Genomic DNA, 137,177 nt, shown 5'->3' with positions numbered 1-137,177 from the left:
ATATTTGAAAAAATATTTATGCTCAAAAGTGAAATAGAAATAAAATCAAGAAGTGAAAAGAAAAGAAAAAATAAAGATCAATTTAAAACCAAAGAGTTGTCCACAGGTGTTTGTGTATTTATATTTCATAATTGTATATAATATATATTGACCACAGTAACAATTTGCAGGAAATATTCTGTAATTTTCCTCTTTTTCCTTAATACTGATTCAAAAATGGACTTCATAAGAAGACAACCCAATGCGTTTCATCTTTTCTCCAAGACTTCATCAGGGGTGAATCGATGATTGTATAAGAACTTATCAATAAAACATTCATAATTGTGTATAATAGATATACAAAACATCTCACATAAAAACATAAAAAAATGTGCAGTATATACAAAAGAGCAGACAAAAAACATAAAGTGAGAAAAATCATGGACAACCTTCCCAGATAACATAAATACATCTTTGGAACGTACCTCAATTGAATGGTAAGTATGAATAGTGTATGGAACCACAGTCTCAACAGATCATTCGTGAATGCTTGATGACAAGACCTTATATGCGATTAGGACTTCAAATTGGCCAGTCAGTCAAGCCTAATAGGAAACAATTCCATCAAGTGCATTAAGCCAAATTATGCTATACATAAGACCCGATTAACTGGTCCAGGAAAAAACACAAACCTTGTAGTAAGACAATTTGCACATGGAAAATCAGATGCTCAGGTTCAGAGACAAATCACTTAACAGGCGAACCTAGCAAGTTCATATCAGTAAGTTAATTAATGGAATTCAATCAATATATATTAATTAATTTAAATTGATATCAAATTGATAAATGTTCGACCCATAGAATGACTATTTAACACCATAAAAGACTTTACACCGCACTTAAATTCATATGATGGTCCAATATAGCATATCCCCTCTCATAAATGTCTTGCGGGGAATAGTGCTTATGAAGATAATGCATATCGTAAAGTATTAAATTATATGTTGGAAAAAGGGGTGTCATTAAAAACACAGTGATTTTCTGACCTTACACTGAGATTCATTGGTGTACTTAACATCATAAATCCTTCAATTATTAAATCCACTGACATACATTGTCGCAAGATCTGTGATAACATTCTAACAAATATAAACATAGTTTACATAGTATCCAAAGCATAATTTACATAGTATCTAAAGCAAAGTTTACAAAGTATAAAAAAAAATAGCAGGAACCTAATTCACAACAGTGCCTTAATACTTTAGAAGTAATCCTTACCCTCAATGGATCTGCAAAGGTGGTTCAGCATCTGTGTAATGAAACACTGAGCCACAAAACTGCTTTATAAAGGGAATAAAAATGACATCATCACACTTGTTAATGTGATTGGTGCACCAAAAAAAACAAAAAACAGTAATTTTAAAAGGGCTATAAATTTACCATCAACTTAGTGAATATTAATAATTGGTGTGCAAATTCATAATCACTTAAAAAGCTTATAATACTTATAAACTACTGAGAAAAACGTTTATTGGTGTTATACCCATAATGCCATTCAAGAAAATCATTACACCCACACCTTGATTGACAGTCCCCAGCCACCAATAACTTATATGCAGGTCGGGATGCTGGACTGTCAGTTCATTTACACCTCATGGGCATGTAGCGGCTAACAACCACAGCCCATCCTTGAAGCATAAAGGTGTGCTACCTAGCACACACATCTACTCGCGGCAGACTATACTGCCGCGCTCGATCTCTGCGCCCACACGCTGCCGCTGGCCAGAGCCCATGCATTCCAGCACCATTACTATGCACTCCACAGGGACAGCCAGACTCTTCCTATTATGTGCTCCCGTCACATGACCCTATCACTCCAATAGCATAACTCCAGGGTTCTGAGCACCTAGGGATGACGGCTAATAGTCTTTATTCTTAAAAATGAAGATTCCTCCGTTTAGGATAAATGGGACCCATAGATACAAACCTTTGAATATATATATATATATATATATATATATAGTGTAACTATAAACCCCAGTGAATATATTATAAATACCTAAAACAACCCCTGTCCCGGAAGCATCTGTCAATTATCACCTATCTCTGTGTTACATATATATTATACATAGGCACAACGATACTTAAACATTAACACAACAATACTTGTACATGAGTTCCTAAATTAGGGGATAAATAATATAGGGGTTAATTCATTAATTATTATTCATGGACCCGCTCTTTATTCATGAACTCGTTCCTAACTAGAATACAGTGAAATTAATTACCCTATTTATCTACTCTATTCGAAACAGTGAAATTAATAACCCCATTAAGCTACTCTATACGTAACACAACAATATTTGTACATAAGGTCCTAAGCTAGGGAATAAATAATTTCGGGGACAAATCATTAATGATTAATTATGATCCTGCTCCTAATTACAATACAGTGAAATTAATTAACCTATTCAGCTACTCTATTATTCATAGACCCACTCCTAATTACAATACCGTGAAATTAATTACCCTATTTAGCTACTTAAATGTGAATCCTATTTAGTTGTATCACACAATGAATAAAGAGTTTATTCAATTTATTTATTATCTAGCATGTGACCAAAACAAGACAAAAAGACATATAAAATATTACATATGAGATGCACACATAACCACTTTATCAAGAATTATCTATCTATAATTTAGATCCAAGGCACTATTATGAAATGAAGGCCACTACTGTACAATAAAAGATCAATATCAATTTTTTATAGTCACAAAAGGATATCATGGAACGTTAAATATAACTATATATAATACCTAATCTAAATATACTCAATAATACAACTATACCCCCTGTGCTGAACACAATTCTTCTATTGTGTTATATTTTTATTTTCAGTTCCTTCTAACGGGGAATTTAGAAGAATCAGACTGCCATTTCTACATCTAGTGCAGTAATTTGCATTGAGTATACTACACTTACCAGTGCAGAAGGAGAGTATTGATTTGGTATGTATGTATATATATATATATATATATATATATATATATAATGTTATAACTCTCTTTTATAAATACATTGTAATATCTGGTGCTTGACATGTTTCATTTATGTGTTGTATGAAATATGTGTTGAATATATATTTGTGGCTAGTCTGTGTGAATGCGTAGGCTACCATATATCGCTGTGCATGCTGCGTGTATGCTCCATCTGTTTGGAGTTTATATGTGGTGTGTATGTAATATTTTTGACTTTCACAGTCCACCCTTTGTCAATAGACAATAACTGTCATAACTGACACACTAAAAATAATTTAAAAAAAATATTTCAAACACATAATCTATGACCTGGACACACGTATGTATTAATTTCACAAATCAGACATTGACTATATTTGGGGAAGACAGGGATGAGGATGGGACATCCTCTATATGCACTCGGCGGTCACGGGACAACTGGTTGGATGTGGGATGACATTAAACCTGTAGAGTATGCTGAAACAGTGCTATGGCCTATGATGTCTGATTTGAACAAACGTTGCACACATACATGTACTTACATCTTTGCAAACTGATGTTTGGATTCTATAAATGTTTTGCTGGGTAGAGGGAGAAAACACAAACAAATCGTGAAAGAGACATATAAAATATTCCTGGTATATATTCCTATCATTTCCTGAACATTGTTTCCATTTCTGGAACGTATGCTAGGTCTGTTTAATCATTGAACAAAGTTTATTATTTCAGTTATTGTCCTTCCTAGATAACATAAACCTTCGGAGTTCGGGGAGAGCAACTCAAAAACTTTTCTTCCACATATATTAATGAGCTCTTTATCTGCTATGTGTGAATAGGCCATTGTCTGATTGTTCTTGATTACCTCCCAATTTCCTGATTTCTTGAAATTGGTGAGATTTAAACATACCAGGAATTTATATATGGTACTGGTGGATCTTAATACTAGCAGATCTAGTTATATTATATTCCTTGTCCACCGGTCCCCCCCCCCCTCAGTATCATTCAAGTACCTCAGCTAACTCTAAAGAATATGACTCTAGTCCTGCATTATTTTGTATTAGAGGTACCTGTGAGCAGATGCAACATTACATTTGGTTTAAGACCTTACCCACTAGTGAGTGGTAATCACTCAAGGGATGTCTGTCAAATGCTGCCTTATTGCTAGACTGACATCTCTGGATGCACTCATCTTCAAGTATAGGGTCCCGATGACTACAAAATACAGTATTCCTCAGACAATAGCCACATTACCTCCGAACTCCGTAACTACTAGACCTTTGATTTTCTCTGGCTTTAACAAAGTGATAGGCTGATCCTGGGATCCTATAAAGATATCACTCCTTTCTCCAGAACCAGTTCCAGTTCCACACTCGACTCCTCATGAGACCTCACAAAAATAGAATGTCTTGAAAAAAATGTTTGTCAATGGGAAAAAGAAAGATAGAACAAAACAAATCTTGCTTATAGCAAATCCATTACTACGACTTGTCTTTTTGCAATTCTTTAGTACGCACAGGTAGTGTTCAGTGCCGCCTCTCAGTCTTCACGGAACAGACTCTCGGGTGATACTTCTGCAATCTCACTCCCTTTACAAGTTCCTTCTGGACTACTGACTTTCCTGCAATGGGAATTCGTGGACCCAAGTCTCTCTCTCGGCTACTTTCACTAGGATTGTGCTGTCAACAAAACTTGATACGGTCCTTCCCACCTGTCTATTAGGCAACCTGAGCGTAAGAACAATCAGACAGTCTCTTGGTTCACAATCAAGACAGTTAGTAGTTGGCATATCAGGAATCAACAGTTTCAAGTTCTTTTGTTACGTTCTCAAATGCTGGCTCATCTCGATAAGGTACTGTACTGTCACCTCATTGGTGTATTTCTGATCATGGTGTGTATAGATCATGACATTTGGTTGTCTTCCAAAAAAACACATTTTTTTTTTTAAAGAGGGTGATTCGTTAAGTGGGGATCTGGGAGTGGTTCCGATGCTACATAACATTAGTGGTAGTGTCTATGACCACAATAGTCCAATTTCAAGCTATCCCTTTGCTCCTAATCCTAGGGGTACCATATCTACACACAAATATCTGCACAATTTTCTTTGCGGTAAACACAGCAGTATTTGTGGGGGCAGGAAATGCCTCTTCCCAATTTGAGAAAACATCAGTGCACACCAATACATATTTCAAATTCCTACAGGGTGTTAACTGTACGAAGTCGATTTGTATTACCTGAAAAGGTCCGTCTGCAGAAGGAGTATGGGATGGCTCTGTCAGTGATACCTTACCAAATGTTCTTCCTCATGCAAGTAAGACAGGTCATTGCTTTCCTTCTTGCCTGAGAAGAGAACCCTGGTTTATGCCAGTATTCTCTTAACAATTTGCACATACCTTCCCTACCCTAGGTGAGTCAGAACATGTGCTGCCTCAGCTAGGCCTAGGAGATACATCCTGGGGGCCACTGGCTTACCTTGTCCATTTCTCCGGAGTCCTGAGGACTCCTGAACATACCCCTTCGCATTCCAGACCTCCTTTTCCTGTAGGGAACACAAATTTGCATCTTAATTTAATTGTTGTATGATTGCAAATATAGAGTACCATGAGCATAACTCAAAAAAAAAGAAAAAAAATCTCTCTAGAGAAAAAAAAGAAAAGATATCAGGTCTGCGTTAACCAACGGGCTGTCACTGATGTCTGGTCTCGTAGTAAAGGTCTGATTCAGATATTCCATACCATCATGCATATCAGTGTCTATACAAAAATGTCCCTTCACCAGTATTCTCATCCTCCACCCTTTGTGCATGGCAAGGCACACTGAAGTAATATACTGGTGCCATCGTGCTGATGAGACATACCGGGTTCGGACAGAACTTTGAAGGACCAATATGGCATGTGGTGTATGAACTGTCAAATCATGTACCAGTACTACGACCCAGGTATTTGACCCTTGTCCCACACAATTGCAGTTTATCCCTTAAAACCTGGTGTCCTGTCTGGAAGAGACGAAACAGAAACTGCTTCGTATCTGCCAGGGACGACTTAAATTAATCAGTGCATAACAACAAGTCATCAACATATTATATCAGCACCGACCCATTCTCAGGCTGAAAGGTCTGTAAACAGTCATGTAGGGCAAGGGAGAAAATACTCAGGCTGTCACTTGAAACCTTGGGAGAATAGGGTCCATGTATTGTACCCCCTTTGTGATCGCAAAAGATGAAGAGGAAACTGTGAAGAAAACAGAATAGAGGTTGGTGACAGATAAGTTTGTAGAGGTGGAGAGGATTTTATAAAAATGACAGCTGGATTGGGCACTACGGGGAATTGATTCACTACTTGGTCTACCTCCCCTTAAAGCTTGTTCTTGCTGTTTCACTACTGGGACTACCTCATCCATTCCATCAATCCAGTGTCCTGTCCATCCTAAGTTCATAGGGAACCCGGTATCTGTGAGATAATTTCCTCTACCTGTGATGGACATGAATCTAGAACAGTGGAATGCAACATTAGTCTTTGAGGAGTATCTAACATACCTGTTACCTTCTGAGCAGGAGTACAATATATGTATTACACATTTCAATTTACATAACAAAATCTCTGTCGATTAAGTTAGTCAGGGGCCACTGCTGCTAGGGAAATAGAAAAAGGTTTAGCATCATAGATGCCCAATCGTAACTTCAGCAGGTTTTGTCAAAGGGTAATGTTGCAGTTCTCTCGTTCCTCCCATTTGCCGAATTAGTGTTTACCAGTAATCTTATCCTGACGGGGAATTTTCTAGTACTAAAAAAACAACCAAATAAGCTTCTAGGTCATGCAAAGTATTCATTCAATCCTTCTCATCCCGTATTAAGGGTCTGTATATGGTCCAACAAACATTTCAGAGATTATGTAGACAAGGGCATTCCTAGAAATGAATACTTCTTATGTGGTAATTAAAAATAAATTCCCGGGGTTTACCCCATCTCGGTCTGCTTTCCTACTGGGAAATACTAATGTGCAGACAGGATAATCTCCATTTATGACATTTCTTTCTTGATTTTTGTTTTATTTTTGTCTATATCTGTACTTGAATGGCTCCATACTTACCAGTTCCACTGGTCTCAGCCACTTCCCCTGCAGGCTACAGCTCCTCTTTTACCAGGTTGGATACTACTCCTCTGAATGCATGAGAAATGGCTGAAACCAGTCAGGTCACCTTCTCCTCCTAAATAAAACTTTGACATTCATTAGTGCATATATATTGGTTACATTCATATTTTTCATATTTTTATTATTTTCTATAGTTTGTATACTGGCTGTAACTGCTTCCACATCCACATATGGCAGTGTACTTGCTTTCTATTTTTACTTACTTATTTTTGCTATGAGTTCAAACAGTTATTATGTTTTTGTTCTTGTCTTATATGACTTTAGTTAAACATACTACCTGCAACCTCATGATCAAAACCACCAATCACTTGAAAATGATATTCCACCATTCATACGTACTCAATCATTACAAAAAGCCTTTGTGTGTGGACTATATTTCCCACACATATTACACCGAGTGGACCCTCTTAGCCTCTGCTCCTCAGCCTGAACCCTGGCTCCTGAACGCCTCTCGGTTGCGCATTTGGCTCCCATTGTGGGCTTTTTTCACAACCCCAAATGGACAATGCAAGCAAACGATGAAAGTTCTCAGAGTTATTTCACCAACTCCTTCTCCTCTGGAAATACCATGGGCCTCTTCTGTAGTGACTACCGCGTACCCAGTGAAGATCCCTACCAGACACCTCAGCAATGGAAGTATGACATATTAACAGCAATAAATCAATACTAACAAATTTGCAGCAGCGTTCAGGTCTGAATTACCCCAACAGTCCTCTGCGCCAAATACAAAATTGCAAGCAATGTGGAAGCTTCTATGAAGAATCCTACTTCTACTGGCTCCATAAAGCAAACACAAGGCATCTCCAATGGCAAGCAAACCACACAGATGAAAGTCCTCTACCAGCAAATCGGTGCAGGCAACAATACAGGAAACGTGCCTCCAAGCCATGGACCTACAATCAAGCTACATAATGGTATAGTGTTCAAATGCCTGTACAAAATATTTTCCTCATGAATACTGAATTTTAAAAATCACAGTGGTTACACTCATGGTTAAAGTTGTGGATAAAATGTGTTCAAGAAATGTTTTAAAAGGTATTGAAAAGGACTACATTAGTTTATTGTGTGGTTAATCAAAATTATTTCTCATGACTGGAAGGGAATGACTGTTGCCAGATAGGTGATTTGCGTAAAATATATTTTAGGAATATTGAGATTAAAGAGATATTGTCTGAATTAGAATATTGTTAAGGATGAAAGGTGGTTTTAACCCAAGTGAACAGTATGGAAATACATTTTATAGTAAGAAACAGGTTTAATAGGTTTGAACATAGGTAAATGTTTAAATTGTTTTGGAAATAAAGTTTTGTATACAGTATGTGTGTTTATTTGTGTTTACTGTAAGACATTGTGTAGGGAACAGGTTTATTCTACTCAAGCCATAAATTAGGCTAGTGAGGTTACAATATAACAAATAATTGTTTCACAATCAAATGGACCCTGTAATCCACAAGTGTATATTTTAATCAGATTCAAGATTTGCAATACAGTACCTTTGGTATTTATAAACAATCTGGCCTATTGCCAATGTATACTGCAGACCAGAGACAATGACAACATAACAACATAACATTTTTTATCTACTACCAACAAGTCCCAATTGTTGATGCTAACAACCAAGGCAAACACATACATTTACACTTTGATGATTAACACATTTTATGACCCCAATATATATGTACTGTTATCCACCTTGGTGCAGAACAATTACACATGTTTTAGGACACTTTTGAATCTGGCAGCAATCCGTTACAAGGGAACCAATAGGAATATGCCAGTTTGAAATGGTTATGTTATGTATACATGTAGATGAGTTAGTTAGAGTCAAGAGATAAAGGAAATCAGAAGGACAGAGGAAGATGCAGAGAAAAAGCTAAGTGCAGGAGGAAAGGAGACATGGTCAGACAGAGAAAAGGATCTTAAGATGGTAACTATGGAACTGCAAGTGTACAATTTGTGTTAGTAATTGTCTAATAATTTCATGTTTTTTATTAAGGAAGCACAAGTATAAATATTAATAGTGTGTATTGTAACACTGTAGGGGTGCAAGGTGCCTTTTCCTGGGGAATATGGCAGCACGCAGCAGCTGAGGAACAACACAAGTCCAGTTTCTGGTACAACTGACCCCGGCCAGTTTTATTGAAACAGAAAATAAAACAAACCCCAAAATAAAAATACCTTGCCTGTCCGGCACTAACTAAACATAAGATGTTCCTAACTGTCACTAAACAAAACACAGAGTTCTTCAGTACATACTGTATAGCTTACTTGCATCAGAAAGCGTGTCTCTCACACACAGATCCTGCAGCCTTCCCAGGCAGTCTGCCCATACTAATCAGGTTAGAAGCACTATATCACTCTTACCCAGCTGAAACCCTGATTAGCCCTCTGTGAGGCCAAAGACCCGAACTGGGCCCAATGTCTAGAACTCGCCTTATCTCTCTCTCAGAGCCTTTACCCAGCTTTTACAGCAAACTGAAAAGGTTCAGACAAAACAAAAAGCATTTTTCCTAGAAGTTAACATTTTCTAAAACATATAAGACAAGAACCTGGGACAAATATACCTGCCCTCAAACACTATCCCAGTGTTCTTGTCACATATCCCCCTCCCCTGTTTCGACCTAGGGGCCGGAACACTTGTAGCCCCCAAACAGAAGATGCGAGACAATGCATCTGCGTTGGCCAATTGTGTTCCCGGTCTATGTTCGACAGTAAACTTAAAGTCCTGCAACGCTAGAAACCATCTAGTTACACGAGCATTCTTGCCTCTATTTACATACATCCATTTTAAAGGGGCATGGTCTGTCACTAGTCTGAATTGTCTACCCAAGAGGTAATATCTCAAGGTATCTAGTGCCCACTTAATGGCCAAAGCCTCCTTTTCCACAATGGCATACCTTTTTTCATGCTCATTGAGTTTCCTACTCAAATAAATGATAGGGTGTTCGTCCCCATCTCTGGTTTGGGACAGCACAGCACCTATCCCTACCTCTGAGGCATCTGTCTGTACCACAAATTCTTTTGAAAAATCTGGTGTTATCAACACCGGTTGTGAACACAAAGCCACTTTTAACGCTTGGAACGCCTTTTCTGCATCAGGGTTCCATTTCACCACATTTGACTGCTTCCCTTTGGTAAGGTCTGACAACGGCACCGCTGTGGTCGCAAAATTAGGAATAAACCGTCTATAGTACCCAGTAATTCCCAAAAAAGCCCTTACCTGTTTTTTATTCACTGGACGAGGCCAGTTTTGAATAGCATCAACTTTATTCAATTGGGGCCTAATCAGACCTCTGCCTATGGTGAAGCCCAAGTATTTGACCTCCTCCATTGCGAGGCAGCACTTCTTTGGGTTAGCAGTTAACCCTGCCTCTCTGATTGAGTCCAGTACTGCTTGTACTTTAACCAAATGTGACCCCCAGTCTGTACTGTGAATTACCACATCATCCAAATAGGCAGCTGCATATTTTCTATGGGGCCTCAAAATTTTATCCATCGCCCGTTGAAAGGTTGCTGGAGCCCCATGCAACCCAAAGGGTAACATCTTATACTGGTACAGCCCCTCCGGAACCGAAAAGGCTGTTTTTTCTTTGGCGCTATCAGATAAAGGTATTTGCCAGTAACCTTTGGTCAGGTCCAATGTGGTGAGAAACCTGGCTGTTCCCAGCCTTTCTACAAGCTCATCCACAAGGTGGCATGGGGTATGCGTCAAACTTGGACACCTCATTTAACTTACGAAAGTCATTACAGAAGCGTATGCTACCGTCGGGCTTCGGGATGAGCACTATGGGACTGGACCACTCACTGTTAGACTCCTCTATGACTCCAAGTTCTAACATGGTTTTAACTTCCTTAGAAATAGCTTCTCGCTGAGCTTCAGGAATCCTATATGGCTTTAAATGAACCCTGACCCCTGGTTCTGTGACAATGTCATGTTTTATTATGGTCGTTCGGCCAGGCAGCTCTGAAAATACCTCCCTATTTTGGATGAGAAATTCTTTAACCTGATTGTTCTGATCAGCTGATAATGTCTCTGACACCTTCACTGCGGGAAGCAACCGGGGTGAAGACACCGAAGGGCAAGGCTCCGCTGACAGAGACAACCTATCTTTCCAGGGTTTGATTAAGTTAACATGGTAGATCTGTTCGGGTTTTCTCTTTCCCGGCTGGTATACTTTGTAATTAACCTCATTCACTTTTTCCCTAATCTCAAATGGACCCTGCCATTTAGCTAGGAATTTGCTTTCCACAGTGGGTACCAAAACAAGAACTCTATCTCCAGGAGCAAATTCCCGTATCTTGGCACTCCGGTTATAGACCCTCTGTTGAGCACTTTGGGCCTGTTCCATGTGCTCTCTGACAACAGGTACCACGGCTGCAATCCTATCCTGCATTTGTGTTACATGCTCAATAACGCTTCTATAAGGAGTGGGCTGTCCTTCCCACGTCTCTTTGGCAACATCCAACAGCCCTCTGGGGTGTCTACCATACAACAAATCAAATGGAGAAAACCCCGTAGAGGACTGAGGAACTTCTCTGATGGCCATTAACAAGTAGGGCAACAAACAATCCCAGTTTTTCCCATCTCTCTCAACAACCTTTTTTAACATACTTTTTAATGTTTTATTAAACCTTTCCACCAACCCGTCAGTTTGGGGATGGTAGATGGACGTCCTGAGGTGAGTGACCTTAAATAACTTGCATAATTCTTTCATGATCCTTGACATAAATGGAGTACCTTGGTCAGTCAAAATTTCTTTTGGTATTCCCACTCTACTAAATACCTGCACCAGCTCCCTAGCTATCGCCTTGGTTGTGATAGTGCGTAAAGGGACAGCCTCAGGATATCGAGTGGCATAGTCCATAATTACCAGGATATACTGATGGCCCCGAGCAGACTTTAACAAGGGCCCCACGAGATCCATGGCTATTCTGTCAAACGGGACCTCTATAATAGGCATGGGAACTAGTGGGCTCCTGAAATGGGGTCTAGGGGCATGATACTGGCATTCAGGACAGGAAGAACAATATTCAGACACTTCTTTATAAACCCCTGGCCAAAAGAACCTTTGTAAAACTCTTTCAGTGGTTTTTTCTGCCCCTAAATGTCCTGCGGTAACGTGACTATGAGCTAAATCTAGTACCGTTCTCCGATAAGGCTGGGGAACTACCAGCTGTTCCACCACATCCTCACCCCTTTTGACAATGTGGTACAAGAGCTCATTACAGATGGCCATGTGGGGATACGTAACCCTGTCACCTGGTACCACAGGTTCCCCATTAACAATCTTAACATTCTCTCTAGCCTTTATTAAGGTAGGATCCTTTAACTGTTCAGACGCAAACAGATCCTTCTTTACCTCCAGGTCAGGCACGCTTTCAGTTCTAACTACTATGTCTCTGTTCCCGGCAAGAGGGTCCTCACTGGACTCCCCATCTGTCACTTCCCCAGCCAAACTAGCAAAAGGCAAAGGGCCAGAAAGTTCCGAAGACCCACGTACATCCATAAAATCACCGGTATTATCAACTGGCTTTTTACTTCTCACATCTGTTGATAACCGTGATTCCCACAGTTTCCAAAAATGAGGAAAATCCCTCCCTATTATGGCCTCATGCACCAAGGTAGGGACCAGTCCCACTTTAACCATTGCTGACCCACAACAAGTTTCTATATTCACCTCAGCAGTGGCATAATGTTGGGTATCCCCATGTATGCAAGTTACCCCAATAGGTATTTGCTGGACCTTTAAGGGGTTCACTAACCCAGCTTTCACGAGGGTAACTAAACTTCCTGAATCTAGCAAGGCCTCTACCCGGTTACCTTCTAAGAACACATCACACATTTGTTTTTCCAGCTCAGGTGAAGGTACCACAGTACAGGCTAACCTAGCAAAGAAAGACATTCTGCGACATTCAAAGGCAGCATCACATTGCATGGGTTCTTGCGTGACTGGGCAATTGGCAATAACATGACCTGGCATACCACACCTAAAACATTTAACCACACGATTATCAACCCATTTGGGCAGCATAGACCGTTCTAGCCCCATTGGCCCGTTTCCAGGGCCAGTGTTTACAGTCTCTCCAGCCTTGCGTTCTCTTAACCGCCCAGCAACGTTTTCCCACGGAACAGTCTTACCAGTCTTTACTGAAGGGCGCTGTCGAGGATCTATGGGTTGCTGGGTGGTCATCAGTAGTTCCTCTGCTGCCAAATACCTCTCTACCATGTCCACTAATTGGTCAGCAGTACCCGGGTTTCCATGGCTCACCCACTTGCGCAGGACCATGGGCAAAGATCTCAAGTAGCGGTCCATGACGACTCTTTCCACCATCTGGGGACCAGTTAATGTCTCTGGCTGCAGCCATTTTTTTGTTAGCTGAATAAGGTCGTGCATCTGGGAGCGCGGAGGCTTCTCCATGGCGTACAGCCAACGGTGCACCCGTTGTGCTCGTACTGACAGCGTGACTCCCAGGCGGGTCAGGATCTCAGTCTTTAGTTTATCATAGTCCCGAGCCTCAGCAGGGCTTAAATCAAAGTAAGCTTTTTGGGGCTCACCTGACAGGAAAGGTGCCAGCAGACTGGCCCACTGTGCTTTCGGCCAGTTCTCACGCTCGGCAGTCCTTTCAAACGTGGTCAGATAGGCCTCCACATCATCAGCCTCTGTCATTTTCTGCAGGAAGTGACTGGCTCGTATAGAACTAGAGCTGGTTGGAGCACTGACGGCCACATCTCCAACCCGAGCTGCAAGTCTCTGCACCACTTCTGCTAAGGCCTCTCTATCCTGACGCTGTTGCCTGTAAAGTTCATCAACAACTGCCTGCTGTTGTCTCTTATTTTCCTCCATTGCCACCTGCTGCTGTCTGTTGGCCTCCTGCTGTAGTCTCCAATTTTCCTCCATTGCCACCTGCTGCTGTCGGTTGGCCTCCTGCTGAGCCGCTGTAGCTTGCAGCAAGGCTTTAAGCAGATCCTCCATGTCAACAGATTTTTCAGGCGGCTTTGCAGCTGCTTTCACCAAGGACATATATCAAACCCTCAGGGGTGAGTCTCAGTAACTTCACACTGGGCTGTATCTGCATAAACCACCGTTTTCTGCAGGCCTCACAAAGCTGCTGCTTTCACTTATGCGCAGAACGGCCTGCTCGCATTCTCCACCAAGTTGTAACACTGTAGGGGTGCAAGGTGCCTTTTCCTGGGGAATATGGCAGCACGCAGCAGCTGAGGAACAACACAAGTCCAGTTTCTGGTACAACTGACCCCGGCCAGTTTTATTGAAACAGAAAATAAAACAAACCCCAAAATAAAAATACCTTGCCTGTCCGGCACTAACTAAACATAAGATGTTCCTAACTGTCACTAAACAAAACACAGAGTTCTTCAGTACATACTGTATAGCTTACTTGCATCAGAAAGCGTGTCTCTCACACACAGATCCTGCAGCCTTCCCAGGCAGTCTGCCCATACTAATCAGGTTAGAAGCACTATATCACTCTTGCCCAGCTGAAACCCTGATTAGCCCTCTGTGAGGCCAAAGACCCGAACTGGGCCCAATGTCTTGAACTCGCCTTATCTCTCTCTCAGAGCCTTTACCCAGCTTTTACAGCAAACTGAAAAGGTTCAGACAAAACAAAAAGCATTTTTCCTAGAAGTTAACATTTTCTAAAACATGTAAGACAAGAACCTGGGACAAATATACCTGCCCTCAAACACTATCCCAGTGTTCTTGTCACAGTATGTATATATATATATATATATATATATATATATATATAACTATATATCACTACTGTGTATATCTTATTCTGTATGATTTGAGTTTGCCTGTGAATAAACAATGAGATGATAAGATCTGTGAATACCATGTTTGAACTCCTTTTGGAATCATGATTTCATAACTCATATGTATGAGAACTGCATATATGTATCAGCTGGATAGTATCTAAGTCATACATAATATATTTGCAGATATATATGATAAACATATATTATAAAATATACATAAAGAGTCCACTTTTCAATAATTGGCACTCAAGACACTACTATAAAAAAATAAGATAATATAAGATTCCTCAACAAGTATCCCCTGCCTCACCCCACCTCACGTCACAGCTCTACGCTAGCATGCAAAGAGGGGCTATCTTTGATATAAATAGGCACTACTACTCCCAGTACTTTGGAGAGGGGAGAGGCAGGCACTTAATCATGTTATGTATAAAGGGAGATCCAGGGCACCACTCAGTATGTCTCTGTTGTTCCTGCTGGAGGGATGTGTTGAAGAAGGTTACATTTGTGAACCAAAATGTTGACTCTATGTATTAAAGTGGTGATGTGAGTAATAAAACTCTGAAATATTGCTTGTGAAAAAAACTGCAACCAGCAATAGATCCTCTTAGTGTACCCTGTCTCCGCTTTATATAATTTGTGGACCCCAGGAAATAAATATATCTGGAATTAATGGATAAGAAGAGGGCGCCCATAGTGCAAATCAATTTTTTTATTTAAAAACAGTTCTTGTAAAACACCACAATACAAAATGCACCTTCTGACCAAGAATCTCACCACTGTGGGCTGGACACCACAAGATGTAAAACAGAAAGCCACGGCAATAAAGTAATACTTCACTAGGGAAAGAGTCAGGACCATAGACTGTATCTACTGGTCACCATAGGGTCCATCTGGACACTGCTCACTACCAGCATGACAATAATCTGGGCACACACAACATTGGATAGGCCAAAATCTTATGTGTTCCATGTAATCACTTTGTCAGTATAACGAGGCTGCAATCTCTCTTGTGGTGTTTTAAAAGAACTTTTTTTAAGTGAATTAAAAAATTCACTTGCAATATGGGTGCTCTCTATTCCCACACACAGACATATATATATATATATATATATATATATATATATATATATATATGTTGAAATTCAGCCCGGCACTCTGTTTGTAATGTAAGATCTGCCCCGGTGCCTCCAGTAACGGAATCAATAGTAAATTAAAGAAGGCTGCGGCACTCGAGGTCTTGTCAAAAAGTTAGTTATAATTGAAACATCAAAGTCAATACATCGACGTTTCGGGGATTTTAACCCCTTTTTCAAGACACGCTTCTACACATCTTGAAAAAGGGGTTAAAATCCGCGAAACGTCGATGTATTGACTTTGGTGTTTCAATTATAACTAACTTTTTGACAAGACCGCGAGTGCCGCAGCCTTCTTTAATTTACTATATATATATATATATATATAAATATTTTTTTTTTCCTTTGTAAATGTCACTAAATCCAGAACTTTCTATACGTATTTACATAAACCAATTTCGAATGAAAATATTGTTAATGAAGCAAAATTTAAGGAAAACAACAGGTTTTGAATCGTATAATGGTAATGTACAGTATCTGATGGTTTATATAGTATTTTTCCCCAGTATTGTTTTTCTGGAGTTAAATTCAGGTTTTCTAAGCAAAATATACAGTTTTGGGAAAAATATACAGCCCAGAACACCAGCACATGAGGTCAGTATGGCGAATATCTCCACAGCCACCATGTATTTCCCTTTGGTGCTCAGATAGGCTGGGATCATTGCAATCCAGACACTGCAGAATACCAGCATGCTGAAGGTGATGTACTTGGCCTCATTAAAGCTGTCTGGTAATGTCCTCACCATGAAAGCCAGAGCAAAGTTCACAGATGCCAGGATCCCTATGTAACCCAACATAGAGTATAACCCAAGCACTGACCCCTCATTACACTGAATGATGATCATTCCCTTATAGGAGTGATGGTCATACTCCTGGTATGGAGAAGAAACAGTCAGCCAGATACCACAGATCAGAACTTGGAGAGAGGAAAACACAATGACCACATGTTTAGATACTTTGAGTGTGACCCACTTCCTCCAGGAGCTTCCGGGTTTGGTGGCTTTGAAAGCCATGAAGACAGTGACAGTCTTGGCCAGTACAGAAGAGACAGCTGTGGAGAAGAAGATCCCAAATGATGTCTGTCTGAGTCTGCATGTTATATCCACCGGCTGGCCAAGGAACAAGAACACACTGAGGAAGCTCAGCAACATGGAGATCAGGAGAATGAAGCTTACAGCCCGGTTATTGGCTTTCACAATTGGGGTGTTCCAGTAATAAATAAAGTTCCCTAATATAAATAATGTTATGGCAGAGAATGATGAAGCTGTTACTGCAGATATTTGCACCACAATGTCCTTTTCATAGGACAGAAAGTCATATATTTTGGGTACACATCTCACTCTTCTCTCATCCGGCCACTCTTCATCAGGACATCTATGGCAGATCTCACTATCTAATGTAATATAAAACCATACATATAATCTCGGTGGGTCAGTTCTTTTGTTCGTTATAAACAATCAAACTGTATGTATATTCAATATAAATCTGCAAAAAAAATTAATGTGTTTTGTCAGCAAAGGGAGCATTGGACATTTGTTCTTCTGAAATGTTTTCATGGGGTATGTACCCAAATGGGGTGTATCAGAGTATTTTTTTCTTTATTGTAATACTTCTGTCTCTCAATAAAAAGTGGTAATTAACTGAAACAAAGTACTGCAATATAATATTTAGTGAATTTGGAATGTGGTATTTTATACTTTAATGTGAGAACATCAATATAGTTTTGTGCTATTTGTATTGTGTGTTTATTCTATGGTACAGTTTGTCTTCTATACTTATATGTTACTATGACAATTGTAAAATCTTTACTCTTATATGATGATTTATCTTATGTATATACTGTAACACATTCCTACCTGTTGTATTAGATATTTCTCCCTCAGAACATGGGACACAGTCATAGCAGCAGACATGGAATCCCCCATTAAAAGCTTTTCTGTATCCAGGAGGACATCTGTCATTGCACCGAGATGTTGGGATCTTGTACATGTATTAAAATATAAAATATGATTCAGGTTTTTTATAAATCATTTAATTTAATTATTGTTTCTTTTTATTTGCAAAACCGTTTACTATTTTTTAAAATTTCTCTTAGGGATATAATATACTGATATGACCTCATCCTCCAGTGATAACATGGACCATATCTTCTGTCCCTCAAGTCTGTTTCCTCTTTGGCATTCTAAAATTCACTTTCTCCTTTTCTCCCCACATTAACGCTTTATATTAATACTGACGCCAGATTAGGGGTATAAAATATACCTTTTTATTAAAGCATTTCATCCTTCCTGTTTATTTGATTCTCCAGCCCTGCACAATATATATTTCTCTGGTCACCCTCCAGCTGTTTTTCCCTTCACTTTAGAGTGTAAGCTCCTCCTTCTTGTTCTTCCTTAGTACACCGCCTTTCACCAGCACTCCATGGCCTTGTCTCCTTCCTACTGCCACTCTGATTCTTGTAGCTTGCCCACATGCTGGGTACAGGATCACTGCACTGCCCTGACTCCCACCTTTGCCTCCAGCTATCTTCAATGAGTTGTCATACAGTATGTAAGCCCCAATTGTCACTTCCAGTCTGGTGTAAGCTTCTTTTTTGACACTTATGTTATGGCGTTCCTTTGTGTATTTTATGTAAAACCTACTGTAATGCCCTGTTAATGACAAATGTTTTGTATGTATACTCTGTACAGCGGTGTATACATTTTGCGGCACCTAATAAATAAAAGGTAATAATAATACTGTGGGATTACACACATGAGAAATTGCACCTATTGAAATATACAGTAAATAGACTAAATTCTGTAAATCCTAGAACTGGCTTTGTTGGTGTTACATTGTACACAGCAGATCATTCATAATACTTTTTACAATTTATTTATTTTCTAATCATTCCTAACATATTCCAGCATTCATTGTTCTGTGTATAATCCACATCCCTCCTGCACACCCGCTCTGACCACTTACTGCATATCAAGGAAAGATGCTTCCCCTGGTCACACACTCCACAATGTGATCACTCTGCAACTTATTTCTAATATATAATAATTTATGGTCAGATATCACTCTGACTCTTATTATAGGATTTACTATCAGACATGTAACAGTTTCCAAGTACTTCTAGAAGATGGTTTACATATAAGACTGATTACAGCAGTACATGTCCTTATTATTTATATTATTCTTATTTATGTATGTAATTTACAGATGCTGAGGTAAGTAGATGAGGGTGCACAATCCCACACATCTATACCAGCTGCAGGGGTTGCAATGTTATCAGGGGGCTCTGGTTCCCTGCACCTGGCTGTTACAATCAGGGCCGGCGCTACCACTAGGCAGCTTTAGGCAGCTGCCTATGGGCGGCGACCACTGGAGGGTGGCACTCAATGAAACAGAGAACGCTTTCTTTATTACCCTGCCTCGCCTCAGCTCAGCCAAGCTCCTGCTCTACTTTAAGAGACGAGGAGCAGCCAGGGATGTTGTATGCACCCAATTGTCTCGGTGCGGGTGCTGACAATTGTTCGTGAGTGAGTCAGTGAATCCCTCCCTCTCTCCCCCCCTCCGCGATTGTACTCCCGAATGTTACCTCCCCCCCTGCAAGATTATGCTCCCCACCGCATTATTACCAGCCCCCACTCCCGAGATTGTGTACCCAAACATTACCCGCTACCTCCCCACCGCCTGCATCTTGTTACCATCCAGGGCTGCCAGGGCCAGGCTGAGGAGGGTCAAGACCTCCCCTTTGCACTCAAAACACGGCAGCATTAGGACCCGGGACATCCTCCATGACCATGCGCCCTCCCGCCCCCCGGCTGTTGCTGCTGTGTGGCTGAGCCTGACATCGAGCGGAGCTGAGCTGCCCTGAGCCACTGAACAGCGGTCACACCAGCTGCAGCTACTGTGTCACACTTTTCCAGTTATCTGGCTGGACACATAGCACCTGCGGATGACATCTGCCTCCCGGGCTCCTCACAGCCAGCTGCGCAGTGCGAGGTGGCACTAGGTGAGCACTACTGGGTGCATTGTTTGTGTGTGGGTGACATTGTGGGTTACATTGGGTGAATGCTGTGTATGGGTGCCAGTGAATGACTGCTGTGTGTGGGTGCCAGTGAATGACTGCTGTGTGTGGGTGCCAGTGAATGACTGCTGTGTGTGGGTGCCAGTGAATGACTGCTGTGTGTGGGTGCCAGTGAATGACTGCTGTGTGTGGGTGACATTGGGTGAATGCTGTGTGTGGATTACTGCTGTGTGTGGGTGTCAGTGAATGACTGCTGTGTGTGGGTGCCAGTGAATGACTGCTGTGTGTGGGATACATTGGGTGAATGCTGTGTGTGGATTACTGCTGTGTGTGGGTGCCAGTGAATGACTGCTGTGTGTGGGTGCCAGTGAATGACTGCTGTGTGTGGGTGACATTGGGTGAATGCTGTGTGTGGATTACTGCTGTGTGTGGGTGTCAGTGAATGACTGCTGTGTGTGGGTGCCAGTGAATGACTGCTGTGTGTGGGTGCCAGTGAATGACTGCTGTGTGTGGGTTACATTGGGTGAATGCTGTGTGTGGGTGCCAGTGAATGACTGCTGTGTGTGGGTGACATTGGGTGAATGCTGTGTGTGGATGACTGCTGTGTGTGAATGTGTGTGACAGGGGGTGACTCCTGTGTGAGTGACTGTGCTAAGTTTAAATTTCCACCATATCTGCCGTGGTGCTCCTGATTTGAGATTTCTATGTCCCTGCTTGGGGAAGGAGCTGCATTGGATGATAAATCGCATTGGGGAGAGGGGCTAGGGGTTAAAGAAAAGAAAGCTAGTTAGAGGTGTGGGGATGAGTGAAGGAATCAGGTGGGGCAAGGAAGCAGGCAGGGAGTGAAACAAGCAATGAGAGGTGAGGGAATGAGGGGGGGCAGGGGTAGAGAGGGAAGAAGGAGACAAATGGGTAGCAGGCAAAATGCGAGGTGTAAGTAAAGGTGAGAGACACAGGCATTCAGACACCAAGGAGAGCAAATGTTTTTTGGGATTTTTTTTTTTGGGGGGGGTGGGGGGGTGTTAGGCTAAAGTTTTGCCTAGGGTGCCGAGATACCTTGCTCCAGCCATGGTTACAATCACATAAGATCAGGCTACTGCTGACAGGGTCAGGGCTATGCTGTGTGTCAGCGTCTGCTCCAGCCTTTAGTTTCCCAGCCCTCAGCTACTGCCTGTGGATGTGAGTTACTGATAAGCAGTAACTGGAGTATGTCCCTCTCACACACACGCTGCAGCAGCAGCCCTGGCAGGGAGTGGGAGGAAGATGGAGGCTGGGGCTCTTCACTAGCTTTGCATGGATTTGTTATAGGGTCTGGTTGTTCTGCAGTGCAAGGAATGCTGAGTGATGCCACTGAGGTCAGGAATGCTGAGTGATGACACTGAGGCCAGGAATGCTGAGTGATGACACTGAGGCCAGGAATGCTGAGTGATGACACTGAGGCCAGGAATGCTGAGTGATGACACTGAGGTCAGGAATGCTGAGTGATGACACTGAGGCCAGGAATGCTGAGTGATGACACTGAGGTCAGGAATGCTGAGTGATGACACTGAGGTCAGGAATGCTGAGTGATGACACTGAGGTCAGGAATGCTGAGTGATGACACTGAGGCCGGGAATGCTGAGTGATGACACTGAGGTCAGGAATGCTGAGTGATGACACTGAGGTCAGGAATGCTGAGTGATGACACTGAGGCCAGGAATGCTGAGTGATGACACTGAGGTCAGGAATGCTGAGTGATGACACTGAGGTCAGGAATGCTGAGTGATGACACTGAGGTCAGGAATGCTGAGTGATGACACTGAGGCCAGGAATGCTGAGTGATGACACTGAGGCCGGGAATGCTGAGTGATGACACTGAGGCCGGGAATGCTGAGTGATGACACTGAGGTCAGGAATGCTGAGTGATGACACTGAGGCCGGGAATGCTGAGTGATGACACTGAGGCCAGGAATGCGAGTGATGATACTGAGGCCAGGAATGCTGAGTGATGACACTGAGGCCAGGAATGCTGAGTTATGACACTGAGGACAGGAATGCTGAGTGATGACACTGAGGTCAGGAATGCTGAGTGATGACACTGAGGCCGGGAATGCTGAGTGATGACACTGAGGCCAGGAATGCTGAGTGATGAAACTGAGGTCAGGAATGCTGAGTGATGACACTGAGGTCAGGAATGCTGAGTGATGACACTGAGGCCAGGAATGCTGAGTGATGACACTGAGGTCAGGAATGCTGAGTGATGACACTGAGGTCAGGATTGCTGAGTGATGACACTGAGGTCAGGAATGCTGAGTGATGACACTGAGGTCAGGAATGCTGAGTGATGACACTGAGGTCAGGAATGCTGAGTGATGACACTGAGGCCAGGAATGCTGAGTGATGACACTGAGGCCAGGAATACTGAGTGATGACACTGAGGTCAGGAATGCTGAGTGATGACACTGAGGCCAGGAATGCTGAGTGATGACACTGAGGCCAGGAATACTGAGTGATTACACTGAGGTCAGGAATACTGAGTGATTACACTGAGGTCAGGAATGCTGAGTGATGACACTGAGGTCAGGCTCAGGCTCCCTCTCTGGGCTGTCACATGCCAGGTGTCTGTGAGATAGGGGAGCATAGCCACTATGGTATTACCCTCAGTATTCTCCCATAATATACTGTATGTGAGCAAACACCTAATGCTGGCATCCTTCCTCAGTGATAAACTCCCACAGATCCCACAGGAGGGATCCAGTTATGATCCCGTCTATCGGGATACCAGCTGTCAGAATACTGACGCTGGAAACACGACACAGGGGTTAATTCAGGTTGCATCGCTGTCACGATGGGACCATAATTCGCCCTCCATGGTGCCAATGCGCAGGCGCAGGTTCCATCCTACATATGCGCACCCACCAGATGCGATAGGTTTGCAATAGGTGCGATTTCCTCTACCTGATTTACAGGCATACAGTAGGTGTTCGCGGGGCATGTGCGGGGTGGCAACGAACCATTGTGGGGGCAGTGTGGGGAAACCAGAGGTGGGTCAGCTGCATTTTCAGGGTTGCGGCATGACATCACATGCAGCCGCTCTGATGTAAAAAATGTTGGCTGCCCTCCTGCATATACATCCCTAATTTCTGCATGAGCAATGAAATCGCAATTGTTTTCCAATTGCATCGCCAGGCCCACCAATTATCATGCCGGGAGGCCTTGCCCTACGATGGGCAGCCCCCAGAATGCCACAGAAGGAATTGCAGACCCTGTTTTTTTGCAAAATCTCCAATCTCTACTGAATAACCCCCACTATTAGGAATGCTGACACCAGCATCCCGATTAGGTGCACCATCCCAGCACCGGAATCCCATCAGCCAGGATGCCAAATGGCAAGCTAGCGGGATGATGCAGGGAGGGGGGAAGTTAGATTAAGGCTGCTGGGGGAGGGTTAGGTTTAGGCTGTGTACCTGGAGGGTTAGGTTTAGGCTCTGGGGAGGGAGGGTTAGGGGGCCGGGGGGAAAGGTAAGGTAGGTATATATACTCTGTATATAGATGATCAAGCTGCTGCTGCAGGGACAGGAAGGTGGGAGAGGAGCACTGGAGCCCCCAGGAGGACACATCAGTTCAGCTGCTGCTGCCTGGTTGCGCACCTCATAGCACCCTGCACATCATACTCAGTATAGATCTACCCCAGGCTGCCTGCACCAGTGTCTGTGCTGTGAGTTACCCCCAGCAGACACGGACATAGCACCCTGCACATCATACTCAGTATAGATCTACCCCAGGCTGCCTGCACCAGTGTCTGTGCTGTGAGTTACCCCCCAGCAGACACGGACATAGCACCCTGCACATCATACTCAGTATAGATCTACCCCAGGCTGCCTGCACCAGTGTCTGTGCTGTGAGTTACCCCCCAGCAGACACGGACATGGCACCCTGCACATCATACTCAGTATAGATCTACCCCAGGCTGCCTGCACCAGTGTCTGTGCTGTGAGTTACCCCCCCAGCAGACACGGACATGGCACCACTGCACTGAAGCTGGATGTGCTGAAGTTCACAAAGCTGTGTTCCACTACAAGGTATGATCCCAGCCCCGGCTGCCTTACCCTGTGCACTGCAGCGTACACCTGCGTTGTGGCGAGCTGCATTACATCACTTACCCATGTAGCTGTACACTGTATATAGTAGAGATGAGCGCCTGAAATTTTTCGGGTTTTGTGTTTTGGTTTTGGGTTCGGTTCCGCGGCCGTGTTTTGGGTTCGAACGCGTTTTGGCAAAACCTCACCGAATTATTTTTGTCGGATTCGGGTGTGTTTTGGATTCGGGTGTTTTTTTCCAAAAACACTAAAAAACAGCTTAAATCATAGAATTTGGGGGTCATTTTGATCCCAAAGTATTATTAACCTCAAAAACCATAATTTACACTCATTTTCAGTCTATTCTGAATACCTCACACCTCACAATATTATTTTTAGTCCTAAAATTTGCACCGAGGTCGCTGTGTGAGTAAGATAAGCGACCCTAGTGGCCGACACAAACACCGGGCCCATCTAGGAGTGGCACTGCAGTGTCACGCAGGATGTCCCTTCCAAAAAACCCTCCCCAAACAGCACATGACGCAAAGAAAAAAAGAGGCGCAATGAGGTAGCTGTGTGAGTAAGATTAGCGACCCTAGTGGCCGACACAAACACCAGGCCCATCTAGGAGTGGCACTGCAGTGTCACGCAGGATGGCCCTTCCAAAAAACCCTCCCCAAACAGCACATGATGCAAAGAAAAAAAGAGGCGCAATGAGGTAGCTGTGTGAGTAAGATTAGCGACCCTAGTGGCCGACACAAACACCGGGCCCATCTAGGAGTGGCACTGCAGTGTCACGCAGGATGGCCCTTCCAAAAAACCCTCCCCAAACAGCACATGACGCAAAGAAAAAAAGAGGCGCAATGAGGTAGCTGACTGTGTGAGTAAGATTAGCGACCCTAGTGGCCGACACAAACACCGGGCCCATCTAGGAGTGGCACTGCAGTGTCACGCAGGATGTCCCTTCCAAAAAACCCTCCCCAAACAGCACATGACGCAAAGAAAAAAAGAGGCGCAATGAGGTAGCTGTGTGAGTAAGATTAGCGACCCTAGTGGCCGACACAAACACCGGGCCCATCTAGGAGTGGCACTGCAGTGTCACGCAGGATGTCCCTTCCAAAAAACCCTCCCCAATCAGCACATGATGCAAAGAAAAAGAAAAGAAAAAAGAGGTGCAAGATGGAATTATCCTTGGGCCCTCCCACCCACCCTTATGTTGTATAAACAAAACAGGACATGCACACTTTAACCAACCCATCATTTCAGTGACAGGGTCTGCCACACGACTGTGACTGATATGACGGGTTGGTTTGGACCCCCCCCAAAAAAGAAGCAATTAATCTCTCCTTGCACAAACTGGCTCTACAGAGGCAAGATGTCCACCTCATCTTCACCCTCCGATATATCACCGTGTACATCCCCCTCCTCACAGATTATCAATTCGTCCCCACTGGAATCCACCATCTCAGCTCCCTGTGTACTTTGTGGAGGCAATTGCTGCTGGTCAATGTCTCCGCGGAGGAATTGATTATAATTCATTTTAATGAACATCATCTTCTCCACATTTTCTGGATGTAACCTCGTACGCCGATTGCTGACAAGGTGAGCGGCGGCACTAAACACTCTTTCGGAGTACACACTTGTGGGAGGGCAACTTAGGTAGAATAAAGCCAGTTTGTGCAAGGGCCTCCAAATTGCCTCTTTTTCCTGCCAGTATAAGTACGGACTGTGTGACGTGCCTACTTGGATGCGGTCACTCATATAATCCTCCACCATTCTATCAATGTTGAGAGAATCATATGCAGTGACAGTAGACGACATGTCCGTAATCGTTGTCAGGTCCTTCAGTCCGGACCAGATGTCAGCATCAGCAGTCGCTCCAGACTGCCCTGCATCACCGCCAGCGGGTGGGCTCGGAATTCTGAGCCTTTTCCTCGCACCCCCAGTTGCGGGAGAATGTGAAGGAGGAGATGTTGACAGGTCGCGTTCCGCTTGACTTGACAATTTTGTCACCAGCAGGTCTTTCAACCCCAGCAGACCTGTGTCTGCCGGAAAGAGAGATCCAAGGTAGGCTTTAAATCTAGGATCGAGCACGGTGGCCAAAATGTAGTGCTCTGATTTCAACAGATTGACCACCCGTGAATCCTTGTTAAGCGAATTAAGGGCTGCATCCACAAGTCCCACATGCCTAGCGGAATCGCTCCGTGTTAGCTCCTTCTTCAATGCCTCCAGCTTCTTCTGCAAAAGCCTGATGAGGGGAATGACCTGACTCAGGCTGGCAGTGTCTGAACTGACTTCACGTGTGGCAAGTTCAAAGGGCATCAGAACCTTGCACAACGTTGAAATCATTCTCCACTGCACTTGAGACAGGTGCATTCCATCTCCTATATCGTGCTCAATTGTATAGGCTTGAATGGCCTTTTGCTGCTCCTCCAACCTCTGAAGCATATAGAGGGTTGAATTCCACCTCGTTACCACTTCTTGCTTCAGATGATGGCAGGGCAGGTTCAGTAGTTTTTGGTGGTGCTCCAGTCTTCTGTACGTGGTGCCTGTACGCCGAAAGTGTCCCGCAATTTTTCTGGCCACCGACAGCATCTCTTGCACGCCCCTGTCGTTTTTTAAAAAATTCTGCACCACCAAATTCAAGGTATGTGCAAAACATGGGACGTGCTGGAATTTGCCCATATTTAATGCACACACAATATTGCTGGCGTTGTCCGATGCCACAAATCCACAGGAGAGTCCAATTGGGGTAAGCCATTCCGCGATGATCTTCCTCAGTTGCCGTAAGAGGTTTTCAGCTGTGTGCGTATTCTGGAAAGCGGTGATACAAAGCGTAGCCTGCCTAGGAAAGAGTTGGCGTTTGCGAGATGCTGCTACTGGTGCCGCCGCTGCTGTTCTTGCGGCGGGAGTCCATACATCTACCCAGTGGGCTGTCACAGTCATATAGTCCTGACCCTGCCCTGCTCCACTTGTCCACATGTCCGTGGTTAAGTGGACATTGGGTACAACTGCATTTTTTAGGACACTGGTGAGTCTTTTTCTGACGTCCGTGTACATTCTCGGTATCGCCTGCCTAGAGAAGTGGAACCTAGATGGTATTTGGTAACGGGGGCACACTGCCTCAATAAATTGTCTAGTTCCCTGTGAACTAACGGCGGATACCGGACGCACGTCTAACACCAACATAGTTGTCAAGGACTCAGTTATCCGCTTTGCAGTAGGATGACTGCTGTGATATTTCATCTTCCTCGCAAAGGACTGTTGAACAGTCAATTGCTTACTGGAAGTAGTACAAGTGGGCTTACGACTTCCCCTCTGGGATGACCATCGACTCCCAGCGGCAACAACAGCAGCGCCAGCAGCAGTAGGCGTTACACGCAAGGATGCATCGGAGGAATCCCAGGCAGGAGAGGACTCGTCAGACTTGCCAGTGACATGGCCTGCAGGACTATTGGCATTCCTGGGGAAGGAGGAAATTGACACTGAGGGAGTTGGTGGGGTGGTTTGCGTGAGCTTGGTTACAAGAGGAAGGGATTTACTGGTCAGTGGACTGCTTCCGCTGTCACCCAAAGTTTTTGAACTTGTCACTGACTTATTATGAATGCGCTGCAGGTGACGTATAAGGGAGGATGTTCCGAGGTGGTTAACGTCCTTACCCCTACTTATTACAGCTTGACAAAGGGAACACACGGCTTGACACCTGTTGTCCGCATTTCTGGTGAAATACCTCCACACCGAAGAGCTGATTTTTTTGGTATTTTCACCTGGCATGTCAACGGCCATATTCCTCCCACGGACAACAGGTGTCTCCCCGGGTGCCTGACTTAAACAAACCACCTCACCATCAGAATCCTTCTGGCCAATTTCCTCCCCAGCGCCAGCAACACCCATATCCTCCTCATCCTGGTGTACTTCAACACTGACATCTTCAATCTGACTATCAGGAACTGGACTGCGGGTGCTCCTTCCAGCACTTGCAGGGGGCATGCAAATAGTGGAAGGCGCATGCTCTTCACGTCCAGTGTTGGGAAGGTCAGGCATCGCAACCGACACAATTGGACTCTCCTTGTGGATTTGGGATTTCAAAGAACGCACAGTTCTTTGCGGTGCTTTTGCCAGCTTGAGTCTTTTCAGTTTTCTAGCGAGAGGCTGAGTGCTTCCATCCTCATGTGAAGCTGAACCACTAGCCATGAACATAGGCCAGGGCCTCAGCCGTTCCTTGCCACTCCGTGTGGTAAATGGCATATTGGCAAGTTTACGCTTCTCCTCCGACAATTTTATTTTAGGTTTTGGAGTCCTTTTTTTTCTGATATTTGGTGTTTTGGATTTGACATGCTCTGTACTATGACATTGGGCATCGGCCTTGGCAGACGACGTTGCTGGCATTTCATCGTCTCGGCCATGACTAGTGGCAGCAGCTTCAGCACGAGGTGGAAGTGGATCTTGATCTTTCCCTAATTTTGGAACCTCAACTTTTTTGTTCTCCATATTTTATAGGCAGAACTAAAAGGCACCTCAGGTAAACAATGGAGATGGATGGATTGGATACTAGTATACAATTATGGACGGACTGCCACGGTTAGGTGGTATAAAAAAACCACGGTTAGGTGGTATATATTGTAATACAATTATGGATGGACGGACTGCCTGCCGAGTGCCGACACAGAGGTAGCCACAGCCGTGAACTACCGCACTGTACACTGGTTGATAAAGAGATAGTAGTATACTCGTAACAACTAGTATGACTGACTATGACGGTATAAAGAATGAAAAAAAAACCACGGTTAGGTGGTATATATTGTAATACAATTATGGATGGACGGACTGCCTGCCGAGTTCCGACACAGAGGTAGCCACAGCCGTGAACTACCGCACTGTACACTGGTTGATAAAGAGATAGTAGTATACTCGTAACAACTAGTATGACTGACTATGACGGTATAAAGAATGAAAAAAAAACCACGGTTAGGTGGTATATATTATAATACAATTATGGATGGACGGACTGCCTGCCGACTGCCGACACAGAGGTAGCCACAGCCGTGAACTACCGCACTGTACACTGGTTGATAAAGAGATAGTAGTATACTCGTAACAACTAGTATGACACTATGACGGTATAAAGAATGAAAAAAAAACCACGGTTAGGTGGTATATATTATAATAATACAATTATGGATGGACGGACTGCCTGCCGAGTTCCGACACAGAGGTAGCCACAGCCGTGAACTACCGCACTGTACACTGGTTGATAAAGAGATAGTAGTATACTCGTAACAACTAGTATGACTGACTATGACGGTATAAAGAATGAAAAAAAAACCACGGTTAGGTGGTATATATTGTAATACAATTATGGATGGACGGACTGCCTGCCGAGTTCCGACACAGAGGTAGCCACAGCCGTGAACTACCGCACTGTACACTGGTTGATAAAGAGATAGTAGTATACTCGTAACAACTAGTATGACACTATGACGGTATAAAGAATGAAAAAAAAACCACGGTTAGGTGGTATATATTATAATACAATTATGGATGGACGGACTGCCTGCCGACTGCCGACACAGAGGTAGCCACAGCCGTGAACTACCGCACTGTACACTGGTTGATAAAGAGATAGTAGTATACTCGTAACAACTAGTATGACACTATGACGGTATAAAGAATGAAAAAAAAACCACGGTTAGGTGGTATATATTATAATACAATTATGGATGGACGGACTGCCTGCCGAGTGCCGACACAGAGGTAGCCACAGCCGTGAACTACCGCACTGTACACTGGTTGATAAAGAGATAGTAGTATACTCGTAACAACTAGTATGACTGACTATGACGGTATAAAGAATGAAAAAAAAACCACGGTTAGGTGGTATATATTATAATACAATTATGGATGGACGGACTGCCTGCCGACTGCCGACACAGAGGTAGCCACAGCCGTGAACTACCGCACTGTACACTGGTTGATAAAGAGATAGTAGTATACTCGTAACAACTAGTATGACACTATGACGGTATAAAGAATGAAAAAAAAACCACGGTTAGGTGGTATATATTATAATAATACAATTATGGATGGACGGACTGCCTGCCGACTGCCGACACAGAGGTAGCCACAGCCGTGAACTACCGCACTGTACACTGGTTGATAAAGAGATAGTAGTATACTCGTAACAACTAGTATGACTATGACGACGGTATAAAGAAAGAAAAAAAAATACCACGGTTAGGTGGTATATAATTATACAATTATGGATGGACGGACTGCCTGCCGAGTGCCGACTGCCGACACAGAGGTAGCCACAGCCGTGAACTACCGCACTGTACTGTGTCTGCTGCTAATATAGACTGGTTGATAAAGAGATAGTATACAACAATATACTACTATACTGGTGGTCAGGCACTGGTCACCACTAGTCACACTGGCAGTGGCACTCCTGCAGCAAAAGTGTGCACTGTTTAATTTTAAATTAATATAATATTATGTACTCCTGGCTCCTGCTATAACAACCTGCAGTGCTCCCCAGTCTCCCCCACAATTATTATAAGCTTTTATACATTGATGTGCAGCACACTGGGCTGAGCTGAGTGCACACAGACTGAGTCACACTGTGTGACTGCTGTGTATCGTTTTTTTCAGGCAGAGAACGGATATAGCAGAGAACGGATATATTAAATAAAAGTTAACTTAACAACAACTGCACTGGTCACTGTGGTAAACTCTGTCTGCACAATCTCTCTCTCTTCTAATCTATTCTAATGGAGAGGACGCCAGCCACGTCCTCTCCCTATCAATCTCAATGCACGTGTGAAAATGGCGGCGACGCGCGGCTCCTTATATAGAATCCGAGTCTCGCGAGAATCCGACAGCGTCATGATGACGTTCGGGCGCGCTCGGGTTAACCGAGCAAGGCGGGAAGATCCGAGTCGCTCGGACCCGTGAAAAAAAAAGTGAAGTTCGTGCGGGTTCGGATTCAAAGAAACCGAACCCGCTCATCTCTAGTATATAGATCATGTATGTTGTGTGACAGTAAGCACCTGTCCCAACTCCTGTGCACAGTGATACCCAACAGTGGAGAAAGTGACTATTTACTCTCCTAGAACAAAGTTGTCATTTTATACAATCCTGGCCGTAATGAGCATAATGTGTAAGGGCCACTACAACTGCTCTTTTCCCATGAGCACCAAAGTATATCAACGCATACCAAAAAATATGCTTCGGGCCAGCCCTGTGTGTGCCTTAATACTTTACTGCTTGCATAACATCTTTACAGTGAGACTGGCACGACTTTTGGATACAATAGATACTGTTGCACCTTTTATATAATGCCACCAGAACCACTGGGTTCATACACTGTATGCTGCTGTAAATCCAGGTCTGTTATAAGCCAGTGCCTCCCCAGTCATTGACCTCACCGCACATCACTGATAGTGAGCAGGGAGTGTACACAGCTTTTATGCTGGCTGATTATAATAAATAGATGTTGCTATTAGTAGTATCTCAGATGGAATTGTGTAGTAAGATATTTGGGGTCTTGTTGTATTCATTAGTGGGTGAAAGAGGCAACTTGTCAAGTCATTAGATAGATTCTCTAATGTAAATCATTACTGCACCCAGCAACACAGGCCATGAAAGTATTATCTGTTAAGACACTGAAAGTAATCTTACAGGAGGGCTATAAAGCCTAGAGGCTTACCCATAGCAGATCAGTTCTGATCAAGCTAGTTTTGTCTGCAGCGGATATAGCCTTCCACATATCCCATCCAGCTTTTAAATTGAGACAAAGTTAATAGGCGGGACCCTGGAGAATCAACTGAACTTCATTTTTTAACCTACTTAATCAGTGACCATCATCTGGGATATATCCTAACCTGTCTGAGATAAGAGCAAAGTATTGTAGTTTGTTCCTGCTATTATTGTACCTGAGTATAACTTGTTACTTGCATGTTTTTATTGATGTAACTTCGATAAATAAATGCTTATCCTTTTTTAAATGTCCTGTGTAAATCTCCATATTTAATACATTGTATCCCAGAACCTGGGTCTCTTGGGTTTTTTACACAAGATGCCTCCTGAGGAGTAACCATATGGTCACACAGCAGCTGCACACAAAGATGAAATGGTTGCAACAGTAGCGTTCACCTCTGAATTAGCACCTGGATTTTGGAGGTGGAGTGTGTAGAAAGTCAAAAACAGATTGTGAGGGGAGGGGGAGACAGAAAGCCTGACAAGGAAGTTAAGATTGACATGGCAGAACTGTTCGATGAGAGCATGAATTTGAAGTTGCAGAAAACAGTGTGACATCATTGACTGTAATTCAGTGGAAAGGGAACATTGCATAGGTCGGAGGAATGTAAAGTGTGTCATGGTTGATGTGGTAACCACCAATGCTTAATAGCAGCAACCAGGACAGTAATATCTAGATCAAGGTAAATGTGTAATTAAAGAGTAAAAAGGCCTCTTTGGGGCAGAAAGGACATCCATGTACAAATAAGAGAGTTAAGAAAATTGTAGAATGTAATAAGTTCAACAGTGCGGAAGCTACTCCTAATCAGGGCTTTTTTAGAGAAGGATGGAAGGGAGACCATGAAAATATGGTACAGGAGAGAAGAATGAGGCTGAGAATGAGGCTGGACAGAGATTTTTTTAATAGCCAGAGACAGCATAGAGGGAATGTACATAAACATGGATAAGAGATGAGATCCATTTACATTGTGTAGAGTTAGACCATTGCAGAAGAATAAAAAGACTGGAGGCAGTAGCTTCAGAAACATTGTCAGTTGGGATGTTAAAGTACAAAACATGAGAAAGGGAAGGTTGTAAGAGAAAAAGAAAGGTATCCAAGTGGCAAAATTATCAAGGAATTCATAGACTGTTTTAGTTATGCAAATGTTGAATAGGTGATAGAGACAGATAGGGAGGACATCAAAGGAGAATAAGAGGGAAGATTCAGGGCAAATAACCTGGAAGGTGTAGATGAGGATAAAGAATAATCTTTTTGTTGCTTGTCAGGTCAGGGATTATAGAAAATGATCAAAATTACAAAGAAGACAGCAGTATGCCGGTTGTGTCATGTGAGGACAGCAAATAAGTTAAGAGAATTAGAGATTAAGTAATCATGAACAGAAAGTACAGTATGTTTGGTGCACATCACTTTGTTATTACAAAGTGCACAAGAAAGAGGGAGAGAGAAAAAAAATTGTGGTGATATTTCGGGTTTGCAGGGTGGTCAATGTTTTTATCAAAGAGGTTGATATAAAGCATGGGTCTTCAACCTGCGGCCCTCCAGCTGCTGTGGAACTACACATCCCAGCATGCCCTACCTCAGTTTTAGCATACCTTAATAGCAAAACTGTGGCAGGTCATGCTGGGATGTGTAGTTTCACAGCAGCTGGAGGGCCACAGGTTGAAGACCCATGATATAAAGAGTAGAGGGAAATGAGTCAAGAAACAGAAAGGGAGGGAGATCATCAGTAGACTGGATTGGAAGAAGTGGGAGAGGGGCATACTATTTTGTGATGTTGTGTTGAAAAGAAAGAAGAGTTAAAGAATCAAAGTGAAAATAAATGCTAGAAAACAGTTAGTTTATTGCTACAAAAATAGAAAAAAATCACAAAATTGTTCACTAGCTCACACTGGGGCAGATGTATTAACCTGGAGAAGGCATAAGGAAGTGATAAACCAGTGATACGTGCAAGGTGATAAAGGCACCAGCCAATCAGATTCAAACTGTTAATTTACATAATGGAGCTGATTGGCTGGTGCCTTTATCACCTTGCACATATCACTGGTTTATCACTTCCTTATGCATTCTCCAGGTTAATACATCTGCCCCCACTGGCTGGTACATCAATTCACATAATAATAAAATCTTTACAAAAACAATTAAAAACAGCAAAAATTCAAAGTGAATTAATTTCATTAGCTGCTGTATTCAACATTAAGATATGAGTATTAAAATTCACTAGGATATTTCATGTAAGCATATAAAGGGTTAATAGTATCAGGGCCGGACTACCCATCTTCCCTCCGGCTCTCTTGTTTGGCCACCCTTGCCCGAAGTGTGTGTCTCAAGAAAATTGAGGTGTACTGTGAGTACACGCCCCCTGACTCATGGTACACCCCTGTGAGCTTTGTCGCACGCCCTTGTCTCTGCCCACCTGAAGTGTCTGTTTCAAGGGAAATGTGGGTGTGCAATGAGTACATGCCCCCTGATTCGTGTGTCTGTGCGCTCTCCCTGTGACATGTGCACACACTCACAAATGTCAGGGCTGATTTGTAGCCCCAGTACGTCCTTAAATAGCATACAAGCTAATCTGGCTTTCTTGTTATGCACATGCATGCACATATGGATATAGTTTGTATTTGTTTTGTAGCATGGAAGCTTATCTAGCTTTCTTATTGAGTACACATAGGGTCTAATTCAGACCTGATCTCTGCGGCCCTTTTGCATAGATAATAGTAACAGTTCCTGATTGCCTAATCATGCTGGCTAAATGGTAAAAACTCTCACCCTCCGTCTTACACGTAGACAGATTCAGCTGGAGATACACTGCACTGCCGGTCAGGTGCGGCTAGGGAGCTCCGGACGTCTCCGGCCCCCAACGTATGAAATGCCGCTGCAGTCCAAAGTGAAGCCGCTGGCTTCCGGCGTGGTGCAGTGATTCTTAGGTGATAACCGCAATGAATGATATTGTCATCAGATGTCCCTTCTTTCCTCTGACTAGTTTCGCTCGTCACTGGAGCTTCCTCATAGAGTCTATGCAAAATGAATTGCTTGAGACTTTGTAACAATGAGTTTTCAGTGTAATAACACAAGGAGCCGTTCTGAGACTTTGCAACAACGAGTGTTCAGTGTAATAACACAAGGAGCCGTTCTGAGACTTTGTAACAACGAGTGTTCAGTGTAATAACACAAGGAGCCGTTCTGAGACTTTGTAACAACGAGTGTTCAGTGTAAAAACACAAGGAGCCGTTCTGAGACTTTGTAACAACGAGTGTTCAGTGTAATAACACAAGGAGCCGTTCTGAGACTTTGTAACAACGAGTGTTCAGTGTAATAACACAAGGAGCCGTTCTGAGACTTTGTAACAACGAGTGTTCAGTGTAATAACACAAGGAGCCGTTCTGAGACTTTGTAACAACGAGTGTTCAGTGTAATAACACAAGGAGCCGTTCTGAGACTTTGTAACAACGAGTGTTCAGTGTAATAACACAAGGAGCCGTTCTGAGACTTTGTAACAACGAGTGTTCAGTGTAAAAACACAAGGAGCCGTTCTGAGACTTTGTAACAACGAGTGTTCAGTGTAATAACACAAGGAGCCGTTCTGAGACTTTGTAACAACGAGTGTTCAGTGCAATAACACAAGGAGCCGTTCTGAGACTTTGTAACAACGAGTGTTCAGTGTAATAACACAAGGAGCCGTTCTGAGACTTTGTAACAACGAGTGTTCAGTGTAATAACACAAGGAGCCGTTCTGAGACTTTGTAACAACGAGTGTTCAGTGTAATAACACAAGGAGCCGTTCTGAGACTTTGTAACAACGAGTGTTCAGTGTAATAACACAAGGAGCCATTCTGAGACTTTGTAACAACGAGTGTTCAGTGTAATAACACTGTCAGAGTCGGTTTAGTTTGTGTCCCCGGAGGGGGCGCTAGTGGGTCAGTGGAGGTAGGTGGAATGAAGTGAGGAGGCAGTATTGGGTTTCTGCGCATGTGCACAATGTAGATTTATTAATAACAGAAAGTCCAGATAATAATGCAGCAGAAAGTAAAACAAACGAATGCAATGGAAATGACAATGGTAACGGCAATGGTAATGGCAATGATATAATATGGTTTGAAACTGAAAGTCTATGGCAGAGTTTGTAATGCTGAAATGGAACCAGAGTAATTAAAACGTGGAGCCAGCAGAGGTGGAATAATGGTAGCAAACCTGGTAGCAATGCAGGAGACTGGATGGTAATGTTCACTGTGCTGTTGGAAGTGCACAATCAGCATGCAGGCTGAATCACAGGTGAGATGACGGAATGCACCTGGAGAGGGAGTCTCTACTGCTGTAGGCTGGAGCACACTGCAGGTGTAGAAGGTGTGAAGCCAGAAAGGTATTGCTGGTGCTGGTACTTGTAGTTCCACGGAAGTAACAGGTACAGAAGAATATCCAGGAACACGGAGGATCAGGAGAATATCCAGGAACACGGAGGAACAGGAGAACAGGTCCAGACACACGGGTCGCAGGAGTGACACAAAGTTCAGGACAACCTCTGACTCACCCTGCAGCTCCTGATATACCCCCTGACCGGCAGGTATTGGCTGGAGTGAGACGAGGAGGTGCGGCCAAGCTCCGGATTGGCTGCCGCACTTACACTGAGGAAAACTGTCATGGCGGCGCCCATGACGCGGCCCGGCTGGGACGCGGCGCGCCCACACGCCCGTTGACTCCAGGGGCGCTCCCAGGCCTGAGATGGTATCCACGAGCAGGGTGACAGGTGACAGCAACATGCAGTGACCCCGGACGGAGTCCGCTCCGGCGGACAGACATAACAGCGGTAAGTCAATTCCTGACAGTACCCCCTCCCTTATGGGTGGGCACCGAACACCCACGTGGCTTGGAAGGATGAGACCTGTGGAAAACACGGACCAACCTGGGAGCGTGGACATCAGCAGAGTTCACCCAACTCCTCTCCTCAGGACCATAGCCGGCCCAGTCGATGAGATATTGCAGACGACCATACCGGTGACGGGAGTCCAGGATCTTCTCTATCTCGAACTCTATGCCCCGCTGAGTTGGAATGCTGGGGCCAGCTGGAAGAGCTCTTTGGAAGCGATTTAGGACTAATGGTCTGAGGAGAGAGACATGGAAAGCATTAGGAATACGCAATGAAGAGGGTAACTTGAGCTTGTAAGCCACAGGATTTAGAACTCTTTCGATGGAGAAAGGACCAATGAAGCGTGGTGCAAACTTCATCGAAGGCACTTTAAGACGAAGATTCCGGGTTGACAGCCAGACTTTATCCCCAGGTTTCAAGCTGGGAACTGCACGTCTCTTGCGGTCGGCAAAGAATTTGTACCGGGCAGAAGCCTTTTTGAGTGAAGTATGAATCTTCCTCCAGATTGTTGAGAACTGACTGAGGACAGTAGTGGCAGCAGGGACATCGATGCTAGGAAGGTCTTGAAAATCAGGAACTCGTGGATGCTGCCCATAAACAGAGAAGAACGGAGTAGTTTCAGTAGCTGTGTGGTAGCGGAAATTGTGAGCGAATTCAGCCCACGGGAGCAAATCTACCCAGTCATCTTGGGAAGATGATATGTACAGTCTCAGGAAAGTTTCCAACTCCTGGTTTACCCTCTCTGTCTGCCCATTCGTCTGAGGATGATACGCTGACGAGAACTTGAGATGGACCTGCATGGCAGAACAGAGAGCTCTCCAAAAGCTTGCCACAAACTGGACTCCACGGTCAGATATTATTTCAGTGGGTAGTCCATGTAAACGGAAAATCTCCCGTAGGAAGATTTGAGACAGTTTTGGAGCGGAAGGAAGTCCTTGGAGTGGAACAAAATGAGCCATTTTGGTAAATCTGTCGACCACTACCCAGATGGTATTGAATCCTTGGGAGGAGGGAAGGTCAGAGATGAAATCCATAGACAGATGTGACCAAGGACGGCTGGGAATGGATAATGGCTGTAACTGACCTGCTGGAGACTGACGAGGAGTTTTGTGCTGCACACATTTAGGGCAAGACGCCACAAAGTCTTTGATGTCGACTTTCATCTTCGGCCACCAGTATGTTTCAGAGAGAAATTTAAAAGTCTTTAGGACACCAGGATGCCCAGTAAATTTAGACTGATGAGCCCAAGACAACAACTTAGAACGGAGTTCAGGAGCAACAAAAGTCTTACCAGGAGGCGGAGCTGGAGAAACTTGTGAAGAAGCAAAAGCAACAGGATCCAGGATGGAGCGTGGTACTGGATCGGATATCTCGTCCTCAGATTCCATGGATCGAGACAAGGCATCTGCTTTGGTATTCTGAGAACCTGGGCGGAAATGGAGCTTGAAATTAAAACGGGAGAAGAACATAGCCCATCGGGACTGGCGAGGATTAAGGCACTGAGCTGCCTTCAAGTAGAGCTGGTTTTTATGATCCGTATAGATATTAAATGGAAACTTCGCCCCTTCCAGGAGATACCTCCATTCCTCAAGGGTCAGTTTAATCGCCAGAAGCTCTTGATCTCCGATGGAATAATTAACTTCTGCAGGAAGAAACTTACGGGAAAAGAATCCACAGGGATGAATCTTCCCGTCAGCTCCCATCTGAGAGAGAACAGCTCCCACTCCTACTGTGGAAGCATCCACCTCCAACTCGAATGGCTTATTAATATCGGGCTGTAACAAAACTGGAGCGGTAACAAAAGCCATCTTGATTTTTTGAAACGCAGCCAGGGCATCTTCTGACCAGTTGGAATGATCTGCCCCTTTCCGAGTTAAGCTAGTAATAGGAGCAATGAGAGTTGAAAAGCCTCGGATGAATTTCCTATAATAATTGGCAAAGCCCAGGAATCGTTGAATGGACTTGAGAGTGTTCGGAATGGACCAATTGGCAATAGCTTCCAATTTTGCCGGGTCCATCTGGAGATCCGATCCAGAAATTATATACCCCAGGAAGGGTATGGAGGTAACCTCAAAGGTACACTTAGATAATTTGCCGTAAAGACAATTCTCACGAAGACGTCGGAGGACTTCACGGACTTGGAGACGATGAGAAGGGAGGTCTTGAGAGAAGATGAGGATATCGTCCAGGTAAACAACGAGATACTTGTACAGAACGTCACAGAAAATTTCATTAACAAAGTGTTGAAACACTGCTGGAGCATTGCTCAACCCAAATGGCATTACCAGGTACTCGTAATGGCCATCCCGAGTATTGAAAGCTGTCTTCCATTCGTCACCGCTGCGGATTCTGATGAGATTATAGGCACCGCGGAGATCTAACTTGGTGAAGATGCGGGCTCCCTTGACTCTATCAAATAACTCGGTAATAAGAGGTAACGGGTAGCTGTTCTTAACGGTAATATCATTAAGTCCCCGGTAGTCAATACATGGACGTAGTCCTCCATCTTTCTTTTTAACAAAAAAGAAACCTGCCCCAGCAGGTGATGATGAGGGACGGATGAATCCTTTCTGTAGGTTTTCTTTGATGTATTCGCTCATCGCTTCGGTTTCAGGAACAGATAACGGGTAGGTGCGCCCCCTAGGTGGTTTTTTGCCAGGAATGAGGTCGATGGGGCAATCCCACTCTCTATGGGGCGGCAGGACATCAGCGGCCTTCTCGCTGAAGACGTCAGTGAAATCTTGATAGGCCATAGGAAGAGTAGACTGGGTCTTGATTTCAGAAGTCTTGACAGGAACAACTTGGGCTAAACAGGACTGACGGCAATGTGAACCCCAAGCAGTTAGTTGTAAGGTAGCCCAATCAATCTGTGGGTTATGTAGCTGGAGCAAGGGCATACCTAACACAATCTCCTGAGTTGCCTGAGGAATAACTAGAAATTTTATTAACTCAGAATGCAGGAACCCAACCCCCAGTATCACTGGCCGGGTTTGTTGAGTGATATACCCCTTAGAAATACGACTACCATCAACTGCCGTGATGTAGACTGGATATGGAAGTTCATAGACCGGCAGATGAAACTTGTCTACCGCAGCTTGAGTGATGAAATTCCCCGCTGCACCACAGTCTACCAACGCAGTTGCAGATTGGAGTCCAGCCGCCGTCTCTAAGGTCACAGGAAGAATGAAATCTTGGGTTGAAGGAGCTTGCTTGAAAGATCCCAACTTGACTCCTCCCTTACAAGTCAGGATCTGGCGTTTCCCGAACGCACTGGACAAGAACTTATTTGGTGGCCTACTGCCGCACAGTAAAGACACAGTCTCTCACCGAGTCTCCTTGACCGCTCCTCAGCAGTTAAGCGGGACCTATTAATTTGCATAGGCTCATCAGAAGGTGGAGGCTGCAACTGTACAGGAGGTACCATTCTTGGTTTGCGACACTCAGCACGAGCACGCTCATTGTTGCGTTCGCGGATGCGAGAGTCCAACTTGATACATAGGGAGATTAGCTCGGGTAATTGCTCAGGAATATCACGGGTTGCCAGTTCATCTTTTATCCTCTCCGAGAGTCCATGCCAGAAGGCTGCTACCAAGGCTTGGTTATTCCACTGGATCTCTGCGGCTAGCGTCTGGAACTGGATGACGTATTGGCCCATACTGCGAGTCCCTTGACGGAGCTGGAGAAGATCGGCGGAGGCTGATGTTGCACGACCCGGTTCATCGATGATGCGTCTGAAGATGGAAACAAACTCAGCATAGTTGTTCATCAACGGGTCGGCACGTTCCCATAGAGGAGACACCCAGCTCAGGGCTGATCCAGAGAGCAGTGAAATGATATAAGCAACCTTGGATCTTGGCGTGGGAAAATTGTGAGGTAAAAGTTCAAACTGGACTTCACACTGGTTGAGGAACCCACGGCATAACTTCGGACTGCCATCATACCTGCTAGGCACAGGCAAGTGCAAACGAGATACAGGAGCAGATGCAGCCGGAGAAGAAGAAGACCCCCCAACACTGGCATGTGCAGGGGTAACAGGAACTGGAGGTGCAGGCGCACTTAGCAGAGATTGTTGTAACGTATCAATCCGGGAGGACATCCCTTGCAGAAACTGGAATATCTGCTGCTGCACAGCCTCTTGTCCATCCAAACGGGAGACCAGGTTTTGTAAGGCCCCTGACCCCACACTCTGACCACCGTCCGAGTCCATCGGTCCTGAACTTACTGTCAGAGTCGGTTTAGTTTGTGTCCCCGGAGGGGGCGCTAGTGGGTCAGTGGAGGTAGGTGGAATGAAGTGAGGAGGCAGTATTGGGTTTCTGCGCATGTGCACAATGTAGATTTATTAATAACAGAAAGTCCAGATAATAATGCAGCAGAAAGTAAAACAAACGAATGCAATGGAAATGACAATGGTAACGGCAATGGTAATGGCAATGATATAATATGGTTTGAAACTGAAAGTCTATGGCAGAGTTTGTAATGCTGAAATGGAACCAGAGTAATTAAAACGTGGAGCCAGCAGAGGTGGAATAATGGTAGCAAACCTGGTAGCAATGCAGGAGACTGGATGGTAATGTTCACTGTGCTGTTGGAAGTGCACAATCAGCATGCAGGCTGAATCACAGGTGAGATGACGGAATGCACCTGGAGAGGGAGTCTCTACTGCTGTAGGCTGGAGCACACTGCAGGTGTAGAAGGTGTGAAGCCAGAAAGGTATTGCTGGTGCTGGTACTTGTAGTTCCACGGAAGTAACAGGTACAGAAGAATATCCAGGAACACGGAGGATCAGGAGAATATCCAGGAACACGGAGGAACAGGAGAACAGGTCCAGACACATGGGTCGCAGGAGTGACACAAAGTTCAGGACAACCTCTGACTCACCCTGCAGCTCCTGATATACCCCCTGACCGGCAGGTATTGGCTGGAGTGAGACGAGGAGGTGCGGCCAAGCTCCGGATTGGCTGCCGCACTTACACTGGGGAAAACTGTCATGGCGGCGCCCATGACGCGGCCCGGCTGGGACGCGGCACGCCCACACGCCCGTTGACTCCAGGGGCGCTCCCAGGCCTGAGATGGTATCCACGAGCAGGGTGACAGGTGACAGCAACATGCAGTGACCCCGGACGGAGTCCGCTCCGGCGGACAGACATAACAGCGGTAAGTCGATTCCTGACAAACACAAGGAGCCGTTCTGAGACTTTGTAACAACGAGTGTTCAGTGTAATAACACAAGGAGCCGTTCTGAGACTTTGTAACAACGAGTGTTCAGTGTAATAACACAAGGAGCTGTTCTGAGACTTTGTAACAACGAGTGTTCAGTGTAATAACACAAGGAGCCATTCTGAGACTTTGTAACAACGAGTGTTCAGTGTAATAACACAAGGAGCCGTTCTGAGACTTTGTAACAACGAGTGTTCAGTGTAATAACACAAGGAGCCGTTCTGAGACTTTGTAACAATGAGTGTTCAGTGTAATAACACAAGGAGCCGTTCTGAGACTTTGTAACAACGTGTATTCAGTGTAATAACACAAGGAGCCGTTCTGAGACTTTGTAACAACGAGTGTTCAGTGTAATAACACAAGGAGCCGTTCTGAGACTTTGTAACAACGAGTGTTCAGTGTAATAACACAAGGAGCCATTCTGAGACTTTGTTACAACGAGTGTTCAGTGTAATAACACAAGGAGCCGTTCTGAGACTTTGTAACAACGAGTGTTTAGTGTAATAACACAAGGAGCCGTTCTGAGACTTTGTAACAACGAGTGTTCAGTGTAATAACACAAGGAGCCGTTCTGAGACTTTGTAACAACGAGTGTTCAGTGTAATAACACAAGGAGCCGTTCTGAGACTTTGTAACAACGAGTGTTCAGTGTAATAACACAAGGAGCCGTTCTGAGACTTTGTAACAACGAGTGTTCAGTGTAATAACACAAGGAGCCGTTCTGAGACTTTGTAACAACGAGTGTTCAGTGTAATAACACAAGTAGCCGTTCTGAGACTTTGTAACAACGAGTGTTCAGTGTAATAACACAAGGAGCCGTTCTGAGACTTTGTAACAACAAGCGGTGATTACTACATCTGATTATTCCGTCTCTCTACAAGCAGTTAGTGGACAATCTGAGAATACTGATTTGCACATCAACTAATAAGTATATCCCCTATTGCACATATTGTGGTTATTATATACGCATGAGAGCTGATCCATATTTTATTTTAGGTGCATATAGAAATCCGGCTTTTGAAAATAAGAATTAATAAGAGTTGTTAAATTTATATATGCATATGATAGCTTTTTTTATTAGATTAAGAATTTTAGAGATTTATGTGATTAATCCAGAATAAAAAGGTGTTTTTATGTATATATGTGAATTCACTTTATTTGGAGTCTGAAAGGTTCTTAAATAGCGCAGAGTGTTCTTTTCTTATATTGTCTAGTTGGTAATTACCCCTTTCTTAAAGGGGAACCGCTGATTTTATGCTTACACTAGCACAATTAACATTCAGCAGCTGATTAATATCTGTATTCCTATTAACTATTAAGGTTTGTTTTAGAATAAATATAACATTTAAAATTTAGTACTAGCGCCGTGAGACATTCTTGTATGAAAATTCTACACTGTGTTAATTTATCCATATTATTCCTCTTTCTGTTGATCATTATCAGTGTCCTACTACTCAAATCAAGAGGTTCATATTTCAACTACTTCTATTATTTATTATTATCCTTTATATGACATCACAAGGAATTAACAACACCCAATTACAGAGTATATAAAAAAATACGCAAAACAGGCAAACAGTGACTTACTGTCAAAGACAATGTAGGACAAGTACAGGGTAAATAACATATCTGCATCAGCTCCCGACACTGAACTAAGTGTCAGGGTGTCAGAAAACTGTGTGATTTGATGCTGTTGAAGATGGTTAAAGTAAGAGAATGAAAAGCACATGAGGAAAGAGGACCCGGCTCATGAAAACTTACATTCTAAAGGGGAGAGACCGACAGATGTGATGCAGATGAGTGAGCATGGAACAGAATGTTATGATGAGATTTGGCTGCAGTTGTTGGGTATCGAGAGCCAATTTAAAGTTTTGTAGAGAGGTGGAGATTCTGAGGGGGAGATACAAAGAATTCCATAGAAAGAGAGTGGCACAAGAAAAATATTGGAGCTTGGAGTGGGAGGAAGTAATCAGTAGGCAGTGCCTTAGCGGAGTGAAGAGTGCAGGTGGGAGTGTAAAGGGAGATAAGTTCAGAGATGTAAATGGGAGAAGAGTGGGTAAGAGCTTTGTAATGTAGCGTGAGAAACTTTACTTGTATTCTGAAAGGGAAGGAATGTTAGTTATGGGCTTGTAGAAGAGATGAGGTGGACAGTTTTGTTTGATGAGGTTGATAAACTGGGAAACAGCATTGAGGATAGATTGGAGTAGAGAAAGGCATTTTTCAGGGATTCCAGATAGAAGGAGATTACAGTACTCCAGTCTGGAGATGATCAGTGAGTGAATTAAGGACTTGGTAGCATCCTGGTTGAGAAAGGGTCTGATCCTGGAAATATTTACAGATGAAAATGGCAGGTTTGTGAGAGGTGATACATTTGTGGTTTGAAGTAGAGAAAGGAGTTAAAGATTACTGCAATACAGCACACTTGGAGGCTAGAGGATACAATGGTGCCATTAATAGATAAAGAAATTGTGGTGGGTGAGGTTGTGTGGAAGGGTGGAAAGATGATCAGGTCAGTCTTAGTCATGTTATGTTTAAGAAAGTGCTGGGACATCTACGAAAAGGTAGCATAAAGAGAGTTGGAGATACAGTATGATGGAGGAGAGTGAAGGAGAGGTCAGGGGACAAAAGGTAAATTTGAGTATCATCAGCATAGAGAGGAATTGGTAGTCAAAAAAGCTGATGAGTTTACATAAAGAGGACATATAGATAGAGAAAAGGAAATAACCAAGAACAGAACCTTGAAAGACAACAACAGTTAGTGAAAGTGGAGGTAAAGTGGCATCATGAGAGGAGAAAGAGAAGGAACAGTCAGAGATCAGACCAAGAGAGTGAAGGATATGCAGAAGAGGGTAGTCCACACTGTCAAAAGCAGAGTTTAAAATTAATTATCAGAGATCAGTGTCCCTTAAATGTTGCAGCATGAAGGTCATTGCAGACTTTGTGATGACAGTTTCAATGGAGTAGACAGGACAAAATCCAGACTGGAATGGGTCAAGCAGGGAGTGGGAGGATAGAAAGGCAGTAATGCAGTTGTACAGAATATGCTCAAGTAGTTTGTAGTGAAACATGAGGAGAGAAATGTGTCAGTACATGGAGAGGGTGTTTTGATCAATGGTAGGTTTTAAGAATAGGGGAAATGAGTGTATTCTTGAAGGCATAGGGTACAGTGCCTCATGAGAGGGAGATATTGAGGAAGTGAGTCAAATGGAGAGGTGGTGGTGAGCAGGAATGGATGATGGTTATGAATTTATCATTAGTTATAAGGAAGAAAGATGTTAGAGCTGATAAGAGGGATGGGGAGGGGTGTTAAGGGACAGGAGGTTGCTGATGGACTGGTAGGATGTGAAGTCCTAATGTACAGATAGGTCCTCCATTATCTTGGCTGACTTAGGCATTAGTCGCGATCGGGCATACGCAGCGTGCCTGGGCGCAAGGAGGCGCGCCTAGTTGAAGGGATGCGCACAGAGCGTTTAGTGTTACCTTTGAGTGTAATACCTAAGATCATCCACCAGATGTCGCTTTTTAAAATCACCAATGCGCATGCGTGTGGTCTCCATTAAAATACAATACTGAACTACAGGGTAAGAACTACTTTACTGGTGCGTCTCATTACGCTACATTATGCTACAGTATGTCATAAAGTATATAACAGTATATACAGTACAGATGCAAATAGTACAACATATACAGATGCAAACAAACGTGTTACAGATACAGTGTGGTCTATTGATGTTAGGAATATGTGAGCGTCCAAATCCCATAGTATTAAGTATAATGGGGAGAGATAAAAGAAACTCCCTAAGTTCCTGGATGCCAAATCACTGTGTGAATAGTTTATACAGATGAAAATTAACATTTTAAAACACTTGTGTATGCAGACGCAACTAATGTGTGAAAGGAATAATGTAGCTCATTGACTTTACAGTATGTACAGTGCACTAAATGAGCAGCCGAGTCCCCTAATGGCATAAATGAAGACCGATAGGAAGGAATCACTGCTTGCATTACTTTTACACATGAACTTGTGTATCTTCCATGCAGCGACGTAGGCTATCAGTGAAGGCTCCCACCTCCCATGCTGAGGATCCCGGCTTTGATTCCCAAAGTGCCAATCTATATATTTTTTTCCCCTTACATTCACTTTATAAATTTTGTTTTTCTGTGTAATATATTGTAAAACATTCAATGGAAAGGTGCACACAGGTTTCACATAAATCAGGGTTTTTAGTGAACAGCTAATTAGTACCATAATAGAACATACTGTACAGAGATACTAAGGACGGTGATTTGGCACCCAGGAACTTAGGGAGGAGCTTTAATATCTCTCCACTATACATAGAACGATTGCAATGGAGAGAGATAAAAGCTCCTCCCTAAGTTCCTGGGTGCCAAATCATCATCCTTACTATCTCTGTACAGTATATTCTATTAGGGTACTAATTAGCTGTTCATGCTAATTAGTTGTTCACTAAAAACCCTGATTTATGTGAAACCTGTGTGCACACTTCCATTGAATGTTTTACAATGGATTACACAGGAAAAAAAGAATATGAAAGTGATTGTCAGGGTAAAAAAAATTCACACTTTAGTTAGAAATTAGAACTACATTATTCCTTTTACACATTAGTTGCGTCTGCATACACAGGTGTTCACACATTAATTGCATCTGCATACACAAGTGTTTTAACATGTTCGTTTGCATCTGAATATTTTTTTTACATTTTTTTTACTCTCTCCGTCTGACCATTGGTTACCATCTATGAGTACACTATGCAGTACAGGACTATATTAAAATTACAGTCATCACTGACCATTTTCCAGAGCTTGTACTGTAGATCAATCCGCCGCTATTCAAACTAAAGTACTGGATTAGTGGAGCATTAGCCACCCAGTGGTGGAGATGTGTATTGCATGCTGAGTATCTAGTCATGCCTCAACGCGCCTGTCCGTGATTAAACTCAGCAACATAAGGTATCGCCTCGGCGTGACTAAACCTCCGTCTATGTGCTGAAACAATCAAGATAATGGAGGACTCATCTGTATAGAGTACATTTTGGATGTGAAGTAAGTGGAAAAATCAAGAGCCTAGAATGAGGAGGGGAGATGAGTTTTTGGTTATGTAAACTTCTCTAGACACATGCATTTAATTGTAATGTCCTTGATATTCAAAGATTTATCTAATCACGACAGGTTTCACAGACTAACAGAGCAACATCTGCGATCCCAGAATGTCCAAGTTATTCAATATTGAACACAGTTTGATTAACGATAGAGAATAATGGAGATTTCGATAAGTTTACTCTGATGAATTCCCCCAATGAAAAGAGTAAAGATTCTTCAAAAATATTTATTTTATTGAAATCTCTTTGGCATTCTGTTTAATTATATATTAATTCCAAATTGGAAAAAAATATTTTCCCTTTTGTTATCTTACTTTTTACAATTTTACTTTGCTATTATATAAATTTATATTTTTAAAGAGATAATTCACTGTGGGGGAATTCCATACTGTACCTTGCACCTGATTTTGGAACACTACAGTTATGCATGAATCTAATATCTATGGGATCTAATTATAAAAAAAACTATGGTTGAAGGTTTTTCAGCTCTGAAAAAAAGATACTCATCTCTCCATGCAGAATATCAAGATTGTATGTTAATATTTCGGATCTCAAAGCTGTGGACATATTGACAGTCTGCACATGTTGACATGTTCATTGTTGTCATTTTATCAATGTTCAAAATACCAAAATCCTAATTTAGTCTACTATCTTGATGGCAGTGACCATAGGCAGACAGAAACTTGGGCAAAAAAACCATGGTATAGTTGACACAAAGTTTTCTCAACTTCTCCTTTACCATCAAATTCAGCACAATTTTCAGAATTAAAAGAATTAACCAAGTCTTGACTTATGTCAGAAGAGAGGATCATAAATACTCACGCAGAAAGTTCATATGATTTTGTTGTATTACTTGATTTTGGCGATTTTTATAAAAGAGAGACTTTATAACAGTAACAATAAACCAATATGTACATGTGAGAGCAGTTGAGGAGTTGCCAGAAGTCATACAATTACAACCTACTAGTGGCTGTTACAAATACCAATCCCAGGACAAGATAAAACTAATAATGTAAATAACTGTATGCAGTTATAGCATCCATAAGTAATCTGATTAAGACCTACCGGTATAGTAATATCTTCACATAATTTCTAGACATATACTATGTCGCCTGTATAGTCTATTTGCAGATTAAAAAATCAGTAAGGAAGGATAAAACACTACCTTCATGTATTTCCTTTTACACATCCTATAACCCAATGTAATTCAAGTTGCAGAGGCTAGAATGATTCAGTGTGATTTGGTATAAGATGGAGGGTACAGTATGTCAATGCTAAGGCACGGGATTATTTCTGTATGTATAGTATGCCCAATGTAATACCATCTGCTCAAAGTACACATTTTACTAGACTACTTTAAAAATAAACCAAATAATCTGTAACATTCACAAGTGGGAGAGGTGATGGAAAACTAGTACTACTATTACTACTACTATTACTACTACTACTACTACTACTACTACTACTACTACTACTACTACTACTACTACTACTACTACTGCATCTACAACTACTACTACTATTACTACTACTACTACTACTACTACTACTATTACTACTACTACTACTACTACTACTACTACTACTACTACTACTACTGCATCTACAACTACTACTACTATTACTACTACTACTACTACTACTACTACTATTACTACTACTACTACTGCTACTACTACTACTACTACTACTACTACTACTGCATCTACAAATACTACTACTATTACTACTACTACTACTGCTGCTGCTACTACTACTACTACTACTACTACTACTACTACTACTACTACTACTACAACTGCATCTACAACTACTACTACTATTACTACTACTACTACTACTACAACTACCACCTATTACTACCAACAATTCTACAACAACTAATACTAATTCTACCACTACCACTAATACTACTACTACTACTACTATTACTGCTACTACTACAACAACTCCTACTACTACCACCACCACTACCTAAACTACTATTACTACCAACACTACCACAGCCACTAATATTACTTCTACCACTACCACTAATAATACTACTACTATTACTTACTACTACAACTCCTACTCCTACTACACTACTACTACTACTACTACTACTACTACTACTACTACTACTACTACTACAACTACTACTACTACTAATAATAATAATAATAATAATAATAATAATATAAAATTGATTTCATCACAAAGTTCTTGTATATCCTTTGTTGTCTAACAAATTTTGGGAACCTACCTCCAGTACTTCATGAAACTCAAAGTGCTTGAGATGACTAATAATAAGATGATGTGTTTTATATCTGCACAGTGTGCCTTCATCAGTTTGCCATGAAGGTGGCACCTACTGTTTGCCCTATCACACTATGCTGCACCAAGAGGCTCTCTGAAAAATCCCTTTAGCAAATTTACTATTTTCTCTCACTAATCTCGGCTAGGAAGCTATTCCATGTCCAGTCAAAATAATTTAGTACACAGAAGTTAATGATGTTTTTATTTGTGTAACACATTCGAGGACAGATGCCATGTATCTAGGCTTACCATACATACCATGTAATTGGGGCACACATGAAACACACAGATTCTCTAGCTGAGTAATACCAGGTGAAATACAAGATTGTAGTCAGCAAGTGACATAATCTGTGTGATTCATATGTACTGGTATAAAGGGATAGTATGGCACATCTGCATGTATCATACACCAACTGCATCCCTACTTTATATGATATACTGTATTTCATCTTCTCTTACCATGCCATTTTTCCATGTGATTTCTCCTGCTTTGATATTATAAACCTGGTCATCTTGTGATTCGTCAAAGATGGTCACAGGCTTTACAACAAATTCATATGATGTATTAGTTTTATATATAACCCAGTTTTCCATTAACCACTTAGAGGGCAGATCTCCTCTTTCATTGAAGGTCATCTCTTCTCCAGTGGGATCTGTGTAATGAAGGTTTCTCATAGAGTTCCGCTTTCGTTAGGAAATAAAAATGTCTGTATAAGTAATAGCACAAACACAGCAAATGTTCTGGACATACACATACACTTATAGCATAACTGTGGCCATAGATTTTATAGGTAATGAGAGATTGGGTCTATTTACTAAACACAGGAAGTAGAGATGAGCGGTTTCGGTTCTCTGAGAACCTAACCCCTCCGAACTCCACGTGGTTTACACGGGTCCGAGGCAGCCTCGGTTCTTTCTGCCTGACTTGGAAACCCCGATGAGGCAAAACGTTATCATCCGTTGTCGGATTCTCGCGAGATTCAGATTCCATATAAAGAGTTGTGGTTCTCCGCCGTATTCACTTGTGCATTGTAGAGAGAGCGGAGAGGACATGGCTACGTTCTCTCAGTGGAAATCTCAATATCAGTGCTCAGTATCAGTGCTTACTGCTAACTTATTGCTGCTCAGTAATACTACTAGTTGTGTGTCTCTCCTGCTCAGTGTCAGTTATAGTATCCTCATCAGTGCTCAGTATCACTGCTCATTGTCTTGTGCTGCATTGTGTGGTGCTCAGTATACTACAGTACATTACTAATAGTCCAGGGCTGCATCTTGCTGCTCAGTGTCAGTTCTAGTATCATCCTCATTAGTGCTCAGTATCACTGCTCATTGTCTTGTGCTGCATTGTGTGGTGCTCAGTATATTACAGTACATTACTAATAGTCCAGTGCTACATCTTGCAGCTCAGTGTCAGTTCTAGTATCCTCATCAGTGCTCAGTATCACTGCTCATTGTCTTGTGCTGCATTGTGTGGTGCTCAGTATACTACAGTACATTACTAATAGTCCAGTGCTGCATCTTACTGCTCAGTGTCAGTTCTAGTATCCTCATCAGTGCTCAGTATCACTGCTCATTGTCTTGTGCTGCATTGTGTGGTGCTCAGTATACTACAGTACATTACTAATAGTCCAGGTCTGCATCTTACTGCTCAGTGTCAGTTCTAGTATCTTCATCAGTGCTCAGTATCACTGCTCTTTGTCTTGTGCTGCATTGTGGTGCTCAGTATACTACAGTACAATAGTCCAGTGCTGCATCTTGCTGGTCAGTGTCAGTTCTAGTATCTTCATCAGTGCTCAGTATCACTACTCTTTGTCTTGTGCTGCATTGTGTGGTGCTCAGTATACTACAGTACATTACTAATAGTCCAGGGCTGCATCTTACTGCTCAGTGTCAGTTCTAGTATCATCCTCATTAGTGCTCAGTATCACTGCTCATAGTCTTGTGCTGCATTGTGTGGTGCTCAGTATATTACAGTACATTACTAATAGTCCAGTGCTACATCTTACTGCTCAGTGTCAGTTCTAGTATCCTCATCAGTGCTCAGTATCACTGCTCATTGTCTTGTGCTACATTGTGTGGTGCTCAGTATATTACAGTACATTACTAATAGTCCAGGGCTGCATCTTGCTGCTCTGTGTCAGTTCTAGTATCTTCATCAGTGCTCAATACCACTGCTCATTGTCTTGTGCTGCATTGTGTGGTGCTCAGTATACTACAGTACATTACTAATAGTCCAGTGCTACATCTTGCAGCTCAGTGTCAGTTCTAGTATCCTCATCAGTGCTCAGTATCACTGCTCATTGTCTTGTGCTACATTGTGTGGTGCTCAGTATACTACAGTACATTACTAATAGTCCAGTGCTACATCTTGCTGCTCAGTGTCAGTTCTAGTATCCTCATCAGTGCTCAGTATCACTGCTCATTGTCTTGTGCTGCATTGTGTGGTGCTCAGTATACTACAGTACATTACTAATAGTCCAGGGCTGCATCTTGCTGCTCAGTGTCAGTTCTAGTATCATCCTCATTAGTGCTCAGTATCACTGCTCATTGTCTTGTGCTGCATTGTGTGGTGCTCAGTATATTACAGTACATTACTAATAGTCCAGTGCTACATCTTGCAGCTCAGTGTCAGTTCTAGTATCCTCATCAGTGCTCAGTATCACTGCTCATTGTCTTGTGCTGCATTGTGTGGTGCTCAGTATACTACAGTACATTACTAATAGTCCAGTGCTGCATCTTACTGCTCAGTGTCAGTTCTAGTATCCTCATCAGTGCTCAGTATCACTGCTCATTGTCTTGTGCTGCATTGTGTGGTGCTCAGTATACTACAGTACATTACTAATAGTCCAGGGCTGCATCTTACTGCTCAGTGTCAGTTCTAGTATCTTCATCAGTGCTCAGTATCACTGCTCTTTGTCTTGTGCTGCATTGTGGTGCTCAGTATACTACAGTACAATAGTCCAGTGCTGCATCTTGCTGGTCAGTGTCAGTTCTAGTATCTTCATCAGTGCTCAGTATCACTACTCTTTGTCTTGTGCTGCATTGTGTGGTGCTCAGTATACTACAGTACATTACTAATAGTCCAGGGCTGCATCTTGCTGCTCTGTGTCAGTTCTAGTATCTTCATCAGTGCTCAATACCACTGCTCATTGTCTTGTGCTGCATTGTGTGGTGCTCAGTATACTACAGTACATTACTAATAGTCCAGTGCTACATCTTGCTGCTCAGTGTCAGTTCTAGTATCCTCATCAGTGCTCAGTATCACTGCTCATTGTCTTGTGCTGCATTGTGTGGTGCTCAGTATACTACAGTACATTACTAATAGTCCAGGGCTGCATCTTGCTGCTCAGTGTCAGTTCTAGTATCATCCTCATTAGTGCTCAGTATCACTGCTCATTGTCTTGTGCTGCATTGTGTGGTGCTCAGTATATTACAGTACATTACTAATAGTCCAGTGCTACATCTTGCAGCTCAGTGTCAGTTCTAGTATCCTCATCAGTGCTCAGTATCACTGCTCATTGTCTTGTGCTGCATTGTGTGGTGCTCAGTATACTACAGTACATTACTAATAGCCCAGTGCTGCATCTTACTGCTCAGTGTCAGTTCTAGTATCCTCATCAGTGCTCAGTATCACTGCTCATTGTCTTGTGCTGCATTGTGTGGTGCTCAGTATACTACAGTACATTACTAATAGTCCAGGGCTGCATCTTACTGCTCAGTGTCAGTTCTAGTATCTTCATCAGTGCTCAGTATCACTGCTCTTTGTCTTGTGCTGCATTGTGGTGCTCAGTATACTACAGTACAATAGTCCAGTGCTGCATCTTGCTGGTCAGTGTCTGTTCTAGTATCTTCATCAGTGCTCAGTATCACTACTCTTTGTCTTGTGCTGCATTGTGTGGTGCTCAGTATACTACAGTACATTACTAATAGTCCAGGGCTGCATCTTACTGCTCAGTGTCAGTTCTAGTATCATCCTCATTAGTGCTCAGTATCACTGCTCATAGTCTTGTGCTGCATTGTGTGGTGCTCAGTATATTACAGTACATTACTAATAGTCCAGTGCTACATCTTACTGCTCAGTGTCAGTTCTAGTATCCTCATCAGTGCTCAGTATCACTGCTCATTGTCTTGTGCTACATTGTGTGGTGCTCAGTATATTACAGTACATTACTAATAGTCCAGGGCTGCATCTTGCTGCTCAGTGTCAGTTCTAGTATCCTCATCAGTGCTCAGTATCACTGCTCATTGTCTTGTGCTGCATTGTGTGGTGCTCAGTATACTACAGTACATTACTAATAGTCCAGTGCTACATCTTGCTGCTCAGTGTCAGTTCTAGTATCCTCATCAGTGCTCAGTATCACTGCTCATTGTCTTGTGCTGCATTGTGTGGTGCTCAGTATACTACAGTACATTACTAATAGTCCAGTGCTGCATCTTACTGCTCAGTGTCAGTTCTAGTATCCTCATCAGTGCTCAGTATCACTGCTCATTGTCTTGTGCTGCATTGTGTGGTGCTCAGTATACTACAGTACATTACTAATAGTCCAGTGCTGCATCTTGCTGCTCAGTGTCAGTTCTAGTATCCTCATCAGTGCTCAGTATCACTGCTCATTGTCTTGTGCTGCATTGTGTGGTGCTCAGTATACTACAGTACATTACTAATAGTCCAGGGCTGCATCTTACTGCTCAGTGTCAGTTCTAGTATCTTCATCAGTGCTCAGTATCACTGCTCTTTGTCTTGTGCTGCATTGTGGTGCTCAGTATACTACAGTACAATAGTCCAGTGCTGCATCTTGCTGGTCAGTGTCAGTTCTAGTATCTTCATCAGTGCTCAGTATCACTACTCTTTGTCTTGTGCTGCATTGTGTGGTGCTCAGTATACTACAGTACATTACTAATAGTCCAGGGCTGCATCTTACTGCTCAGTGTCAGTTCTAGTATCATCCTCATTAGTGCTCAGTATCACTGCTCATTGTCTTGTGCTGCATTGTGTGGTGCTCAGTATATTACAGTACATTACTAATAGTCCAGTGCTACATCTTGCTGCTCAGTGTCAGTTCTAGTATCCTCATCAGTGCTCAGTATCACTGCTCATTGTCTTGTGCTACATTGTGTGGTGCTCAGTATATTACAGTACATTACTAATAGTCCAGGGCTGCATCTTGCTGCTCTGTGTCAGTTCTAGTATCTTCATCAGTGCTCAATACCACTGCTCATTGTCTTGTGCTGCATTGTGTGGTGCTCAGTATACTACAGTACATTACTAATAGTCCAGTGCTACATCTTGCTGCTCAGTGTCAGTTCTAGTGTCCTCATCAGTGCTCAGTATCACTGCTCATTGTCTTGTGCTGCATTGTGTGGTGCTCAGTATACTACAGTACATTACTAATAGTCCAGTGCTGCATCTTACTGCTCAGTGTCAGTTCTAGTATCCTCATCAGTGCTCAGTATCACTGCTCATTGTCTTGTGCTGTACTGTGTGGTGCTCAGTATACTACAGTACATTACTAATAGTCCAGGGCTGCATCTTGCTGCTCAGTGTCAGTTCTAGTATTCTCATCAGTGCTCAGTATCACTACTCATTGTCTTGTGCTACATTGTGTGGTGCTCAGTATACTACAGTACAATACTAATAGTTCAGGGCTGCATCTTGCTGCTCAGTGACAGTTCTAGTATCCTCATCAGTGCTCAGTATCACTGCTTATTGTCTTGTGCTGCATTGTGTGGTGCTCAGTATAATTCAGTACAATACTAATAGTTCAGGGCTGCATCTTGCTGCTCAGTGTCAGTTCTAGTATCCTCATCAGTGCTCAGTATTACTGCTTATTGTCTTGTGCTGCATTGTGTGGTGCTCAGTATACTACAGTACATTACTAATAGTCCAGGGCTACATCTTACTGCTCAGTGTCAGTTCTAGTATCCTCATCAGTGCTCAGTATCACTGCTCATTGTCTTGTGCTACATTGTGTGGTGCTCAGTATACTACAGTACATTACCAATAGTCCAGAGCTGCATCTTACTGCTCAATGTCAGTTCTAGTATCCTCATCAGTGCTCAGTATCACTGCTCATTGTCTTGTGCTGCATTGTGTGGTGCTCAGTATACTACAGTACATTATTAATAGTCCAGGGCTGCATCTTGCTGCTCAGTGACAGTTCTAGTATCCTCATCAGTGCTCAGTATCACTGCTCATTGTCTTGTGCTGCATTGTGTGGTGCTCAGTATAATTCAGTACATTACTAACAGTCCAGGGCTGCATCTTGCTGCTCAGTGTCATTTCTAGTATCATCCTCATTAGTGCTCAGTATCACTGCTCATTGTCTTGTGCTGCATTGTGTGGTGCTCAGTATATTACAGTACATTACTAATAGTCCAGTGCTACATCTTGCTGCTCAGTGTCAGTTCTAGTATCCTCATCAGTGCTCAGTATCACTGCTCATTGTCTTGTGCTGCATTGTGTGGTGCTCAGTATATTACAGTACATTACTAATAGTCCAGGGCTGCATCTTGCTGCTCAGTGACAGTTCTAGTATCCTCATCAGTGCTCAGTATCACTGCTCATTGTCTTGTGCTGCATTGTGTGGTGCTCAGTATAATTCAGTACATTACTAACAGTCCAGGGCTGCATCTTACTGCTCAGTGTCAGTTTTCAGTATCATCTTTATCAGTGCTCAGTATCACTGCTTATTGTCTTGTGCTGCATTGTGGTGCTCAGTATACTAAAGTACAATAGTCCAGGGCTGCATCTTGCTGCTCAGTGTCAGTTCTAGTATCATCCTCATCAGTGCTCAGTATCACTGCTCATTGTCTTGTGCTGCATTGTGTGGTGCTCAGTATATTACAGTACATTACTAATAGTCCAGTGCCACATCTTGCTGCTCAGTGTCAGTTCTAGTATCCTCATCAGTGCTCAGTATCACTGCTCATTGTCTTGTGCTGCATTGTGGTGCTCAGTATACTACAGTACAATAGTCCAGGGCTGCATCTTACTGCTCAGTGTCAGTTCTAGTATTCTCATCAGTGCTCAGTATCACTGCTTATTGTCTTGTGCTGCATTGTGTGGTGCTCAGTATAATTCAGTACATTACGAACAGTCCAGGGCTGCATCTTACTGCTCAGTGTCAGTTTTCAGTATCATCTTTATCAGTGCTCAGTATCACTGCTCATTGTCTTGTGCTGCATTGTGTGGTGCTCAGTATACTACAGTACAATAGTCCAGGGCTGCATCTTGCTGCTCAGTGTCAGTTCTAGTATCATCCTCATCAGTGCTCAGTATCACTGCTCATTGTCTTGTGCTGCATTGTGTGGTGCTCAGTATATTACAGTACATTACTAATAGTCCAGTGCTACATCTTGCTGCTCAGTGTCAGTTCTAGTATCCTCATCAGTGCTCAGTATCACTACTCTTTGTCTTGTGCTGCATTGTGGTGCTCAGTATACTACAGTACAATAGTCCAGGGCTGCATCTTGCTGCTCAGTGTCAGTTCTAGTATCATCCTCATCAGTGCTCAGTATCACTGCTCATTGTCTTGTGCTGCATTGTGTGGTGCTCAGTATACTACAGTACATTACTAATAGTCCAGTGCTACATCTTGCTGCTCAGTGTCAGTTCTAGTATCCTCATCAGTGCTCAGTATCACTGCTCATTGTCTTGTGCTGCATTGTGTGGTGCTCAGTATACTACAGTACATTATTAATAGTCCAGGGCTGCATCTTGCTGCTCAGTGACAGTTCTAGTATCCTCATCAGTGCTCAGTATCACTGCTCATTGTCTTGTGCTGCATTGTGTGGTGCTCAGTATAATTCAGTACATTACTAACAGTCCAGGGCTGCATCTTGCTGCTCAGTGTCATTTCTAGTATCATCCTCATTAGTGCTCAGTATCACTGCTCATTGTCTTGTGCTGCATTGTGTGGTGCTCAGTATATTACAGTACATTACTAATAGTCCAGTGCTACATCTTGCTGCTCAGTGTCAGTTCTAGTGTCCTCATCAGTGCTCAGTATCACTGCTCATTGTCTTGTGCTGCATTGTGTGGTGCTCAGTATACTACAGTACATTATTAATAGTCCAGGGCTGCATCTTGCTGCTCAGTGACAGTTCTAGTATCCTCATCAGTGCTCAGTATCACTGCTCATTGTCTTGTGCTGCATTGTGTGGTGCTCAGTATAATTCAGTACATTACTAACAGTCCAGGGCTGCATCTTACTGCTCAGTGTCAGTTTTCAGTATCATCTTTATCAGTGCTCAGTATCACTGCTTATTGTCTTGAGCTGCATTGTGGTGCTCAGTATACTACAGTACAATAGTCCAGGGCTGCATCTTGCTGCTCAGTGTCAGTTCTAGTATCATCCTCATCAGTGCTCAGTATCACTGCTCATTGTCTTGTGCTGCATTGTGTGGTGCTCAGTATATTACAGTACATTACTAATAGTCCAGTGCCACATCTTGCTGCTCAGTGTCAGTTCTAGTATCCTCATCAGTGCTCAGTATCACTGCTCATTGTCTTGTGCTGCATTGTGGTGCTCAGTATACTACAGTACAATAGTCCAGGGCTGCATCTTACTGCTCAGTGTCAGTTCTAGTATTCTCATCAGTGCTCAGTATCACTGCTTATTGTCTTGTGCTGCATTGTGTGGTGCTCAGTATAATTCAGTACATTACTAACAGTCCAGGGCTGCATCTTACTGCTCAGTGTCAGTTTTCAGTATCATCTTTATCAGTGCTCAGTATCACTGCTCATTGTCTTGTGCTGCATTGTGTGGTGCTCAGTATACTACAGTACAATAGTCCAGGGCTGCATCTTGCTGCTCAGTGTCAGTTCTAGTATCATCCTCATCAGTGCTCAGTATCACTGCTCATTGTCTTGTGCTGCATTGTGTGGTGCTCAGTATATTACAGTACATTACTAATAGTCCAGTGCTACATCTTGCTGCTCAGTGTCAGTTCTAGTATCCTCATCAGTGCTCAGTATCACTACTCTTTGTCTTGTGCTGCATTGTGGTGCTCAGTATACTACAGTACAATAGTCCAGGGCTGCATCTTGCTGCTCAGTGTCAGTTCTAGTATCATCCTCATCAGTGCTCAGTATCACTGCTCATTGTCTTGTGCTGCATTGTGTGGTGCTCAGTATATTACAGTACATTACTAATAGTCCAGTGCTACATCTTACTGCTCAGTGTCATTTCTAGTATCCTCATCAGTGCTCAGTATCACTGCTCATTGTCTTGTGCTGCATTGTGTGGTGGCAGTATACTACAGTACATTACTAATAGTCCAGTGTCTTGTGCTGCATATTGCTGCTGTAGGGTGCTGTGGAAGTGTCCTATCACTGTGCATAGGTCATCATCATTCCAGTCACAGTGGCATCTGATATCTATCTAGTGGTATCTAATTCCAGACAGTACTGCCGTCTAATTCCAGATATATTACTAGCATATAATTCCAAACATTAAAAAATGGAAAAAAAAATGTGAAGAGTAAAATAGTGAAAAATCAAGATCCATTTCCACCAAGTGCTGAAGCTGCTGCCACTAGTCATGGCAGAGACGATGAAATGCCATCAACATTGTCTGCCAAGGCCGATGCCCAATGTCATAGCAGAGAGCATGTAAAATCCAAAAAGAAAAAGTTCAGTAAAATGATGACCCAAATATCTAAATTAAAAACGTCTGAGGAGAAGCGTAAACTTGCCAATATGCCATGTACGACTCGGAGTGGCAAGGAATTGCTGAGGGCCTGGCCTATGTTCATGGCTAGTGGTTCAGCTTCACATGAGGATGGAAGCACTCATCCTCCCGCTAGAAAAATTAAAAGAGTTAAGCTGGCAAAAGCATAGCAAAGAACTGCGTTTTAAATCACAAATCCCCAAGGAGAGTCCAAATGTTTTGTGGGGTGTGATGCCTAACCTTCCCAACACTGGACGGGAAGAGCATGCGCCTTCCACCATTTGCACGCCCCCTGCAAGTGCTGGAAGGAGCACCCGCAGTCCAGTTCCTAATAGTCAAATTGAAGATGTCACTGTTGAAGTACACCAGGATGAGGATGTAAAATAAAAAAGGGCCGACTAGATGGGCCAAGTGGTTCTTATCTGCCGTCAAATTCTATGTTTCTATGTTTCTATATGGGTGTTGCTGGCGCTGAGGAGGAAATTGACAAGGAGGATTCTGATGGTGAGGTGGTTTGTTTAAGTCAGGCACCCGGGGAGACACCTGTTGTCCGTGGGATGAATAAGGTCATTGACATGATTGGTCAAAATACAATAAAAATCACCTCTTTGGTGTGGAATTATTTTAAAAGAAATGTGGACAACTGGTGTCAAGCCGTGTGTTGCCTTTGTCAAGCTGTAATAAGTAGGAGTAAGGACGTTAACCACCTAGGAAAATCCTCCCTTATACGTCACCTGCAGCACATTCATCAGAAGTCATTGACAAGTTCAAAAATGTTGGGTGACAGCGGAAGCAGTCCACTGACAACTAAATCCATTCTTCCTCTTGTACCCAAGCTCCTGCAAACCACCCCACCAATGTCAATTTCCTCCTTAGACAGGAACGCCAATAGTCCTGCAGGCCATGTCACTGGCAAGTCTGACGAGTCCTCTCCTAACTGGGATTCCTCCGATATATCCTTGAGTGGAACACCTGCTGCTGCTGTTGCTGCTGGCGCTGCTGTTGTTGCTGCTGGGAGTCGATCATCATCCCAGAGGGGAAGTCGGAAGACCACTTGTACTACTTCCAGTAAGCAATTGACTGTCCAACAGTCCTTTGCGAGGAAGATGAAATATCACAGCAGTCATCCTGTTGCAAAGCGGATAACTGAGGCCTTGACAACTATGTTGGTGTTAGATGTGCGTCCGGTATCCACCATTAGTTCACAGGGACTTAGAGAATTGCTTTATGCAGTGTGTCCCCGGTACCAAATACCATCTAGGATCCACTTCTCTAGGCAGGCGATACCAAGATTGTACACAGACGTCAGAAAAAGAGTCACCAGTGTCCTAAAAAATGCAGTTGTACCACGGACATGTGGACAAGTGGAGCAGGGCAGACTCAGGACTATATTACTGTGACAGCCCACTGGGTAGATGTATTGCCTCCCGCAGCAACAACAGCAGCAGTGGCACCAGTAGCAGCATCTCACAAATGCCAACTCTTTCCTAGGCAGGCTACCTAGCTTTGTATCACCGCTTTCCATAAGAGGCACTCAGCTGACAACCTCTTACGGAAACTGAGGAACATCATCGCAAATTGGCTTACCCCAATTAGACTCTCCTGGGGATTTGTGACATTGGACAACGCCACCAATATTGAGCGTGCATTACATGTGGCCAAATTCCAACACGTCCCATGTTTTGCACATACAATGAATTTGGTAGTGAATAATTAAAAAAAAACACAGTGGCGTGCAGGAGATGCTGTCGATGGCCTAAAGAATTGCGGCCCACTTTTGGCATTCTGGCACCTCATGCTGAAGACTGGAGCACCAGCAAACACTCTTGAACATGCCCTGCCATCAGCTGAAGCAAGAGGTGGTAACGAGGTGGAATTCAACCCTCTATATGCTTCAGAGGATGCAGGAGCAGCAAAAGACCATTCAAGCCTATACATCTGCCTACGATATAGGCAAAGGAGGGGGAATGCACCTTACTCAAGCGCAGTGTAGAATGATTTATATGTTGTGCAAGGTTCTCCAACCCTTTGAACTTGCCACACGTGAAGTCAGTTCAGACAATGCCAGCCTAAGTCAGGTCACTCCCCTCATCAGGCTTTTGCAGAAGCAGCTGGAGATATTGAAGGAGGAGCTAAAACAGAGCGATTCCGCTAGGCATGTGGGACTTGTGGATGGAGCCCTTCATTTGCTTGGGTGGTCAATCTATTGAAATCAGATCACTACATTTTGGCCACCGTGCTCGATCCTAGGTTTAAAGCCTACGTTGTATCTCTCTTTCCGTCAGACACAAGTCTGCAGATGTTCAAAGACCTGCTGGTGAGACACTTGTCAACTCAAGCGGAACGTGACCCGCCAACAGCACCTCCTTCATTTTCTACCACCACCGGAGCTGACAGGAGAAGGATAACAATTCCAAAACCACCCGTGGTGGTGATGCAGGGCAGTCTGGAGCAAGTGCTGACATCTGGACATGCTGAAGGACCTGCCAACGATTACTGACATGTCTACTGTCACTGCATATGATTCTGTCACCATTTAAAGAATGGTGGAGGATTATATGAGTGACAGCATCCAAGTTGGCATGTCAGACAGTCCGTATGTATACTGGCAGGAAAAAGAGGCAATTTGGAGGCCCTTGCACAAACTGGCTTTATTTTACCTAAGTTGCTCCAGTGTTTAGTGCAGCCAGTAACCTTGTCAGCGATCGGTGTACGAGGTTACTTCCAGAAAATGTGGAGAAGATGATGTTCATCAAAATTAATTATAATACATTTCTCCGTGGAGACATTTACCAGCAATTGCCTCCAGAAAGTACACAGAAACCTGTGATGGTGGAATCCAGTGGGGACGAATTAATAATCTATGAGGAGGGGGATGTACACAGTGAAAGGGGCAGACTAGATGGGCCAAGTGGTTCTTATCTGCCGACAAATTCTATGTAAAGGGGTGAGGAATCTGACGATGAGGAGGAGGTGGACATCTTGCCTCCGTAGAGCCAAATTGTGCAAGGAGAGATTGATTGCTTCTTTTTTGGTGGGGGCCCAAACCAACCAATCATTTCAGCCACAGTCATGTGGCAGACCCTGTTGCTGAAATGATTGGTTTGTTAAAGTGTGCATGTCCTGATTATACAACATAAACTTGGGAGGGCATCATGTGCTGTTTGGGAATTATTTTTTAAGTGCCATCCTGTCTGACACTGCAGTGCCGCTCCTAGATGGGCCAGGTGTTCGTGCCGCCCACTTGGGTCGCTTAGCTTAGTCATCCAGTGACCTCCGTGCAAATTTTAGGACTAAAAATAATATTGTGAGGTGTTCAGAATAGACTGGAAATGAGTGGAAATTAGGGTTATTGAGGTTAATAATATTATAGAATCAAAATTACCCCAAAATTCTATGATTTAAGCTGTTTTTGAGGGTTTTAAAAAAAAAATACACCCGAATCCTACATAAATTTGAAAGGAAGGTTTTGACAAAACGCGTCCGAATCCAAAACACGACCACAGAACCGAATCCAAAACCAAAGCACAAAACCCGAAAAATGCCCGCTGCACATCTCTAAGGAAGGTGATAAAGTGTATGGAGATAAAGTACCAACCAACCAACTGCTGTCATTTATCACACACAGCCTGTAACATGACAGATAGGAGCTGAGTCTCTGGTACTTTATCTCTGTCCACTTTATCTCTCTCCACTGCTTAGTGAATAGACCACTATGGTATTAAGGGGGGCATGTACAAAGAAGTGATACAAGTAGAGAATTGAGCGAGTGGAGAAGTTGCCCATGGCAACCAATAAGCTGCTCTGTATGCTTTTATAGTATGCAAATTATAAATGTTACGTCAATGCTGATTGGTTGCATGGGCAGCTTCTCCAATGGCTCACTTCTCCACTTTATCACTGCTTAGTACATGTCCCCCTTAGTTTAGAATGTGCCAAATGTTGATCCTGGCAGTCCTGATATCTCTGAATAGCCCATTTTTTCCCGGACCAGGGATGGTGTGATAGTCAGCAGTTTGCCCATTTTGTATTTTGTCATCTTCTATGAATGACTGCACAGATACAGTAGAACATATTGTAATGATGATTTTTTTAACTCTGTTCAGTCTGCTGAAATAAGTAACTTAGGCCCTCATTCCGAGTTGTTCGCTCGCTAGCTGCTTTTAGCAGCCGTGCAGACGCTAAGCCGCCGCCCTCTGGGAATGTATCTTAGCTTAGCAGAAGTGCGAATGAAAGGAAAAAAAAATTCGAGCAGGTTTTTAGTAGCTTCAGACCTACTCCTAGCTTGCGATCACTTCAGACTATTTAGTTCCTGTTTTGACGTCACGAACATGCCCTGCAATCGGCCAGCCCCTCTCCCGTTTCCCCAGGCACGCCTGCGCTTGTATCTGACACGCCTGCGTTTTTCAGCACACTCCCTGAAAACTGTCAGTTACCTCCCAGAAACGCCCCATTCCTGTCAATCACCCAGCGATCAGCAGTGCGACTGAAAAGCGCCGCTCGACCTTGTGTGAAACTGCATTGGCTTTTGTGAAAGTACATTGCGCGTGTGCACTGCACCGCATACGCATGTGCAGAAGTGACGATTTTTAGTCTGATCGCTGCGCTGCTAATGACAGCAGCTAGCAATCACCTCGTTAGTCTGCTGATTTAGTGGAAACAATGTGCTAGTTCCATGCCAAAAAAACCACAATCTACTGTAGATGCTAGATCTTCTCCATATGCATATTGCTAGGTAATAAAGGGAACATTACATGTATTTCTATGTAGAGGTTGTTGCTTAGTCAGACAACTTTATTGCTGTTTGTCTTTATGTTTTCCACAGAACTAAGAAAAACTGTTTGACAGAGCAAATGTGACTGATGTAGGACCTGAGAGATTGACATGTTACCATGCGACTGCAAAAGTCAATGTCAAACAATTATCTCTCAATTTATTACATACATACAAATAAAATATCTGGGGTGGTTACTGGGATTGTAACACACAGCAGCACATTGGGAACTTAATTCCAGTGCTCCAGCCAGTCGCTACTAGTATATTGGAGTTTTGGAACAAGCCCTGTTCTTCACCTACAGTACTTTCTAGATACAACAAATCTTCTACAGTACATACAGAAATACACCTACATATCCAGTTCTAGTGATACTTGTGGTAATTCAGATCTGATTGCAGCAGCAAATTTGTTATCTAATGGGCAAAACTATGTGGGTAATTCAGACCTGATTGCTAGGCTGCGTTTTTGTACAGCCTGCGTTCATGTCTGAACTGCACATGCCTATGCAGCACAATGCGCATGCGCATTGCACAGGTATAAAGCAGATCGCCGCTCAGTGATGGGTTTGTGTGAACAATCCATTTGCACGCATGAACGCAAGGATATTGACCGGAAGAAGGCGTTTGTGGGTGGCAACTGACCATTTTCAGGGAGTGGTTGCAGGCATGTCCAATTGTTAGCAGGGAGGGTGTCTGACATCAATTCTGGTCCCAGACAGGCTTAAGTGATCGCATTGGCTGAGTAAGTCCTGGGCTGTGCAGAGACGGCACAAGATCTGTTTGTACATCTCTACTACACATGCGTTTGCACACTTGCACAGCAAAAATACACTCCCCCTGTAGGTGGCGACTATCTGATCGCAGCAGTGCAAAAATCACCTGCTAGCAATCAGGTCTGAATTACCCCCATGTGCACTGCATTTCCTGCTGTGATCAGATCTGAATGAGGGTCACTGTCCTTTAGTTGTGTCTGAACATGCTACTGTGTATCTGCCAATTACTGCTAATTATCTCTGTGACTTATCTGTCCTCTCCAGTCCTGGCTTTACACTGATGACTTATCTTCCTGAGATGCCTGCCTCAGACATAGATTGATTCCCATCTGCTCTTCCCACCACCCATGACCATATGTAGATCACTCCTTGACTTCCAACTACATTACCTAATTACTTTGTCTATGCCTCCTGATATAATATACTCCCCTCTTCTTTGTCACATTAGCTGCTTACCTGGGGGACTATGACATGTGCAGCACAGCAGAAAGGACAACATGGAGGGATCAGTGACATGTATATACTGGGTGCGCTATGATATACTGACAGCTACAACCCACCTGTTGGTATATAAGCAGTGAGGGATCCTGTGTTTGCTGTTCTTGCTGCACTTTGGGCCCGGTGGTGAGATTTACTCACAATAGATTCTATTCCCACTCTGTAGGTGGCATGGAACCAACAACTGAGTGTGAATTAGAGGAGGTGTAGGGATTCTGACTGCAGGTAAAATGTCAGAGGTTTGGATTCCGGAGTCACTCTCCTGAACACCGGGATCCTGACCACCAGCATTATAAGCACATCCTGTTTTTACTCTATACCCTGAAGATAAACAGGACCAATACAGACTGATGAGTCTGCAGAACCACTGACTGGATTAATGATCTATAATTATGCCACCAACCAATCGATTTGAGCCTAATATTATGGCAATAGTGTTGCCAAATACAAATCAAGAGCTCAATTCCGACAATTCTCTCGTCACTCTCTTACATACACACAACTTACTGTTTGCTTTAATTCAAAAGATTTAGCTTTATTTTTATGCAGATTCATTCTGTTCAGAGCATGAGCCAGAGCATATACTGACATGTATGTATAGTGGGGCTTCAATTCTGCAACGCCATAAATTGTCCCTGGAAGATGATTTTTGCCACTGCAATTATGTCCAGAAAACTGATACATAAACTGATATAAATTATTTTTGAAAATGTTTTGTGAAAGACATTTATAAAACAGGAGCCAAATATCTTCCAGTATTGGGTCATTCGTTCTTTCAAATGGGATTGCATTGTTAATAAAATGATTAATGTTGGGGAATTTTTTAGGAGGCAATATAAAAATTAAGCTACAATTTATGGATGGGAAGAAGATATCATCAAAATATTTTACATAAGTCCATGTGTCACTGAGGATTAATGTGAAATTTTCATTAATACCTTCATTCTCAAAAAAAATATTAAAAAAATGCATGGAACCAACACCACACATTACAATAATTCTAGCTGTAAAATGTTTCATCTCCTGAAGTTTCTTTCTATTAACGTCTAAATCAAAGGAAAGTTTAATGATAAACTCAATGCAGATCCCATGCTGGCTCATCAGTTTACTCAGTTCCAGTAATTCGATGTCCCCACTACCATCATTTGGTGTAATGACTCCAACCCAGTTCCAACCAAAATGTAGCAGACACTTAACAACAGCTGCAAAACGGTCCAGATCATCTGGGACAATCCGGGAAAACGTTGGATATAATTGTCTGTCATTTAGGACAGGGTCAGTGGCTCCATAATTGATCTATGGAAATAAAGTATACTGTTAGAAGTAGTAGATTAGTATAATAGCAGTAAAAGTGTAATCACTGGGGTAATTAGCTATATTCTAACATGGTACAGTATTTTGTGAATTTGAGATCAGTGCTCCAGCCAGATGCTTTTAGTATACTTGAGGTTTTGGAACAACTCCTGCTCTTCAACTATTATTTGGCTGCAGTCAAAATCCTACACATGGTAAATACACAATGAAGGAAGTATATGTATTTACTGAAGTTCTTGTAATATTACCTTCTCCTTGGATTGTGTGAACCTGCTGCTGCTTACTTGAAAATTACTGTTTTTGGCCCAGACCTCTTTGAATTCTATAGCATCTGCAATCCTGACCTTGCTTGATCAGTGGAGGAATATACAGATGTGTCCACGTACACCTTTCCAGTATCCTGTCACGTATGGCACAGATTAGCATGCCATGGACTCCGAGATTTAGCTATGTTTTGTGATTTTTCTTTATTGGCTTCTTTAACATACTACTTTATACATATTATTATGGCAAACAAAAATTCTAAAATCCATCCACTCGCTACTTGTAGAAAAAAGATTAGCTGTGCTATACATGACGTTCCAAATGTAGCAAAATATATAAGGTGAAAGTGGTCACATCTGTAGCGCAGAGTCCTGTACTGCAGGAGATCTTCTTGAGACTGTGAGTGAAATGATCCAACCTTATGTAGTCAGTAGAGGACAGGTACACACACCATTTCCATTTCAGAGAAGTCTGGCCAGAAGTTGTCTTCATGGATGAATTGGGGCCAAAAAGTTATACCTGTGATGTGGAAACTATGCAATCAGCTTCACTATTTATGAAAACATAGGAACTGGGGTACAGAAAAATGGCAGCAGGCGCTCTAGACTGATGATTCAAATGTTGAAATAATTGGCGGTAACAGAAAACAGTTTGTTCACCAAAGGGCTGGAAATCAGTACAATAATGAGTGTCTGCAGGCAACAGTGAAGCATGGTGGAGGCCCCTTGTAGAATATGGGCTGCATTTCAGAAAATGGATACATAATGAATGGTGTCCTGAATGCTGATTAATACAGACAGGTTCTTCTCCAGCATCATGACTATCTGGGATTACATAATGAGACTGAAGTATTTGAGCAAGCCTACATCCAAAGTAGATCTGTATCCAACAACTTAAAAAACCTCCACTGTGAGGAGCAATCAAGTATAAAAATCTACCAAGAAAAGACTACAGTCCTTCAAATGGATCTAAATACAATGTATAAATTCACAGATCCAACTCCTTCCCTTTCGGATAATCCCCAGTGCATCCAGAGGCCTACGTATGTAGCACAGAAAAGCACAAGATTAGGTACTTATCATATTATTTCAAACTCTTTGTACCTAAGCATAGTGTATTTATATACACCATTTCGTCTCAAATCTGCATTTAACCCCTGTGGGTACAAAGTCCTCATAGTATATAATTTTCATTTCAAGTTTGGCCAGTGCAGTTTCTGCATCTCGTGTTTTCCAATGTGGTTTAGCTATATTAATGTCACATATATTTCTCAATTCCTTAATGTCACAATTATGTTTGTCTTGGAAATGTGCAGAAACGCTATGCCTATCAAATCCCTTCCTAATGTTATGATTATATTCATTCAGCCGCTCTTTAATGATCTACTTGTACTATATGTCCAACATATTATAGAGCCCAACTGCATTCTAATAAATACACATTTTTGCTCCCACATGTAATAAAATCATTGATTTTTTTCTTTTTTATTGTTTACATTTGAAATATATTCAGTAATTTTACTTTCGGTTTTGCACATTATGCGCAAATTTTGCTCCCAGTGGGACTATTATATCGGAAGTATAGTGAGAGTCAGGAACACTAATACAGTTTAACAATCATTTATTTACAATACCATTGACAAGAATTCAAATATACTTATCCACGTTCCTTAAGGCGTTTATACAGGATGGTCAGAGTCCTAGCATAAGGTGTAGTCCCAGGGAGCCTTCTGTCACTGCACAGCGCCTAGGTCTTGTCAGTAAAAGGAACCCTATTGCCAATCTCAGGTCTCAATGGAGGCTGCTATCAGTATGACATGACACTCTATTTAACCCAGAGTCTAGGAGGTGGTGAAAGAATCCGATCTCTATACACATGTCATTGGAGTCCCTGGTCCCTGGTACAATATTGTGAAATCTTGTTGTATTGTATTCTAATGTAAGATAAATAGCCTTTACCTTTGCGTAATTTAGATGTCTAGGCCACTTGATCAAAGGTAAACATCTATTTGTTGACCATGAATAGACATATTGTCTGACACACATTCTCTGTGTGCTCCCAGTGTGACTAGGTGGACGGATCATACTGAGAACGCTGGAATACGATGGAGCCACATCAGATGAGCGCGGTTCTATCTGTACAAAAAAGTTACTAACAGGGACATGATACAAACTACCGGATATTAGTGTGAATGAGGAATTACAACTCTTGCAGCAAATCAAAAATGCTGCAGGACTGGGGAAGGTCCTAATCATTAGGGATTTGAACTATCTGGATATAAATTGGAAAACCAAATCAGATGACACAGCCAGGGAAAACAAGTTCTTAACGATGCTAAAAAATCATTATTTGTCTCAAGTGATCTAAGAACCAACTAGACTAAGGACTATACTGTATCTGGTACTAACTAATAATGTGGTGATAATATCAAGTACTAAAGTAGCGGAGACCTTGGGAAAAAGCGATCATAATATAGTATGGTTACATTCGATAATAGTTTCAAAAACAGCTCTATAAGGGCACAACTAAGATCTTACACTTTAGAAAAGCAAAATTCATAATGCTGAAACATACACTAAAGGAAATTAATTGGAAAACTTTGGGGGTAATTCAGAGTTGATCGCAGCAGCAAAGCTGTTAGCAAGTGGGCAAAACCATGTGCACTGCGGGTGTGGCAGATATAACATTTGCAGAGATAGTTAGGTTTGGATGGGTTATTTTGTTTCTGTGCAGGGTAAATACTGTCTGCAATTTAGATTTCAGTTTTAACACCCATCACCTAAATCTAACTCTCTCTACACATGTTATACCTTCCCCAGCTGCAGTGCACAGGGTTTTGCTCAACTGCTAATAAATTTGCTGCTGCAATCAACACTGAATTAGGCCCTTTGTTTCATTTTAAGGATCCAGCTGAAATGTGGGAGGCTTTTAAAACTTTACTGAATAAGAACATTCATAAGTTCATTCCCATGTGCAGCAAATGTAGGAGTAGTTTATTCAAACCAATGTGGCTTTATAAAAGGATAAGGTACAAATAAATTAAAATAGGCATGCATTCAAATCGTTTAAATCCACCGGGAAGGCAAAATCATTCCAATATTACAAATAATGTAACATAAAATGAAAAAAGGAATCAGAGCTGCTAAAATATAAAACAATTAAACTACTGTATATAAACAGTGAAAGGTTAAAAAAGGGGAACATAGGACCATTACAGGGTGAGTTGGGTGTCTTGATTAATGAGGACAAAGAAAACAATGAATTATTTAACTTTTTTTTTCATAGGTATTTACTAGAGAGGTTCAGTTTGTTGGAGTAATGCACAACAAAAGCCATGATAAGGTCCCATTGCTAAGTGCTTTGTTAAATGAGTAAGTAGTCCAGGAGAGACTAAGTAAAATTAAGATAAATAAATCTCCAGGTCCTGATGGTCTTCATGCTAGGATTCTTATGGAGCTTCACTCAGAATTAGCAAAGCCTTTATATTTGATTTTCTATGATAGAATTCCATCAGTCTTGGAACCAAAGGGCTGGTGTATAGCAGAGGAAGTCCCAATATTTAAAAAGGGAACTAAAACTCATCCCGGAAATTATAGACTTGTAAGTTTGACAAACATAATGGGGAAAATATTGGCAGGTACATTATAATAAGGGATAGCATACAGGAGTTCTTGGAGACCTCCAAAGTTATTAATAGGAACCATCACGGTTTTGTGAGGAATAGGTATTGTCAGACTAACTTAATTAGTGAACAGTATATGAAAAAGTGAGTGATAATGTAGATCAGAGAAAAGCAGTACTGGAACTGATGTCAGACACCCACCCTGCAAACGTTAGGACACACCTGTGTTTTTTTAAATACTCCCAGAAAATGGTCAGTTGACACTCACAAACACCTTCTTCCTGTCACTCTCCTTGCAATCGGCCGTGCGAATGGATTCTTCGTATAATCCATCGCCCAGCAACTATCCGCTTTGTACTCGTATAATGCACCTATGCATTGTGGTGCATACGCATGCGCAGTTCTGACCTGATCGCAGCGCAGCAAAAAATCCAAGTGTGTGATCAGGTCTGAATGAGCCCTAATGTGTACATTTCTGGGGTTATACTATAAAAAAGATATCATAGAACTTGAAAAGGTTCTGAGGCGAGCCACCAAATTGATTAAGGGGTTAGAGGCACTGGAATATGAGTAAATGCTTGCTAGGTTAGATATGTTTACACTCAAAAAGAGGCGTCTAAGAGGAGAGATTATTGTTACTTACAAATTTATAGCGGGACAATACAAAGAGCTATCAGGCGATTTTAAAAAAATCTGTACACTGAACACGCGGTCACTCTCTGATGTTAGAGGAGAAAAACATTTCATATCCAATGCAGGAAAGAATTCTTCACAGTAAGTGCAGTATGGATTTGGAATTCTCTGCCAGAAAAGGTAGTATTAGTGGAATCAGTCAATATGTTTAAAAATGGATTAGATAAATTTCCTAACCAAAAGAAATATCCTAGGATTTAGCGTTTAAAAAAGAACATATTTGAGAAATATTGTGAATTACAGTTTTTAGTTAAACTTATTAACATAACTGCACCACGGTCATTATAGGGGTATGGAACTCAGGGTGGACAGTGTCTAGGTTGACACCCAATAGGTTGACACGTATTGGTCTACAGTGGCTAGGTCGACACTTGAAATAGGTCAATATGACCATAAGGTCGACATGAACTAGGTCGGCAAGAAAAAAGGTTGACAAGTTTTTGATTGTTTTTGTGTTGTTTTCTTCGTAAAGTGATGAGGAACCTCAATTAGTGCCCCGTGTCCATTTCGCATGGCTCGCTTCACTTCGGTCAAGGTGTCTCGCTACGCTACCGCTGTGCTCGGCACAGGTTACTGGTCCCAATCGTAGTCCACGTGGATAAAAACAAAGATGCATTGTGACATGGATTGGGTCTCTGTATTATTTTGCATCTTTATTAGTTGCTTTATTATCACATACTGGTATCTTACACAACAACCATCGCTCTGGCATCTGTCCCACAAGAATTATTGCAGACAGGGAGGAATTGCTGAGGATGTATACATCATGGGATGAATCAGGATAGCCGGATACTTCACTCATGTTTATAAATGTCATTATATTTATCAGCCACAATGCCCAATATTGTGCTCTGGTGCTATCTATTGCATAGTAATAGATTACGTTTGATGTTTATAAGTATAAATATGTGCTCTATACAACTCATTAAGCAGCTGCTGGTGCTCTGATTGTTCCTGCAGGGTTATCTCAGTCAGGTGATAAATTGTATTGTGTAGGTGGGAGCAGAAAATATCATAACCATGGTCACCCATTTTTGATATTTCTACACTGCCCCATATGTTTTTGTGTACTCAAAAAGTAATCACTAACAATTTCCTATTATTAGAAAGAGCTTAGAAATCAAAATTGATCATCTAAGATCAGTCTAAACAGTTTGGGATTTGGGGTTTGATTTGGAGTTCGATTTAGAGTTCAATATCAAATTGAACTTTCTTAAATTAGGGGATTTCATGTTGGTCTATGGGAAAACATTGATATTTTTAAGAAATGCGATTTCTATTGGGATATGAGTTGAATCTGTCTTTATTATTGACATTTTATGTGGTCTTTAGTAAATCAACTACAATCCACATTGAATGGAAATCAAATTGAAACAGAATGCTAAATCCCTTAAATCATCAAAATCCAACTTTAGTAAATTTAGCCCCTGGTTTCAAAATATTTGGAAAAAAAGATGTATTAGCACCCCGACTTTTAAAAACCAGCATCAGGCTCCACTAGTCCACAGCCAAGTGTCACAACTGAGGGTTGAGGCTGACTAAGGGAAGCCTCAGATGTAGGGGCTGGCATGTTGGTGAACCATTGAGATGAGATTAGGTTCCTAGACAAACAGGATATTAGAACACCATGAACCTAAAGGTGTGACCACAACAATGGAGTAAAATATAACAGTCAGTTTATTGAACACACAGTATAAATCTTGGCAATGAGATATCCTCAACAGTGAGTGCAGAATGAAAATGCAGTACAGTTCCTGGGAATGCAACTGGTATTTGAGACTGTGGCTATGCAGAACAAGATAACAAAGTCCTTTCCAAAATCCGTAGTTGGAAAGTTTGTGGCCACAGTAAACTGCTGTAATGAGGAATGAGCAAGTACTGCACAGTAGGTGGCAGGCAGGAGACTGGGATAGGCACTGATACACTGAGGTTGAAGAGATGTAGATAGGATTGCCAGAGACTACTGGACGGAACTGGTGTGAGGAACGATGTGCTGAACTCACCATTGGAGCAACAGTTCGATTGTGAGCATTGATGGATACTGTGGTCCGACATTGTGTGGAATGATATGCAGGATGATATATGAAGTACCGCTGTAGGCAGACGGTAACACCAATCACTGCTGGAGGCTGAAAGTGATGTAAGTGACATGCTGGAAGCTTGAAACAAGTGACACTTTACCACAGAAGCTAGTGAACAATGCTGTACATAATGCAAGCAATAACGATACCAGGACACCGCTGGAAGCTGGAGGCAGAATAGAACCAATGCTGGTAGCCAATGTCATGTCCTCAGTAGAAAGCCAGGAAGCAGAGCTGGAACACTGCAGGAGTCAGGCTGCACCACAGGAGGGTGATTGCTGCCGATATTTTGTAGAAGCTGAATCACAGGAGCTGGAATACCTGGAAAGTCAAGCTGAGAATTCACCAATCAGGAGAGACATGTATGCAAGGATTGACAACCAAAGCACTGACGATTATTCAGCCCTGGAGCAGGATATTTGTACCAGCTGATGAGCAAGGATTGGCTGGATAATGAAGGCAGAGTTCAGAGAGCAGCGGATAGGCTGAAAACAACATGTGATGAAAAACAAACATGGCTTGCCCCATGTTTGAAACTGGAGGGAAAGTCTTTGTACTTACATGTGAGAACCAGTAGTAATGGTGGATGAGGCTGTGCAGGGCAAGAGACGCCATACTTTAAACAAATGGATATTTTGTATAATGTGGCCTATATACAGAGTAGCAAACTTCATACTTGGAACTCTTAAACTCAGATTTTTAGTAGACAATCAAACACGGTCACCTGGTTTGAGGGCTGGAATTGCTCTACCCTTATTGTCTGCAAACTTTTTGTACCTTGAGGAAGCTTTCAAGAGAGCTGTCCAGATATTTTTCCAGTTTTTAGAAAACTGACGAAAGGCGACATCAGCTGCAGGTACTGCTGTTGCTGCAAGCGGTTGAAACTCTGGAACCTTTGGATGGAGACCGTAGCTGGCAAAGAATGGCGTAGAAGAGGATGAAGAGTGGCACTGGTTATTATGACATAATTCGGCCCATGGAAGAAGATCAATCCAGTTGTCTTGAGAAGATGATATATAAATTCGGAGGAAGGACTCCAAGTACTGATTCACCCTTTCGGTTTCCCCATTTGTTTGGGGGTGATAAGCGGTGGAACACTTTAGCTTGACTTGTACCCCTTTCACATTACACTAAAAACCCGGTATCGACACGGCATATTGCCGTGTCGAAACGGGTCAGTGTGCGATGTGAAAGATTCTTTTAAAAATTAGCGGGTCGCCTGACCTGGTAATTCAAGCCAGTAAAAAGAAGGGTTCTTACCTGGTTGATTACCGAGTCAGGCGTAGTGTGAATAGGAGCCGTTCCGATGCGACACGTCTCCCATTCACAGCATAGGCAGAGGCGGCGCAGGAGATGAGCTCATCTCCCGGCGCCGCCTCCACCCCCGCCCCTGCTGCTGCTGCGCCCTCCGCTGCTATGGCAACCGACCCGGTATATTGCTGGGTCGGAAAGCCAGCAACGGAGCGCAAATGCCAGATCCCACCGGTAAGTACACTTTCTCTTATCGGGTAGGATCCAGCATTTGCGATCTGAAAGCAGCATTGGAGTGGTGAACACAGACTTCGCCAGAATTTGGCTACGATCTGTACACCTCTATCAGAGATAATCTCTTCTGGAAGACCATGTAGTCTGAAGATTTCTTGAATAAAAACTTGAGCCAGCTTGGAAGCTGATGGAAGACCGGTGAGAGAAACGAAGTGAGCCATCTTGGTGAACCGGTCAACTACCACCCAGATTTATTATACTTGTTACATTCAGGAAGATCTGAAATAAAGTCCATAGATAAATGGGTCCATGGGCGATGAGGAAACGACAGGGGTACCAGTTGCCCAGCTGGCAATTGGCAAGGTACCTTGTGCTGGGCACATTTAGGACAGGATGCAATAAACTCTGCAGTGTCTTTCTTCAGGGTCAGCCACCAGTATGATCTGGAAATCAATTTAAAGGTTTTCTAAATACCCGCATGTCCGGAGAAGCGAAAGGAATGCACCCATTGCATGAGCTTCCTTCTAAGGGACGGTTTCACAAAGCTTTTCCCTGGCGGCGGCATAGAGTCAACTCTCACAGCGAAGAATGCCACTGAATCGAGTATGGGATATTTACCAGTAGACTCAGACTCATTTTCTTGCTCCCAGGAGCGGAAAAGAGCATCAGTCTTACGATTCTGTGACCCTGGACAAAATGAAAGTTTAAAGTTAAACCTGGAAAAGAAGAGTGCCCATCTGGCTTGACCAGAGTTGAGGCATTGGGTGGCATTTAAGTACAGAAGGTTCTTGTGGTCTGTGTGGATAGTGATGGTATGAGAAGCTCCCTCCAGTAGATATCTCCATTCTTCATGAGTGAGTTTAATAGCTAAAAGTTCTTGATCACCAATGGCATAATTATGCTCAGCAGATGAGAACTTCCGTAAGAAGAAGCCATAGGGATATAAGTGGCCATCCTCGGCTCTTTGAGAGAGCACAGCGCTGACTCTGACTGAAGAGGCATACACCTTTAAGGTGAAGGGTGAGCTGGTATTAATCTGTTTCAGAACTGGAGTGGAGACAAACTTCTGTTTTAGTAGATAAAAAGCTTGAGTAGTTTCTTCCGACCACTTGGAGGGATTAGCACCTTTTCTTGTAAGAGCAGTAATAGGTGCTACAATAGTAGAGAAGCTTCAAATTAACCTCCTGTAATAATTGGCAAACCCCAGAAATCTTTGAACACCCTTGAGTGTTGTGGGTATTGGCCAATTATGGATAGCCTGTCGTTTCTCAGGATCCATCTCTAATCTGGAACCGGACACAGTGTACCTCAGAAACGGAATTGACTTGACCTTGAAGACACATTTTTCCAATTTACAATAGAGATGGTTGGCACGGAGATGGGACAGAACTTCCTTGACCCAATGATGATGCTCCTTTAAGTCATTAGCAAAGATAAAAATATCATTGAGGTAGACCACAACATGTCGTTAGAGGACATCACAAAAAATTTTGTTCACAAAATGTTGGAATACTGCTGGAGCGTTACTGAGTCCAAAAGGCATGATGAGGTACTCGTAATGTCCATCATGGGTGTTAAACGCGGTCTTTTACTCGTCACCCTTACGGATACGTATGAGATTGTATGCACCCCTCAGGTCCAACTTGGAAAATATGGTGGCTCCACTGACACGATAAAATATCTCGGCGATAAGAGGCAAAGGATACTGTTTTTTCACTGTGATGTCACTGAGCCCACAGTAGTCAATACAGGGTCGCAGACCACCATCTTTCTTTTTCACAAAGAAGAAGCCTGTGCCAACCGGTGAGGAGGAAGGTAGAATGAAACCTTTGGCAAGGTTTCCTTTAATATACTCCTCCATGGAGTGGGTTTCTGGAAGCGACAACAGATTGGTGCGTCCTCGAGGTGGAGACTTCCCTGGAAAGAGATCAATGGGACTATCCCACTCCCTATGAGGAGGAAGAATATCTGCAGAGAATTTACTAAAAACATCAGTGAAATCTTGGTACGGTGAAACATCTGTAGACTTGGAAGAAGAGGTGCAAGCTGGAAGTACCTTTTTATAAGACAAGTCTCTGAACAGGAAGGACTCCATGTCAAGATATGCGTAATCTTTCAATCAATTTGTGGATTATGGAGACGAAGCCATGGAATGCAACTGATATTTGAGACTGTGGCTATGCAGAACAAGATAACAACGTCCTTTCCAAAATTCGGAGTTGGAAAGTCCATGGCCACAGCTAACTGCTGCAATGAGGAATGAGCAAGTACTGCACAGTAGGTGGTAGACTTGAGACTGGGATAAGCACTGATACACTGAGGTTGAAGAGAAGTACATAGGATTGCCAGAGACTACCGGACAGAACTGGTGTGAGGAAAGATGTGCTGAACTCACCACTGGAGCAACAGTTCGATGGTGAGCATTGATGGATACTGTGGTCCTACGTTGTGTGGAATGATATGCAGGATGATATATGAAGCACCGCTGGTGATGATATGAAGCACCGCTGTAGGCAGATGGTAACACTAATCACTGCTGAAAGCGATGTAAGTGACATGCTGGAAGCTTGAAGCCAGTGACACTTTACCACAGAAGCTAGTGAATGATGTTGTAGATAATGGAAGCAATAACGATACCAGGACACCGCTGGAAGCTGGAGGCAGAATAGAACCAATGCTGGAAGCCAATGTCAGGTCCGCAGTAGAAAGCCAGGAAGCAGAGCTGGAACACTGCAGGAGTCAGGCTGCACTACAGGATGGTGATTGCTGCCGGTATTTTGTAGAAGCTGAATCACAGGAGCTGGAATACCTGGAAAGTCAAGCTGAGAATTCACCAATCAGGAGAGACATGTATGCAAGGATTGACAACCAAATCACTGACGATTATTAAGCCTTGGAGCAGGATATTTGTACCAGCTGATGAGCAAGGATTGGCTGGATAATGAAGGCAGAGTCCAGACTGCAGCGGATAGGCTGAAAACAACATGTGATGAAAAACAAACATGGCTGCGCCCATGTTTGAAATTGGAGGGAAAGTCTTTGTACTTACATGTGAGAACCAGCAGTAATGGCGGCGGAGGCCGCGCAGGGTAAGAGACGCCGTACTTTAAACAAATGGATATTTTGTATAATGTGGCCGATGTACCGAGGAGCAAACTTCATACTTGGAACTCTTAAACTCAGATTTTTAGTAGACAGCCAAACACGGTCACCTGGTTTGAGGGCTGGAATTGCTCTACCCTTATTGTCTGCAAACTTTTTGTACCTTGAGGAAGCTTTCAAGAGAGCTGTCCGGATATTCTTCCAGTTTCTAGAAAACTGACGAAAGGCAACATCAGCTGCAGGTACTGCTGTTGCTGGAAGCGGTTGAAACTCTGGAACCTTTGGATGGAGACCGTAGCTGGCAAAGAATGGCGTAGAAGAGGATGAAGAGTAGTAATGGTTATTATGACATAATTCGGCCCATGGAAGAAGATGAATCCAGTTGTCTTGAGAAGATTGGCTGGATAATTAAGGCAGAGTCCAGAATGCAGCGGATAGGCTGAAAACAACATGTGATGATAAACAAACATTGTTGCGCCTATGTTGGAAACTGGAGAGAAAGTCTTTTTGTACTTTTTATGTGAGAATCAGTAGTAATGGCGGCTGAGGTCACGGAGGGCAAGAGACACCGTACTTTAAACAAATGGATATTTTGTATAATGTTGCCATGCCAGCACTGCCGCGATCACAGAAGAGAACCTTGAGACACAGACCTGCAGCGCGCTGCCCGCAGACAGCACAGTTGGAATGCAGGCCTGGAACGCCGGGCCAGTCTCAGGAGTCAGTTAGCAGGTAAATAATGGGTTCTAATAACCCGGATCTTCACACCTATGACACATTTATACAGGCCCCTGTGGCCATTGCATTACCCCCTCCCAACTACTCAGCCATGGTGGGGTTTTCTTTTGGGTTTTCTGGGTTTGCAAAAACACAGGTGTGCCCATGTATTTTTAAGGGGGCCTCTGACATCAGCGATGACCACTTCCAGCCTCTTGTGTCACAAGAATGACCTTGCCTTGCACATATAGGAAATTGTGTGTGGTTTTGTGATCAGACTGCATATTGTGATGTATTCACAATTTCTGCAATATGTATTTTTTTTACTATTTCTGTGCAGCAACTATTGTATTTGATTGCAACAACTAATTTGTAGTAGAAATTGCAATACTTAAGGTCTCATGAGCAATTAAAGAACTCACAGGACAATTGTATTATTGCAGGATGTGTGTGCCCTTATAAGTAATGTTCATTATAGACTTGATTCCACTATGATAACATGCATAAAGCAAAGTTTTGAAACCCAAGACCCCCAGTACCAGAGTTACTCATATTATTCAGGAAGTATGTACCACAATGATGAAATACCTCTATTTGTAATATAAATGCACCTTTCTAAGAAAAATACAATGGTGGAGATATATTCAGCGGCCCCAAGAGGCATAGAGAAGAACAACAGCCAATGAGAGACAGGCACATTTTAGGGAGAAATGTGAGGATATTGGCAGGTACTGAATAATAAAATACAGATAAAATACAGAGATCACTTACCTGTGGGTACTGGTACAGACTCAGTAACTGGGCCATCACATGGCTTGTATGAAAATCAGAATCACCAACAAATCCAAAAACTTTCTCATGTTTCATACAGGAATAATTAGGAGCCTCCATCATTTCTCCAGACAATATCTGTAGGACATAGCCTAAGGTTTTCTTTTGATCCCCACAAGTGTCATATATGTGATAACCCAAAGTCACATTGGGGAGAAGGTTGGGGTCCTTGTTAATTTCACCAATTGCAAAGATTAATGCCAGGATACTTCTGTACTCTTCAATGTCAGGTCTGCAAAATGTTGAGTATGTGCCACAATTAGTAAGCCAATCATTAACTGCTGATTTTTAATTTCTGTAACCCAATGTTTAGTTAGTACACTCAAGGGCAATAATTCATGGCGGACAGCTGCAAAATTTCTGCGGGAAGTGTCTATAAGGATCTCTACAAGATACACCTGAGATTTGGCTATACAATTTCATGGACATTCCTGTTTCAATATATTTAAAAAATCACTACTCCGGCATTTGATGAACACTGCAGAGAGCCTCAGTTTGCCCGAATGTGTCTCTTTGGTTCCAGAGTATAGACCATTGAATGCTCATGGATGACCTAACCTCTTTCATAAAGCTTCCTACTTCTGATTTTGTGGCTACCTGGAATAACTGGTTAGCCTTTAAAGAAACCACTGGATACGATGAACACATTTTCTTTTACTCATCTACACAGCGTAATTAACTCGAATGACTCTCATCCCCTTCCAACTTCTGCCCCTTTCCTTCCCCTATATCCTATCACCTTTCTTTTGTCTTTTCTTATCCATTCCTTTCCTATTTACTATAGTTATCCTAGTATTGCTTGTGCCTCCCACTCACTCTTACTCAATGTTGTAAAAGAAAAAGTACATAGTGAGTATAAAGTCACAAATAAAGTATAATGATATTTAGTGCAGAATTCTTCTTTTACATTTTTTACAACTTTATCTCACACATAAGTAGAGGTCAGTATGATATTCCAGGAGACGGGATGCCGGCTGTGAGGCAGCGAGTTCCCTTGTGTGCTTGCCATGCAGAGGGCCTGGTGGCAAGCTTTGCTCATTACAGTTTCTATTGCCACTCAGTTGGTGGCGTGGAACCACCATACGAGTAGCAATCATTGGTGGGTGTCAGTATACTAGCCTTCAGCAAAATGCCGGCTGTCTGGATACCGTCGCTGGTCTCCTGAATGCCAAAATCCTGACCGCAAGCATTGTGACTGCATCCCAGAAGTACATAACATGCTAGCCCCAGTGGTCACTGCACCCTTACATTGTACTTTTGTTGCATTAGTGATGCCCTGAGATCTATATATAAGGAAAAATATACTTAGCGCTGCTGAGTCTCAGAGTCTGTTTCTTGCAAATGTCGCTATTTGGCGATAATTCACACACATCTATATAATGTCACATCTGCAATCTGATCCACATTTTTATTTGTTCTTAATCATATTCTGTATAAATTTGTTAATATTTTTCACAGTCACTGATATATTATTATTTTTAGTATATATTCTGAATTTTGACGCTGTGTAATTTTTGTGGTTCTCTTTTTTGGAAGTTGCATTTTTCAGCTGTATAAGGATGGTTCAGCCCCTATGTTGGTTATACAGCTAGCAATCGTTCTATGTATAGTACAGTAAGTGTCTAGTACAGCAGCTGCAGAACCTAATTACTGCTGAGCACAAATCATTATTCTGCTCTATAATTCATATTATAATAACAAAGAAAAACAGACAAAGTAAATTTCAGTGTTAAAAATATTATCAACAATTCATTTGGGTAAATATCAGGATAACATTTTTAATCCATAAAATTGTGCAGCAACTGTGACCATCAGGACACTTACAGCATAAGCTTCTCATGTACAGACCACAGTCATCATAGTGTCATACTCACTCCAGATTTATCAGGGCTGCAGCGATGTTCCCTGCTAGAGTCTCATCATATATACCTGTCACTGATCATTATAGTGTAATACTCACTACAGATCTATCAGGGCTGCAGCGATGTTCCCTGCTAGAGTCTCATCATATATACCTGTCACTGATCCCTATAGTGTAATACTCACTCCAGATCTATCAGGGCTGCAGCGATGTTCTCTGCTAGAGTCTCATCATATATACCTGTCACTGATCATTATAGTGTAATACTCACTCCAGATCTATCAGGCTGCAGCGATGTTCCCTGCTAGAGTCTCAACATATAAACCTGCAAGTGATTATTATAGTGTAATACTCACTCCAGATCTATCAGGGCTGCAGCGATGTTCTCTGCTAGAGTCTCATCATATATACCTGTCACTGATCATTATAGTGTAATACTCACTCCAGATCTATCAGGCTGCAGCGATGTTCCCTGCTAGAGTCTCATCATATATACCTGTCACTGATCATTATAGTGTAATACTCACTCCAGATCTATCAGGCTGCAGCAATGTTCTCTGCTAGAGTCTCATCATATATACCAGTCACTGATCATTACAGTGTAATACTCACTCCAGGGCCAATTTTTACAAAAAATTTGAGTTTGTCTATTTTTTTTTTCTAAGTCCCAACACAGGAATTCACTAAGCACAAATCTCCGCAGTGTTTGGACTATTCGTAATGGTTTGAATGACAAAGTTCAGAAATACGAATGAATAGACCATTGGTCAAACACGGCTGTTATTTCATAGAACACGGGTATTCACTTTTCATTCGTATTTGGGTGTTAGTCTCTGAGTGCTCAATTGCAGTCGTATTATTTTGCGAATCAAAAAAAAAATCTGCAAAAAAATAGACCTGATTTTTTCAGCCGTGTTTACACTTACAAATCATTCACACCTGACTTATCATGCCTATAAAAGGGACACACATTGTCTCATCCAAAATATTTTATTGCCTTATGTTTGCTTGAGTAAATTTGGTGTTTTAAAAGTCAATACATATTTTTCAATGTATATCCATTATTACACATATTAGTGTAAAAAGTTAAAATATTTTTCATTTTGTGGGTTCTGCCTCAGGTTTTTAAATATGATTAATCATTTTTAACACACACAAACATGCCACAACAATAATGTCATTCATTTTGGGTATTACATTTAAAAAATTTACACAAACATATTAGGACACTTTTACACAACTCTATTGTGTTTTTCTAGTAAAGTCGTCTACAGAAGAAATGTAAACCAGTTTTAATTCACATTGTAAGTTGCATTGGTCAAGGATGATTCTGGCTGGCTGCCAATTATTGTGTCTGCAGGATCTGAGAATGATTGGAATCTAGAAAGAGTAATGCTTATAAAAAAAATCAAGTTGTCTGTTTACTTCCTGCTAAACATATTCTGCCTGGCTGCCAATTATTGTGTCTGCAGGTTCTGAGAATTATTGGAATCTAGAAAGAGTAATGATTATAAAAAAAAAATCAAGTTGTCTGTTTACTTCCTGCTAAACATATTCTGCCTGGCTGCCAATTATTGTGTCTGCAGGATCTGAGAATGATTGGAATCTAGAAAGAGTAATGATTATAAAAAAATCAAGTGGCCTGGTTACTTCCTGCTAACATCTATGTGCAGCTCAAACAACATTTCCCTCCTCCCAAAAAATTCAAAGATGGTAAAGAATAAATGTGCATACAAATTTCCTGTTGTTGTTTGTACCACTTAAAATTTACGATGTTGTACAAATTGTCATGGAGCTAAGTGTTATATGTATTATGACAAACATACACTTACTAAGTATTTTGATATACTTCAGTGAAATTAAAAATGTGAGGTTTATTTATTAAGATTTTTTGGGTGGCTGCTTGTCCTGCCCTTTGCCTTTAACACTGTCATGTTGGCGTGCTCTGGTGGAGCATCTTGGTGGTGATGACACTGGCATGATATTTGGAGTAGTCTTACCAGAACTGCTGCTTGTTTGCTGTCAGTGCATGGATCTGAGTGTTTCAATGAGGTTAGTGAGGGTGGCATTGAGTTCACGAGTAGCAGCATTTTGATTGTCTACAATTCGGAATAAAGATTCATTTATATTTTGATTGTTTTGAAAAATGTTGATATAGCTTTGCTGATGTCTGTGCTGTTGTTCCATTAGTCTGTGCTGTTCTTCCATTATGTGCTGTAAGTTGCCCATGGCATGTGTTCCATGGCATTGCCAATTCTCATAGTTTGTTCATTTTGTCGACTCATATTTCGGATAATTCTTCTGAGGTGACATGGTAGGCTTGCAAACATTTGTGCCTGCCTATGCAGGCAATCTTCATTAGTGACCTGCTGTCTAGCCCAAATGTTCCAAAACACGTGATCAGGGACTTGTGTTACTGGTGTTGTTGGACTGTGTTGTGGTGGTGGTGTGCTTTGCTGTGGTGGTGTACTCACAGGTGCTGGGTGGCTGATTCATTGGCTTAATGGCTGCATTTCTAACATGATTGTCTCATCCATATCACTGTGTTGCTGTTGTTGCGGAGGAATGCTGTTACCAGGACTAGAAGCTGTAATTAAAAAAAAATATCCGTTAGTTATTAGTGATAAGCGGGTTCAGTTCCTCGGAATCTGAACCCCCCCGAACTTCACCTATTTTACACGGTTCCGAGGCAGACTCGGATTCTTCAGCCTTGCTCGGTAAACCCGAGCGCGCCCGAACGTAATCATCCTGCTGTCAGATTCTCGCGAGATTCGGATTCTACATAAGGAGCCGCGCGTCGCCGCCATTTTTCACTTGTGCATAGGAAATGATAGTGAGAGGATGTGTCTGGCGTCCTCTCAGTTTTGTTCAGGGGGCTGCAAATATCTGTGCTCACTGCTTTATTGTGTGGACTGGGTATATAGGAGGAGTACAGTGCAGAGTTTTGCTGACCAGTGACCACCAGTATTATACGTTCTCTTCCTAAAAAATTCTCCATATCTGTGCTCATTGTGCTGCATATATATGTGCTCACACTGCTTTGTTGTGGGGACTGGGGACCAGCAGTATTATATAGGAGGAGAACAGTGCAGAGTTTTGCTGACCAGTGACGAGTGACCACCAGTATTATACGTTCTCTGCCTGAAAAATGCTCCATATCTGTGCTCAGTGTGCTGCAAATAGCTGTGCTCACACTGCTTTATTGTAGGGACTGGGGACCAAAGGTATTATATAGGAGGAGTACAGTGCAGAGTTTTGCTGACCAGTGACCAGTGACCACCAGTATTATACGTTCTCTGCCTGAAAAATGCTCTATATCTGTGCTCAGTGTGCTGCATATATCTGTACTCACACTGCTTTATTGTGGGATACTGAAAATCAATGGAAACTTAACCAGAAGCGCTCTTAGAGACTGCAGCTGTGTCTTATATCAGGGAAAGCTGATCAGCCCATCAGCTGAAATGGAAACCAATAGTATAGATAGTCCTTCAAAAGACCCTAAGCGCTGTCTCTTTGACTCCAACTAAGAATGTTCTTCCAACCAATGTAAAAAACGTTGTATTCTCAATTTCTTAAAAAATAAAGTCTTTTTTATTAATAAAAAATCTCAATGGACATTCCACAGGTTCACAGTTCCTTTTTCAACAGCACATAGATAACAGCAGGTCACAGAAACAGGAATTATCTCACCGGATTCTCTGGACGTTCTTTTAGTAATGCGGTGCTGCTCCCTTGCCTCAGGTTATTCCCGGTGCTGCCGGCTCGCACCTGACCTCTCCGCTCTGGTCGCAGCCACGTATCAGACAATCCCCTCTCTGCCTGTGTTAGATGCTCGCGGTCGGGTTTACCTCCGCTAAACGCCACTCGGTGATACCTTGCTTCCACCTGCTATTTTTCTGTGCCGCTTCTCTCACTGTGCAGTTAAAAGCATGTCACTTCTCCTGTTAAGATGACCAAATCCACCATCAGCCGCCCTGGCGTTTAGCGGAGGTAAACCCGACCGCGAGCATCTAACACAGGCGGAGAGGGGATTGTCTCATACGTGGCTGCGACCAGAGCGGAGAGGTCAGGTGCGAGCCGGCAGCACCGGGAATAACCTGAGGCAAGGGAGCAGCACCGCATTACTAAAAGAACGTCCAGAGAATCCGGTGAGATAATTCCTGTTTTTGTGACCTGCTGTTATCTATGTGCTGTTGAAAAAGGAACTGTGAACCTGTGGAATGTCCATTGAGATTTTTTATTAATAAAAAAGACTTTATTTTTTAAGAAATTGAGAAAACAACGTTTTTTACATTGGTTGGAAGAACATGCTTTATTGTGGGGACTGGGGACCACCAGTATTATATAGGAGGAGTACAGTGCACAGTTTTGCGGACCAGTGACCAGTGACCACCAGTATTATACGTTCTCTACCTGAAAAACGCTCCATATCTGTGCTGCATTGTAGTATATAGTAGGAGTACAGTGCATAATTTTGCTGACCACCAGTATATAATATATAGCAGTACGGTACAGAAGGCCACTGCTCTACGTACCTCTGTGTCGTCAAGTATACTATCCATCCATACTTGTGGTGCATTTCAGTTTTGCACAGTTTGGTGACCACCAGTATATAATATATAGCAGTACGGTACAGAAAGCCACTGCTCTACCTACCTCTGTGTCGTCAAGTATACTAACCATCCATACCTGTGGTGCATTTCAGTTGTGCACAGTATATATAGTAGTAGGCCATTGCTATTGATACTGGCATATAATTCCAGACATTAAAAAATGGAGAACAAAAATGTGGAGGATAAAATAGGGAAAGATCAAGATCCACTTCCACCTCGTGCTGAAGCTGCTGCCACTAGTCATTGCCGAGACGATGAAATGCCATCAACGATGTCTGCCAAGACCGATGCCCAATATCATAGTAGAGAGCATGTAAAATCCAAAAAACTAAAGTTCAGTAAAATGACCCAAAAATCAAAATTAAAAGCGTCTGATGAGAAGCGTAAACTTGCCAATATACCATTGGCAAGGAACGGCTGAGGCCCTGGCCTATGTTTATCGCTAGTGGTTCAGATTCACATGAGCATGGAAGCACTCATCCTCTGGCTAGAAAACTGCAGTGCCACTCCTAGATGGGCCAGGTGTTTGTGTCGGCCACTTGGATCGCTTAGCTTAGTCACACAGTTACCTCATTGCACCTCTTATTTTCTTTAGATCATGTGCTGTTTGGGGACTATTTTTTAATTTGCCATCCTGTCTGACACTGCAGTGACACTCCTAGATGGGCCAGGTATTTGTGTCGGCCACTTGCGTTGTTTAGCTTAGTCACACAGCGACATTGGTGCACCTCTTTTTTTCTTTGCATCCTGTGCTATTTGGGGACTATTTTTTTAATTCTGCCATCCTGTCTGAGACTGCAGTGCCACTCCTAGATGGTCCAGGTGTTTGTGTCGGCCACTTGTGTCGCTTAGCTTAGTCATCCAGCGACCTCGGCGCAAATTTTAGGACTAAAAATAATATTGTGAGGTGTGAGGTGTTCAGAATAGACTGGAAATGAGTGGAAATTATGGTTATTGAGGTTAATAATACTATGGGATCATAATGACCCCCAAATTCTATGATTTAAGCTGTTTTTGAGGGTTTTTTGTAAAAAAAACACCCGAATCCAAAACACACCCGAATCCGACAAAAAATTTTCGGTGAGGTTTTGCCAAAACGCGTCCGAATCTAAAACACGGCCACGGAACCGAATCCAAAACCAAAACACAAAAACCGAAAAATGTCCGGTGCACATCACTATTAGTTATCCATATGTTTGATAAATTGTAACAAATCACTACACATGGAACACTTGTCATTGACTGTTGCATTCAGATATCCTGGCTAGCAACATCATCACTCATAACTTAAATACATACATATGCCTGTTTGTGGCAAATGTGTCTGGTTACTTCATTGTGAAAGTAAACACATGAGTTTTATTGTAGATCAGACATACTCCACCATAAAAACACATTGTAATCCATAATGTGTTACCTTATAGCTTTTCAAAAACAAATATAGTAATGTTTTTATATGTATTTGGCAATGTTAGGTCAAACACACATGTGAAAATGTATTAAACAACCTTACTATTTTCCAAAATTACACATGAGTTTCTGTTGCAGCATCTTCCACACAATGTGCTACTGTATGGCTGAAGTGGACATACATATCTTTACAGGATGTGGACAAGGCCATTTTGCTAGGATTCCATTTCATGTTTAACTGACTTCGGTAAGTATATCTGATTTTGATGTGTTTGGACTTAATGCATTTAAGTAAAAGTTTTATTATGATCTGAAATTAAATACATTTATTTCAGTTTGATTCTCACAATCAAGATGAGGGGAGTGTGGTTCGCGTCTTGGAGGTGTGTCCAAAATTTGGAGTGGGGGGACCGAACATACTATCGATAATCTTCATGGCGGGGTAGCCTGCTGTGGTTGGTCCTGGACATCACACCTTGCTTTCTTTCCTGCCACATGTTTTTTTTTTTGGTGGTGTGTTACAAAAGTCCGCCTTCTGCTGCTCCAGACTTCTTTTGATGGACCTAGTATTGAAAGTTAAATTTTGTTATGGCCATTCCTTTACAAACATACCCTATGCTACAATAGACACTTTACCTGCTTCCGCAGCATTGTCATCATCATCAGATATAGGTCGACCAGTACTGCTTTTTTCCAACACTGTAAAACCAAAAAAAAAAAAATCATGTATTCATGCTATTGTTGATACATCCACCCATTATGCTTATAAACAATAAATCTGTTAAAAATGCTTGTTTTTTTATCAAATAAAACATAAGAACCGTAAACCAAAAAACCACTACATAAAACAATAAACATTGTCCAATAGCCATATGCACTATGGAAAGTGCAACACAGGAAAACATGTACAGGACACAGACATAGGACACAAGTAAAAATACATAAACTAACAACTAAAAACAAACACATCTTCATTTTGTAATGAAAGGAAAAAATTTACAGATGCAATATAGAAATTGCTCTGTGATGTGGCACTCCAAACACACATTACCACTATATGAGCCAAACAAAAACAAAACCCAAATAAAAAATAAAAAAATAAAAAAATTAGACTGCAGTGTTGGGTACAAATACAGACTCAAACTGAACAAACAAATAGTGGGAGTTTAAAAAAAACCCCATTCAGTTCTAATGATATTACACATGTAAGTGGTTTCCAAACCACTTTCCACTACCCCAGCCTCTAACATGACAACCACTGTTTTTGCAACATTGCACATGGATAACCTAAATATAAAACCTAGTCCAAATTAAAAACTTAAAAATGTGCAAAAGGAAAACATTATTGCAGGACAATTCAATGACACACCAAGTCCAAACTACACATGGAAAATATACAGAAAAAAAAACACATGACATACAATAAAGATGTGACATTGGCTTTTGTAGAAAACATTACCAAAAACATTGTATTTGCTGACACACACTTGAAGATGGGAGTAATATGCAACGTCACATGACACACATTTGAAAAAAAAAAAAACAGAAGTAAGGTCATAGAATGTTAATGCAAATACACATGCTCACCATTCTTCCTGGGCCTATCTGAATCCCGGTCATGGGTTGCAGAGACTTCTTCAGGAGATTTTACACTCCGCATGGGCTCCTCATAGTCCAGATATCTTGCAATATAGGGCTGGCCACCACCAGTTTCTCGAGCCGACTTACCTCCTTGGCCATTTTGGACTTGACACGTCGCTTTATGTCATAGTACCGTTTGCGGCACGTGTGCTCCGTCTGCTTGACCACCCCCTCACTATTGACAGCAGCAACAACTTTCACCCACAACACCGTATTCTTCCGTGTTGGCACCTTGGCTGGCTCAGGCCCAAAATAGTTGCCGCTGATACTTCATCAGCTCCCGCACCAATGCCACATTTTCTGCATAACTAAACTTTACATTCCACCCAGTCTTAGTAGTGGTGCGTGGCTGCAGAGCTGTCTGACTGTCACTATCACTGTCACTTGAGGCTACTGCAGCAACCTCACCCACCTCCTCCACCTCACTAACCTCACTCACACTTACCTCCTCCACCTGACCAACCTCTTCACCCTCACTCACACCCTCCACCTCACCCACCTCTGAGTCACACATAATTGTGTGTCTAAACACTTAACACAGAAAAAAAAGACAAACAACACACTCCTCCACTACCACTGCACAACTCTCTCACACACACACACACACACACACACACACACACACACACACACACACACACACACACACACACACACTGACAAGGGACTATAAAGAAAAAAAACTTGGACAAAAAAATTAGACAAAACCACAAAAGACAAGACTACAAGAATGATAAGACGACTTTCAAACACAATACTACACTCAGAAATCACTACCAACACTCCTCACCAAACCACAAATTCACCTACCTCCACAGCACAACCTCCCTACTCACCACTAACTAAACCCACGAGGTGCGGACGGTTTGGGGCATATTTATATGGTTGCGCACAGACACTTCTACATATGAAACACAACCAATCACGAACGGGGAGGAAAAACGAAACTAAAAATGAAAATGCAGCCGGGGTTTAAAAAAAAACCTGCTGCATTTAACTTAGAAAATAAACCAGAAAAACCCACAAAAACACGTACGCAAATGACAATGACGGCCGTAAATGTGCCAAAAAAAAACGACTGGCATCGACATCGGAAAAAACGAAAACCATAAAGTCGGCTGCTTCGTTACTTTGCGTATATAGTTTCAAAAAGTTGCATGAAAATGCACCCGATACAAAATGACTTAAAACACTACACAAACCGACTCAAACACGGATATTAGTAAATATAGGCCCAGATCTATAAGGGCTGCAGCGATGTTCCCTGCTAGAGTCTCATCATATATACCTGTCACTGATCATTATAGTGTAATACTCACTCCAGATCTATCAGGCTGCAGCGATGTTCCCTGCTAGAGTCTCATCATATATACCTGTCACTGATCACTATAGTGTAATACTCACTCCAGATCTATCAGGGCTGCAGCGATGTTCCCTGCTAGAGTCTCATCATATATACCTGTCACTGATCATTATAGTGTAATACTCACTCCAGATCTATCAGGCTGCAGCGATGTTCCCTGCTAGAGTCTCATCATATATACCTGTAACTGATCATCATAGTGTAATACTCACTCCAGATCTATCAGGCTGCAGCGATGTTCCCTGCTAGAGTCTCATCATATATACCTGTCACTGATCATTATAGTGTAATACTCACTCCAGATCTATCAGGGCTGCAGCGATGTTCCCTGCTAGAGTCTCATCATATATACCGGTCACTGATCATTATAGAGTAATACTCACTCCAGATCTATCAGGGCTGCAGCGATGTTCCCTGCTAGAGTCTCATCATATATACCTGTCACTGATCATTATAGTGTAATACTCACTCCAGATCTATCAGGCTGCAGCGATGTTCTCTGCTAGAGTCTCATCATATATACCTGTCACTGATCATTATAGTGTAATACTCACTCCAGATCTATCAGGATTGCAGCGATGTTCTCTGCTAGAGTCTCATCATATATACCTGTCACTGATCATTATAGTGTCATACTCACTCCAGATCTATCAGGCTGCAGCGATGTTCCCTGCTAGAGTCTCATCATATATACCTGTCACTGATCATTATACAGTGTAATACTCACTCCTGATCTATCAGGGCTGCAGCGATGTTCCCTGCTAGAGTCTCATCATATATACCTGTCACTTATCATTATAGTGTAATACTCACTCCAGATCTATCAGGCTGCAGTGATGTTCCCTGCTAGAGTCTCATCATATATACCTGTCACTGACCATTATAGTGTAATACTCACTCCAGATCTATCAGGCTGCAGCGATGTTCCCTGCTAGAGTCTCATCATATATACCTGTCACTGATCATTATAGTGTAATACTCACTCCAGATCTATCAGGACTGCAGCGATGTTCCCTGCTAGAGTCTCATCATATATACCTGTCACTGATCATTATAGTGTAATACTCACTCCAGATCTATCAGGCTGCAGCGATGTTCCCTACTAGAGTCTCATCATATATACCTGTCACTGATCATTATAGTGTAATACTCACTCCAGATCTATCAGGCTGCAGCGATGTTCCCTGCTAGAGTCTCATCATATATACCTGTCACTGATCATTATAGTGTAATACTCACTCCAGATCTATCAGGCTGCAGCGATGTTCCCTGCTAGAGTCTCATCATATATACCTGTCACTAATCATTATAGTGTAATACTCACTCCTGATCTATCAGGCTGCAGCGATGTTCCCTGCTAGAGTCTCATCATATATACCTGTCACTGATCATTATAGTGTAATACTCACTCCAGATCTATCAGGCTGCAGCGATGTTCCCTGCTAGAGTCTCATCATATATACCTGTCACTGATCATTATAGTGTAATACTCACTCCAGATCTATCAGGCTGCAGCGATGTTCCCTGCTAGAGTCTCATCATATATACCTGTCACTGATCATTATAGTGTAATACTCACTCCAGATCTATCAGGCTGCAGCGATGTTCCCTGCTAGAGTCTCATCATATATACCAGTCACTGATCATTATAGTGTAATACTCACTCCAGATCTATCAGGCTGCAGCGATGTTCCCTGCTAGAGTCTCATCATATATACCTGTCACTGATCATTATAGTGTAATACTCACTCCAGATCTATCAGGGCTGCAGCGATGTTCCCTGCTAGAGTCTCATCATATATACCTGTCACTGATCATTATAGTGTAATACTCACTCCAGATCTATCAGGCTGCAGCGATGTTCCCTGCTAGAGTCTCATCATATATACCTGTCACTGATCATTATAGTGTAATACTCACTCCAGATCTATCAGGCTGCAGCGATGTTCCCTGCTAGAGTCTCATCATATATACCTGTCACTGATCATTATAGTGTAATACTCACTCCAGATCTATCAGGGCTGCAGCGATGTTCCCTGCTAGAGTCTCATCATATATACCTGTCACTGATCATTATAGTGTAATACTCACTCCAGATCTATCAGGCTGCAGCGATGTTCCCTGCTAGAGTCTCATCATATATACCTGTCACTGATCATTATAGTGTAATACTCACTCCAGATCTATCAGGCTGCAGCGATGTTCCCTGCTAGAGTCTCATCATATATACCAGTCACTGATCATTATACAGTGTAATACTCACTCCAGATCTATCAGGCTGCAGTGATGTTCCCTGCTAGAGTCTCATCATATATACCTGTCACTGATCATTATAGTGTAATACTCACTCCAGATCTATCAGGACTGCAGCGATATTCCCTACTAGAGTCTCATCATATATACCTGTCACTGATCATTATAGTGTAATACTCACTCCAGATCTATCAGGACTGCAGCGATATTCCCTACTAGAGTCTCATCATATATACCTGTCACTGATCATTATAGTGTAATACTCACTACAGATCTATCAGGCTGCAGCGATGTTCCCTGCTAGAGTCTCATCATATATACCTGTCACTGATCATTATAGTGTAATACTCACTCCAGATCTATCAGGCTGCAGCGATGTTCCCTGCTAGAGTCTCATCATATATACCTGTCACTAATCATTATAGTGTAATACTCACTCCTGATCTATCAGGCTGCAGCGATGTTCCCTGCTAGAGTCTCATCATATATACCTGTCACTGATCATTATAGTGTAATACTCACTCCAGATCTATCAGGCTGCAGCGATGTTCCCTGCTAGAGTCTCATCATATATACCTGTCACTGATCATTATAGTGTAATACTCACTCCAGATCTATCAGGCTGCAGCGATGTTCCCTGCTAGAGTCTCATCATATATACCTGTCACTGATCATTATAGTGTAATACTCACTCCAGATCTATCAGGCTGCAGCGATGTTCCCTGCTAGAGTCTCATCATATATACCAGTCACTGATCATTATAGTGTAATACTCACTCCAGATCTATCAGGCTGCAGCGATGTTCCCTGCTAGAGTCTCATCATATATACCTGTCACTGATCATTATAGTGTAATACTCACTCCAGATCTATCAGGCTGCAGCGATGTTCCCTGCTAGAGTCTCATCATATATACCTGTCACTGATCATTATAGTGTAATACTCACTCCAGATCTATCAGGCTGCAGCGATGTTCCCTGCTAGAGTCTCATCATATATACCAGTCACTGATCATTATACAGTGTAATACTCACTCCAGATCTATCAGGCTGCAGTGATGTTCCCTGCTAGAGTCTCATCATATATACCTGTCACTGATCATTATACAGTGTAATACTCACTCCAGATCTATCAGGCTGCAGCGATGTTCCCTGTTAGAGTCTCATCATATATACCTGTCACTGATCATCATTATAGTGTAATACTCACTCCAGATCTATCAGGGCTGCAGCAATGTTCCCTGCTAGAGTCTCATCATATATACTAGTCACTGATCATTATAGTGTAATACTCACTCCAGATCTATCAGGCTGCAGCGATGTTCCCTGCTAGAGTCTCATCATATATACCTGTCACTAATCATTATAGTGTAATACTCACTCCAGATCTATCAGGCTGCAGCGATGTTCCCTGCTAGATTCTCATCATATATACCTGTCACTGATCATTATAGTGTAATACTCACTCCAGATCTATCAGGGCTGCAGCGATGTTCCCTGCTAGAGTCTCATCATATATACCTGTCACTGATCATTATAGTGTAATACTCACTCCAGATCTATCAGGGCTGCAGCGATGTTCCCTGCTAGAGTCCCATCATATATACCTGTCACTGATCATTATACAGTGTAATACTCACTCCTGATCTATCAGGCTGCAGCGATGTTCCCTGCTAGAGTCTCATCATATATACCTGTCACTGATCATTATAGTGTAATACTCACTCCTGATCTATCAGGCTGCAGCGATGTTCCCTGCTAGAGTCTCATCATATATACCTGTCACTGATCATTATATACTGTAATACTCACTCCTGATCTATCAGGCTGCAGCAATGTTCCCTGCTAGAGTCTCATCATATATACCTGTCACTGATCATTATAGTGTAATACTCACTCCAGATCTATCAGGCTGCAGCGATGTTCCCTGCTAGAGTCTCATCATATATACCAGTCACTGATCATTATAGTGTAATACTCACTCCTGATCTATCAGGCTGCAGCGATGTTCCCTACTAGAGTCTCATCATATATACCTGTCACTGATCATTATAGTGTAATACTCACACCAGATCTATCAGGCTGCAGCGATGTTCCCTGCTAGAGTCTCATTATATATACCTGTCACTGATCATTATAGTGTAATACTCACACCAGATCTATCAGGCTGCAGCGATGTTCCCTGCTAGAGTCTCATCATATATACCTGTCACTGATCATTATAGTGTAATACTCACTCCTGATCTATCAGGCTGCAGCGATGTTCCCTGCTAGAGTCTCATCATATATACCTGTCACTGATCATTATAGTGTAATACTCACTCCAGATCTATCAGGCTGCAGTGATGTTCCCTGCTAGAGTCTCATTATATATACCTGTCACTGATCATTATAGTGTAATACTCACTCCAGATCTATCAGGGCTGCAGCAATGTTCCCTGCTAGAGTCTCATCATATATACCTGTCACTGATCATTATAGTGTAATACTCACTCCAGATCTATCAGGCTGCAGCGATGTTCCCTGCTAGAGTCTCATCATATATACCTGTCACTGATCACTATAGTGTAATACTCACTCCAGATCTATCAGGCTGCAGTGATGTTTCCTGCTAGAGTCTCATCATATATACCTGTCACTGATCATTATAGTGTAATACTCACTCCAGATCTATCAGGCTGCAGTGATGTTCCCTGCTAGAGTCTCATCATATATACCTGTCACTGATCATTATAGTGTAATACTCACTCCAGATCTATCAGGGCTGCAGCGATGTTCCCTGCTAGAGTCTCATCATATATACCTGTCACTGATCATTATAGTGTAATACTCACTCCAGATCTATCAGGCTGCAGCGATGTTCCCTGCTAGAGTCTCATCATATATACCTGTCACTGATTATTATAGTGTAATACTCACTCCAGATCTATCAGGCTGCAGCAATGTTCCCTGCTAGAGTCTCATCATATATACCTGTCACTGATCATTATAGTGTAATACTCACTCCAGATCTATCAGGCTGCAGCGATGTTCCCTGCTAGAGTCTCATCATATATACCTGTCACTGATCATTATAGTGTAATACTCACTCCTGATCTATCAGGCTGCAGCGATGTTCCCTGCTAGAGTCTCATCATATATACCTGTCACTGATCATTATAGTGTAATACTCACTCCAGATCTATCAGACTGCAGCGATGTTCCCTGCTTGAGTCTCATCATATATACCTGTCACTGATCATCATAGTGTAATACTCACTACAGATCTATCAGGCTGCAGCGATGTTCCCTGCTAGAGTCTCATCATATATACCTGTCACTGATCATTATAGTGTAATACTCACTCCAGATCTATCAGGCTGCAGCGATGTTCTCTGCTAGAGTCTCATCATATATACCAGTCACTGATCATTACAGTGTAATACTCACTCCAGATCTATCAGGGCAGCAGCGATGTTCCCTGCTAGAGTCTCATCATATATACATGTCACTGATCATTATAGTGTAATACTCACTCCAGATCTATCAGGGCTGCAGCGATGTTCCCTGCTAGAGTCTCATCATATATACCTGTCACTGATTACTATAGTGTAATACTCACTCCTGATCTATCAGGCTGCAGCTATGTTCCCTGCTAGAGTCTCATCATATATACCTGTCACTGATCATTATAGTGTAATACTCACTCCAGATCTATCAGGCTGCAGCGATGTTCCCTGCTAGAGTCTCATCATATATACCTGTCACTGATCATTATAGTGTAATACTCACTCCAGATCTATAAGGCTGCAGCGATGTTCCCTGCTAGAGTCTCATCATATATACCAGTCACTGATCATTATAGTGTAATACTCACTCCAGATCTATCAGGCTGCAGCGATGTTCCCTGCTAGAGCCTCATCATATATACCTGTCACTGATCATTATAGTGTAATACTCACTCCTGATCTATCAGGGCTGCAGCAATGTTCCCTGTGAGAGTCTCATCATATATTCCTGTCACTGATCAGTATACAGTGTGTGACTGTTACACAGTGTGTGTGACATATACAGCAATGAGACACTGTGACACTGTCACCTCTGCAGAACTGTCTCATCATCAGTCACACTCTCACCTGGAGAGACACCTGGTGGTAGCTGCACACATGTTGTGGGGTCTCTCAGTACATGTATGTAATAGGTGGTGTGTTGTTGGGAAATGTGTGTCCCTATTTCACTATTGTAATATTTTTTTCCTGGATAACAAAATAAACAGAAAGACCCCTGTAAAACAAGCAATTACAGTATATAGTTAAAATACAGAAAATACACTAAAAAAGACTTACGCTACACATATAGTGCGGAATGTAGACATGCCGTATGCAGATTCATACTCTATGGTTTTGAAATGAGCAGATAATAGTCCTCCAACAATGATGTCTCCATCTTGGTAATATTTAAACTCAAATGCAGACTTTTCTGCAGCAAGGTGACACTGACTGGCTGAGTCTTGTGTTATACTCCCATAACATATTATCAGCAGGATAACTGACCACAGGTAACAGGCAGAGTGTACAGGAGACCAGGACATGACACACACAGGCTCTGCTCAGTCAGTATAATCCCTGACAGCTCTGCAGCTCCTCAGTGCTGCAGTTTATATACATTATCTGGGACTGATATAGGCTCAGAGCTGCAGCTGCAGAATTATAAACAACTGTAATAATTGCATCTTTAAATTCAAGAATAACATCTATATTTGATTGTGTTTTAATTTTTATAATAAGATATCTTTATTACCTTAATTTTAAGATCTGTGTTTCATCCCGGATGAGTTTAAGACAATTTATAAACAGAAAAACATGGTTTTCAGAGCTCCAGATGAAGGAACTGATGTAGAACTACATGTGTGTCATTGTGTATTACGTGTATTGTGTACATTTTCTGAGAAGTTGAGATTATTTCTAATAAATATTTAACATGCCAGCATTAATATATGCTGCGGACGCAAGGCACATTTTATTACCATATACGATAAAAGTGCACTGTACATCGCAAACACTACATCCCTTAAGAGAAAACAAGCTCTTGCACACATTGGATTACTGAGGTCCAACACTCAGAGATGTATTTGATATTAAAAGGGTATGCATACCATATAACACATGTACAGTATATATATATGGTTACAGTTGCAATTACACAAGAAGCAGCTGTAGTTACATAAGGATCAATTACAGCCAGCAAACTTCTCCCTGTCCCATGCTCAATGCACAGTCCGCTCCATCTTTGAATCTACCCCAACAGCAACTAACAAAATAACACAGAACTTCTTGGGTGAGGGAAAATACCTATATACTGTGTATTGGGAGAAGTACATGTCTGGGACTGAGTCTTTTGTTATGGGTCCAAGGGAGGGTGATCTCTCATTCATGATGTGTTATTGGTCAGTTCATATGCAAGCAATGTCCTGCCTTGAATATCACATCATAGGGATTAGCCATGCTGTCTTTCAGGAAGTTCTTTGTTAAATTTAAATTTGTGGCTTCATGTTCCTGCATTTAATCATAACTAATCGTTGCAATGTGCTATAATCTACCCATTGCTATCAAATTAACACACTCATGCCCCTGATCATTTTGACAGCAAGCATGACATGTTTAACATGTTCCGTTCAATTAATACACATATATATGATGTTATAACTCTCCTATATAAATACATTATAATGTCTGGTGCTTGATATGTTTAATTTATGTGTTGTATGAAATTTGTGTTGAATATATCTTTCTGGTTTGTCTGTGTGAATGTGTATGCTACCATATATCTCTGTGCACACTACATGTATGCAAACGCAGAGGGACCCATCTGTTCGGGGTTTTATTTGCTGTGTATGTAATATTTTTGACTTTGACAGTTCACCCTTTGTCAGTAGACAATGACTGTCATAACTAACACACTAAACATAATTACAAAAAAATATATTTCAAACACATAATCTGTGACCTAGATACACGTATGTATTAATTTAGCTAATCAGACATTGACTATATTTGGGGAAGACAGGGAGAAGGAAGAGACATCCTCTATATGTACTCGGCGGTCACGGGACCACTTGTTAGGTGTGGGATGACATTCAACCTATAGAATTTGCTGGGACAGTGATATGGCCTATGATGTCTGATTTGAACGAATGTTGCACAAATACGTGCACCTACATCTTTGTACACTGATGTTCGGAATCGATAGAGGTTTTGCTGGGTAGAGGGAGAAAACACAAACAAATTGTGAAAGAGACATATAAAATTTTCCTGGTATATATTCCTATCATTCCCTGAACATTGTTCTCATTTCTGGAATGTATGCTAGGTCTGTTTCATCATTGAACAAGGGTTATTATTTCAGGTAGTGTCCTTCCTAGATAACATAAACCTTTGGAGTTTGGGAAGAGGCACTCATACACTTTTCTTCCACATATATTAATGAGCTCTTTATCTGTTATGTGTGAAAAAGCCATTGTCTTATTGTTCCTGATTACCTCCCAATTTTCTGATTTCCTGAAATTGTTGAGATTTAAACATACCTGGGATTTATCTATGGTACTGGTGGATTTAAAAAGACTAGGGGTCTAGTTATATTATATTCCTTCTCCACTGGTCCCCCCCTCCATGTAATTCAAGTACCTCAGCTAACGCTAAAGAATATGGCACTAATACTGCATTATTTTGTCTTAGAGGTACCTGTGAGCAAATCCAACATTCCGTTTGGTTTAAGAACTTACCCACTAGTGAGTGGTAATCACTCAAGGGATGACTGTCAAATGCTGCCTTATTGCTAGAATGACATCTCTGGATACATTCATCTTCAATTATAGAGTCATAATAACTACAAAATAGAATATTCTTCAGACAATAGCCTATCACATTACCTCCGAACACCATAACTACTAGACCTTTGATTTTCTCTGGTTTTAACAAAGTGATAGGCTGATACTGGTATCCTATAAAGGCATCAATCATTTCTCCAGAACCAGTTCCAGTCCCACACTCGACTCCTCATGAAAACCTCACAAAAATAGAATGTCCTGAAAGAAAAGTTTGTCAAAGGGAAAAAAGAAAGCTAGAACAAAACAAATCTTGCCCATAGCAAATCCATTACGACTGGTCTTTCTGTAATCCTTTAGTACGCTCAGGTAGTGTTCAACAGTGTTGCCTCTCAGTCTTCACGGAACAAACTCTCGGGTGATATTTCTGCGATCTCATTCCCTTTATGAGTTCCTTCCGGACTACCGACTTTCCTGCAATGAGAATTCATGGACACAAGTCTGTCTCTCGGGTACTTTCACTGGGATCGTGCTGTCAACAAAACTTGGGCCCTCATTCCGAGTTGATCGCTCGCAAGGCGAATTTAGCAGAGTTACACACGCTAAGCCGCCGCCTACTGGGAGTGTATCTTAGCATCTTAAAATTGCGACCGAAGTAATCGCAATATTGCGATCACAAACTACTTAGCAGTTTTAGAGTAGCTCCACACTTACTCTGCCTGTGCGATCAGTTCAGTGCTTGTCGTTCCTGGTTTGACGTCACAAACACACCCAGCGTTCGCTCAGACACTCCCCCGTTTCTCCGGCCACTCCTGCGTTTTTTCCGGAAACGGTAGCGTTTTCATCCACACGCCCCTAAAACGCTGTGTTTCCGCCCAGTAACACCCATTTCCTGTCAATCACACTACGATCGCCGGAGCGAAGGAAAAGCCGTGAGTAAAAATACTATCTTCATTGTAAAAATACTTGGCGCAGTCGCAGTGCGAATATTGCGCATGCGTACTAAGCGGAATTTCACTGCGATGCGATGAAAAATACAGAGCGATCAACTCGGAATGAGGGCCTTGGTACGGTCCTTCCCACCTGTCTAATAGACAACCTGAGCGTAAGATCAATCACACAGTCCATTGGTTCACAACAGAGGCGTCACTCACCTCTGTGACACCCGGTGCGGCAGCGAGGAGAAAAGAGGTGGGGCTTCGCGGGAATGGGCGGGGCTTAAATAGAGGGACGGGGCTTCGCGGGTGGAACCTATTTTTACACCATTGCAGATATGCAAAGGGGGCGGGGCTTTGCGGAGGGGCGGGGCTTCGCGTCCCGACACCCGTTTTTTTTTTCACTGGGGGGTGTGGGAGGTGAGGGCTGACTCTCGGGAGGTGCTGTCCCTGCAGTGCTGGCTCCTACACAGTGACAGGAGCCGAGTGCTGCACATAATATAACAGTGCAGCACTCGGCTTCTGTCACTCTGCAGGAGCCGGCATTTTGGTGTCACCCCTCGGCGGGTGACACCCGGGAGCGGGCCGCACCCCCCGCACCCCCCTTGTGACGCCACTGGTTCACAATCAAGACAGTTAGTAGTTGGCATATCAGGAATGAACAGTTTCAAGTTCATGACAGGAGGTTGTCTTCCAAAAAAAAAGCACTAAAGAAACAAAACAAAAATGTTAAAGATGCTGATTCATTAATTGGGGATATGTGAGTTGTTCCGATGCTACATATCACTAGTGGCAGTGTCTATGACCACAATAGTCCAGTTTAAAGCTATCACTTTGCTCCTACTCCTTAGGATACCATATCTGCACACAAAATTCTGCACAATTTTGTTTGCTGTAAATACAGCAGTAATTGTGGTGGCAGGAAATGCCTCTACCCAGTTGAGAAAACATCAGTGTACACAAATACATATTTCAGATTCCTACAGGGTGTTAACTGTATGATGTCAATTTGTATTACCGGAAAAGGTCCGTTTGCAGGAGGAGTATGGGATGGCTCTGTTGGTGCTACCTTACCAAATGTTCTTTCTCATGCAAGTAAGACAGGTCATTGCTTTCCTGCTTGCCTGAGAAGAGAAACCTGGTGCACACCAGTAAGCTCTTACCAAGTTGCACATACCTTCCTTACCCTAGGTGAGTCAGACTATGTGCTGCCTAAGCTAGGCTTGGGAGATACGTCCTGAGGGCCACTGGCTTTCCTTGTCCATCTCTCCAGAGTCCTGAGAACTCCTGACCATAACCCTTCACCTTCTAGACCTCCTTTTCCTGTATTTGCATCTTAACATAATTGTTGTGTGTTTGCAAATGTAGAATACCATGAGCATAACTCAAAAAAAGAAAAAAAAACATCTCTAGAGGGAAAAAAAATAAAAAAATATTAGGTCTGCCTTCACTAACGGGCTGTCATTTATGTCTGGTCTTGCAGTAAAGGTCTGATTCAGATATTCCATACCATCATGCATATCAGTGTCTATACAAAATTTCCCTTCACCAGTATTCTCATCGTCCACCCTTTGTGCATGGCAAGGCACATTGCAGTAATACTGGTGCCATCATGCTGATGAGACATACCGGGTTCAGGCAGAACTTTGAAGGACCAATACGGCATGTTGTCTATGAACTGTCAAATCATGTACAAGTACTACGTCCCAGGTATTTGACCCTTGTCCTAAGAAACTGTAGGTTATCCCTTGAAAACTTGTGTCCTGCTGGAAGAGACAAAACAGAACCTGTTTTGTATCTGCCAGGGACGACTCAAATGAATCAGCAGCCAACAAGTCATCAACATATTGTATCAGTACCGACCCACTCTCAGGCTGAAAGGACTGTAAACAGTCATGTAGGGCTCGGGGGAAAATATTCAGGCTGTCACTTGAAACCTTGGGAGAATTGGGTCCATGTATTGTACCCCCTTTGTGAACGCGAAGATGAAGAATAAACTGTGAAGAAACAGAATAAAGGTTGGTGACAGATAAGTTTGTAGAGGTGGAGAGGATTTTATTAAAATGACAGCTGGATTGGGCACTATGGGGAATTTATTAACTACTTGGTCTACCCCCCTTAAATCTTGTGCTTGCAGTGTCAATACTGGGACTACCTCAGCCATCAATCCAGTGTCCTGTCCATCCTAATTTCATAGGGAACCCGGTATCTGTGAGATGATTTCCTCTAGCTGTGATGAACATGACTGTAGAACAATGGAATGCAACATTAGTCTTTGAGGAGTTTCTAACATACCTTGTACTTCCTGAGTGGGAGTACAATATATATATTTCACATTTCAATTAACAAAACAAAATCTCTGTCGATTAAGTTAGTCAGGGGCCACTGCTGCTAGGAAAAAAAGAAAAGGGTTTGCAGAATTAGTGTTTAGCAGTGTTCTTTTCCTGACGGAGAATTTTCTAGTACTGAAAAAAAAAAAAAAAAAAAAACAAGCTTCTAGATCATGCGAAGTATTCATTCAATCCTTCTCATCCCATATTAAGGATCTGTACATGGTCCAACAAACATTTCCGAGCTTATCTAGACAAGGGCATTCCTAAAAATTAATACTTCTTATGTGGCAATTAAAAAGAAATACCCGGGGGTTACCCTATCTTTGTCCGCTTTCCTACTGGGAAATACTAATGTGCGGACAGGATCATCTCCATTTATGACATTACTTTCTTGATTTTTATTTTATTTTTGGGGGAATTTACTATATATGTACTTGAATGACTCCATACTTACCAGTTCCACTGGTCTCAGCCACTTTCCCTTCAGGCTGCAGCTCCTCTTTTACCGGTTGGATACTCCTCTGAGTGCATGAGAAATGGCTGAAACTAGTCAGGTCACCTTCTCCTCCTAAATAAAACTTTGACGTTCATTAGGACATATATACTGTAGGTGACATTCATATTTTTATTATTATTTTCTATAGTTTATATGCTGGCTGCAACTGCTTCCACATCCATATATGGCAGTGTACTTGCTTTCTCTTTTTTTCTTATTCATTGTTGCTATGAATTCAAATAGTTATGTTTTTGTTCTTGTCTTATATGACTTTGATTAAACATACTACCTGCAATACCTCAGGATCAAAACCACCAATCACTGGAAATTATATTCCACCATTCATATGTACTCAATCATTACAAAAATCCTCTGTGTATGGACCATACTTCCTACTCTTAATATACAGAGTGCACCCTCTTGGTCTCTGCTCCTCAGCCTAAACCTTAGCTCCTGATTGCTTCTTGCATGCCCATTTTGGCTCCCATTGTGGGCTTTTTTCACAAAACACCAAATGGCCCACACAAGATGACGGTGAAAAGTCCCTTTGAGTGCTTTTCACCCACTGCGGCCTCTGCTGGCCAGTACGACGGTCCACTCCATTAGTGACCCCCGCGTACACAGACTAGGCCCTTACCAGACACCTCAGCACTGGAAGTATTGAAGTGTAAACAGCAATAAATTAATACACCACCTTTTTCAGTGGAGGTTACAGGCCTGCTACTTTTGGGTTTCTATCAACTGGAATTTTCTTGGGTGAGAAACAACTTATAGATCACCCTTTCCAATTAATTTCCACCAGGAATATTTCCTGAGAGTCAGCGAAAAATTCCTTTACTTTACACAAATCACGTCTGTGTATGCTTTACACAGCGCATATGATGACACAATTGTGCAGAATTATGCAAATTATATCACATTGCGCTGCATATCACACACACACATACACACATGCGGTCCAACTGCACAGCTTATGGATACTTGTTATCTATACACCCTATGTTCATGGGAGTCGAATCAACAAGCTGCGCTCCACAGCCGGAGTGTAACACCAACCCTTTGGTCAACATATCACGCTCCCCTGCACATTTTTACCTTGAAAAAGAACACACACACACACACCATGTGCCTCAAATACCAATAAAACGTAAGGTTGCTAACCTTCCCACCACCGAGCCTCTGCTAACTCAGTGTCTCAACGACAAGATCCCGCTTTGTCCTGGTTCAATCCACTCACACTTACTTTTCAACAACCCATACTTTTAGATTATCTGTACTGAAAAAAAAGTCATTTACCAATGATTGATAACACCCCCCCTTAAAGGTATTACACTTTAAACAAAGTATTATAGTAATGTGCTTTAAAATCGGATAGTTACCTGTTAAAATGTTTTTTATCCCACCTTAACAATCAATTTCTATTATGCGGCTAACTTCTGCTTGTGTAAATACACACTCATGTTTCCTGCCTGTGCATCCACGTACTATTGTACTATGACACGTGTATACTTGCGTATGCAAATGTGTATCGCTGCATACCTTTGCACGCAGCTTGCCACACTCTGTTACCCAACTTTACAACAATAAACAATTAAAAAAAACTTTTTTTGTATTGTGTAGTAGTAGTAGTTAGATAAATGCTTCCATGTTCCCTTTGAGCACTGGAAGTTCCCTCCCGGAAAGCTTCTGCTATGTGTTACCTAAACTTTTAGGTAGCACTTCTGAAATGCAAATATTTTGTGAATTTTCATTAACAATAACACTTTAACAATCATTTTTAAAACACTTGAATATAATATGGCTATTGACTATCATTCAAATGCTATGATTCAGATTGGATAGCTATCTTGCAGAACATATGATGATATAAATACCAATATAATAATAATAATAATAATATAATAACATATATATATATATATATATATATATATATATATATATATACACACATTATTTATTGCACTTCTTTGAAACCCCTCACACAGCATATGTATTCACACACACATATTGAATTAATGTAATTTTCTACAGAGCCTCTAATTTGCATATCAACAGATGGTCACATGCTTATTGTCCAGGCTGGTTGAACAGGTTAATTAACATTTCAATTGAGCAAGCAGAGGGTTAACAAATCCTGGAGAAAAAAAAACCTCTTCATCTGTGTGTAATTTTTACATCAAGTATTTATTTATTATTATTTCTCTCTCTAGGCCCAATTGAAACACTATTTAGAATTGACTATGCCATGGGTTAGTTAAATTCATTGGTAGCTTTTAAATGGTGTTGGATTTGTACATACATATTGCTTATTTGTGACAAAGGAAACAGATTGTTTAACAACCTGAAAGTCAGCTGTTAGCTAGGTGGATAGGGAGTGACCTTATGTACCTATAATGGCCACTGCTCCTCCCCCTTCCCAAGCCATGTGCATAGACAAAATGGTGGCCACACCATGTGGCCAGAATACCATGTGGCTAGCTCTTTTGTCACAAATAAATCCTAATTTATACCAGCACCGGTAGTTGCCCTAAGATACAATTCCCACTGCATGGTAACAACAATTACACACAATTTTTCAGCACGACCAAAGTTTTTCTGGTTCAGGCCTACGTTAGCAGTATGCGAATAGGCCTCAGCATGCTTTCACAGCTGTATCATACCTATGTACCAACTTTTACATACTTTTTAAATTTACTTAATAGATAAACAATCCAATTTGAATCGAACACAGTATGATTTATTGAAATTTGTTTAGCAACAATAAAAGTACACTGTAGCATTTCAAATATTGTGCATTTTTGTCACACTCAAACAACAAAGAAATATATTGTCCCCTGATTGATATCAACGACTTACTGACAACACAAAAAAAATGGCATGCAGTTCAGCAGCATCTAGATGTGTCCACCTTTAGCTGGTATACCACAGTAGCATCTGTACAGTGCAACATTAAGTACATGATATCCTGGATGAGCCCCCAACTGAGAAGTTCAGATTGTCTCTTATAAATATTTTAAATGCCAGTGTTAATATATGCTTCGGACGCAAGGCACATCTTATTACCATATATGATAAAAGTGTGCTGTACGTCACAAACTCTACATCCCTTAAGATAAAACAAGAACTCACACACATTGTATTACTGAGGTCCAATGCTAAGAGATGTATATATTTGATATTAAAAGGGTATGCATACCATATAACACATGTACAGTATACACATGGTTACAGTGTCACAATTACACAAGAAGCAATTGTAGCTACATAAGGATTAATTACAGCCAGCATAATTCCCCCTGTCCTATGCTCAATGCATATTCTGCTCCACCTTTGAATCTGCCCCAACAGCAACTAACAAAACAACACAGAACTTCTTGGGTGAGAGAAAATACCTATATTCTGTGTATTGGGGAAAGTACATGTCTGGGACTGAGTCTTCTGTTATTGGTCCAGGGGAGGGTGATCTCTCATTCATGATGTGTTATTGGTCAGGTCATACACAAGTAACGTCCTGCCTTGAAGATGACATCATAGGGATTAGCCATGCTGTCTTCCAGGAAGTTCTTTGTTCACTTTAGAATTGTGGCTTCATATTACTACATTTAATCTTAACTAATTGTTGCAATGTGCTACAATCTACCCATTGCTAATAAATTAACACACTCATTCCCATAATAATTTTGACACCAAGCATGATATGTTTAACTTGTTACATTTCAATAATACACATATATGAGATGGTATTACTCTCCTATATAAATACATTTTAATGTCTGGTGCTTGACATGTTTAATTTATGTGTTGTATGAAATATGTGTTGAATATATCTTTCTGGCTTGTCTGTGTGAATACGTTTGCTACCATATATCGCTGTGCAAGCTGCATGTATGCGCACACACAAGGACCCATCTATTTGGAGTTTGTATTTGCTGTGTATGTAATATTTTTGACTTTGACATTTCTCTACTAAAAAATGAGATTATGCAAATGCAGAGGGCACAGTGTGTGAGTAGTACTAGAGATGTGTCCAGAGGAATCAGATAACCAGGTTATCAAGGAGAAGTCATAAAGCGAAGTCAGAATAAAGCTGGAAAAGAACACGGAGTAGCAATCAGCAGTCTGGATTAGTAACACTGGAGCACAGGAAAAACAGCCTGACATTCTGGCAGTACTCTATTAGCAAAGTGGGGAATGCTAGATTTGATTTTTTCACTAAGTGCCACGACACATGACTGCACACATAAATCTGGTAGGGGTTTTAGTTGGCATCCCGATGATAGGATGCCAATGGTTAGAAGACTGGTACCGGAATCCCGACACCACTGAAAATCCTGATGCCGGAATCTCAGCAGTCATAATCCCAAATGTACAGTAAGTATGCCGGGGAAGGTTACAGTTAGGCTGCGGGGAGAAGTTGTGTTAATTTTAATCACTAGTTGGAGAATGTGGAGAGTTAGGCTGTGAGATGGGAGGGTTAGGACTAGGCTACGAAGGTGATGTCTGTGGTTGGGGGAAAAGTGAGGGGTAGTGTTAGTATGCTAATTAAAAAGTGTTGGGATTCTGATATTTGGGATGCCATTATTAGGCTTCTGACCATCTGCATCAAACCTGCCAGGAACCTTTACTTGACCCTCCATAAGAGAGCTGTGTACCCACTCTAGCCCAGAGCATGCTGCTAATACAGACACAAGAGTGTGGTCACCAACTTCACCGGGTCCAATATGTTAACTCTGAGTTCTGGCACTATTTTGTATGGTGTATTTATGCAAATACAACTCATGCAGACCATCAAGAAAGCATATATACAACCAATAAAAGGCAGATACAAGTACTCAGGAATGATGACTTGAAGTAAACCAGATGCAAATGCTGGTGATGCAGAGGCATAGTCATCCATGATGGGGCAATCTTTCTCTATGTATGAATATATGGTGTGGGATCTAAATGTGGACCCTCAGTTGGTTGACGCTAGGTGAGCTCTTATGTGTGTCAGGACCCCTGGTCTGAGCTTAGTACCAGCTAGTGAGAATGAACATAGGATAAACATAGGAGAACTCTGTGGTTTCAAGATTTTCTGATTTACTTGTAAAGTGGTTCCATATTTGTAGCACATTACATGGGTGAATTCCTCTTACTGTTTCTTGCTAAAATGTTCCTCTTAGAGTTTCATGGTAAAGCTCCTAGGCTACTTGTAAGTTTCTGCTAATGAATAAGCTTAAACTAGTAATAAAATGGTAACTGAAGAAAAACATGGCTGCTGACTGTAAAATCACATTTCTAATTTCCCATCTTTTTATTAATTACATAGCCTATTACCTTTTATCTGCCTGAGATCACTGTCTTGCATTGTATCAACAGGTACTCATACATACTGTATACAAACTGCTGCGTATTATATACATATGGGGACCCTCAGCTCTTAATAGTCCACCCATCCCCTGTTGAAACACAAGTCTGTACTCTCCAAACTAATTATCGTACTAATTAATGTTCAGGTAAACAAGAATTGCTTTGTAATTCTTGCACATTCTTTGTTCACCAGGAGTCAGCTCTTCACTGCAAATGAAAAACATGTCTGGCTCAAGCTGTGGGTACATAGTCTGGTAGTAGGTGGGGTTATTGCCAAGCTGATCATAATAGTGGTTGGGCCTAAGCAACCTTTTTACCAACCATATAAACACCTTTACTACTGTGTAAGTTATTATTAAAAGAACAAATCCTTTTGCTATAATCAATATGATGTTTTGTGGCAAATGTTTCTTTAAGATTTTAATTTCATTCATACAGTATGTTGTGTTATCACTTCCTCTGACTGTCTCATTAGTGTAATAAGTGCAACATTGGAAAACTGAGTAGACAAAAAGGGTTAGTCAATACACTCCTGACTATGCATGTAAAAAGTCTATGATTACTTTCTGCTGCGGGGTACACTGGGCTCCACAAGGATAGACATTGGGGTGTATAGTAGGATCTTGATCCGAGGCACCAACAGGCTCAAAGCTTTGACTGTTCCCAGAATGCACAGCGCCCCCTCCTCTATAACCCAGCCTCCCTGCACAGGAGCTCAGTTTTGTAGTTGGTGCTGCAGTAAGCAGGCACATAACAGAGGGGCTGCTCCAGGCAGCCCTAAGAAGATCTTTTTTTTAAAGAAAAAAGTGAAGACTTCAAGGGCAGCAGCGGTGTTACATGTCAGAAGACATTCACTGCTGCAGCTCAAGCTCTCCCCAGCGGCGCTGTACACTCCCGAGCCATGGTTGCCGGCTAAATACAGCAGGAGGCTCCGGTTTTCTTAACGTCAGGCACACACGATGAGGGCTGTCCGGGATCACGTGGCCGTGCTTCGGGAGGTGGTAAGTGGGTCCTGCTTGCTTGACCTGGTCTTTATCGCGATCCGGCGTGGTCAGTGGAAGGCGGGCCGTGCGCGCTGACGGTGGACACTGTGGCAGTACAGGTAATCCCACTAGATCACTAGGGCATGGGTGCAGGTCAGGTTTTCTCTCTATAAACCATTTTCAGTAACCCACAGTACCCGGTGGTTTTGCCAGCAGGGGGATAAGGCTTAGACCTGAAGCCCCTTCCCCAGCCCCAGGGCGCCATTTCCCGCAAATGTTCCCACCCTGGAGCTGCATATCTGTCTCTACCTCACACCCTGTCAGTGTCTGGGCGCCATTTTCTCTCTGCTTCACTGTTCCTGGGACTGCTTGAGTAAATCCTCCTGTGTAAAGCCGCCTGGTTGTCAGTGCTGTGACTTTACATGACACTTAAGTATTCTACCTGCCTTTTTAGACAGTGCTTGTTAAGAAAGAGTGCATTTAGTGAGGGTTTTCTAGTACAATTACTCTCTGATATACATCCAGTACTTACTGTGTAGTGTTATATCTATTGACTATATAGCCATATATATAAGCTAGTCCAGTGCAGTATTATTGTTAGTGATAACCTCTGCATTGTACAAACTGTGACTATTTGTGTGTGCATTGATAGCTGAGTGGTGTCCATCTCGTGTCTTTCACTCAACTTGCTATCTCTATATTCTATAACCTGAGGGGGCTTGGTGCGTCAAGTTTTATACTGATATAGGATTTTCACGAAAATATACTTTAATACGTATTTTTCTCTGTGATTTAGTCACCATATCTCTCCTTTATCTCTGCTAGTGCTGACTACACTGCACAGTGGTTTGAGTTAGAGGTATTGTGCTGCTGCCAATTGTACTGAGTTACCTGATACTGCAAGTTATATCATGTCTGCTTCTGAGGGTAACGGTTCTGGGGCAGAACACACCGCCGGTGATGCTGAAGCCACAGATCCCTATGAGGAGAATATAGCAGCTGTGGGCTCTAGTTCTGGGGGCTCTTTGCCCCCCAGTGGGACTGTGGCAACGGAGGTACATAATGACCCACTGTGAGCCGCTTTTTCCACGCTTCTACATACGCTAGTTAATAAACTGACACCCCATATGGGACACCCTATGACGGTACAACCGTATGTGGTCCCTTCAGCTAACCCGCCGTGGGCAGACGATTTATCTGCCCAATTGAAGAAGTTGAACCAGTCCCTGACTACTAAAAATCTGACCATCGCTCGCCTAAGTCCAAGGGGTCCTCTAAGTGAGCGCTTGTCTCCTCACAATCCACTGTTGTCACTGACACCTCGTCTGATGAAGACGGCACTTACACTGACCCCACAGGTTCTGACTCAGATATACGGCTGATGGGGAGGGAAGTTCACATGTGGATGTTCCTGATCTTTTGGAGGCTATAAATTAATTCTACAGATTACGGATGATCCCGAGCCATTCATCCCTCCTTAGAAACCAGACAGGTTCAAGTGTCAGAAGGTGGTTAAACAAGTTTTACCTCACTCTGACCACCTAGTGGATATACGTCAGGAACCCTGGGAAAACCCAGGTACAAAGTTTGTGCCTCAAAAGAAGATGCTGGCTTGCTATCCCCTCGCACCAGATGGGATGTCTAGGGATTGGGAAATGCCTCCTCCAGTAGACTCACATGTGGCTAGGATGGTCGTTTCCTCAGCTCTACCTGTCACTACTGTTACGTCTCTAAAGGAGCCTACGGATTAACATGTGGAGGGTTGTCTGAAAGTAATTTACACCCTCACGGGTGCTGCACAAAGTCCCACTATTGCAGCAACATGGTCTGCAGAGGCTATTGAAGCATGTGCCTTGGAGTTAGAAGCTGAAATCTCTTCTGACCATGCTAGACAATGCTTGTCATATATTGTCACAGCTTCTCGCTATATTAAAGAGGCAGCTTCTGATGCTGGTATCCTAGCAGCCAAGGCCTCTATGTCAGTCCTGGCTCGCCGGATATTGCTGCTGTGATCCTGGTCTGTGGATCTGGACTCTAGAAAAACCCTGGAGGTACTCCCTTTCAAGGGAGATATTCTGTTTGGGGAGGACTTAAATAAGATAGTGGCTGACTTGGCTACTGCCAAACCTGCCTGTCTGCCAAGTACCGCTCCTTCTGTGTTGAAGGCTAAAGGTACTTCCTTTTGCCGCTTTTATCCTTCAGGTTAAGCAAAAGGTCAGGAGTACAACAAGCAGGCCCGCACTTCCAAACCTGGTAAGCCAAAGCCCAAAAGAGCCTGGGCGGCCCGTCAGCCAGCTTCCAAGGCCTGCCACATGATGGGGCGGGCCTCCCCCTGGGGGATCCCAGGGTGGGGGCCCGGCTTCTAGGGTATACCCAGGAATGGTTAAAGAACACTTCAGATGCCTGGGTACTGGAAGTCGTCACTCGAGGTTACGCCATAGCCTTCAAAAACCGATCTCCTCATCAATTTTACCAGACAGACGTCCCATTGGACCAGACAAAGGCAAACACTCTGCATTCGGTGGTACAGACCCTCCTGGATACAGGAGTCGTAGTACAGGTGCCACTTGCGCAGAGGTGTCGGGGGGTACTATTCTCCGCTGTTTCTAGTCCCGAAACCGAATAGGTCCTCCCAGCCGATTCTCAACCTCAAGGCATTGAACAGGTTTGTGAAGGTTTCCAAGTTCCGTATGGAATCCCTTCGCTCTATAGTTCTGGCCTTTGAACCTGGGGACTACATGGTATCCCTGGACATACAGGATGCTTAACTGCATATTCCTATAGCAGCGTCACATCAGCAATACCTGAGGTTTCCTATTGGCAACCTCCATTACCAGTTTTGGGCATTACCTTTTGGTTTAACAATGGCTCCGCGAGTCTTCACCAAAGTCATGGCAGTGACGACGGTGGTACTCCGCCGTCAAGGGGTCAGGATACTGCCGTATCTGGACGACTTGTTAATCCTGCCAAATTCCCAAGATCTTCTCCTTCATCATCTAGATATGATGTTCCGGTTGCTACAAGCCCATGGGTGGCTCATCAACTGGAAGAAATCCTCCCTGATTCCTGCTCAGTGCATGGTGCATCTTTGAGCGCTATTGGATACTCACAACCAGAGGTGGTTGTTGTGTCAGGAGAAAGTCCTGAAGCTTCAGGACAGGATTCGTTGCTTCCTTTCTTGTCCGCAAGTGTCAATACATTAGGCAATGCAGGTGCTGGGCCTCATGGTATCAGCATTCGACATGGTGGAGTATGCTCAATTCCATTCTTGCCCCCTCCAGAGGCTGATTCTAGCCAAGTGGGATGGCCTTCCTCACCGGATCAGTTCTCAACTTATCTCATTGACTACGGAGGTCCGTCTGTCGCTGCTCTGGTGTCTCCAGGACCAAAAATTGTGCAGGGGCCGTCCCTTCTGGATATCCAACTGGGTCCTGTTGACGACAGATGCCAGTCTAAGAGGTTTGGGGCACGGTGCTGGAGCAACACTCCCTTCAGGGGCGGTGGACCTTGTAGGAGTCTCTTCTCTCGATCAACATTCTGGAATTGCGGGTGGTCTTCAATGCATTGAACCTAGCCCAGCATTTAATTCAGAACCATCCTGTTCAAGTGCAGTCGGACAATGCCACCACAGTGGCTTACATAAATCATCAAGGCGGCACTCGAAGCCATCTGGCAATGAAGGAAGTCTCACGGATTCTACATTGGGCGGAACGTCATCTGCCGGCCAATCTACATTCCAAGAGTTCTGAATTGAGAAACTGACTTTCTCAGTCATCAGGACGTACATGCCAGCGAGTGGGGCCTCCATCCAGAAGTGTTTCAACTCCTAGCGGAAAAGTGGGGTCTTCCAGATGTAGATCTAATGGCGTCTCGACACAATCACAAGGTTCTGGTCTTCAGAGCAAGGACAAGGGATCCTCAAACAGCATTCGTGAATGCGCTGGCAGTGCCGTGGAGGTTTCGGCTGCCGTACGTGTTCCCTCCGGTGTCACTCCTGCCCAGGGTAATTCGGAAGTTCAAGCAAGAAAAAGGAATTCTGCTTCTCATAGCTCCAGTGTGGCCCAGACGGCACTGGTTCTCAGACCTGCAAGGCCTATCGTCAGAGCGTTCAATTCTACTTCCACAATGCCCAGACCTCCTCCTTCAGGGCCCGGGCTGTCTTTGACGGAGTGGCTCTTGAAGCTTCCATCTTAAGGGCTAAAGGGTTTTCTAAGGTGGTCATTCAAACTATGTTGTGGGACCGGAAACCGGCTTCTACTCGGATTTACTATAGGGTCTGGCATTCTTACTTTGTTTGGTGCACATCTAACGATTATGACACTTCCAAGTTTAGTACAGCCAAGTAGGTTGGCTTTTCTTCAGCAGGGCCTGGACTTAGGCTTGTATCTGGCCTCCCTCAAGGTTCATATTTCTGCCTTGTCGGTGTGGTTTCAGAGAAAAATTGCGACCTTACCTGATGTGCATATCTTAAATCAGGGTGTGTTTGGTATCCAACCTCCGTATGTCCTGCCTGTGGCTCCTTGGGACTTGTCGGTGGTTTTGGAGGTGTTACAAGAGTCTCCGTTTTAACCTCTTGGTTCGGCTGAACATAAGTGGCTTTCCGTTATGGTGGTGTTTCTGCTGGCTATTGCTTCAGCTAGAAGAGTGTCGGATTTGGGTGCCTTGTCCTGTAGTTCCCCATATCTGATATTTCACTGTGACCGGGCGGTTCTTAGGACTCATCCCGGATATTTACCTAAGGTGGTTTCCTTGTTCCACCTTTACCAGGAGATTGTAGTAACGGGACTTCTTTCTCCTGATCTGTCTTCCAAAGAGCGGTCTTTGGATGTGGTATGGGCTCTCTGTATCTATGTGAAGAGAACTGCTTCCATTTGGGAATCTGATTCTCTCTTTGTACTGTTTGGATTTAACAAACGGGGCTGGCCTGCTCACAAGCAGACTTTTGCCAGTTGGATTAGAATGGTGATTGCACATGCTTATGTAAGGGCTGGTCGGTCAGCTCCTGCTCACATTACGGCCCATTCTACTAAGTCTGTTGGACCTTCTTGGGCAGCCCGCCGTGGTGCAACCCTTGAACAATTGTGCAAGGCGACTACGTGGTCCTCAGTGAACACATTCATAAGGTTCTATGACTTCGATACTGCCACTTCCCAGGATGCTTCCTGTGGACGTCGGGTTCTTGTGCCCGCTACAATGCATCCCCTACCATAAGGAACTGCATTAGGACATCCCCAATGTCTATCCTTGTGGATCCCAGTGTACCCCGCAGCTGAAAATGAGATTTATGGTTAGAACTTACCTTTGTTAAATCTCTTTCTGCGAGATACACTGGGCTCCACAAGGTGCCCACCGTGACGCACTTAGCTTCTTTGTGTTGGTATGGCATTAGCCGCTGACATTTCTCCTGTCGTGAGAGTGTGGTGTATGTGGCTACTAACCGTTGTTGTCTCTTTTCCTGCTACTGCATTGGTCTGGTTAACTAAAAACTAAGCTCCTGTGCAGGGAGGTGGGGTTCTAGAGGAGGCGGCGCTGAGCATTCTGGGAACAGTCAAAGCTTTGAGCCTGTTGTTGCCTCGGATTAAGACCTACTCTACACCCCAATGTCTATCCTTGTGGATCCCAGTGTACCTCGCAGAAAGAGATTTAACAAATGTAAGTTCTTACCATAAATCTCATTTCATGTTGCATGATTACTTTTCATTACATTTTTAATTCATGTCACACATATCTAAAAGTGTCATCATATATACCAGTAATATTGTCTAACAGACACTTCCTATCATTGAATGCTGTACCTGCTGTCCCCAAAGTAATGACATTGCCAGTGGCTACTCCCACCATTGTCCCAATATCAGTACCAAATATTTGTTTTGTAGGAGGAGCCAGTATTTACACTTTCAATTCTACTTTTGTGTTTACGTGGTTGGTATGGATGTGTCAGGAATCAGCATTCAGTAGTATCTCACTTACCAGTGCGCTGGTGTGCAGGCCTCCAGAGGTCACGGCACCAGCTTGTAACTGCATGAGTTCCCTAGCCATGGAGCACAGTACCCATTGTCACTGTGTACCCCTGAAGTCCATCCGGCGTGGGCCCTGTGGTGTGCCCGCCATCTGTACAGCATGAGCACCACCATGACACTTGCGGTCAGCTGACCTGTAACACTCAATCCTGTGCTATGTCTGCTCACATGATTCAAGCATCCAATGCCTGCTGACCAGGGGATATAAATCCAGAACATCGGATCAGTCTCATCGCCTTGAACAATGCATCACATCCAGTGCACAGCTTCTGCTGGCTCCAATCTCCTGTCTGGTGATTTCCTAACTCCAATTTCTCAGTGGAACTACAGCCACTAGCCATCCTGCTCTGCTACAACTCCTTCCACAGTCTGCTACCAATTCTACATGCAGTAAAATACTTGTAACGGATGCAGCCCAAGCTGGCTCATGAGGAGTACTTTTTGCCAGCCTGTTTCTGGATTCAGTGCGTTAGTGTAAAGAGACATGATAGAACTGTGTTATCACCTATACAGCATTCCACCTGGATTCCCAATAGAAATGTATAAATGGACATCACATATTATTGTGAAACATTATCCCTCTGTTATATGTGTTTGGGAATAATATGTCTAGCCTGATGTTTTGTACAGAATGCATATGAAGATGTATATATATGAATGTATTGGTTATTGTGTTATAGTTTGTAAAATAATGTTCCCCCATGTGACTGCTCGGATAACCTGTGTGTTTGCTGTTGGAGATACAGCCAGCCCAGAGGGCGGCGGCTTAGCGTGTGCAATGCTGCTAAAAGCATCTAGCGAGCGAACAACTCGGAATGACCCTCTTTGTACATATCTACTGAATGTGTGAATCTAGTTTCCAGATCGTTTACTGGAGTTTCTCATTGCCTGTATTTACTGACATCGAATGCATTACTTGCCTACTGCATATTGTTCCTGTTTACCATCAGCTTCCAAGCTGGCCATCAATGTTCACCATCAGCTTCCAGGCTGATCATTGTTGTTTGCTAATCACACTGGTTTCCATACCAGCCCATTACCTGTGACTCTTATAATACCTCTGTCAGTTTCCTTGCAAAATACCATCTGTATTGCCATTTTCTCCAGTTGCTGTTCATACCTCTGTGTGATAAATAAATCCTCATTGTGCACATGTACTTGAACTTACTGCAGCCTCCTTGTTTCCTCCACTGCACCACCACTGACCCACTAGTGCACCCTCCGGGAACAGACACAGATACAAACCTGACAGGATGATTTGAGGAAACTAGTGCTTTAAGTCCATCATGGGAATATACAGGGGTATCAGTGGTTATCCGTGCTTAAGTGCAGTTACTAAATGAGCCAAAGGGTAACCATTTATAGGCCTGGGATCCTCACATTATATATACATTAGGTGTGTGGAAATTAAAGGGTTCCCATAGTTAGTTTAATCATAACTTGGGAGGCTCTGTGCTGTAAAGATGGGTGACAGTGGTTTATTTGCCTGTACTTGCAATATTGGGCAGTGATATTTAGTTTCTGACAATATTCAATACACATCCTGGTTTTATTTCCTTGCCTCTTGATATTAAAGGTGCTTAATCTAGTGGAGTTGTAGGGAATAAAGAAAGTTGCCTTGGAATGCTTATCCTTCACTTTTCCAGCATCAAATGCCATCGAGGTATAATTAATTTTTTGTACAATATTGTATTATAGATTATAATCCACCTGGACCTTAAAACACATGTCTGGGTAGTGATGGAGATTAGCTATTTCCACAAAGTGTGGTGAACCCAGCATGGATTACTTACTATAGTTTGGATTATTATATTATGTAACTGCATTAACACATTTTCTGCATTTTTATGTCTTATTACGCACTTGGCAGTACACTCCTCAGTATTACCTCCACCATGTTTACAAAATAAAATGCTGCTCTCCCCTCAATCCGATACACTTACTATGCTGTTCCCTATTACTAATCAAAGAGGTGTGGTTTAGGGGCACCATCGTAATTCTGAAATGTCTACATGATTTGTATTGTTATTTGCGCCTTGGTCTTCATTGTCTGGAGACCACAATACTGAAGCATGTATTGCAAATATGATTTCTGCAGCAGTAAATGCTGAGCCCAAAATTACTACCCACAGGTGTCTATCAGGTCAGGGTCCTGTAAGAGAAAACATTATGTGAATAACAGTTAGGTTTCAGAAGCTGACTCACCTTTTCTAAAACAATTGCAGTGTGAAGCGTGGATCCATATGTCAAATTCTTCCAATTTTGCAGAGGAGGGTTTTGTCAGCAGGACCTGGTATGAACCTTCGCATCTGGGTTCAAGAGCTTTCATAAAATGTCTTATCACGGTTGTAGATGATGAGTACAGTACCTGGATCAAGATTGGGATTTGCAATGGAAGAAAACACTTTAACATGTATTTTGGTAAGTTACTTTTGTAAAATGGACACATAAGTTGTTTGTTTTTTTAGTTTTATTGACAGGTAATAGTAAAAAGGTCAACAGTACATGTCCAAGACACTAGAATACAGTGCTACAAAAGTAAAAAATAAAGAAAAGTACAAAGTCACAAAGATCACAATGATTACAAGTATGTGCATAGCATTTCAGAATGGGGCGCCTGAAGTAAGTATTTTTAGGTTATACCACTTGGGGGACTGAAAGCATTTCCTCAAAGCCTCCTTAACTGTTATCGATAAAGTGTGTTCATAAAATTGTGTAAATTTGTCTTTATGAAGTGTGGTATAAGTCCCGTCCTTAGAGAATAAACATTGGATTAGTGGAAGTAACAAAGTGATAGGTATAGGGTCCGAGGTTATCCATTGTGATAGGATTGTCTTTTTTGTGGCTGCAGACAATTGGTTCAGCAATATTCTATTACTTTTGGATAATGAGCAATGGGGTGGCTTGGGATATATGCCCCAGAATGCCCAGGTCATATCAATATCTTAGATGTAAAGTGTTATTAATATATGATTAGAGTGAGATCCATAATGTCTGCTCCTTCTTGTAATATCACAAACAATGAATTATGTCTGCATCAGGAGTTCCACATTTATAGCAGTTAGAAAAAGGGCATCATTAATAAGGAATTTCAATTTAGTCGTGAGATAGGATCTATGTAAGATTTTTTGGTGCATTTCTGTGTAAGAGACCAATACTATTTGTCTAGTTTTACAGTACCTTCTAGTAAACTCTCCATCATCAAGATGGGGAAGTCAATTTTACAATGTAAGAGGCCTAATGGACCCAGTAACAGGTTGAGTATTGGACGGGAAGGGTCATGATTCAAAGAGGTGGGGAAAGGATTCCTCGAATTAAGCTGGATCTGATTGAGTAAAAGAGGAGAGAACTGATTGAAAATAGCTACATGCTTGCAAAAAGGGAAACAGGGGGATAACCAATGATGGATATTTTTCTATCACTTGAGAGTGTTTGAGAAGGGTCAATGTGTTTGGTTGTAGGAAGTGGTGCACATACCATAATCCACCCTCATACCATGTATGGAATATTGGGTATGTCATATGATGTGTAAAGGACCGGTTACCCCACAAGGAAAGAAAAATGGACACAAATTTTGAAACCTTTAATTTTAAGCATATCGCTCTCCAAGCCATACAGGTGGATGCAAAGAGGATATTGTCCTTAGCATCTTCATGCAGAGATTGTGGCATTGTGTGTTCTTAGGAAAATAAAACCCAGTGCAGTAGAGAAGATTGTTCCAACCATCTATCCGCATAAGTGTGTAGACCACCAATCCAGTCTATGGCAATTTTGTAGTTTGCTGTTAGAGCATATTATTGGAGGCACGTCATGTTCAGACCTCCCAGAAACCGGGGTTGCTGTCATTTAAATTATACTCTTGGACCAGCTCAAATACACATTGTTAAAGCCTTATTGAGTTGTGCCAATGCACTTTTAGGTAGTAACACAGGGAGCATTTGCAATATATAGATAAACTGAGGGAAACAGATTATCTTGTATAGATGACACCGACGTGTACATTAAAGGAACGAGAGATCATTTGTTAAAGTCAGCTTATGTTCTAGTGAGGAGGGGGGATCATTGGAAGCGTACAATTTAGAAGGGTGGTTGAGGTTTCTAATACCTAGGTATGTAAGGCAATCACCACGTACCCCAATCAGATTTAGCAGAGGGGAAGAAGGCCAAGGCTTCTGTTTTGTAGTAATTAATTTTGAACTCTGATACCAATTCCAATGAATGTAGTATGGAGTGTAGGTGAGGAAAATGGCAATACAGAGGACAGTTACATACTTTGGCAGACCCGATGGTTGCCAAGTGACATCATCTTCCAACTTCCATGCTTCCCCGCTCCCCCATATGCAGTGGTGGTGAGGAGCTACAACATCTGAAGACGTGGACAGCCATTTACCACACTCAGGCTGAGTAATCTCGCAGCAACTGGAAGGTAGTGACAGCTAGGTTTACATCCTCCGGAGAAGCTCATATGTCATACCACCTAATTGCTCCTAAAAAGAGCTGTAACACATTGTTGTTTTCTTTTATAGCTTATCTTTTTACAGGTGCTAGGGCCACAATAGCGCTCATTTTTTCTTACCATATCTATTGTTATAACCTGAGGTGCTTTCTCATATACATAAATGGAGAATACTTATATAGAAATTAAGGTGAGGAAGTGCTGTCAGAGGATTACTTAAATATATCAGGATGTTGTCAGCAAATTAAGAAAATTAAATTTTTTGATTAGATAATTTAATACCCCGCCATCTATATTCTGCAATAAAGTTCCAGAATAGAGGGTCTAGAGCCAGGTTAAACAAGAGTGGAGAGAGGTGACAACCTTGGTGCGTGCCCCAAAATAGGTGAAAGGTACATATGTTATTGGCATTAACTGTCAAAAATGCAATTGGCTCTTTATATAAGGTGTGGAAAATATGTAAAAACTCAGGGACAAATTCTTGACGTTTGAGAATTCTGGCTAAGTGCACCCAAGAGACCATGTCAAATGCCTTATCAGTGTCACAGCTAACAATTATGTTTTCCAGATCCAAGATGCTATGTGATTTAATCATAGCTGATAATAGAGTAGGAACATTATGTACTGAATACCGGTGTTGAAGAAAGCCAGTTTGAGCCGGTCGCAACAATTTAAGTAAAATTAGTTGGAGATGGGAAGCCATAATTTTGATTAAAATTTTGAAGTCCTGGTTAAGGAGAGAGATCAGCCTATATGAGGAAAACAAAGATGGGTCCTTATTTGGTTTAGTTAAAACAATCGCTGTCAAAATAGAATTAAATAATTTAGAGCTATGGGGCTGCACTTGTTGAGATAAGATTTTTAGTAGGCAGCAGATAAGCAATAAGGCCCTGGAATTTTACCCTTAGGTAAAGATTTAATAACTAGTTCAATTTCCCTTTCAGAGATAGGGGATATGAGAGTTTTGCTATCTTCCAAAGTAAGGGGTGTAAGGAATGCTTTGGAGAAAAAGTCCAGTCGCTGTGTTGGGTAGTCAAGAGGGGCACTATGAACATTCATTCCTCCAAGACTTTTAGAAATATAGCATTCATTTAATTCTGGGCATTCACTACATGACCCTGGACAGTTTTAATGAAGGGGATGTACTAAGATGTGTAAGGAACTTTTATCAAATTGCCAGTAGCTTCCTGTCCCATCTAAAATATTTGTTAGATTGAAATAATAAACACAGTTGGTTGTGTTCCATGCAAAATGCATCATACACTGATTTAGCATCTTTGTATATCAATACATTGATTTTGCAGGGGTCTATAAATAGATTAGTAGATTACAATAGGCTGTCATAATGGTGTGAGGGGCATGTGATAGGCTTTCTTGACTCTGTTTCCTTTTGATAACTGTGCAGTACAAACTGTGGCCCAAGAGGACCAGTTTAGAGGCCTGCCAAAAGAGTTTGATGTCCTATGTATGTAAAATATTATCCTGTCTGTAGTTTATAAAAAGATTGTAACAGGTGCTGCTTAAGGTCCTCTGAAAAGGCTAGGGAAAATGGCAATAATAGGAGCATTGATATGGGGTCATTAAGGTGAGTTGTGGGGTGATAGGGGCATGATCAGAGATCAACATGTCAGCAATGATGCATTTCTCAACTCTATGGAGCAAGGAACCTGCAAGCAGTAATCTAGACATGAGAAGGAATTGTGAGGGTGGAAGAAAAATGAGTAATCCCTGTCCACAGAATATATAAATATCCAGAAGTCTAATAGCTGTAAAGAGTTAATGAATAATGAGAAAGTAGTCAGGGCCTTACGGCTTGGATTAATTTGTCTGGGGCTATGAGAAACATCTAACGAAGGATCAAGCACAACATTTAAATCTATACCCACAATCAGAGAGCCCTCCAATCATCCATATAGGTCAACAAAATGTATTAAAAAAAGAGCATTCTGGCCATTGGGACCATATATACAGGTAATAATAAAGTAAAAGGGGAAGGGGAAATGGGGCATAAAAAATGCGCACTGGATTATTCCCCTAACGGGAAAAGGTGGATTGTAATCTCAATATTAATACCGACTTAAAGAGGATATTCATCTACCAAATTGGTCGCTGTTCATCCTTAGTGAGCGGCATGTAATTATAGAAAGCCGGTGGTGCTCCCCAAAGATGTAATGGATAACATCAAATATAAAGGAGGAAAGGACAACTGTATTGTGTGGGGCACTCTTATATTGAAAAATACAGTATTTAAAACGTAATTTTTATTCTAATAAATGATTAACAAAGACAAAAACAATTTCACACAACATAAAACATATAATATATTAAAATGATCTGGTTTAACTGATATTCTACAATATCTTCTATTACTCATCATAGGTATATTGCATCCTTACATTTAAATACCATACAGGTATGGTAGAAGTTGTTATTCAAACATTAATACTGACTAGACATGCTGTCACAAAGTGACAATTTGTATTCAATTGAGCTGTCTAGCTCTTACAACTGGCTAGTAATAACACAGTTGCCTCTAATGACTACAACCTCAACTAAAGTAACCAGTTTTTGACATTTGATTTCATAAGTAGAGACTATTGCGTTGAGCCTGCTACAAGGTAACAATTACCTCAAGATGGTGACTGTAACAGTTAGAGAAGTAATGTCGAGATGTCTATATATCAAACAATTAATAGTGTCAGAGAGAGAGAAAAAGAGAAAGATTTAGAAGGAAGGTGGGTATATATCATTAGCCCGGTTTCTACTTTTGTAAATCTGCTGAAGAGCATCAAATTTACAATGAGAGAGACATATCGAGCCAATGTATGAAAAATATCTAAATCGTGTTTCTGCTGTTTACCTTTTTTGTGTCTGTATTGGTTAATGAGAGTACAGGGGAGAAGTCCCTAACAGAAAGTTAAACCAGTAAAGAATAATGAGCCCAATGAAAAATTATTTTTAAAGCGTATGATTATAGAAAATCACTTCTTATATTAAGAATTGATGCTGATTCAAATGGCCTAATATAAATAGGAATTATGATGATAGAGTACGATTGTAAAAATTCTAGGAAGGAAGTATCCCAGGAAGATAATATCACTGGATTCTGCTGTCAACAATCTTATTATAAGACATTGAATTACTGATGAGAGAACCTATGATACTACTGCAAGGAATAAAGGTGCTTCTACTGTCAGTATCCCCGTTTCCAGTTAGCCCCTGAGAGTGCACAAAAGGAGATATAGCAAAAATGATTATTAATGCAAAAAGTTGGATCTAACAGAATACCAACAATCAAAATTATGTATATAAACTTCCCTAGAATTCAATATAATATGAAATAAATGCCCATGAATCCCTGAATCTGGGATACCTTGTACCTTAATTCAAAGCATGAGGACAAATATTGATGTATTGTATCAATCAGAAAATATATCTGAAATAACAGAGATCCTACAACTGTTTACTGATTTCTCATTAACATCATGCGATGGTCATAAATTCAGCAATGCGCATAGTATCAATATTAAAATTGAATAATCATTTAATCTGTACCATCGTCCATCATCGTATGTCATAGTCGCAAGTGTACATCAGAAACAATACAATTCAAATAGATCATATTACATGCTATATGCTTTGATATACATGTCTCAAATTGTATTGCAAATTATAAGTATATTCTTCAGCTTATGACAAGACTATTCTCTGTCTATCATGTCTGGTGTGCTTATGTAATGAGCCAGAAGTGATAAACCTTCATCTAGACTGATATGTAGGTGGGTACAAATCCAACAGTAACTTTTATTGAGAGTGTCTGCAATTCTACTATGCACTTCTATCATAGAGTTATCTGTAAATTCATCTCTGTAATTCTTATTTTGCAAAGGATCTGCGTACACGTGCTCTGCCTAGCATTCCACTATCATATATTTCATTGCCTGTATCACTGGTCACGTTGTTAACAGAACTTGGAGTGTATATACCAAACTCAAGCAAAATTAATGTTATAATAGTAAGAAATGCCCATGAGAGAATGCTCCCCCACAGTCCATATTCTGGCCTTTGGCCCAACAGCATCATTCTGTTCAACATTGTCTTTGGTGTCTTTTATCTTCACAGTATTCATCTAGGAGTTATGTACCCTACACAATGATACTGCAATGGCAAGTGGGTCAAGGGATTATTTTGCCTGAACCACTCACTTGTGGGTTTCACTTGTGCTGTCTCAAGAGGTGTGTCTTTTCTGCAGTGATTGGAGTGGATCCACAATTTATCATCCGATATCTTAACAGCAGATAGAGCTGTCATCAAGACTTGATATGGTCCTTCCCACCGGTTTGTCAGCAAGCCCGATCTCAGGAAATTACCATAACCTCAACCTTAAGGTTGTAGAGTATGATAGGCACCTTCCACAAGAGCTGGCTGTGCACTGGTCACAGCAGCTTGTATCTTCTTTAACTGGTTGCTTAATGGAATAAGATAGTTCACAGTTAAGTCCTTTGTTTTACTGAGTTCATTTATATGTGCAGTAGCAACATTGGGCAATTTTCCGAACAATATTTCATAGGGGAAATGTTCAATTATCCCCTTGGTGTTGTTCTGATTGAGAGTAACACTAATTGCAAAGCTTCTGGCAATGGCAAACTAGTCTCTTTACATACTTATGCCAATTGATTTTTGATAGTTATGTTATAGCATTCAACTTTGCCACTCAATTGCGGGTTATATGGGGTGTGCAATTGTTGTTAAATCCAAAAAAGCTGGCACATATTTTTGAACACTAGACCAGTAAAATGTGTCCCTTGGTATGAATATATTACATATGATACCAGTTTCTTTGCTGAGATTCCTGTTGCTGAACTAGCCACAACATATACCTCCACCCATCTACTGAATGTGTCTACATAAACCAATACATATTGAAGCATCCTAACTTTTGGAAGCTGAATGTAATCAATTTATCGGATTTGGAAGTGACCAGTTGTTTGGGGAATGTGTGAAGATATTGTTTTTTATCTGCTCTTTCAGCATTTTTCTGCAAATAAGTAATACAAGAAGCACTGCCACTGGTGCAAAACTGGGTACATAAAAATAAGTCTGAATAAAACTTATTATGGTCATCTTACCTGCATGTTCAGTCCATTGGATATCTGTGCCAATGCTGGCAAAAGAGATTTTGGGACAATAGGCTTACCTTCAGAGCTGTGCCACAGGCCATTGCTGTCTTCAGTACACTTTACACTTTCCCACTTGATCTTTTCATGTAAATCACAAACTTTTTACATATTGATTAATCTCTGTTCACTTGATATATATATACATCACTAATCATACATTTTAATTTTTAACCTAATTTTGAACATTTTAAACCTGTTGGGCTGTGTCAGCAATGCATATGTCCTTCTGTTCCCTTTGGTAATTTCATCATGTCAAGACATGTTAGCTTGACATTTAATGATTGCTATTTTTGAAGGCAGTTGTATAGCATCCAGTAAGTCTTTTACTACCTCTGCTTGTACAATTGGATTGCATGTTACTGTGAAGAAGTCTGTGTCCACAGTTCACCAAAATCGTGTGTTACGACAAATGCATACATGATTTTTGTGTATGTTTACACACAAAAAAGTTTTGGAGTCATCTATCACAGCATATCCTGATTGTGAAGCTAAAGTTTCTTTATATCTATGACAACTACCATCAATATAGTAAACTAGATCAGGATTTTGAAGTGGTGTTTCCTCCAGGTCTACATTAAGGATGGTCTGCTCATCAACATGCTTTAAGCTATCATGTGAGGTGTTTTTTTTTCTGCTCCCTATTCTTCTCTCTGAAACTCATGGACTTGGTGGTACTCAAAAAACGTACCCAGCTACCAGCTGATCTCCAAGAATGGGTGTCTGATTGAGACACCACCAACCCAGAAGAGTCTGCCTGACTTGCTGACAAATTCACTGCAAACTGACCCGGAGAAACGCAAACCTGTCCACCCTCTCCTTGGGTACGATGAGTCACTTGGAACCTGCAGACTGCAATTCCCCCTATTAAATTGACCATTACCCAGTGGGAGCCCCAGAAAACGCCAGTGGCTTGTTTTCCACCATCAGGGTCCAGACCTTGATCTTCAGTGAGGGCTCCTGACTGCTATGAGTGTGGGCAGCTTGGGCACTTGCAGCTAAACTACACCAGAGCCCAACCCCTTCTCGTACCTGTCGCCCTGGCTTATGGATGGCAATTCGATGAGTTGAACGAGAAAGAAGTGGAAGACCTATATGTGGATGAGAGAGAAGTCAGCATATGGGTCTACGCCGAGGATCTGGTGGAGGATTGTGGGACCCCTGCCCCTAGGATCATGCGAGGCCACATGCAACCAGTATGGGTCCATGGCTGAGAAGTGAATGGACATTGGGCCTCTTTGATCCTTGTAAAGCCTGATCTAGTAACCCCAAGCCTCCTTCTGCCACAGCAATAAGTAATGATCCCCACTGTTAGGGCCCAGGAAAGAGACATCCCTGTGGCCCATGTTCAGATAATATGGAATGCTGTACAAGGAAACATAGAAGTGGGTGTGCTTAGCGGGCTGCCTGCCAAAGTAATACTAAGAAACAGCCTCAGCCAAGGACGTTTGACCCACTTTGTTCAGTGAGTTAACCGCAGCCAGACTACTGTATGTACACTCTCAACAACATAAGAACACCGGAATCTTTGTTGGAACCTCTAGTTACTAGAGGGATTCTGCTCTGTCACAATATGTGTCACACTAGTGTCTTACCTGTCATCACCAATTTTACCATGTACCACCGAACATAGAATTATTTTCTGTATGTGTGAAAGGGCATTCAGTATCCTTTCACCTGTGAATATTGGGTCACTGACATATGGAAGAGGGGTCTCCCAACTTTCAAATGATGTGACCCCTTTAGAAGCTACAATGCTTTGCAAAAATATTCACCCCCTCCCTTTGCATTTTTCATGTTTTGTTGCCTCACAACCTGGAATTAAAATGGATTGTTTGAAGGTTTGCATCATTTCATTCACAGAATATATACAAAAGGAAGAAGGAGGCTGCACTTTAATATTTTCATAGATTAATAGTATACAAGAGCGATATTGGGTACTAAGATTGTACAATTTATTCAAATAATGGAAAGTAAAGAAATAAATACTAAAATATTAATAAACTATAAAATTTCATGCATGTCACTGGATTTAAAAGTGCGAGTTTATAAACTTATGTTTGAGTATTGTTACCCAATTAGTCAGGAACTGGTTGTGGATGATAAGAGGAGCTGCTTGCTCAACACAGCGAAATGCGTCAGTTGTTTACCTACCACAGTCAGGAACACAGGAGCAGAAGACCGGACCATCCCCTGATCATTGCCAACTACTGATGCAACCTTGGAAGATATATCATCCAAACATTTGCCATAAGGAGGACTGTCCACACCGTAATGCAAGAGAAGCTAATTTCTAAGACAATGGAGCACATTATCCTCAAACGGCAAACTATATAGTCAAAATCGTAAGAAAAGTTAGTGCAGATCTCAAGGTAAAAGTCACCTTGTGATCCTGATTCGCAGTCCCGCGCGGTCGGCATCGCAAGCCTAGATAAACTGTGCAGGCAAGTCAATTTTGACTATCTCGTAGAAAAGATAATCAAAATTGACAGCCAAAATCGCACAGTCAGAATCGCAGGCACAGTCATTATGTGCTTGCGATACAGACCTAGCCTCTATCGCATAGTGAGAATCGTGTTTAGCCCAAATCTGTACACACCTTTACTCCTACAGAGCCATAGAACAGGCTGATCGTGGCCGGCTCTGACGTCACACACCCTCCCTGAAAACGCTTGGGAATGCCTGCGTTTTTCCTGACACTCCCAGAAAACAGCCAGTTACCACCCCAAACGTCCACTTGCTGTCAATCTGCATGCAACTATCGATATATAAAAATGCAGGTTTTTTTCTCAGTTTGGCCTCGCGCCTGTGCATTATGATCCGTACATATGCGCAGTCATTTGATAATTGGCTGCAGTGTAATTTTGCACAACATTGATCAGGCCTGAATTAGCCAATAGTCGGCATCTACACTTGGGCAGTGAAAGAAATGAAAAACTCACTTTCAGTGTAGATTATTCTCTCAGAACCTTGACATAGAATCCTGGGATTTACAGTGATGGAAAGGTGGATTATTGGTGAAACATGAACCACAGAGTATTTCTTTGTGGTGTTTATAAGACACAAAATACATTTCAGTTCCCTTTCTTTACATGTCAGTAACAATTTTATTTTGGACATGTTACACGTGTTTCTGGCCCAATTCCTATGTGCCAGAGAGTAGCAGAGGAGGCTGATGTGGAGTCACATGTTTAGGTGGATATTCAATCACCAGAGTCCACTTCTGTACAGATACCTATCAATTATCAGCAGCAGCTGACAAATGAGAGCTTGTATACTATCCAAGCTGGAGAGTAAACTGCAGAGGTAGTGACATGGGTGGGTGACCATATACTGAATGACACATCCCACTCAGCAGCATACTTGCCTACCCTCCCGGAATGGCCGGGAGGTTCCCAAAAATTGGGTGACCCTCCCGGCCCCCCGGAAAGGTGGGCAAGCCTCCCGCTTTCCCGCTCGGCCGTCCGCAGCACAGAACAAGTGGGCGGTCCGTGGGGGTCCGATGACGCGATTCGCGCTGAATCACATCATCTTAGCTCCACCCACCACTATGCAGCACCTAGTTTCTCGGCACAGCGGGGGGTGGAGTCATGATGACGCGACCTTGATGCCACGCCCCCACTGCCCCTCCTGCTGCCAGCCACGCCCCCAAACCGACCATCCTGCTGCTGGCCACGCCCCCATGCACCTACAATGCTGCCTCCTTCCGGAGGAGGAGGCAGCAAAGTAGGTAAGAATGCTCTGCAGTGGTGGAACTAGTGACTTGCAGGCCTACATAGGTGCAACAGTATACCACCCCCCCCACACACACACACAACCCCAAACGTATGCACCTAAAAATATGTATGGTGTGTGAGGAAGGGTGTGTGGCCTTGGTACATGCAACTATTTTCATTACTCCAGGCAGGGCTGGATTAACAATGCGGAAGAAGCAGCTGCAGCTCCAGGTCCCCATTGAAAATTCCTGTCACCTCCAGCAGCTCACCTCACTTACCTCCCAGTTGCCCAATCTAGCACCGTCTGGTCATTGTGCAGAACACCCTATGGCCTTGGCCTGTCTGATATTCTAGTGTGGTGCTGCCCAGACCTGTCCGAAAACTGCTATTGGTTCCGGCGAAACTCCACCGCAGACCAGTCAGAAGCTCCATCCTCATTCTAACCAATTTTCTATCCCTGGACCTGTCTAAGCCCCACCCTGTACCCACTGAAGCTCCACCTACACACAAGTCCAAAGTTTGTCCTAAAGCTATGCCCCGTATCTGCTGATACTACGCCCCCAGACCAGTCCAAAGCTTCATCCACATGCCAACCAAAGCTCACATGTCTGGCCAGTCTGAAGGACCTGCCCTTGGGCAATAGGCTGCCATCTGTGAGGAAGGGTTCACTATGATATGCCGGCGGTCGGGCTCCCGGCGACCAGCATACCGGCGCCGGGAGCCCGACCGCCGGCTTACCGACAGTGTGGCGAGCGCAAATGAGCCCCTTGCGAGCTTGCTGCGCTCGCCACACTACGGCCGTGGACCCCCACGAGGGAGAATAAGTGTCAGTATGCCGGCTGTCGGGATTCTGGTGCCGGTATACTGTGTGCCAGGATCCCGTCAGTCGGCATACAGAAGACCACCCGTGAGGAAAGGTGGGTTATGGATTTCACAGCAGACACCTGCGGAGGTGCAGAGCACACCAGGCATGGAGGTCACCCTCTCTCCATATTTCAGTAAGTGGTCTGTGTCAGTAAGTGTATTTGTCTGTGCGTGTGTATCAGTCAGGGCAGTTGAGAGCCAGGATGGGCCCAGGTAATTTTCAAGGTGTGTGGCCTAATCACAGGAGGTGTGGTCATGTACCCTTTGAAAAAAATACTGAAGAATATATTATTTTAGGCACGTCCATGGGTTGAGGAGAAGATCTGCTGCTGCTACTGCCAGGTAAGGGGGAGGGGGCCTGTGCCCCTACCAGACCCTCACTGGGCCCCTCCATCAGACCTGGGCCCTAGTAATTTGTACCCTCTCACCCACTCTCTCTGCACCACTGGTGTCAGTAAGTAATGTCTGTCAGTAAGTGGTCTGTGTCAGTAACTTTCTGTTTTGTGTGTGTCAGTAAATAGTGTCTGTCAGTAATTGGTGTCTCAGTAAGTGGTGTCTGTGTGTGTGTCACTAAGGCCCCACTGGCACACACACAACTTCCTAACAGACTTACTGTGAGGGGAGTCTGTCAGTAAGTGTGTCTGTATCAGTAATTGTGTGTCAATGTTTTGTCAGTAAGGAGTGGCTGTCAGTAAGTGAAGTGGTGTTTGTATCAGTAAGGGGTATTTGTCAGTGAGTGGTGTGTGTGTGTGTGTGTGTGTGTGTGTGTGTGTGTTAGTTTGTCAGTAAGATATGTCAGTGTCAGTGTGTATTATTTAGTGAAATCTGTGTTAGTAAGGATATATCAATAAGTATGTGTGTCAGTTAGTGGAATGTGTGTCAGTAAGTGATATCAGTCAGTAAAGGGTGCCCGTGTCAGAAATACTGGGTACACACTGGACGATAAAGCTTGAACTCTCAATATATATTGTTAACTGATTGGTGCGTATGTACCAGCAATATGTCAGTGAATGACGTTGTTCCTAAACCTATCTTGTTGGCCCTGCAGCACAGGCGATAACCAATGAATCTGCAGACCTGATGATCACATGATAAGTGGGCCATTTAGTGCGTCACCAGAATGGGCCAGTTTATGCTAAAGATGTCCTGGAGTCCGCACGGGAGAAGCAGCTTCGGCACTGCAAAGCTTGATCCTGTTCCAAATAGCAGAGCCATCAGAGAGTCCACAGCAACTTTGTCAGGTGAGTTCCCAGTCTGGGACATGGGAGGTATCAGAGAGTGGGGTATGGTTGAGCTGTGACCTTGAGGGAGTTTGAGTGTGTATGCTGTGACCATCTGTGGTTGCAGGATGGTGGGGTGCGTGCAGATATTGTGACCATCGGAGATTACAGGGTGGCAGGGTTGGTGTGGAACCTAGGACCATCAGGGGTTACCAGGGGGATGGGATTTTGGGAGTGGTGCGAGTGCTGTGACCATTTGGGTGTGCTGGTGCTGTGACCATAGCTATCGATTTATACTCTCTAGATTTCAGCAAGGTTTTGCCATGCAAAAATATAGTTTCTTATTACTAATTATATGATGTTCACTGCAGTGCTCCCTGTGTCACAAGGCAGTCACTGCAATGCTCTCTGTGTCACAAGGCAGTCACTGCAATGCTCTCTGTGTCACATGGCAGTCACTGCAATGCTCTGTGTGTCACATGGCAGTCACTGCAATGCTTTATGTGTCACATGGCAGTCACTGCAATGCTCTCTGTGTCACATGGCAGTCACTGCAATGCTCTCTGTGTCACATGGCAGTCACTGTAATGCTTTCTGTGTCACATGGCAGTCACTGTAATGCTCTCTGTGTCACATGGCAGTCACTGTGATGCTCTCTGTGTCACATGGCAGTCACTGCAATGCTCTGTGTGTCACATGGCAGTCACTGCAATGCTTTCTGTGTCACATGGCAGTCACTGCAATGAAGTCCTGTATTCGGGAGCTGTCATCTCGTCCCTGGAGTCCTGACTGATCACCATTTAACATCCAGTGGTGTTCGTGAGTCGCGGCTCTGCCGCTTTACCTTTTATACTTTGTGTTTGGAGCATTTGCGGAGGGTTCCGCTTCCACAGGTCCACTCTGGTATTCGGCGGTGCCGGGTAGGAGTACTGGACAAGTGGATTTTGGTTGTTCTTTTCCCTGGTGGTTTCTCCGCACATACTTTAGGTTTTTAGTTAGCTCGTTGCCCCTGGCTTGTTTGTTTAGTTAGAGAGCCTCTTGTTATCATCCTGTCTCGGATTTCCCTTTGTCTCTCACTAAGACCGGGGGGCATCGGAGTTGGGCAGACATAATCCGCCCTTCAAACGCGGCTGCCAAGGGCTCAAGAAACCATAGTCTCGCAAGGGATTTCTGACAGCACGGGTGAGACAACAGAGTAAGGGCGCCAGGGGCTATTATTCTTTCCTGCTCCCGTCCCCAGCATTCCGTTCCAGTGCTCCGGTCCTTGCCTTAAGATCTCCTCTGACCAGGAGTGCTGGAATCATATCATTATTACCGGCCATACCAAAACTTAAAATTTAACGGCGTTTAATTTTTTCTCATTCAGTTTTGTGAGAGTTTATCGGCCTCATGAATCCGACAGGTTTAGTGCCAAACCCCGGTCAGCTCTTCGTCAGCCAGATGCAAGAACTTACTCAGATGTTTCAGGATCTTTCTCTTCGGGTGAGATCGCAGGAAGATCTTTTGCGAGCCTCCCCGAAGGTAGTCCCTGAACCAAAGATGCATTTGCCAGACCGTTTTTCTGGCGACAGAAAATAATTTTTTAATTTCAAGGAATCCTGTAAACTATATTTCCGTTTAAGACCTACTTCCTCTGGTACTGAATCTCAGCTGGTTGGGATAATTATTTATTTACTCCAGGGGGATCCTCAGACCTGGGAATTCGGTTTTAGGGCAGAGGATCTTGCGTTGTTGTCAGTAGATGCTTTTTTTGAGTCTTTAGGGCTTTTGTATGATGACCCTGATAGAGAGCTCTACATTCTGAAAAAATTGAGTTCTATCTTACTCATTGCCCAGCAGTTCCAGTTGTTCTGGGTCACCCTTGGCTGGCCTTTCATAATCCCACCATTGATTGGCGGTCAGGGGAGATTTCACAGTGGGGTACTTTTTGTGCTGAGGAATGTATTACGTTTCCAGTCAGAGTAGCAGCTGTCATTCCAGAACTCATTCCTGTGGAATACCAGGAGTTTGCTGATGTCTTTTCCAAAGGCAATGCAGACATTCTGCCTCCCCATCGGCCTTATGATTGTGCTATTGAGCTAATTCCTGGTGCCGCTTTGCCAAAGGGAAGACTATATGCATTGTCCGGGCCAGAAACTGCGGCTATGAATGATTATGTTAAGGAGAGCAAAGAGAAAGGATTTATTAGACCATCAAAATCTCCTTTAAGTGCAGGCTTCTTCTTTGTGGAGAAAAAGGATGGCTCGCTTAGACCTTGCATTGACTTTAGAGCCCTGAATAAGATCTCAGTTAAAAACACTTATCCTTTGCCGCTGATTTCTGTACTCTTTGATCAGTTACGTTCGGCTGTGATTTTTTCTAAAATTGACCTTAGAGGAGCGTACAACCTCATCCGAATTAATCTGGAGATGAGTGGAAGACGGCCTTCAGTACTCAGTCGGGTCACTACGAGTACCTGGTGATGCCGTTCGGCTTGTCTAATGCTCCAGCAGTTTTTCAAGACCTCATTAACGATGTGCTCCGTGACTTCCTAGGGAAATTCGTGGTCGTTTACTTAGATGACATCCTGATTTATTCTGAATCAATGGAACAACATGTTATCCAGGTGCGTCTGGTTCTTCAAAAGTTACGTGAGAATCAATTATATGCCAAGCTGGAGAAGTGTGAGTTTCATGTCACTGAAGTATCTTTTTTAGGGTACATTGGCCCTCATTCCGAGTCGTTCACTCGGTAATTTTCATCGCATCGCAGTGAAATTCCGCTTAGTACGCATGCGCAATATTCGCACTGCGACTGCGCCAAGTAATTTTACAATGAAGATAGTATTTTTACTCACGGCTTTTTCTTCGCTCCGGCGATCGTAGTGTGATTGACAGGAAATGGGTGTTACTGGGCGGAAACACGGCGTTTTAGGGGCATGTGGATAAAAACGCTACCGTTTCCGGAAAAAACGCAGGAGTGGCCGGAGAAACGGGGGAGTGTCTGGGCGAACGCTGGGTGTGTTTATGACGTCAAACCAGGAACGACAAGCACTGAACTGATCGCAGATGCCGAGTAAGTGTGGAGCTACTCTGAAACTGCTAAGTAGTTTGTAATCGCAATATTGCGAATACATTGTTCGCAATTTTAAGAAGCTAAGATACACTCCCAGTAGGCGGCGGCTTAGCGTGTGCAACTCTGCTAAAATCGCCTTGCGAGCGATCAACTCGGAATGAGGGCCATTATTTCCCCTCTGGGATTTTCCATGGAACCAAAGAAGCTCCAGGCCATCCTTAGTTGGGCGCAACCCACCAATTTAAAAGCAATTCAGCGCTTTTTAGGGTTTGCGAATTATTATAGGAGGTTCATTCATTCTTTTTCTGACCTGGTTGCTCCCATTGTAGCTCTGACAAAGAAAGGAGCGGATCCTACCAACTAATCGCGTGAAGCTGAGTTGTCCTTCCGGGCCTTGAAACAGGCCTTTGTCTCGGCTCCAGTCCTCAGACATCCCAATCCAGAATTGCCCTTTGTTGTGGAGGTTGATGCCTCGAAGGTTGGAGTGGGGGCTATTCTTTCTCTCAAGGATCCGGAGTCTCTGGAGTTACATCCTTGTGCCTTTATGTCCAGGAAATTCTCCTCCGCTGAATCCAACTATGACGTTGGTAATCGGGAGTTACTGGCGGTAAAGTGGGCTTTCGAGGAGTGGAGGCATTGGCTGGAGGGAGCAAAACATACTATTTCAGTATTGACTGACCATAAAAACCTGCAATACATAGAATCGGCTAAACGGCTTAATGCCCGGCAGGCACGTTGGGCTTTATGTTTTAATCGTTTCAAATTTATAATCACTTTCAGGCCTGGTTCCAAGAATACTAAGGCTGATGACCTGTCACGCAGCTTTCTTCCGGTTCACAATAACAGTCCTGTTACTCCCATACTTCCATCCTCGGTCATCTGGGCAGGCCTCACACAAGATTTATTTACCCAGTTAAGACAGCTTCAACACCAAGCTCCTGGAAATACTCCTGCTGGTCGTCTTTACGTCCCTGAGTTTTTTAGAGCTACTGTTTTAACGGAATTCCATGATAACAAAGTTTCCGGTCATCCGGGAATCTCTAAAACTTTGGAGTTAGTCTCTCGCTCAGTATGGTGGCCTGGTCTTTCTAAAGACGTTAAGGAGTTTGTTAATTCATGTCAGGTTTGTGCACAGCAAAAGGTTCCCCGTTCCTTGCCAATCGGGCAACTTATGCCCTTAAATGTTCCTCTCAGGCCATGGTCTCATATTTCCATGGATTTTGTGGTTGACCTTCCCCTTTCAGCCGGATTCCGAGTCATATGGGTGGTAGTGGACCGTTTTAGCAAGATGGCTCATTTTATTGCTCTTCCCCGATTGGCTTCTGCCCAAGGGTTGGCAGTTTTGTTTCTCCGCCATGTTTTCAGACTTCATGGGTTGCCTACTGATATTGTTTCTGATCGGGGTCCACAATTCATCGCACAATTCTGGAAATGTTTTTGTGCCTCGTTAAAGATGAAATTGTCATTAACATCCGGTTACCACCCACAATCCAACGGGCAAACCGAGCGAGTTAACCAATCATTGAAACAGTATTTGCGCTTGTATTCTGCCAAACTCCAGAATGATTGGTCCGAGTTTCTTCCGTTGGCGGAGTTTGCTTACAATAATTCTTGTCATTCCTCCACTAAAGAGTCTCCATTCTTTTCAGTTTTTGGTTTTCACCCCAGAGCTAATTCTTTTTTTCATCATTCCTCAGTCTCCTCGCTAACCTTAACCTCCCATCTCAGAGCCATTTGGAAAAAAGTGCACCTTGCTCTCAGAAAAGCGGCCTTTCGAGAGAAGACATTTTCTGACAGGCTCCGACATCCTTGCACTTTTAAGGTGGGAGATAGGGTATGGTTATCGACTCGTAACATCAGGCTTCGTCAATCCTCGGCTAGATTGGGACCCAAATTTATTGGGCCATTTCTTATTATTAAAAGAGTCAACCCAGTTGCCTTTCGGTTACGCTTACCAAGATCTCTCAGGATTGGAAATACGTTTCATTGTTCCCTGTTGAAACAATACGTTTCTTCCAGTAGATTTCCTCGGAAGATCTCTCAGGGTAGATCTCCAGTGGATGTACAGGGACAACAGGAGTTCTTGGTAGAGTAGGTTCTCGATTCCAAATTATCCCGGGGTCGGCTGTATTTTCTAGTTCACTGGAGAGGCTATGGTCCGGAGGAAAGGTCTTGGATCCTGGATAAGGATCTTCATGCCCCGAGGCTCAAGAGGGCATTTTTTCGGGAATTTCCTCAGAAACCTGGCTTTAGGGATTCCTTGACCCCTCCTCAAGGGGGGGGGGGTACTGTTAGGCGCCGGGGTCCGCTTGTCTGCGCGGCTCGGTGCCTAGCAACTGGAGATGCCGTGCGCGTACAGCCGCCGGCTCCCTAGCAACGCTAGACGCCGGGCGCGCTGAGCCGCACGGACCCTAGCAACGGGGACGCCACTGGCGGACCGCGTTCCCCATTGCTGGGTTTTTTGTAGTAATAGGTTCACCTGCTCTCTGGCCATGCAGCAAGGCAGCTGCACGGCATTTATTCTAATCAGTCCTTGTTGCAGCTGATTGGAGGACTCCTGGTTAAATACACTCCCAGGGCTTCTCACAGACGCCGGTAATAGCTTCCTGCATGCTGCCTTTGTTTGCTGAGATTCTGTTTCCAGTCCTGCTGTATCCGGCCATTCCAGTCCTCTGAAGTCCTGTACTCGGGAGTTGTCATCTCGTCCCTGGAGTCCTGACTGATCACTGTTTAACATCCAGTGGTGTTCGTGAGTCGCGGCTCTGCCGTGTTTAGCGGCTCGGCCGCATTACCATTTATACTTTGTGTTTGGAGCATTTGCGGAGGGTTCCGCTTCCACAGGTCCACTCTGGTATTCGGCGGTGCCGGGTAGGAGTATTGGACAAGTGGATTTTGGTTGTTCTTTTCCCTGGCGGTTTCTCAGCACATACTTTAGGTTTTTAGTTAGCTCGTAGCCCCTGGCCTGTTTGTTTAGTTAGAGGGCCTCTTGTTATCATCCTGTCTCGGATTTCCCTTTGTCTCTCACTAAGACCGGGGGGCATCGGAGTTGGGCAGACATAATCCGCCCTTCAAACGCAGCTGCCAAGGGCTCAAGAAACTATAGTCTCGCAAGGGATTTCTGACAGCACGGGTGAGACAACAGAGTAAGGGCGCCAGGGGCTATTATTCTTTCCTGCTCCCGTCCCCAGCATTCCGTACCTGTGCTCCGGTCCTTGCCTTAAGATCTCCTCTGACCAGGAGTGCTGGAATCATAACAGTCACACTGCCACAGCGTTTGTCACACATCCTGCTCCAGGCCCATGTGGATCTTAATCTGTCACTGACTCTGGGGTATGTCTGCCGTTCACAGAGACGCTGGGCTGACCCCTGATTCTGAGCCACACACAATCCATACACAAAGTTGATGTTAACAGTTG

The 137,177-nt window shown here is 42.7% G+C and overlaps 1 protein-coding gene across 1 annotated transcript; it reads right to left on the bottom strand.

The window, feature by feature from the left end:
• Positions 1-16,549: 16,549 nt before the first annotated feature.
• Positions 16,550-99,351, bottom strand: LOC134993223 (vomeronasal type-2 receptor 26-like). The gene is made up of 7 exons (XM_063950855.1): positions 99,114-99,351; positions 96,679-96,811; positions 79,154-79,445; positions 66,098-66,400; positions 49,849-50,073; positions 17,921-18,044; positions 16,550-17,457 (listed from the first exon to the last, which is right to left on the bottom strand). The coding sequence occupies exons 1-7, from the start codon at positions 99,349-99,351 to the stop codon at positions 16,550-16,552; spliced, it is 2,223 nt and encodes a 740-aa protein (XP_063806925.1).
• Positions 99,352-137,177: the final 37,826 nt, after the last annotated feature.

The sequence above is a fragment of the Pseudophryne corroboree genome, unplaced genomic scaffold (genome assembly GCF_028390025.1).
Source record: "Pseudophryne corroboree isolate aPseCor3 unplaced genomic scaffold, aPseCor3.hap2 scaffold_1267, whole genome shotgun sequence".
NCBI classification, from domain to species: Eukaryota; Metazoa; Chordata; class Amphibia; order Anura; family Myobatrachidae; genus Pseudophryne; species Pseudophryne corroboree.
The sequence above is the reverse complement of the archived record's forward strand: the minus strand, read 5'-3'. Positions and strand labels throughout refer to the sequence as shown.

Excerpts from the sequence above, each read along its gene's own strand:
- LOC134993223 (XM_063950855.1), bottom strand. The coding sequence starts at position 99,351 with ATGATTGATGCCTTTATAGGATACCAGTATCAGCCTATCACTTTGTTA. Across the intron at positions 79,446-96,678 it reads TTCCGCACTATATGTGTAGC|ACCTGACATTGAAGAGTACA; the intron begins GTAAGTCTTTTT and ends AACATTTTGCAG. Across the intron at positions 50,074-66,097 it reads ATTTTACAGCTAGAATTATT|CGGAACTCTATGAGAAACCT; the intron begins GTAATGTGTGGT and ends TCCTAACGAAAG.